The sequence below is a fragment of the Mya arenaria genome, chromosome 11 (assembly GCF_026914265.1).
Source record: "Mya arenaria isolate MELC-2E11 chromosome 11, ASM2691426v1".
Classification (NCBI taxonomy): domain Eukaryota; kingdom Metazoa; phylum Mollusca; class Bivalvia; order Myida; family Myidae; genus Mya; species Mya arenaria.
Genome location: NC_069132.1, coordinates 70,084,964 through 70,210,854, shown reverse-complemented (window position 1 = coordinate 70,210,854; position 125,891 = coordinate 70,084,964). Strand labels below are relative to the sequence as shown.

Below are 125,891 nucleotides of genomic sequence, written 5' to 3'. Positions count from 1 at the left end.
GGTGAGTGTATATGTTTTCACTTGAATAGGACTAAAATCAAACATTAGAAATCGTTCCATCAATGAAGTTGAAAACCTCCACTGCCATTTTGAATAAGGGTAACTGGTTAACTTTGAAGGAATCATGAATGCTTTAGATCTACACATGGATTGTTTAGATGGGCCCTCAGAGTATCCCTGTGGCACTAGGAAGACTCCAGTCTCCCTGGCCCTGGCTAGTGTGTCAGGTCTTGGCCAGTGCCCAGGGCGTGGTCTGTGGAACATGAACTGGCATTCTTCAGGTAGCTGGCTACATTGGTATGCCCCGACCTGGTCAAGCATTTCATTATGTGACATTGATGGACCATGTTGAATTAGTTCACCAGACTCACTAAACATCTGTATAATATCCTGATACTGAACCCTTGTATTAGCCAATATTATTTTCCCTTCTCCATCTAGCACATCATCAGGACCTTTTGGTTGTACTTCTGGCAGTGGGCAGTCACCTCTCAGTCTCTGTAAGTAGCAGTGTTGAGGAGGAGTGAGCGCATTCTTTAACACCAGCAGATTTGGCTTTCCATACTGCCAGGTTGCCAAGTTAAGAGCCACATGTTTTCTCTTATCACAATGCAATTTGTCAGTATCAGATTCCATCCCAGGCGTTGTTGTGCCCTCACTCTGACTGCCAAATATGTAATTAGTATAATTTATATCACTCAACAAGTCATCAACATTGTTCATAGTCTCCATCCTCAAATGTGTTCTCCTCCTCCTTCTTATCATCCATCTGTTGACCCCTATATCACCCATCACCCGGGACAGCCGCAGTGAAAACAGGCTCTCACTCTCCCTATCACTATCCATAGTTAAGTCATTTAAAATGAGCTTTATAAAAAAATAAGTTGTTTGTGGTTAAAAATACTTTCGTATTCCAAGCGTTGATTTAACTTCCTTTCTGATTCAAAGTTATGAGCTGCTTGTGTTGAAATTCAAGATTGTCGAAAGATAAATGTTAGATGAGATCATATTTCAAATCTGCTATTCAAATTATTTAACGTTTAGAGGTATTATAGTCCTCTGGTTTACAATGGGAATTCCCCCAATGAATTTTATGTATATATATATATACATATTTGAACATTGTTTGTTATAAACTTGGCTTAATTCCAGGCCCTAGTCTCATGAAAAATACTTTTGTAGTTTAAGAAACTTATCAACTCATTTTACCCATTTACACCTCTAGAATTCCTTGTTTACTCTGTTAGAATTATATTCTCATATAGATAATATTAAAATAGAATTTTGGTGTTAGAGCAGGAAATGTACTTTTAGATTACCAAAAAAGAAATAGTGCAACAACTTCACTTCTGACTGCATATTAAATGACCTGATAAAGATACTCAATACTATTAGGCACTATTTGCTTTGACTATAATAACCAGACTGTTGACACACCACCCCCCTGAACCCCCCCCCCCCCGCTCCCCCCACCCCCTGCCCCCCATAAAAAAAATCTATAAAAAGGTATACTGGTTGTCTGGTTAACACAGTGGTAGTGCACTTACCAAGGCGACACAGTTTCGATTCCCGGCTTCTAGGTTTCTCTGATTTCCCCCACAACACAAGACAACACTTTCGCACAATATTGTGACAACGATGTTGCAATAGCTTATTTCACAATGGTTGTAAAAATTTTAGACTAATACATAATGTTTTGGTCTCAAAACGTGGGTCTTACACTATAACTAGTGTAATTGACAAGAGTAAAGGTTCCTGCTTATGTCCACTATTTTATCCCCATGTTAAATGAATTTTTTTTTCGGGGGGGGGGTGTATTAATTTGGAATTAAATGGCTTTCGCTGATTTATAAACAGTGGCAACTTTTAGGTTAATGGTAATGGATCTTTGCATCAAATTGTGACTTTTAATTGTTTACATGAGCAACAGATGGTCGATTTTGACATCTCTTTGATGTTATGAAAGGGAATGGAAGTTACCATGCCTAATGGCCCTCAAGTACGTCTCCTTGTATTGAAGATGTGGTATGACAAACACTATGTGTTACATTTTTTTACTGACTTGGCGTTTTAGACCGAAACTAATAAACAATTTCGGAATGAAATACTATTAAGCCAAAAATAAAATTTTATTAGCCCATTTTCGTATGAGGGATGTGCTATATGTAGTTTTTACTGAGCGATAATTTATTTTTTTCATTTGGAAAGTTTGGAAGCATTAGATTTATGATATTCTACATAACTTTTATACGGGGGGTTAAATCACTGGGACAATGCAATATCTTGTCATATGTAACTTCTTTAGCATCATATTTTTTGTAAGTGTGTCAATCAAATCCAAATTCAATTCAAAAAGCATTTATTTTTCATATCACAGCAAGAGAAAAAGGTTAGAGGTTCTGATGGTTTTAGATGACATTGCGCTGTTGGGTGCATGCATGTATTAGTTTGTGTTTTGTCCTTGTATAGTGTCCACATAAAATGTCATAAAAGTCATTATGAATAATGAGGGTATAATTTATGAATGCAAAATCTTAATTTTGTCAGAACTCGTTTTTTATCAGATTTATTATGAAAGAAGAGATGAAAGACACTGTTGTGTATATGTTGATAAGGAGCTTCAATAAGATTAATCCAATTTTCAATAATCCCTGGCAATGCACTACCAGCATACTAACACTGATTTTGTTTAATAACTACAAAAGGACGGAATTTTTTTTACAACAGACATAGATATTACTTCAATCTACAGAACAAAGAATCTATTCTTTTTTGTCATAGGTTTAAGATATTACTTCCTACTCCATTCCAGTCGGAGCATGTCCTTGACCTTCACCATACAGAGGTTCAACTAGAGGTTTACATCCAGGAGAATGAGGAACTGATATCTGTACAGACTGACGTGCTCCATCCCCTCCGCTCCTCGACGAGCGAGATGACCCCCTCGACCCCAACATACATCACCCGGTCCTGAGGCTCGCTCCACAGAAGACTTCCTGATATTACTTGTTCAGGCAGGATTCTTGTTTTTTTGTCAAGTAATAAAACTGCACCCACTACCAGTATGCACAATATTCAGGTAAGGTACTCATTTGTTTTATCTTTTAATAATTACTACAACCACTACCAGTACACATAATCTATCGGTGGGGTACTGGTTTGATTTAACTTGTTATTATTACTACGCCCACTACCAGTATGCATGATATATAGGTTGGGTACATGTTTGTTCTACACCTAGGGATAAAGCTATGGCTTCAATGTCTCGAGACTCGTGGGTAAGAGCACTCCGACAAATACTCAGAAGCAGACGATTAAAATACAAATGTTATACTTGACAATCAAAATAAAATAAAAAATTAAAAAACAAAAAAACAAAAAAACATGGAACATGGTAAAACATAGCAATAAAGGCAACATTAACATTAGATTAGTTCATTTATTGAATGCAATGAATGATTTTAGGTAAAAAATATTTATGTCGAAACTTTAAAATAATTCATTACTTAATAACATCGTTATTTTGTTATATCAAAAGTCTATAACTCAAAATTATGGGAACAAAACGTGTATTTATTTCCGTAAAGAAAGTCAATAAAAGTCGATGTTTATATCAATTATTACAACTCGCTGGATTTTGCTCTTTTTCTTCCTTTCTCCATTAAGAATCAGATGTCCATACAAGTTAAATGATTTATAAGTATTGATATAACTACCTTAATGTTTGTCACAATGCATTAATATCAGTTTCGGTTTCAGAGTTTTATGCAATACCAGGAAATACATGCTTTTGGCCAAAATTAACATCAAATAAATGAAATGTAAAAAATGTTCTTACAAGCAACAATGAAATTCAATTAGAAATAAAAACAGTCATTATCACAAGTTTATACTTTTTATGTATACGTATAAACTTTTGTGACCTTAAGTTATATGATATCACAGACTTATAAACGTCTGGGTCGGGATGATATTAGATCTTTCATCTAAGTTTTTAAAGATGTAACCCAAAACAATTGAGTTGTGTTTTCCCCTCAAAGTATGTCCAACCAAACTTAAAAGCGAAAGGGAGATAAATTTCTAAATAAAAATTAATTGCGTGATATCGTAAATATTATAGACTAATACTGATTACTCATTGTTATTTTGCCTATTTAAAAGCTTACAAAAAATAAACTATTATTTTGTATTGTCAAAACATTTGGAAGGTTGAAAAAGTCTACTTGTTGATAAAGGGTACTTTGTTATCAAACAAGTACAATGAAATGCATAAATTGAGAGACATAATGGAAAAATGTCATTATTTCGGATTTCCTTAATTGTTTTAACTATTTCTCAATTATGGGAAACATATCAGTATAGAAAAAAGCATAGTATACTACTGCTGATACCTGTGGATTTTTGAAGGTCATGGCGGATAGCAACGGACAACTGATAAGCTCCTTCTAATGCAGAAGCTGATTGGTCAGTCGTGTATCGACTAGTTGGTTTGTCTGAAAAGCTGCGTCATGTTAATTAATCTATACCCACTACCAATATGCATGAATTTCAGGTGGGGTACTCGATTGTTTTGTCTTGTAATAATTACTAAACCCACTACCAGTATGCACAATATTCAGGTGAGGTACTTGTTTTTAGCTAACCTGAGCACGAAGTGCTCAAGGTGAGCTATTGTGATCGCCCTGTGTCCGTCACGTCGTCCGTCGTCAACAATTTGACTGTTAACACTATAGAGGTCACAATTTGGGCACTATCTTAATGAAACTTGGTCATGTTACCCTCAATAAAATCGTGGATGAGTTCGATATTGGGTTATCTAAAAACTAGATCACCCGGTCAAATTAAAGGAAAAGCTTGTTAACACTATAGAGGTCACATTTATGATTGTATCTTCAGGAATCTTGGTCAGAATGTTAATATTAATACTCTCTATGTCAAGTTCGATTCTGGGTCATGTGCGGTCAAAAACTTAGTCACCAGGTCAAATTGAAGGAAAAGCTTGTTAGCACTCTAGAGGTCACATTCATGACTGTATGTTCATGAAACTTAGTCAAAATGTTTATATATTTAGCTCTATGCCAAGTTCGAATCTGGGTCATGTACAGTCAAAAACCAGGTCACCAGGTCAAATTAAAGGAAAAGTTTGTTTACACTCTAGAGGTCACATTTATAATGGTTTCTTCATAAAAGTTGGTCAGAATGTTTACATTATTTATCTTTAAGTCAAGTTTAAAACTGGGTCATGTGTGGTCAAAAACTGGGTCATAAGGTCAAATCATAGGAAAAGCTTGTTAGCACTCTAGAGGTCACATTTATGACTGTATCATCAGAAATTTTGGTCAGAATGTTTATATTGATTACCTCTAGGCCAAGTTTGAATCTGGGTCATGTGCAGTCAAAAACTAGGTCACCAGGTCAAATTTAAGAAATAGCTTGTTAACACTCTAGAGGTCACATTTATAACTGTATCTTAATGACAGTTAGTCAGAATGTTTATATTAGTTATCTCTAAGTCAAGTTTAAATCTAGGTCAATTGTGGTCAAAAACTAGGTCATTAGGTCAAATCATAGGAAAAGCTTGTTAGCACTCTATAGGTGACATTTATGACTGTATGTTTATGAAACTTAGTCAGAATGTTTATATTGATTAGCTCTAGGCCAAGTTCGAATCTGGATCATATGCGGTCAAAAGCTAGGTCAACAGGTCAAAATTAAGGAAAAGCTTGTAAACACTAAAGGTCACATTTATAAATGTTTCTTTATGAAAGTTGGCCAGAATGTTTATATTAGTAATTTCTAAGTCAAGTTTAAATCTGGGTCATGTGCGGTCAAAATCTAGGTCATGAGTATTTAACACTCTAGAGGCCACATTTATGACCATATGTTCATGGAACTTGATCAGAATGTTATTGTTGATGATCTTTATTGGAGCAGGTGAGCGATTCAGGGCCTACACCCACTACCAGTATGTACATAATTCAGGTGGGGTACTCGAATGTTCTGTCTGGTAATAATTACTACAACCTCGACCAGAATGGTTGATATTAAGGTGAGTTTATTTGTTCTGTCTTGTAATACTTATCCCACCCACTACCAGTATGCACAATATTCAGGTTGGTACTCGTTTGTTTTGTAATGTTATAATCACTCCACCCACTACCAGTATACACGATATTAAGGTTGGATACTCTTTTGTTTTGTAATGTAATAATTACTCCACCCACAACCAGAATGCACGATATTCAGGTGGGATACTCGTTTGTTTTGCCTTGTTATAATTATCTACCCACTACCAGTATGTATGATATTTAAGTGGGGTAACCGTTTGTTTTGTATTGTAATAATTAATCCACACATCACCAGTATGCATCATATTCAGGTGTGGTACTTTGTTTTGTCTTGAAATAATTACTCCACCCACTACCAGTATGCTCGATATTCTGGTGGGGTACTTAGGTGTTCTGTCTTGTTATAATTACTACACACTCTACTATTTTGCATGATATTAAGTTGAGTTTGTTGTTTGAATTGTCTTGTAATAATAACTACACTCACTACCTGTTTGTACGATAATCAGGAGGGGTACTCGTTTGTTTAATGCTGTAATAATTACAACACCCACTACCAGTATGCATGATAATCAGGTGGGGTACTCGTTTGTTTTGTCTTGTATCAATAACTCCCCCACTACCAGTATGCACGATATTCAAGTGGGGAACTTATTCGTTCTGTCTAGTAATACTTACTTTTCACACTACCAGTATGCACAATATGCAGGTGGGTACTTGTTTGTTCTTTCTTGTAGTCATTACCTCATCCACTACCAGTATGCATGATATTCATGTGGGGTTCTTGTTTGTTCTTTCTTGTAGTCGTTACCTTACCCACTACCAGTATACATGACATTCAGGTGGGTTTCTTGATTATTCTGTCTTGTAGTCATTACCTCACCCACTACCAGTATACATGATATTCAGGTGGGGTTCTTGATTATTCTGTCTTGTAGTCATTACCTCATCCACTACCAGTATGCATGGTGTTAAGGTGGGGTACTTGTGGGTACTTGTGGTATTTGAGTTTGACTTGTCTGTATTCAAGAGAATAATCTAAATGCATGATCAGATATTCATTTTTCAATTTTACATATTTTTGTGATTTTTAAATTGTGAACGCTTCATTGTGTAACTCAACTCATTAAGCCTATATTTAGTGTTGAAACTCAAAAATTCCTTTAAATTTTACTGTGAGTCATGTTTTGTGCATGAACTATAAGTAAAATACATATAATAAAGGAAGTAATAACCATCAATCAATCATAGGCCGCTATAGCCTAAGATTAAGTTAAATGTACCTAAAGCTAAGGAAATTGGGGCTACATTGTTATTATATTCATTGGCCATTTTTAATGTCAAGGGAGTTAATGCATGTTGAAAGTTTGCTTGAATTGTATGAAGAGTACAGTCCCTTTAAACGAAAAACAATTATTGTTAAAATTCCTAATAAGAAAAAGGTGAAATTGTGACGAATGAATTTAAAGTATTTTAAGATTCTTAAATGTTTTTCTTAACTATAAGGGTTAAGATTAAGTCAGAGGAACACATGGTCAATTTAGTGAAATGGAGAAATTAGGCTTATCCCATTAAATAATTAGCTACAATAATGAGTGATCAGGCATACTTTTCATTATTTTTTACATTTCTTGTGTATTCCTTTAAATAATATGTTCAATGGTGTACTGTTTAGGTATTATTATGCCCCCTTCGAAGAAGAGGGGTATATTGCTTTGCACATGTCGGTCGGTCGGTCCGTCCGTCGGTAGACCAAAGCTTGTCCGAGTGATAACTCAACAATTCCTAGATGTATGGTCATCAAATTTAATATGGAAGTTGGGCCTCACCAGTAGATGACCCCAATTATTTTTGGGGGTCATCAGGCTAAAGGTCAAGGTCACCGTGACCTTGAATGGTTTAAGGTTGTCCATGTGATAACTCGACAATGCCTGCACCCATGGCCCTCGAACTTGACTTTGAGGTTAGGCCTGACCAGTAGATGGCCCCTATTGATTTAAGGGGTCATTGGCCCGAAGGTCAAGGTCACCGTGACCTTGAATGATAAAAGATTTTCCGAGTGATAACTCAACCATGCCTGCACCCATGGCCCTCAAACTTGACTTGGAGGTTGGGCCTGCCCAGTAGATGACCTCTATTGATTTTATGGGTCAAATGTCAAGCTTGCAGTGACCTTAAAAGCAAACTTGACAATTCCTGGACCTATGGTCATCAAAATTGACATGAAGGTTAGGCCTGACCAGTAGATGACCACTTTTCACTTTGGGGGTCATCAGGCCAAGGTCAAGGTCACAGATACCTTTAACACAAAAAGTTAACAAATTGTCTCCCAGTGATATCTCAACAATGCCTAAACCTATAATCATCAAACTTGACATGGAAGTTGGGCCTGACCAGTAGATGACCCTTATTGATTTAAGGAGTCATCGGGTCATAGGTCATGGTCACAGTGACCTTGAATGGTAAAAGGTTGTCCGTGTGATAACTCGACAATGCCTGCACCCATGGCTCTCAAACTTGACTTGGAGGTTGGGCCTGACCAGTAGATGACCCCTATTGTTTTTGGGGGTCATCAGGCCATGGCCCTCAAATTTGACATTTAGATTTTTGGTGACCAGCTGATGCATCCTATGGATTTTGAGGTCATAGCGTCAAAGGTCATGGTCATAACACACTCTATCCTCACACTTTGAATGGTCATAATCTTAAAACTGCCTCAACGGCATCCAATGTCAGTGACAAATCAGCTGTCATTTCGGTCCATGCATATTTCATTCAATTGTCCATATAATCCTGACAACATGGCGCCCAGGGTGGGCATACTGTTTGATAAACATCTCTTGTTATTATATTTGCTTGCCTTATGTAGAATCAATGTTTACTAAATTATTTCTTTAGTACTGATATAATGGAATGAAAGTTAAAGGGACGATTCATCTTGGGACCTTTCAGGTGAAACTGTATACACATGTACATTCAATTTCAATTATTTCGATATTAAGCAAAATGGTTGATTCCACATTCTACAAGGTTGAGAAAACGTTGATAACGTTTAATACAGTCTTTAATACATTTTATGCACTCAAAATGACCATGTGTTATCTCATTTTCTTCAATTATTTAATCTGTTTAAAAAAACTGATTGGTGAAGTGAATAATTTAATGCGTTTGCAACTATGCAATATGTTTGTGTTTTCAGTTGTCTGTGCACTTCGAAATAGTTGGAATAAACCTACACAGCCAATGTACACATAACTTCAGACAGTTGAAGATCCAGACGACGAACGTTAGAACGACTCCATGTATAATAAAACCCAACCTTGTCTAGTGGTGAACCCGACTACCATTACTTATATATAGTACCGTGAATGCTAATCATTTTCCCTTAAATTGAAAGTACGTGAAATGACAAACTCCATCGAGTGGTTTCTTCTTTATATTGTAGTTTTAATGTAATCACTGAAGTCACACATATCACCTGTTTGGTGAAGTATGCTTTCAATATAAATTATCTTTAATTCTGGACGTGAAACAATTAACATTTGGATTATAGCGGAAATCCAGCTTTTACATGATGGCAGAAATCGTAACTGCTTGTCATGTAAAATCACTGCATTGGAAATAATAAAATAACTATGCCTTTCATTATGGTACATACATTAATCATTTTCACTAAATATTCTGGTACTAAATAACACTTTTAAGGCACACTGCTCCATGCTGCTCTTTATACAGCCACTGTAGTTTCAAGAAAAACACTTCTTACAATGTAGAAAGAGTTCTGGGTTCAAATCCCAGCAGTGGCCATCGAGATATGCATTTTGGAGCTTATAAATTGTTGTCAGTTCTTTTCAAAACCAGAAAAGTATCCAAAAGTCATTGTAACAATTGAACATCTAATTTTGAAAATATAGAGGCCATATGCCATTATTCTTTCATTCACTGTTGTTAATCCATTTTTGTCGAGCCCGCGTGCCATGATAAGACATATCTGTCTCAATGGCGAGTCTATCTATGCGTCCGTGCGCTGGAACGTCAGTGCGTAAGCGTCCGTACAGATTGTACCTTTTCCGGGATGTATCTTGACCATCCATTATAGTATTAACAAAACAACTTACCATGAAGGTTCAGAATGATGAGGTAGCATGTCACACACAAGACCAAGGTCAGTACCTCAAATGTCAGGGTCAACCTAAGAGGTCAAAGGCTGAAAATCTCCTTATGTGGGCTTTATCTGGATGATGTATTAAACGTTTTTCAAATAACTTATCATGAAGGCTCACAGTAAGTACGCTGACGTACACAAGACCCAGCTAGTCTGTACATCAAGGTGAAGATCCTCTTGAGAGGTCACAAATTAAAATTGTCCTTCTCCAAATGAATTTTGATCACGTATGATACGATTTTCAAAACACTTACTGAAGGTTAACCCTGACAAGGTGGAATGTCGCTCGCAAGACCTTTGTAAGTGCACGAAAGGTCATGGTCGCGCTTAGATGTCAAATGTTAAAATGATCCTTGTCGGGGCTGTTTTTGACATGCATTGTAGGATTTAAAACAAAAAAGCCATGAAGGTTCCCAATGATGGGATGGCTTGTTGCGCAAAACCCCAGATCTCTACCTTACAGATCAAGGTCACGCTTAAAGGTTAAAGGTTGAAAAGATTCTTGTCCGGGCTGATTGTTGACTATGCATTATTAAATAAAGAAAAACATTTGCAATGAAGGTCCACCATGATTAGGTGGCGTGTCGCGCACAAGACCCATGTCTTTATAAAATGGGCACTCCAAGTGGTGGAAATATGTCTGTAACAAAGGCTCTTTCACTAGACTTGACAAGTCGCCTGTTGGCGTCTAGTTTAAATAAATATAATTGCTCATTTGAGTTAAACGCGTTTTAATATTATATTGGAATATATTATTGTACAAAACTTTTTCAGTTGAATTGAATCTTATGATATGGTTCATATATGTTAGTTAATATACAAGATTGAGTTTTAAGTTATGTTCAAATTAAGGCAGTTTTAAGAGTTTTTTTCTTGATTGTTTCTATGCTTATAATGGCCAGTGTGCATTTATTGTAGCCAAATGCACACAGATATCTACTTACACGCAATGCTTGGAGAGATTATCATTAGTTTTACATGTAACAAATACAATAGAAATAGTATCAAATAATATCAAATAATATCAAACCAAATGTATGTGAAATTACAAGCGGTTTGTTGTAGATTTGTTGAATTTTAATGTGTGTATATAAATAACATGAACTTCAGCACATATTTCAATACATTTTAAATATTCCGTCTTAAATATAAATGTATGCTTCTTTTATGGTCAAAACTTGAAAAATGTTTTATAGCAATAATTTCACTTGAATAAAAGCTCAAATGTTGTGGGTAGAACTTAAAACGCAAATTTAATGACACTGCAATGGTTTGTTAATATTTCGACAAACTCCTCTTCAAGAGGGGCAGAGGGAGCCATTTTCATTTTACCTAAACTATTACCTTCATGTCTGTTTTTGTATAAAAGAACGAACGTTTATGAATGAGCTTCGTGCGTACTCAGGGCTGATAGGCGACTTAATTGGCTAAAAATGCAGGTAATAATCTTAATGAGGATAATACACAGGAACGAAAACTATTCGTCAAAGATAAGGGCATTCAGAGTTTAAAATACAGGTTACCAAATTGCATTTAGGCCACACCAAATTGATATTTCGTTGGGCAATACTAAAAGGCTGACCAAATGGCTGCCCATATAGATATAGAGGGAAAAGGCTGACCAGGCCAGAAAAGGCTGACCAGGAAAATAAAATAGAATTGAAAAGATGTTTTTAATAAAAAATAAAAAAAAACTTTTATGTTTTAATAAGTATATATTCATTAAGAGTATTGTATTTTTATATGTTTTTTTAAATGAGTTCAGAAATCGTGATGTTATATTAATATCGAATAATTCAATAATTCAAGTCGATGCGATACATTCTATTTCATTATTTTATTAAATTATCAATTTATAGATAACAATTGATATAAATATATACAGCTTTGCATAACTTTGTATAGATCTGTAAATATGAGTAATTGAAATAAACGAAACAAACCCCTCAAGTAAAGTGACTTTCTTGGTAGCAGTTGCATGGGTTATAACTTATCGTAATTGGCGTAATTAAGTCAATTCAATATTTAAATAATTAATTTAATTAAAACATATATTGCTCTAGATATTTAATAAATTGTGTGATTTGGATCTATGTGATTTTGATTATAATATTACGTGGATTTGTGTTTAGTTTATTCAAGTACTTGTGTTCATTTATAGACAGCTTAGTTTTTGTGAATTTAACTTTATTTTTTAAACATTTTCATTATGGCTTTAATAGTTGAACATTCTCAGACAAAATACTTAGGCGGTTTCACTCAGTACCCAGTGTTCTCTTACTCGGGATTTACCGTGCGCAAATTCCAGGAGAAAAGTCATACATGAATGCAAATAAAAAAAACGAAACTGATCATGAACGAATTATAACTACTACAATCCTTTCCATTATGATCAATCAAGCGAGAAATTGTCACTAAGTCACAATAAAACTGCCACGAGGAGCAATTAGCGCCCCGGGTGTCGAATCAATGCACTGTATTTGTTATGAAATTGTATTGATTTGGGTACAAACAATGTTGAATTAGTGAACGATACATTTTTCATCAATGAATCTAAAAGACTATTTAAATCATGTTCAAATTACTTGATAATGTTTCAAAAGATCCACTCTTATGCAATCTATATCATTTTAATGGATGTTGTTTAATACATGTATGTTACAATAGAAGGATACAGTTGATCATTGTGAAATTTAATCTTATCTTATCGCTGACTAACACGGTCAGCCTGTATTTGTTATGTTATTCGCTGACTATCACGGTCCGCCTTTTTCGAAACTCTAACTCACGAGGATAGTAGATAGTAGATGTTGTTTAATTCGGAAATAAAATATTTAAATAGGTAATGTTAATACATGTATGATATAACAGAAGGATACAGTTGATCATTTGTGAAACTTAATGACATAATGTAATTGGAAACATGTATTTCTTATCGCTGACCAACATAGTCAGCCTTTTTCGAACACTTAGATAGCGTAATATCTTATCGCTGACTAACACGGTCAGCCTGTATTTGTTATGTTATTCGCTGACTATCACGGTCCGCCTTTTTCGAAACTCTTACTCACAAAGATAGTAGATAGTAGATGTTGTTTAATTCGGAAATAAAATATTTAAAAAGGTAATGTTAATACATGTATGATATGATAGAAGGATACAGTTGATCATTTGTGAAACTTAATGACATAATGTAATTGGAAACATGTATTTCTTATCGCTGACCAACATAGTCAGCCTTTTTCGAACACTTACATAGCGTAATATCTTATCGCTGACCAATACGGTCAGCCTGTATTTGTTATGTTATTCGCCGACTATCACGGTCCGCCTTTTTCGAAACTCTAACTAACAACGATAGTAGATGTTGTTTAATTCCGAAATAAAATATTTAAAAGGTAATGTTAATACATGTATGCTATAATAGAAGGATACAGTTGATCATTTGTGAAACTTAATGACATATGAGCATAAGAATAAAATTTATTTAATCGACAGCATGGGAAACGAACGACGTGATGATAAATGAATGACGTTTATTAAGTTGTCCAAAAACAAGGAGTCAGGGGTCAGTCTTGTTTTACCTTTGGCCGAACATACAATTAGTTTTACTATTATCACTTTTGGAAAAAAATATAATAAAAGCATGCGCGTGCGTTAATGTATATAATGACTGCTATTTAAAATCGGAACTGTCGGACTAAAAGGAATGTTGTGTAGAGCTTCAACCTCTTTTCTGAGTATATAATATTTATAAATACATGCAAATCAACGAACATGGTTCGTGCTATGCTAGTTTATTTTGCTGATTCCACGATTTCAAACCGGGAATCCGTCTGGTCAAAAGTGATAAGCCAAATGAGATGACTCGATGGTCATACTTTGACGTGTTGGAAACCGGTGACCAAATATCATCCCGAACACCCGACATACGCATCTTGTCTCTCTGACTGGTTAAACTTGGGACGTGCAGCCCCTTCCACATTAGACAAAAACATGGGCTCTAAATTGTGACAGATGTTCTATGGGACCACACCAAAACGCTTAATATCTTTATTAGTCTTACATGGCGCATTCTGGTGAAATGTTCGCATTTTACCATTTAGATATAAACAGTTCACAATAATATCGTTTTTGTGTGTGTTTTTTTTTTATCATTATCAATACGAAATGCCGTTAGGGCAATCATCCATGAATGTGTTAATCTGAAACACGATTCTCGATGATGAAAACGCTTAATCACGAAACAACGATGGTGAAAACGCATCAATACGGTGATGAAAACGCGACAGTACGATAACGAAAGCGCGATAAGCAGCAGCACCACCACCACCACAACGAAGGGTATCATATATAAGCGATCGTAATGCTTCGGTCGACTGATTATCTGCCGAAAAACTCCGCGGAACGCGGGCAGTCGATAATTTGTCTCGATTTGTTCTTCCATCATCCCGAGACGGAGTACCCCTTAAAAGGCCATTGAATACCGTATATCCGCGTACTTATATCGTCCCGGGACGGAGAACCCCTTAAAAGGTAATTGAATACCGTGTACCCGCGTACTTCCATCGTCCCGGGATGGAGTGCCCCTTAAAATGCCATTGAATACAGTGTACCCGCGTACTTCCACCATCCAGAGAGGGAGTGCCCCTTAAAAGGCCATTGAATACCGTGTATCCGCGTACTTCCATCGTCCCGAGACGGAGTACCCCTTAAAAGGCCATTGAATATCGTGTACCCGCGTACTTCCACCATCCCGAGACGGAGTACCCCTTAAAAGGCCATTGAATACCGTGTATCCGTGTACTTCCACCGTCCCGGGACGGAGTACCCCTTAAAAGGCCATTGAATACCGTGTACCCGCGTACTTCCACCGTCCCGGGACGGAGTACCCCTTAAAAGGCCATTGAATACAGTGTACCCGCGTACTTCCACCGTCCAGAGAGGGAGTGCCCCTTAAAAGGCCATTGAATACCGTGTACCCGCTTACTTCCATCATCCCGGGACGGAGTACCCCTTAAAAGGCCATCGAATACCGTGTTCCCGCGTACCAAGGCCATTTAATACCGTGTACCCGCGTACTTCCACAGTCCCGGGACGGAGTGCCCCTTAAAAGGCCATTGAATACCGTATTCCCGCGTACTTCCATCGTCCCGGGACGGAGTATGTCTTAAAGGGCCATTGAATACCGTGTACCCGCTTACTTCCATCATCCCGGGACGTAGTACCCCTTAAAAGGCCATTGCATACTGTGTTCCCGCGTATCAAGGCCATTGAATACCGTGTTCCCGCGTACTTCCACCGTCCCGGGACGGAGTGCCCCTTAAAAGGCCATTGAATACCGTGTTACCGCGTACTTCCATCATCCCGGGACGGAGTACCCCTTAAAAGGCCATCGAATACCGTGTTCCCGCGTACCAAGGCCATTTAATACCGTGTACCCGCGTACTTCACAGTCCCGGGACGGAGTGCCCCTTAAAAGGCCATTGAATACCGTGTACCCGCGTACTTCCATCGACCCGGGACGGAGTACCCCTAAAAGGCCATTGAATACCGTGTACCCGCTTACTTCCATCATCCCGGGACGTAGTACCCCTTAAAAGGCCATTGCATACCGTGTTCCCGCGTACCAAGGCCATTGAATACCGTGTAACCGCGTACTTCCATCGTCACAAAACGGGGTACTCAAAAAAAGGCCATTTAATACCGTGTACCCACATACTTCCATCGTCCCGGGACGGAGTACCCCTTAAAAGACCATTGAATACCGTGTACCCGCGTATTTCCATCGTCCCGGGATGGAGTACCCATTAAAAGGCCATTGAATACCGCGTTCCCTCGTACTTCCATCGTCCAGGGGCGGAATACCCCTTAAAAGGCCATTAAATACCGTGTACCCGCGTACTTCCATCGTCCCGGGAAGGGGTACTCCTAAAAAGGCCATTGAATACCGTGTACCCGCGTACTTCCATCGTCCCGGGACGGAGTACGTCTTAAAGGGCCATTGAATACCGTGTACCCGCTTACTTCCATCATCCCGGGACGTAGTACCCCTTAAAAGGCCATTGCATACCGTGTTCCCGCGTACCAAGGCCATTGAATAACGTGTAACCGCGTACTTCCATCGTCACAAAAACGGGGTACTCCAAAAAAGGCCATTTAATACCGTGTACCCACATACTTCCATCGTCCCGGGACGGAGTACCCCTTAAAAGACCATTGAATACCGTGTACCCGCGTATTTCCATCGTCCCGGGATGGAGTACCCCTTAAAAGGCCATTGAATACCGCGTTCCCTCGTACTTCCATCGTCCCGGGACGGAGTACCCCTTAAAAGGCCATTGAATACAGTGTAACCGCGTACTTCCATCGTCCCGGGACGGAGTACTCTTAAACAGGCCATTTAATACCGTGTACCCGCGTACTTCCATCGTCCCGGGACGGAGTACCCCTTAAAAGGCCATTGAATATAGTGTACCCGCGTACTTCCATCGTCCCGGGACGGAATACCCCTTAAAATGCCATTAAATACCGTATACTCGCGTACTTCCATCGTCCCGGGAAGGGGTACCCCTAAAAAGGCCATTGAATACCGTGTACCCGCGTACTTCCATCGTCCCGAGATGGAGTACCCCTTAAAGGCCATTGAATACAGTATACCCGCGTACTTCCATCGTCCCGGGATGGGGTACTCCTAAAAAGGCCATTGAATACCGTGTACCCGCGTACTTCCATCGTCCCGAGATTGAGTACCCCTTAAAAGGCCATTGAATACCGTATCCCCGCGTACTTCCATCGTCCCGGGACGGGGTACTCCTAAAAGGCCATTGAATACCGTGTTCCCGCGTACTTCAATCATCCCGGGACGGAGTACCCCTTAAAAGGCCATTGAATACCGTGTTTCCGCGTACTTCCATCATCCCGGGACGGAGTGCCCCTTAAAAGACCATTGAACATTGTGTTCCCGCGTTCTTACATCATCCCGAGACGGAGTACCCCTTAAAAGGCCATTGAATACCGTGTTCCTGCGTACTTCTATCGTCCCGGGACGGAGTACGTCTTAAAAGACCATTGAATACGTGTTCCAGCGTACTTCAATCATCCCGGGACGGAGTACCCCTTAAAATGCCATTGAAACCGTGTTTCCGCGTACTTGCATCATCCCGGGACGGAGTGCCCCTTAAAAGACCATTGAACATTGTGTTCCCGCGTTCTTACATCATCCCGAGACGGAGTACCCCTTAAAAGGCCATTGAATATCGTGTACCCGCGTACTTCCATCGACCCGGGACGGAGTACCCCTAAAAGGCCATTGAATACCGTGTACCCTCGTACTTCCATCGTCCCGGGACGGAGTACCCCTTAAAAGGCCATTGAATACAGTGTAACCGCGTACTTCCATCGTCCCGGGATGGAGTACTCATAAACAGGCCAATTAATACCGTGTACCCGTGTACTTCCATCGTACCGGGACGGAGTACCCCTTAAAAGGCCATTGAATATAGTGTACCCGCGTACTTCCATCGTCCCGGGACGGAGTACCCCTTAAAAGGCCATTGAATACCGTGTACCCGCGTACTTCCATCGTCCCGGGAAGGGGTACTCCTAAAAAGGCCATTGAATACCGTGTACCCGCGTACTTCCATCGTCCCGAGATGGAGTACCCCTTAAAGGCCATTGAATACAGTGTACCCGCGTACTTCCATCATCCCGGGACAGAGTACCCCTTAAAAGGCCATTGAATACCGTGTTTCCGCGTACTTCCATCGTCCCGGGACGGAGTGCCCCTTAAAAGATCATTGAACATTGTGTTCCCGCGTTCTTACATCATCCCGAGACGGAGTACCCCTTAAAAGGCCATTGAATACCGTGTACCTGTGTACTTCCATCGTCCCGGGACGGAGTACGTCTTAAAAGGCCATTGAATACCGTGTTCCCGCGTACTTCAATTATCCCGGGACGGAGTACCCCTTAAAATGCCATTGAATATCGTGTTTCCGCGTACTTCCATCATCCCGGGACGGAGTGCCCCTTAAAAGACCATTGAACATTGTGTTCCCGCGTTCTTACATGATCCCGAGACGGAGTACCCCTTAAAAGGCCATTGAATACCGTGTACCCGCGTACTTCCATCGACCCGGGACGGAGTACCCCTTAAAGGCCATTGAATACGTGTTCCCGCGTACTTCGATCGTCCCGGGACGGAGTGCCCCTAAAAGGCCATTGGATACCGTGTTCCCGCGTACTTCGATCGTCCCGGGACGGAGTGCCCCTAAAAGGCCATTGAATACCGTGTTCCCGCGTACTTCGATCGACCCGGGACGGAGTACCCCTTAAAAGGCCATTGAATACCGTGTTCCCGCCTACTTCCATCATCCCGGGACGGAGTACCCCTTAAAAGGCCATTGAATACCGTGTTCCCGCGTACTTCCATCGTCCCGGGACGGAGTACCCCTTAAAAGACCATTGAACATTGTGTTCCCGCGTTCTTACATCATCCCGAGACGGAGTACCCCTTAAAAGGCCATTGAATACCATGTACCCGCGTACTTCCATCGTCCCGGGACGGAGTACCCCTTAAAGGCCATTGAATACCGCGTACTTATGGCGAAGAGTAACAGCCTCATCCCGGACATATGGTTAATATGGCCGTGGCCTCATGCATAACATTCCGGACATTAAAGGGACTAGACACCTGATGGTCCAAAAGTCGTCTTATACATTCCCATCCGTGTTTCCCCGTTTAAAAAGCGCAAAATGGTTCCCCAGTTTAAATTATACATGTTCATGTGTTCAGATAAATATAATGTCGCTATTTTAAAACTTACTTTAAATTACGTGGTAGACAACCGTAGTAAATTTCGAAATGGAAAATGCGCAAAAACGTCGAAAGATGCATGTGTTGTAAACGATGTGATACATCAGTGAGTAAAATTTAATGCGTTGAACACAACAATGTCAATTTTATGTAAGTTGTTGACAATTTTCGTTTTCTCTTGCGAACGTTTCATCTGGTGTCTAGTCCCTTTAAACTTATAGTTTGGGTTTGAACAATGGCTTTATTCAAAGTTTCCTTATTAAATAATTATTTTTAACCAGCAATAATTATTGTCCTGCGGAATTATTCGTTGAAATATTATTTATTCTGAACATCATTTACATGAAATGCACGTGATAATTTGTTTTTCCCGCCATTTACAAAGCACAGTCCAAAATACATGTAGGAAGAATAATGGGTTATACCACATTAGGGTAAATTCATAAATTACAAATCGAATTTTTAACTTCGTTAAATTTTCGTTCATTAATCGCAAAAACGATATAATTTTATTGGAATTATAATTTCTTAACTGTTTATTGCTTTATGTTGACATTTGTTTATCACATTTCCGTATCGGATAACCCTACAGAATAAATGTGTATATCCCAACCGCGCGTGCAGCCTAAATACTACACCGTACTATAGCGTATATTGACAGTTGTGTGTTGTGAATCAGAGTGTAAACTTAGGCATACTTGAATGATGGATATTTTAGTGTATTCGCTAGGATTTTAACTACAAAATGTATGATACTGGATAGCAATGTCAAATATTCGTGTTGCAGTCAGAGTTCGACCACTAAGTAACAAGTAAGTTTAAAGTTAAATACTGGGTTTATTCAGCAAACCTCAAAAACAGCATGCTAAATCTGTATAAGATATTTACATCAAAGTATACATGTACATGATTGAATAAAGATACATGTACATGGCTGAATAAATATACATGTTTGTTGTGATTCTTTATGAGATAAATAAACACAAGTACTTAGCTCATTTGCAGAAAAAGTACAGTTCTGTAAGTACATGTATGTACGTACTTGGCTCCATTTATTACAAAATATTCTGTTTACATGCCTATGTATTTTACAGTGTGTGCAAATCATTTAAAGATGCTGGTTGCATGCTTTGAGTTTATACTAAATTTTAACTATTTTTTAACATTATTATTATTATTATCATTCTTATTATAGAACAATATTTAAAAAAAATGTGTTTTAAAAGGTATGATATTTTTAAAATTAAGTAATTTAGCCTTAAATTATTATTTTTGAAATATAGAAGAGATATATATTTGTATGAAATTATCAAATTCATTCGCTTAAGATGCTTTTTAATTATAAATTTGACTGTTTCAAGTTCATTGATTGTTTTATTAATAGATCCGTTAGAAAGTTAAAGGTTTGTACATGTGTGCTGTGTTTCAAAGTTTCAAACAATTCAAATATTTAAATGGACAGGATTGTCAATATCGCTTTTCAATTAGTCATTTTGCTATTCTTTGGACTCTGTAATTTAAACGCCGTAATTGTGAAAAGAACTGTCTGTGTTATTCTAGTACAGTTGTATTGGCTGGTCATAGTGAGAATTCAAATATTGAAAGTCAAGTTATACCACTGAAATATTTAATGTCAAGTATTAAGTATAGCTTAAAAATTGAGTCAAATAATAATAGTGAAATATTGAAATCTTGCCGTTAAAGCTGCACTCTGACTGATATACCGTTTTTACAACTTATTTTTTGTCTTGGAAAGTGCATTTATTGCGTTATTAAATATCTGCAAACCAATGACAAAAGATTGCTGACAAAAGATCAGATCGCAGATTGTCATATTTCCGTTCGAAAATTAATGTTTTATGGTTTAAAGTGTTACTAACGATTTAAGAAAACATCAATTTTTGAACTAAAATATAAAAATCTGCTATCTAATATTTTGTCAGCAGTCTTATATAACTGGTTTTCATAGATTTTCGCAAAAATTGGCTCGTTCCAAGACAAAAAAATAAAAAAGTTGTCAAAACGTGAATCTGTGAGAGTGCAGCTTTATTAGGGACCATTCTTAATTATAGTCGACTTTGTTTATGTTTTTATATTTTATTCATTTTTAGTACTGCATTCCGGTAAAGCAGATAAAGGGGTTGGGGTGACAGTCAGCACACTATAAGACTCATTTCTGGGGCATATCCAGGATTTGACATTAGTGGGGGCTGCATAACTTAGGGTCGTAACCATTTGACATCCTTTTGACAAGCTCGTCTCCTCCATGAGAACTAAAGTTTATTTGAATTTATTTGGTTTACAAAGCTGGCAGCAGGGGGGGGGGGGGTGATGGTTACTCCCTGAAGAAAATGAAGAAAATTTGATCAATTTTTAGTCCAAAGTGATGCATTTGGATCATATTTAATATATATTTCTTCTCCTAAGTATTGATTTCATGCATGTATTGAATTAAAAGGTTAACTTGGACGATTTTTGGGGGCGGGGATGCTCCCCCAGCCCTAACCTCAGCTAGCGCATCTTAAGTCTCAAAACTCATTATTGCTCACAATCTAGTTCGAAACAATTGTTTGTAATCAGATGTGCGCAACTTATAATATAATTATATTTCTTCATTTGTTTTGTTTCAGAGAACAAGAGGATGGCAGCCAAGAAATAGTTCAGGTCAAGGAAAATGTAGTCCGGATCGAAAATATTAAGGTATTTTAATAATTTCATGAGAAAAAAAAACTGGTGTCAACTTTGCATAACTTCTTTAACGCCATTTGAAAGTGTTTTTCTAATGATTTCATGCTTTACAAACTCTGGTAATAGACCTATATAGGATCGGGGTAAATATTGAATTAAAAACTTGAGATAGCTCAGAATGATAAAATTGAGCTATGCCTTAAGTGGGAGGTCAGTTTTATACAGATGAAGTACCATAAAATAGTTTATCATGTGAAAATGTTTGTTTTAAGGAGGATTTGTTATTTGATAAAATGGCCTTAAACCATCTTTTTAAGCATTAAAAGGTACCTGCGGATTTTCATGTTTGTTTTGTTTTCACATATTGGGCAATATGTCAAAAGTATATGACAAAATTAATATGGGGTGGGAAGAACATGGATGTGCTTTAAATCTCCCACGTAATAGAGTCAATAAATATTTGTGCATATACATTACATGCCTTGATTAAACTTGAAAATTACAGTTTGGTTTATAAAAACCTCTTTTGGTGTTTGGTGTACTTGTTTATTGACACTGACAGAAACCCCAGCTTTTGGTTATCAGTATTAAAGAGTCTTTTACAGAGTACTCGAAACTGATAAATCACCTGTGTGTATATATATATATATATATATATATATATATATATTAGGATTGAAACTTTTTTTGGGGGGTAAGCTGAGTATTCATGGGTCTTTTACGGAGTACTCAGAACTGATAAATCACTTGTTTATTGACATTGAAACGCCCTATTTGGTATACGCAGTAACTAAGGATCCTTTACAGAGTACTCAATAAGACCCGGCTGCTGGTCAAAATAGGCGGCTCAAATTGCGATTTGGCTGGTTAATATTTTGTGAATTATTTATAATTAGATTAAGTAGTAGCGTTACGGTTATTTTACCATTTGAGACAGTTCAACCTAAACTTATTGAGAACTCTAAGAAAAAGGAGTATTTAGTACTCAAGGCGGTTACACCCTCGATAGCTTGTCCATGAAGGAGTATTTAGTACTGAAGGCGGTAAACATCTCGATAGCTTGTCCATGACTTAATTAGCCCACAATAGCTTGTCAGTGAAGGAGTAGATGGTATTCAAGGCAGTTACAACCTTGATAGCTTAAATTGTCCATGACTTAGCCCCTGATAGATTGTCCATGACTAAAATAGCCCTCGATAGCTTGTCCATAAAATAGTAATTGGTACTCAATGCAGTTACAACCTCGATATTTTGTCCATGACTTAGCCCTCTATAGATTGTCCATGACTAAAATAGCCCACGATAGCTTGTCCATGAAGGAGTATTTGTTACGGAAGGCGGTTACACCCTCGATAACTTGTCCATGACTTAGCCCTCGATAGATTGTCCATGACTAAAATAGCCCACGATAGCTTGTTCATGAAGGAGTATTTGGTACTCAAGGCGGTTACACCCGCGATAGCTAATGTCCAAGACTTATCCCTAAATAGATTGTCCATGACTAAAATAGCCCTCGATAGCTAGTCCATGAAGGAGTATTTGGTACTCAAGGCGGTTACACCCTCGATAGCTTGTCCATGACTTAATCAGCCCTCGATAGATTGTCCATGAAGGAGTGTTTGGTACTCAATGGGGTTACACCCTCAATAGCTTGTCCTTGTCACTTAGCCCTCGATAGATTGTCCATGACTAAAATAGCCCTTGATAGCTAGTCTATGAAGGAGTATTTGAAACTCCAAGATATAGCTGTAAGTTCTAAATGTGAGTACATTTCAAGTGGTTAAAATACTTTTAAAAGGATTTACATGTGAGTGACAGTCTGAGAAGGTTTTTGAAATACTTCAAACCCAAGTGATTTGAATTAAAAACTCGAAAAATAATAGGTGGCATTTGCCCCACGCCTTTTTTTCAAAGGGTATTCTTTACATATTGTGACCTTATAATTAAGGAAACTTGACACCTTTAGAGAATATTGAATTAAATGTTTAAATGGCCTTACCTTTTAAAGTACAGATATGATAAATCAATTTGTTTACAAACTATTTAAGTCACTTGACAAATAAACCATGCCTCCGTAAATGGTCTGTGAAATTTGACCCATTATCATAATCCATGTAGTCACCAACTATTGGGCGAAATCCCAAATTTCAGGCATCATCTTTACCCTTTGAATTTACAAATAAAAAAAATGTGTCCCTTAAATGCTCCATCTGCGGAAAATTTTGCCATTCAGATTTTTCTGCAATTGATATATATATATATATATATATATATATATATATAGCAGAAAATGTGGAAAGTACACAACTTCTCAAAATAATTTTTCGAAAGTGTAACAATTGTTTTTAATTCGAAGTAAATATTTAATATGGTAGATCTTTCATCCCAATGATACTCTGTAAGTGAATGTTAAATTCTTAGTATTTTTTTTATATCCGTATTGGTAGGGGTTGGGTTGGGCAGGGTTTCATTCGCTTATGAAATATTTTTTTCCTCTTTTCAGGTCCGTGGAGTTCCAGAGTTTGGTGATACAGCTCGTGCACGTGCCCGCGACTTCACATTCGACCATGTGTACGACAGTGTACGAGGCAACGCTCCATGCGCATCGCAGGCTCAGGTGAGTGTTACAAGTAAGAGTAGCATAAAAACCTACGCAAGGAACTGTAGCAATAAGGGGTGCGAAATGGGCTATACACACTTCTATAAGCATAGATCTATTGAATGAATTTATTGTGGTAAATTTTAATGCAGTCTAGCCTTGTATATCGCAGTTAAAAACAACATTTGTCGTAAAAACCTAATTTTGGTGACACAATGAGTCATTTTCTTAAAACAAACGTTTTTATGGTTCCATTGAAGAAAATCTAAGATTTTCAAATGAGAATGATGTTTAAACATTGAATTTTGTGTGACTTTCTTTCGTGAAGCAAATTCAGAAAACCATTTCGCATGACCTCCATCCTGATCACGGTTCAACCCCGATCCCAGCCATTCCATATCCCACAAGAACAATTTAGTATAACCGTGAAACAGGGTTAAACATTGAAAACTTTCATCAAGACATTTTTTAATGTTTATGAAGCAAATATGTGACATTTCATACAGAAATTCCCCCCATCCCCACCCCTGCCACAGTTCACATACATTAAGAAACTATACATAAAATTTGAAATGTCAGGCCATTTAAATGTATTTTATTAGTTTTAATCTGATTAATTTATTTATTTAGATTATTATTTAGACATTTATCCAGATATCATTGATGCTATTAATATCTGGTGTGAGAAACCTGCTATGGGTTGCACTTCAAAGACTGTTGAGGTGTCTTATTCCATTGAATTCTTTATTCTTAGATTATCTTCTTACTAAAAATCTTTTTGGGAAAGTATAATAGTATTGTATTTCATAATGATCACACATTTTCAAGCAGTTTCCAATACATCTATTGCCTTGAAACTCTCAGTTTAATATTGATAGCAGGTTTTTGAAATCAAAACAATAAATCTAACTTGGAGGTTAAAATTGAACTTAAGGTTAAAATTTTATTAGAGCGACAGAAATATTGCTCTTTTTTTAGGTTAGTGGAACAGATCCATATGACATGTTCAATATATCTATTAGTTTTCAGTCAAAAAAATTCTAAACTTATAATACTGATACAATTTTTTTGTAACAAAATGACATTAAAAATTGAAAGATATCTTTGAACCATATTTGATTGCAGAGGTTATTTTTTCCACATAATTTTTATTCTCAAAGAGAGATTTTCACAAAAATTGGACCTGGCGCCCCCCCCCCCCCTCGCCCCCCCCCCCCCCCCAAGCTCGTTCATGATTACTATAAGTAATAACATATATAACATACACCTACAATGCACCATTTCGGACTAGATATTGTTCCTGAGCCCCCAACCCCCCTGAGAATTAACACTTTAAATGTTCATTCTCACTGATATAACATTTTACAACTTTTTTTACTATTTTGTCTTGGAAAGATCAAATTTTTGCGTAAATATCTGCAAACCAATGATTCAAGACTGCTGACAAAAAATCAGATTGTAGATTTTCATATTTCTGTTCGAAAATTAAGATTTTAGGCCTAAACCGTTAATTACCTGTCAATTAGACAACTTACGTAATATCTGAACAAGTTCTATGTGAAAATCCCCGTCAACCTTTGATAGAAGCATTAAATGGAACAGAAAAAAAAAATGTAAAACAGCTGCACTTAAAAACTATTTCTAGACTAGTAGACTATCCTAAGATTGGCTGTTGATGTTTTAAAGCTGGTTACTTATTGGTTCTTAATCAACGATAGTTTTGAACTCTTAAAAAAAGACAAATTTATTGATTTTTTTTTATATCATATACCCCATTTATATGGCCAACATTTGCCCCGGGGGCAACCATACCCACAAGGGCAAATCCTTCAGTGGTCATTTGTTTGTATATGCACATGTTGACCTTGGGGCACCCACACCCTCAAGGGCAAATCTGCCAGTGAATATTTGTGTATATGCACATGTTGCCCCTGGGGCAACCTTACCAACCAGGGCAAATCTGCCAGTTGATATTTGTCTGTATGTGTGCAAGGGCAACCATACCCAACAGGGCAAATCTGCTAGTTGGTATTTTCTGTGTATGTGCACATGTTGCCCCTGGGACAACCATACCCTCAAGAGTTAATCTGCCAATGGGTATATGTGTGTATGTGCACCTGTTTGCCCCTGGGGCAACCATACCTACAAGGGCAAATCAGCCAGTGGGTATTTGCCCCTGGGGTACATCTTCTCATATAAATGGGGTAATATGAATGTTTTATCTTACAAATAGACTTCTTCCACTTCAAATACTTAAGAAACATGGTTATTTTTTTCCGTCAAACATAAAGATTACTCATAAAACTTCCTGGGAGTTGATTTTATAACAAGGAGATTAACTTTGTTCTTTCCTTATAAACGAAAAACCTATTTTATCTTTTTTTTCCAAAGTGCTCAGACATTAAGTGGTGATACAAATGGACTGTTAGCACTAGGCTTCTAATGTTTATACACACAGGAACATTTTAGTTCCCTTTCAAAGGGCATGCATATATGTACTGAACAGGATTATTTTATTCTGATCTTGTATAAAGAAATTAATCAAGATGAAAACAATCATATCATTTTTTGGAAACAAGAACATAATTATACTCACAATTGAGGCTAGAGTTTACCCCCTCCACTCCCCCTCCCTCAAAAAATTAAATAGATAAATTAAATGAAATAAAAATATATATATAATTAAAATAGTCCCAAATCATTGTCTGCAGGGCTATAAGAAAAAAACACAGAAATAATGCCAGTTTTTTTCAGTTGTTATTTTAAAATGTCAATTGGATGACTTAGTGCTTATAATTAGTGTTAAAGCGTTCTTCAAATTATATATTAAAGTTGGATTACTTTGTTATAATGTTGTTTTTTTTATTAACCCCAATTTTATACTCAATTTTTTAAAGTTTTAATATATATAAACAACAAGAAAATGTGAAGAGTTGAATCATTGAAAACTGAGATTCTGGACCATGGCTTATCTGAGTGGTATTTAAGTTATGTTCCAACATAAGAAAATCAAATACTTAAAAAGGCGTCAAGCCTTTCTCTTTGACATTGCCTTTAAATTCCTGCAGTTTCAGTGTTCGCCGTCTGATAAGCTTTTATATTGAAATCTTATCCAAAGTCAAACAAATAAAACAAATATTAAAGATTTGATAATAAAACCACCATTTCATTTTTTATTCATTTTTACCGATGATATGGCATTTTGGTACGAACCTGTTCAAAATTATATCTTATATCGGAAACTGATGTGGGCTGTGCAAATAAAACCACCCTTACAAACAAGTGTACTACCTGTAAAACGCTTTTCAATTGATTAAACAACTTGTGATGGAATTTATGTTTGATTGACATTTGATGAATGCCCTTTCCAATATAATCGATGCTGCAGTGACCATAGAGTTTCAAGCAAAAACTCTCTTTTCTAATTTCACTACCCCCATAAACCATCCCGGCCAACCATTTATTGTTATTGTTCTTGAAGTGAAACTGGTCCTTTCCCTCATTCCCCCCTCCTCACCTCTGGCTCTGAATCACTTGGAGTTTTTAAAGGGCAGTTTAGTCAACTGCTGTTAATATGCTACTAGGTTGAGAAATACAATATAGTGTTTATTTAAATACCAGTTGAAAGTGATCATTAAGTTAATGAGGCATTTCCGGGCTGATAAGCACTAAATTGTTTTATGATTGACCTGTCAATACTTTTTTCATAATCGGAAAACCACAATGAGGCGGAAATGTCACTCATGTACAAATATAAGGGTCAATTAAGGTAAACTATAATGGTATTTTCAGCTAGTCAGATTTATTGGAGAACATGTTGAGATTATTGTCATAGCCTTCGTGTCGTTTTCGACATCATTGTGCTAAAGCCTTAAGGTCATAATTTGACAAACACTGTTCAAGATATTTAAACTAATGGCACACATATTGCCAGAGACAATACACACGTATAGTAAGGCCCATAACTCTTGTTTGTATAGTTGTTTAGTTACGGCCCTTATTTAACTTTAAGGAACAACACCGTTCGAGCATTGTCATACACTTAACGGGGCAGTATAAGACTGGTTTATTGTGTTTTCCTAAGCGCTTCATAAGGTCTACAGAAAATTGCAAGTTTAAAATGTCTTTTTCCACATGTTTTAAATATCGTTTTTAACTACAACAATTACATATTTGAAAGGGTTTTACATGTTTTTATTATCATATATATGGTGATTGTAATTTACCACACCCAAAACCAAAGATACTTACTCGTCAATAATTGAGGTCTTAATTTTAAACTTGACGTCCTTAAAATATCTGGTCTCATTCTCAATCAATAAATATTTTCATGTGATTGAAAATTGATTGTATTACATAATTGAACATGACAATCCTAGTATGATTCATAATTCTCAGTTGGAACAGAAATGTATTATTAAGGCCATCAATAAAAAAAATGTTGGTTTGCGGTGCTCCTACCCACAATTTTTGGGGTGGGTAGGAGGGAGGGATTTTTTCTTTTTTACAGACGACAAAGGCAAATCTATATGACCCTAAGTCTGATGTAAGGGGCATGCATATTTTAGATAACAGCACTGAGAATTCAACCAGAGAACCATTGCAGGGTTTGCAGATTGGCAGTACAACACGGTTGTGGTCTGTAGAGCATCAAAGGACCAAACGCGAAATTGGCCCAAAGAAACGAAATGAGACAACAACAAAAAAATAATAAAAAAATAAAAAATTAAAAACAAAACAAACAAAAAACGGCAGCGGTAGCGATAAAAAAGATTGGGTCGGGGTTAATTTCGATGAGTCGGTCGGAGCACAGCAAACCAACATTTTTTTAATGATGGCTCAAACAGTTTAATATTCTATTCAGTATTGTCATTACAAAGCCTTTAAAATGAGACTTCTGTAATTATTAGGTATTCTTTTTTGAAATTTTATTCTTTTCCATGTGAAGGTTTTCATCATACTGTGTTTAGAGATCACGCTTACCAGTTGTAATTTAATTGATCAGTGGTGATTATTGATGAATTATTAACCAATTTGTTGTCAGTTGAATGTAGCTTTTGTTCTGAAGGGATACCTATTTGTATATCATTGTTCTACACTTAAAGCCCCAGTCACATTGACCTCCCGTACTGTTAAGGATCATCCCCAACTTAAATTTGGCCAATCCTAAGGGTCAGTTTAGTGTGTAAGATCTGCATTGGATCTGGGCTTGTCTGACACTGGTCCTGGATGGTCTGGGACACCGCCCTGGTAATATTAAAATTACAAATAAATGCTATTCAGACGTCAGGGACTGTCCAGGAGGAGTTTTCAATTTGGGGTAGTCCAGGACAGTCCGTGTAGCAACCCTGTTGGAACAGGGTGGGTTCATAGTGTCAAAGTGTTGATCCATGGCGATCCAGCATGTCGTGTTGGACAAGGATCCTGGAGCACCCCGGACCATACACAGTTAATAATGGGCAAAAGACAGATGAACACTGATGGATGCCTTGGTGGTACCGCAGTGTTGGCTCCATGTTGCTCCATGTTGCTCCAACGATTATTCATCCGTTGACTGGTGCCTAAAAATGTTGGGTCTGTGACTATGTTTTGCTACTGTTCGACTTAAATTCACCTATGATCATCCCAGATTGAGATATCTTTTGATCCGGGATGTGAGTGTAAGCTTAAAATTAAGGCTTTACTTGAAATTCTTTTTGTAGAGATCGGAATTATTTTGTATGGAAATAAGCCTATTTTATGAAATAAAACAGTATCATGCACAATTACTTCAGCGATAATAATGTATATAATTGTTTGCCCTTACATTTTGCAAATTTTGTCATGTTAATCTGCATTGAATGGATACTGTCCTCAGTAAATATATTTTTAGTAAAAAAATATGAAAAAGAGACTTGTCCACATATTTTATACTGACGATAATTAATTTTATTTTCAAACATTGATAAAATTGATGAAGTTTACTTGCTATAATTGCTGAACAAAAACCCAAACTGTAACTGTCAGATACTTATTTAAACAGAATTTTGTAATTTTAAGCCTAAAATCATTCCATTTTCAAATTCATTACTATATAACGACACGGTACGCCTCTCGGCAGAATACCCCTGCGAATAAAGTTCTAGAACTAGTGAAAAGTTCTTGAACGTTCTAGAACTTCTGAAGAACATTTAGAACTGTTGCTAAAGTAATAGAATAGTTCTTGAACTCATATTCTAGAACTATAATAGTTCTAGAACACTGCGAAAGGTTCTTGAACTCACGTTCAAGTTCTAGAACAATGCAAAAACTCAGATTCTAGAACTATAATAGTTCTAGATCACTGAGAAATGTTCTTGAACTCAGGTTCAAGTTCTAGAACAATGCAAAAATGGTAAATTCAGTTCACATTTTTAGCTCCACTGGCCGAAGGCCATGGAGCTTATGTCGTCACAGATTGTCCGTCGTGAGTGCGTGCGTGCGTGCGTGCGTGCGTAAACTTTTACTTTAAACGACATCTCCTCTGAAACTGATAAGCGGATTTTGACAAAACTTCACAGGAATGTTCCTTTGGTGGTCCTTTACCAAAATTGCTCAAATTGTTCCGGTCCATTGCACAATATGGCCGCCAGAGCTAAAAATAGCAAAATCTTTAAACGACATCTCCTCTGAAACGGTTCGGCAGATTTTGATGAAACTTGACAGTAATGTTCCTTGGGTGGTCCTTTATTAAAATTGCTCAAATGGTTCTGGTCCATTGCACAATATGGCCGCCACAGCTAAAAATAGCAAAATCTTTAAACGACATCTCCTCTGAAACGGATAGGCAGATTTTGATGAAACTTGACAGAATTGTTCCTTGGGTGGTCCTTAACCAAAATTGCTCAAATGGTTCCGGTCCGCTGCACAACATGGCTGCCAGGGCAAAAAAATAGAAAAACCTTTAAAGAACATCTTCTCAGAAACCGATGATCAGATTTTGATGAAACTTAACAGAAATGTTCCTTGGATGGTCCTTTACCAAAATTGCTCAAATGGTTCCGGTCCATTGCACAATATGGCCGCCACAGCTAAAAATAGCAAAATCTTTAAACGACATCTCCTCTGAAACGGATAGGCAGATTTTGATGAAACGCAGAATTGTTCCTTGGGTGGTCCTTAACCAAAATTGCTCAAATGGTTCCGGTCCGCTGCACAACATGGCTGCCAGGGCAAAAAAATAGAAAAACCTTTAAAGAACATCTTCTCAGAAACCGATGATTAGATTTTGATGAAACTTAACAGAAATGTTCCTTGGATGGTCATTAACCAAAATTTGTTAAATGGTTCCAGTCCACTGCACACCATGGCTGCCAGAGCTAAAAAATAAAAAAAACTTTATACGACTTGTCGTCGAAACCGATGACCTTTTTTCGATAAAACTTGACAGAAATGTTTGTTTGGTGCTCCTTTACTCAAATTGCCCAAATCATTTCGGTCCACTGCACAACATGGCAGCCAGAGCTATTAAAGTAAAAAAATAAATAAATAACTTCTCAAAAATTGATGATTGTATTTCTATGAAACTTGACGAAAATGTTCGTTAGGTGTTCTTTGCTTGAACCTTTTGGCCAGTGGAGCACAGGCACTGATGTGCCTCTTGTTTATTATTAATCAAACAGTTATAGAACTAAGGTTCAAGAATTGGGGTAGTTCTAGAACTCTGATACAAAATCTTACTGTTACCATTTGTTCAGCCAATAAAGTTCTAGAACTGTCGCAAATCTTGAATAGACAAATCTTGAATAGACGAGTTGATCTAGAATCCAGATGGCCTGAATCACACTAAACATGTAGTTTCATTGAAATTTACAAAGTTCTCTTAAAATCTAGTTCTTGAATTGATTTATGGATTCTGTATAGTTTTAAATTAAGAAACAAAATGCATTTTTCCTGGCTTATTTTTATTTTTTTTAAACTTATTACAATATATTTAGGTTATCAAATCAAATATTTAGCTATATTTATGGAGCACATTTTGAATTGTTTGAATGCATTGTAGGAAATAAATCATGAGCTTTTAGTAGATTATGAATATTTCCCGCCAAAAAAATTAGCAGTGCAAGAAGGCATATCTGAGGTGTTACACCTATTGATTTGCTGGACACATCTGTTTCTATCAAAGCAAACTTATTCTCAAACTGTATTTCAATTCAATTTTCAAATCAGGACTCCATAAGTCATCAGGTTTACAGAAGTCATTGTTTATTCAATCACTTGAAAATGCCATGTCCTTGATTGCTTGGCATCAAGACGATACATTCACAAACTTCATCACACACTTTCATGTATACAACATATTGAATCAACCTGTCTACACCAATTACACATTCGTTACCAGTTCTCATTACAGGCAATATGTGCTTTCCAGCTGGAATATAAGAAAACTGGATGTCATTTGAAACTTCATACATATCAAGAACAGCATAAACAGTGTCTGAAGTGGTAACAATTGCAAAGTATTTGATGTATCCCACCTTGCTGTCATCATACAAAACATAACTGCAAATGCGCTTTTTCATCCGAGCATATTTAGAAGAACTGAACTGCTGTCCTTGTAAACTTACTCTTTCAATTATTTTTACACACTGCTCATCAACTCCAAGCTTTTCAAGTAAGTCTTGTTCTATTCCTGATGATTCAAATGGTATCATTTTCCCACAAACATCGCAATTGTTTGCTTTATAAGTTATTTTCCATGCCCTGGATTCAACCTCATCCAATGAATTACTACGAAGAGTAGCCTGTATTTGTTTATACCACATAATTTGTTTTGTCACCATACCAGTTCCATGAACTGCTTGCAAAAGCATTGCATTGTTATCTTCAAAACTGAAGCAGCTCCAGGCCCACAAGGGACCCCACAGTTTGACAAAGTGAACCAAATGTGCACACGTATTGTGCACATTAAGTCCACAACTACCTGGTTGATACAAATCTTTATATGAGGAATAGAACAAATCTAAAAGATGCTGTGCTCTTTGTAAACTTGTCTGTTTTATGTTGTCCCCAAGAAGAATGTAAATTGCTTCCGATAGATAGCTGAAATGTTTCAGATAGTCGTCTGGCAAAATGCCAATTAAACAAGGGATTCCGTAAAACAACAGCCAGCACTGTAACTCTGTTGCTTTCAGCGACTTGTAATTTTTTTCTAAATCTCTAGGCAATCGTTCAATACAAGCTGGAGGACATATTTTCTGAAGACGCTTTGAGATTTTTTTTAAATTCTTTCCAATAAAAAAGTCATTGCCTGCATTTGTAGGTGAAAACCATTTGGACAATAGCTGATTTGTTATGCCAAGTAGCACTCCATGCATATAGTCTGGCACTGTTCCTTCTACAAAATTGTATGTTTCAATAGAAGAAAGACCAGAGGCACCCTTAATACCCTTTACTGTTTTTTTTGACAGTTCCTTGCACCATGCAACCTTGCACCTCATCATGTGTACGTAGCTTATAGGGCCCTTTTCTGTCTGGATAGTATCTAGCATACCCTTTTCCTTGTTTCACTGTTTTCCCTTCCTCTTCACATGTTATACATGCAAATTGACCATTGAAGTACATCATATTAAGAACAGATGCTTTTGCGGGTAAATCGAACACGCCACAAGCAACTTTAACTTTAACTACAATATCTTGACCATCAAACTGCATATGAATTCCTTCATTATACAGATGGTTCAACTGAGAACTTACACCTTTCAAGTATGACTGAAATGGAGGTTTGCCTTTCCCCTGCCAAATTCCTATCAACAGAAGGTTTTGCCTTGAAAATCTAGCTCTCGGATTAAGCTCATTGATAGCCAAGAACAAAGGCCAAAGCTCTACTTTCGATGAAGAATAAAGGTTTACTCCATCAGTATTTAACACAGCAGTCAGTGTATATGTGTCATCCATCAGGGACTCGTGCAGAATTTTCCTGTATGCTGACCCATCAGTAATGTCTGTTATTGTTTCTTCTTGCCAATCCATTCTAGACTTTGCTGCCATGATCTGTTTATGTATATCCTTCATCACTCCTGAAAAAGAAAACAAACCTTTGTGCAAGAAATTCAGATACAAGCCTGGTACCGTCGCTTCAACAGTATTTCAGATATTTTGTAATGTCTGGCTAGTCAATGGTGGAGGAGGACCCAAAATACCCATCTCAACATGCACAGACCGACATCTTGGTAGAACCACCAACCTACCGCAAGCCAGCCTGACGAGACTCAAACCCACAGCCGTGACGGGAAAGTGACTGAGAGTCGGAGACATTAACTCATAATAATATTCTCACCAAGTGTACATTGACATTGCCTCATATTAAAACTTACCTAAATAATCATACAAATAGATTCCAACAATTCTGTAAAGCAATTAAACTAGGTGTTCAAAGAACATAATTATGTGTCGCCTGCTGGAATGCTACGTAGAGTAAGAAAATAAAAGTGTGACAAAAGTGTGACAAAGTGATAAAAAGTATGATGGACAGATGTTAAGCTTAAACAACCGGAATGATGGCCAATAATTCATCGCCCTGTGTCCACAAACAGTCTCAAGCTCAAACTCAGGCTTAAACTCAAATTTTCATATTTTTTTTAAAAGCTCATAAAAAGCATTTGTAATTAGGAAAACTGAATATAGGCTTTTCAAAAAATGAAAATTTGAGTTTGAGCTAGAGTTTAAGCTTAAAACTGTTCGCGAACACAGGGCCTTATGACAATACCAAGTCAAAGTTCTTCTATGACCAAATGACATACTTTTGAATCCCACCGTCATGTAAAAAATTGACTTAAATTTTGTCATGAATTTTTTTTGGAACAAGTTTTATATAGGCCTACGGACCTACTTTTTGTGCCTTCATATTTGAATTTGACAAGAGACAATCATTCGGAGCACATTTCATGAAGAGTTGGCCAAAACTGTGGCCTATACGGTGTTCACAAGCATGAGTTGACACACTACGGATGACGACATAAAAGCACTTGCTTTGTTTAGACTAGTACCATTTATTCTTGAAATATTATATTACCTGTCCCAGTGTTCATATACAGTCACAAGCTCAAACTCAAATTTTCAAAAAGCTCCAATCCTGTTACATAATTTACGAATGCTTTCAAGTTTGGTCTTAAACTTAAACTGCCTCAAGCATTTTGAGTTTGAGACCAAACTTGAAAACATTCGTAAATTGGAAAACTGCATTTGAGCTTTTCAGAAATGTGAAAATTTGAGTTTAAGCTAGAGACCTTTAATGAACATGGGGCCTGGTGTTCCGGTGCTATTATGACTCTATTTAGTGTCGCAGTGCCGGAAAACCAGACTCATTCATTCATTCATTACCTGGCGATTGCAGCAGATCCTTAAACTGGTTTTGAATATCAGCTATTATGAAACATTTCCTTGGCTGTCTGTCCTTGGACTGCTGCTTTGATAATGGTCCTTTGTAGCGGTAACCTTCGCAGTTTTCAGTTTGGCACCTATAATTATCTGAATCATCTGGAAACACTTCAGTACAGATTTCACAATAGTGAACTTCATGCAGTGGATGTTTTTCAACAAACGACATCAAATATTCATATTTCAAAATACCAGCGTGTTTAGAGTCTTGAAATATAGACTTCATTGTTTCAGTTATGTCTTTTGAGGCAGAAATAGTCAGATTATGTCGGCGAAAGCATGACACAATTTTCAAAGCCTTCATCTCGTCAGTCAATAAACTTGTGTCATCCTTAGTAAGATCAGAAGAATTTTTTTCCGACTCTGGCTCTGTTTCCGTCTCAGACTCTGTATCTAAGAAGTCTGTTTTGGTGGTCTCGGATTCATCTGATTCTGTCAACAAAGACTCTTCTGAATCAGAAAATGCAGTTGTTTCCGATTCTGTGTTGTCTTTCACACAGTAATTTTCTGAGTCATTACAGTCAAGTTTATCTCCTAAGACATCATCTTCACTCATTTCACTCTCACAAACATCTGGTTCTCCTGGATGAGGCACTGAGTGTGAGGAAGCATTTTCCAAAAATGGTACCTTCATGCTGTCATCATTTGTTTGTGGAACAAATGAGTTTGTGCTTGTCCCTTTTGAACTTGAGGCACAAGATGACTCTGGTACATATGTGCTCTCTATTGACTGATCTGAAATGTAAATAAAAACTGATCTAGTTTGTACATCACAAGAAATAAAGGGTTGTACATCACACAAAAAAAGGGTCATTACTGACACAAAAATCACGGCAGATAAGTCTGGCATGAATTTTGTGTCAGTGATGACCCTATATTTCTTGTTCTGACTTGAATTTTGTCTCAGTTATGGCACTGTATCAAAGGAAAGGTTCTGATAAAGTTATAATAAAAGACCACAAATATTGGTTACAGAAATATAACCTCATTTCTAAGTTGGACAAAAAATACTGTGTATTTCACCCAGCTCTGTCACTCAATTTTTGTCGATTAATTTTTGATTTCTTTTTTGATCAAGCTGAAATCTGGCATGGACATGTCAGCGTTTTTACCATTTTTTACCTCAAATTGTGACCTTGACCTTTAATCTACAAACCGGACTCAACAATCCCAAGATGTATACACACACCAAGTTTGGTTAAGATCATGGCAGTTGTTCAAGAGATATGCTCCGGGCAAATATATGATGGAAGGACGGACAGGGTAACGCTATATGCCCCTGTGGTGGGGCATTAAAATACAAGCAATGACCGGACAGTCATTTTTCAGTACTTACTGGATTGCTGCTTTACACTGTGTTTTGATAGTACTATTTGTAGGTCATTACCTGTTAGTGAATTGCCAGGACTTTTATTGTCAATCAACTTCTGCTTCTGTTTCCATCTGAACAAAGTTCGTTCTGGAACTGTTAGTTCTTCGTTGTCCATATACATTTTTTTCACCCGTTTCACAGGAGCTAAAACGGAGGAAAAAAAACAGCATAAATGTGTATTGATAACATTGTTACACTTATTTATAATACAGAAAAGCCAACAACACCTAAACATCTATACAATTTAAAGTTGATGCTTACTGATGAAATGGTGTGTATTGACTATTTAAATAAGATCTTTTCAACGATATAATTGCCTTTTATTGACACTCTATCATCATTTGTTTACCAAAAATGACAGGCATTTAACCCCACTGTCAACCATTTTGAAAACTGAGGTCACCCTATATTTCCGGTGTATTGAGATCAGGGGCTTCTTATAATTTAATCAACATCATATAAATTCCTGAATGAAATTTTATTTCAAGAACCAGTAAATAATCAATTGTCTGCTAAAAAATTAAGAAGTGACTGTACAGATATCTCGAGTTTTATTATTTTTTCTAAACATTAACAATAAACTGTCTTCTTCATAAAAGATAAGGAACATGCAGTGTGTCATTGGGTTCCAAAATATATGGGGTCGAAACGTCTAGGGACGAATAATCCGGGGAATAAAATTGGTTTCGTTTGGCCTAACATTAGACTTAACCACGAGCTATTTGTAAGTATGATCTTTATGACATAATGTTAATACGCCGGGAATAAACGACCATCGGATATATCTGGTCCGAGTATACCAACACATGTTTACGGTATCGATACTGGGTAGTCCAAATAAAAAACATTGCAGATTTTTTTAGATTTTTGATATGGCAAATCCTTCACGTACAAATTGTTTAGTATCAAAAGTGGGTAGTTGTTCCGATCAGGATTCCGGGTTAAAGCATATAGCGTCTATAAAATATCATAAAAACAAGAAATATTACCAGATAATGTTATTTTATATTAGTTCCGTACACAAAAAATAAATATCCCACTTCTAATTATGAGTTTGACGGCTTTTCTTCATTTCATTCTGTGAAAACATAACGATATATACATGAAGGGCACCTGCATTAGGCTTCAGGGCACAGTTTTAAATCGCTCGGAACATTTCGGCCATGGCCGAGTTGTTACGATTGTATAAAGAGGTCTATCTGGAAGCTTTGTCGGAGGAGGCCTAGTTATTACGATTTTATCGAGTCGTTCCCCTTCGCATAATTGTTGTTTGTGTCAGTCAACTTTCGTTTTATTGGAAAGGTAAACAACTTGTTTTTATGCATTAAATGCTTGTTAAGTGCAAAATAACATTTCACTTACATGGTAAAATATGAATATTACTCTTTATGATCAATTTCAACAATAAAATACTTCACTTAAAACAATTTCAATATTTTTAAAACACCCCCGTTTTTTGCACATTCCCGTTTAGACGTTAGGGATTGGAAGAATCCCGTTTAACACGTCTATTATTTTAGACTACGATACTGGGGAACACGCGAAAAGAGAGGCCGAATATTTCACTGGAAAAAAGTTTCCTTACACATGTCGTGAATAAGGTATAGATGCTTGAGAGCGCTCTGCTTGTAGTTGAGTTGACGTGAACACACAAGGCACTCATACTTTCTTTTCCCGTCGACAAAAACTTCTTACAATTTGTGAGCTTGCTTGTCGCGCTGGAAGACGCCATCTTAGTTCCTCGATTTCCGGAAGACTACCAGACTCAAAGCGAAAGTAGGTATGTCTAAGTAATCTCTACACCGTTTTTGTCTACCGAATAAAAGTATCGGCCAAAATAAAATTCGTATTTTTTACGATTTCTTTTAAAAATTTTGCGTGGGTAAATGTTGATTTATAAATTCCCCCTTGTTTGTACGTACAAGAACTCGGATTGGTTGTGAGAAACCGAACTAGCCAATGGAATTTGACGTTACTGTTACAGCAGCTGAAACCCTACGAACCGCAATCGTAATTACTCGGCCATCTCCGGTATGACGAAAACAGCATGAAATACAATCGTAACTACCCGGGCAAGCTGTACAATTGTAACTGCTCGGCAAAACTCGATTGTTACGAACTGCAACCGGTCTGTTCCGACGAAAAAATAATGTGTAGTGGGATAATTCCGATCGATGACAAAATTTCACGGCTTCACCCGAGACGAGCACATGGCATTGATAGTAACGTGTGCAAAATAAGTGTATCGTGTGCACTTTTTTCGAACAACGAATCGTCTGAACAACCACTGTCATGGCAGAAAGGCTCCTTTATTTTCTCGTCCAATGGGAGGACAGATTCATGAGCGTTATTCGAGGATGTTGTAGCTCCGAAGAAGTCAATGTTTTCGTACAAAGAAGGAGAGCTCATTACGGCTATATTTCAGAAAACAACGTACCGCGCTGTTATCAGTGACATCCACCGTAAGTGAAGTTCTTCCTCAATTTCATTTGAGGCGCAAACAATTGAAGAATTCTAACTTTTATCAACTTCATTAGCAAACAGAAAGATAATAGATTACACATGTCATAAAAATAATTAAGTAAATTGTAAAAAAAGTTATATTCAATTTCAGAGATCTGCCGTCTTTAATATTATGAAAAGTTTTGGGTTAAAGTAAAAAAAAAAGATCATGTAAATGATTCTTGGGTGAACCTCTACCAAAGTTGTTCAAAGAATTTCGATATGTCAAAAGCATGGCTGCCAAGGGCAGGGCCAGTTTTCCTTATATGTCTACCTAGAAAAATTTGAAAACCTTTTTCTCCAAAACTACTGGTCCAATTTCAAAATAATTTCATAGAAATGATCCTTGGGTGAACCACTACCAAATTTGTTCAAAGAATGATTATACATGGATGTCAAAAAACATGGCTGCCAGGGGTGGGGTCAGTTTTTCTTATACATCTTTATTACAAAGATTCATGATTCAGGTGAGCGATATTATAGGACCAGTATGGTCCTCTTGTTTGTAATGGGTTAGTTCGATAGTGTTTTGCAGTGTCTAACGATACCAGGGGTAAAATGAACGGTCTGTCAAGTTATTAGGTCTTAAAATTGAAGTTCATGTCTATAATTTGACATTGTGATATTTATTTAAAAAAATAGTTGAAATTATTCACAGTTTGGCATTTTGTAATGTAATTGTCATTTTTCGACTTGAATAAAAAAAACTGACTTAGTAGCGTTGTTGTTCACTATGCAGCGCTCTTGTACATTGAAAATCTGTCTTATGTTTTACAGCTAACCGGAAGTTCCTCCTTCAGGAAGCCAAGCTTCCTCCAAAACACTCCTATATAGATGCAACAGCTATGAAGGCCAGTAAGTATTAGAAAATAGTCAGAAAGGCTTGAGAAAGACACATTTTAGACTTGTCCCTGCCCGCTCCAGTCTAAAACACCCTGCCCAAATGCTTTTTATTTTATGAAAAATTTGCAACTACATCATTAATATTGCCCTTTAAAAATATGTGTATAGAACATGGAACAAAATGGGAATGATTTATAATGTAATATTCATCAAACATATCAATTAAAATGATTAACTGTGTATCTTATGATGTATTGATTCAAGATGTATGTATGTATTATGGACTGGAGGCCTACATTATTTGTTACAGTTTAGAGTTTAATAAAATTATAGTACAGTATACATACCTGTCTGAATTACCAGCTAGATCTTTTCTCCCATATAATGATTGTTATACTGTATTTCAGCTGCAGCCATAGATTCTCAGCAGAATAGTGATGACGCCCCACCACACACATGTGCAGAAACGGTTGAGCCCAACACTCATACTGAAACAATTGAGCCTTCTGTCGAGACGGTTGAACCTGACACTCCATCCAAGGTGCTTGAGCTCGTGATTGTTGAGCCTGACACTCCTGCCTACACTCCTGAGCTGTTTGCCGAAGGCGGGAGCTTAAAGTTCATGCCTGGACCCAAGAGGGCACTCAAGAGTAGCTCAACCAATGCAGGTGTGCCAATTGTTTTTATAAACAATATTTTAAACTCTATCAAATTTTTGGCCACCTGGCCTTTTTCAAGATTTCATCTTCCCTAAGGAGGACATACCAAGAAGTTAATTGTTTTAGCTCGACTTTTTTCAGTGAAAAAAGTCGAGTTCTTGTGATGTGATACCCTTGGCGTCACAAAACTTTAACCTTACCTCATAACTCAAAAACCATTCAACATTGTCAAATAAAACTTGCTACACATGTTCCTAGGAACAATACACGTGTCTATACCAAGTCACATAGCTCTGGCTTAATTAATTATTTACTTATGCCCCTTTTTTGACTTGGAACATCGTCACAAAACTTTTACCTTTCCTCACAACTAAATTAACTTTCAACATTTTCAAATGAAACTTGGTACACATGTTCCTAGGAATCATACGCATGTCTGTACCAAGTCACATACTTCTGACTTCAATGATTATTTAGTTATGCCCCTTTTTGGAAAATTGTCACAAAACTAACCTTACCTCCTTACTCATAAAGTCACAAACATTCAACATTTTCAAATGAAACTTGGTACACATGTTCTAAGGAACCATACGCATGTCTATACCAAGTCACATAAATATGGCTCTAATGGCCAAATGGTTAAAGTATCCAACTGATAATTACTTGACCCTTCTCCGCGTGGGTTCGATTCCCGCCTTGGGTGGATCGGATTTTCATGAGGGGAAATCTCCCAGCTGACTTGCGGAATGTCGGTGGTTCTACCCAGACGTATGTCTATGCTACTTAGCCAGAGTTCTTGGGTCTTCCTCCACAAGTAATAAGCCAGGCGTAGTGAATTGACTGAAATACTGTTGAAGTGACCTAAAACCCAAAACAATGCAGAAAGTTCATATTGGAGCTTTCTGCATTATGTTTGACATGCATTAGCGACCACCTGTGTGATAATGATAAACTGCTTTATTTAATTCTGTTTTGTGGTTGTATTAGAAGGTTTTATTATACACTGAAGAAACTTTTATAAGAATAGCTGGCAGATATGGAACAATTTGCAACTATAATCTGCCATCTTATAGAAAACACTGTATATTTCCTTTTTCATAGGTACTCCAACTAAGCGAATTGACATGTCTGATAGCGTGAGAAGGTCTCCAAGGATAACAACAACAGTTGATGGTGAGTGAAAGTACCAATACATGGATTAGTGCTTAAATAAGTGGTGCTCTATAGTAATCTGACCATGTCTGTCTGTCAGTCCGACCGTTTTTGTTTTTTTTTGTCCGCTCTCTTACGCAAACAGATTCCTCTCGGCTGCATTACCCCTTCTGATAGCATTATATGGGGCCCTTTCTAACTTGGTCAGTGTTCTAGTTTATTCATTAAAATTTAAGACAGGTGGAGGATTCAGTAATATTTACTAGATGTTGCAACTGTCGTTATGCCACTATCAAAGCTCATAATTCTTAACGAGCATATCTTGAACTACTGCCCTGTATGCATCTTGGGATTGCGGAGTGTCATGCACACGAATCGGGGTTTGTATGTCAAAGGTCAAGGTCACAATTTAAGGTCAAAGGTTGAAATTTTGCTCTAAGCTGGTGTATGGCAGGGGGCAATAAAGTGACATATTGTGTCCCATGGAAACATTCTAGTTCGAAGAAGGACAGTCAAAGTATCATAGCCTTCATTTCTTCATCTGCGACGGAGCGTTGATATTGTGCAAAAATGTTGACCTTTGTCGTTACTTTTACATCTTTGAAACTAGCCTCGTCAAACTTAACACACTCACTCAAAAGTTTCTAGCATGTGCCATTTGCTTACATCTTTTTTTTTAAACACCTTTATATAACCAGATGTGTTGTTTCATTCATCAGGAACTGACAGCTTCCAGTACATAAAAAGAAAGGAAACGGCAAAGACAGACTTGTACAAGTGAGTTTGCTCAATAGATACACTTCATGAAACAGTGACTTCATAATGAATTAATAAGGTCATTACAAATTGGGTAAACAAGTGTCAGAATCATTTAGGGAACAATGAGATAATAATAAGATGTGACATCTTCCATAGAGTATAAAATCTTTACATCAAATCGAGAATTTGGAATATCCTGTTTCAGCGTTTAAGATTAATAGCAGATTATATTTGTGTTGGTTACTGCACTAATGACAATGTTTCCAACAAAAACACTTACTAAAATATTTGGAAAAAAACATGGATATTTGCCTTGTCATGAGAAAACCAGACTTAAATGCACTGCAAACTAGGTAGACCCTGATCACCTGCCTTCAAAAGTTTGTGTGATTAAGTTATTCATTTTGCAGATATTCAAATTAAAAGTAATATTGATCCATTACTCCAGAAGACAGCAAACCTTAATCATATTCAAAAAGTATCACGTGAAATACATAGACACTTTTAAAAGCATATGATGCCGTCTCTAATGGGTTGGGATTTACACACTGCAATTTTACAATCGTAACTACTCGGCCCTTTCCGGCAAGCTCGTAGGTTTCCTACAGTAATCACCATGTCTGTCCGTCTGCCTGTCCACACATACAATACAATACAACAATACTGTATCAATTGTATTGTATTATTAAGGTCAAGGTCACAGAGGACAAGTCTGTCTACATTTTTCGTCTACTATTTCGTGTAAGATCCATAATTCTGTCATTAACTCTGCTGCCGCAAATAATTATCTGATCAATAAATCTAACATAAAGAAATTTGGCGGCGTTTTGATGCTTGCATCAAAGATTTGTCTTGTATATTATTAACTATACTGGATTATTGCATTTTCTACAGGGAGAAAATTGAACAGTTGGAGGAGGATGTGAGATCCATTCGTAGAAAGTACAGGAGATTGGAGGAGAGGTTCAATCAACTTGAAAAGAGTACCCGTCATCCTGCCAGTGAGACTCCTGCCAGTGACCAAAGGACTCCTGCCAAGACTCCTGCCAGTGAGAACAAGACTCCTGCCAGTGAGCACAACCCGAAGACTCCTGCTAGTGACGACAATACTGCTGAACCAGTTGACCCAAACCAGTTACCTGCAGACAACCAGCATATTTCTCCCCAAGCTTTGGAAACAACTTTAACCAGCAGCATCAAGGGGATAATAGGCGAACAAAACATTGTTAAACACCTGATTTTTCAGGTGCTTACAAAAGAAGAGATTGTGTCCTGTACACGCACTGGCAAAAAGACTATTAAAAACATGGACAATGTGAGGCCATCACTAGATCCCATAAAGTTCAACATTTTGGAGAGAGTTGTTCTCAAAGTGACTTCCATGCAGAAAGCAAGCTTCCTTAAGAAGTTTGAAAACCAGCAGAAAGTGCTTCGTAGGGGTCAAAAAGAGTGACTTAATCCCCTGCAAAGTTCTTTCTGCTTATTTTCAAACTAATTTTCAAACTTTCCTCGTTAGCAAGCCACTACAAATGTTCAGGGAGCTATTGCCATATCCCGTAGTCTGTGTTTTTACCTGCAAGTAACTAAGCAAGGATCTAATTATGCATTATCTAATTGTGTAAAACATCCAAATGCATAGAATCAGGTGCAGCAGTGACAGTAATGGCAGTTCAAGAACTTAATATTCAAGAACTTTCTCAAATCAGGTGCAGCAGTCATATAATGGTAGCTCAAGAACTTAATATTCAAGAACTTTCTCCAGAACTTCTAGAACAAGTTCTTGAACTCATCTATTAAGAGTTCAATTACTATTCTAGAACTGGGTTCTATATTCTAGAACTGGGTTCTAGAACAAATTTTCATAAGTTCTAGAATTTGGTTCAAGAAGTTCTAGAGAAAGTTCTTGAACATTTAGTTCTATAACTGCCATTTAGAGTTCAGGTACTATTCTAGAACTATCTTCTAGAATCTGTTCTAGAATAATTCTAGAATTCCTCGCAGGGGTAGAGCATTTTATCTTAAAGTTACATTTTACAATAAATGTAAACGGCGCAGCTTTTATTTGGACATGTGATGTCGTTTTATCATTGTTACAACTATTTTGTTCACATTTCACAAAATTAGTTTTTATTTACTGTCTTACCCTATGGTAGGCATGACTGAGTCCTGTAAAGGACGGGAAAACAAAAGTGCCAAAATGAATTGTATCACGCTAATGTGTAAAAAACAATAACATTTAATCAACTCTACTAGTTGATTTAGAGGGGGGCTCACCAGGCGCACAACCCCTCTAAAATAATAGTCCAAGTTTACTTTTTATGTCAATATCGGAGAAAAAAAAGTAATACGCTCATTTTCATTTCCGACTACAAATTGTTCAAATTTTCTTGATGGAGTAATCCCAAATCCCTATGCAAACAGTTTATACCATATACTTTCGGTTCTGAGAGAGGGGCGCATGTCAAAAGGATGCGCCCCTAAGTTACGCCCCCTCTAACGTCAATTCCTGAATCCGCCCATGTACTCATATAAAATTCCAAAAGTATTGTTTAATTTCTCTTTAAAATATTCAACCCTCGGCAATGTGTGATTACAAACTATTTCAGGTCTTCAATGATCTTGGTGCACAGGTTCTCCACAATGCGTTCGGCGGGTTTAACGCCTGCGTGTTCGCGTACGGGCAGACAGGTTCTGGCAAGACACACACAATGATGGGATATCCGGTAAGTCAGCTTACAGCATAAATAACAGAAAGTTTTGTCTTTAGAAAATTTCAGCTTACAATATAATTGAAAAACAATATCATAGAATCAAAAAAGAATGAATCCAGTATCCAAACCAGCTTGTGGCTCACTCTTAAGAGTCGGTATATATGTATCTGTACTAATAAAGTGACTTTCACTTGCAAATTAAATCTACACATTATTATATATCTGGGCAACCATTATGCTCTTAGTTTAAAACAAGCTACAAGACAGCAACAAAGTTAATTACTTAAATCTTGAAATATGATGTATCCTCAGCCTCATACTAGCTCCTATTGACAATTTCGGCTTCTTTTGTGGAAATATTAGTATTATGTATTTGCCGATCTGGTGTCTAGCCCCTTTAACTACGTTCTGTTGGAAAATAATCTGTTTTCAAGGTTTATATCAGAAGTTTACCAGCAACATGCCAAAATTTTCTTAAAATGTGCTTTTATGTGTCTGTCTACCCATGCAGAAATTATTTCAATGTTTTTTTCAAATCCTAACAATTCCTATGATTTCTTAGCAATTACCAATGTTTTCTCATTTGCAAAACATTGGAATTCTTTGGAATAGACAATCCTTACAAATCCAAAGAATTCTTAAGACTTCTTTGGATATTTATATTGGAAAAAAAGGAAAAGATTGGAATAATAATCCAAACTTATCCTAGCTTTTCTGAATTGGAAAAAGTTGTCATTGCTTAGAAATGCAACTATTTTTCTGTAAAATAAAAATCCAAACATTTGGATTAGTTAGGAATTTAGTATCATGACATTGAGCACATAGGACAACTTACTTTATAAGAATTCAACAGTTTCCTTTTTCAGATTTTTTTCAATATAATGTCTAATGTTTACCAATGGTATTGATTAATATTTGTGAGTAGTATTTTGTTATCACCTGTTGCACAGAATTCATCAAAACATCAGTTGATGAGGTATTTTCATGAACCTAACTTCTTGAACTTGAATCATCGAAATTAAATGAATGTGATGAACTGTTTAACCATTTAAAAGATGAGACTACCAGCAGAATATAATAAGATGCATCAGCAACAGGCTGATAGTTGAGGTAGCTGTGGTTACAACTGCCTGTTGCATTTAGAGTAACACTATTGGCCCAGTCATAACCCAAAGATTATAAATAAAAAAAATAACATGCTTAAAGAAAATTCCATATCAAAATAACATGAACATTAAGATTAAATTTATTTAAATTAAAGCACCACATATATCATAAGTATCATGTAAGGTGCCATGGATTGTTCCACTCAAAAGTAATTGTCACATTGCCTGGATACAGTAATATATTTTTATAATTTTTTATATATTTTTATATTTTTATTATTTATTATTTCGGTCAAGATAGTGAATATATGTCATTTAAAAAAATATTACTAACTTTTTCCATGAAAAATTGTGGAATATTTTTTTAAAATGATATATATTCACTATCTTGACGAAAAAATTAAATAAAAAATAAATAAATAAAATATTAAAAAAAAAAAAATATACCTGTATCCAGGCAATATGACGAGCACCTGTGGTAAACACTGGTCAATTAGTTGCCAAACAAGTTAAATGTACCTTCTTTCAAGGTTCACTAAACTAAAACGACCCTACAATCATTGACAATGACGCAAGGCGATGTCCAGAGTTTTTCTTCCAACTTCCGGTTTCGCTTACGTCTTTATCAATTAGAAATAAAATTAGATGGACCATGATCTCTGAGAATGGGGGAAAATGCATTTGATTTGCTTGTAATCGATTGTCTCTCAAATATTAACTAAAAAATAAATATTCTAACGTAGCTATATATTCTAACGGTTACGCATTTAAGACGAAACGCTCTTTACTGGCGGAGGTAATTTCGAACTCCCGCTATTTTTGTCGAAATAATGCGCCAAATAAACTGAAGTGTTGTTTCGTTAAAGGTAAGTTCAAGCGAAGTAAGGGGTGTAATTCAATTACTTTTATAACGATCTTTTACGCTAACATTATTGTTTAAAATAACATAGCAACATTTTGAAGTAATCAGGGTTCGAATTTAACTTTGAGGAGCACTCGCAAAATTTTGCGAGTGCATTTTGAGGCAACTCGCAAAATGAAAAATCAACTTGCCTTATAATATTGTCTAATTAAAGTAGAAATTTACACCTAAGACATATTATGAATATTAAAAGGTATCAATCTTGAGTGACTCAACTACTAGAACTTATTGATGGCTTATTCTATTGGGGGGTATGGAAAGACTCATCATATGCTTGCAGCTTTTTGATAACAAAGCTGTCCAATAATTTGACATTGTTCACTTTGTATATTTACCCTCGCCATCGGGTAATTTAATACCCATTCGACAAGCACGCTACAGATTTCATTAAGTCTGTAAGTATTAAAATCACTAACATTATAAATTTGAAATAAAAAAAGAACAGTAAATGTAGCGTGGATACTTTGGACCATGAAATATATCGATCGACGAAGTCTACTGTATTTATTTTGACAGTTGGGCGAAAATATATTCAAAGGATGATGGGGTTTACATATAGTGCGCGAAAGCGCTAAATTTAGCCAATGATTGAGCTAGGTGATTACGTCATTCGTATTCACTTTGTATAATGCACGCCTCGGAGCATCCCGGAAAGATTCGAGATAAAACTCGGCCTTACTGTATTTGTTCTATTTTTGAAAACTTACTAGAGAGGGACTCCGCACTGTCTTCTTTATACTGGTAGTGCAAACATGCCACTTATAGGCTGTTTACACTCGACTACCTAGCGGAGTTAAGTTCATGTTTATTCTACTTTCCTTTTTACATTTTGTGGTCTAGAAAAAGCCACTCGCAGAATTTTGCGAGTTTGAATAAAAGTCACTCGCAATTTGTAAATGTCGCTCCCATTTTGCGAGTATGCGAGTCTAAATTCGAACCCTGGTAATGAGCAAATATGTTTTGTTGTAATACATTTTCGCGACAAACGTACGAACTACGTTTGTGTAGAAACACAGTTAAATGAATGTTTGTGACTTACGCGTACAGCTAATACTTCATTGTTATATATTTTAACAGCTATTATATTTGTTTCTTAATGTATGTAAGCTAATTTTGTCTAGAAAAAGAATCAATTGACATAAAGGGTCGGCAGCGATGCAAAAGTGGGTGGGGAAGGTCAAAAACTAAAACGTTCAAAAAGTCCATGTTTTATATAGTTTTGAGGAACGATCTTTTAGGGGTGTGAAACATATATTATTGGCAACATGTTTTAGGGTAGTAAGGAGTTAACAAATTTTACAATAAAAGATTAATTAATATTTTGGATCAAAAAAACTTTCACATTTATTCAAAAAAGTCTGTTGACATTGCTTATCACTTTGTGTTTTTTTTTATATCAAAATGCCCCAGACTACCTATTCAACAATGTTGTAATAAGCAAATTATAGTTTAGTGTCTGAAATGATGTTTCATATATTTTAGCTGGCCTAAAGGAGCTAACAAAGATATCATCAGTCCACAAAGGAATCAACCAGTGAAGAAGAAAAACATTCAGAGCTGTAAATTGCCAAATCCATCAGTGAGTAGACTATTTTTAAAGCACATGTTAAGATTTCCATGTTGCAATGGATAAATGGGTATGAGTCATGCTTGTGAAATATTGAATCTCAAAACTAAGAAGAAATTGATATTTTTAACATTTTAAATTTTGGTCCTTCAATGGGCTTTTGCATCGCTGCTGACCCTTGACCTTTTAAATAACCACTATGCAAGCAAATTATAGTTTAGTGTCTGAAATGATGTTTCGTCTATTTTAGCCGGCCTTAATTAAGGAGCTAACAAAGAAATCATCAGTCCACAAAAGAATCAACCAGTGAAGGAGAAAAACATTTAAAGCTGTAAATTGCCAAATCCATCAGTGAGTAGACTATTTTTCAATGCACATTGATTTTGAAAACAATATTGTGGATGTGTGGAGTGGATTTTATTTGTAACGGACAAACACTATTAAGAATCTTGAAAAAAATCAGACTTAATATATTTGAGCACTTTGGTTTGAACAAATAAAATAATATATCATTAATTTATATACCGGTGACATTGAAATCTTAATTTGCACTGATTTGATAACCAACTCGCCGTTAGAAATTGGAAACTATTGGCAGTACAAATAAAAAAAGAAATATTTTTCAGGTAGGAAGATGGATGTCAAAGTCTCAGACAAAAGCTTCCAGAGTTAAGAAAAGATCACTTCAACAAAAACAAGCACGAGAAGAATGACTGCAAAAAATATTTTCGCTGATGCGTTTCCTCATCAAGTGTATAAGGAAAACGGACCTGTCTACAGAGACAAGATGTAAATGTCAAGGACTGAAATGAGCAATTCAATGGCTCATTTCTAATTGTGTTAAGTGTCATAAAAAATTAAAACTGTTATAAATGGACATATAGTAATGATGAAATTATCATCCTGTTGCGAATAACATTTACTTATTCATGAACTTAGTTCATGAATGACATTTTGAAAAAATCATGTTCATTAACTGTCAAGTTCATTAACTAAGTGGGAGTTCATGAACATGATTTGTCCAAATTGTCATTCATGAATAGTTCATGGTATTCTCAAAAAGCACACGCTTGACGTCACTGACATGGATATTAATTTGATGGACTAAAGAAGCTCCATAAATGGAAAATGACAAATGCGAATCAATTAATACGCTGTCTAGAATAAAAAAAATAACAACTGTATAACTAATTTTATCAGTAAATACAAAACTGTGAGTCTAGCCGGCTGATGCCAAAAATTAAGTCATTAATAACTATACATTTAAACTCCAGAATGACCTTTATGAACCATTAATGTACAGGTGATATTTATTGTTTCTTAAATACAATAACTTTATAAACTGTGTTAGTTTGAATTTTTTATCCATGTTTTCATGCACATTGGTTAAAAGTACATGTTTGAAAAATATAATGATATAATTAAGGCGAGATAACTGTTTTACTTGCGTTTATGTTGTAAGAGCGTAGAAGGGCATGTGAGTGAATTTCATAAAGCATGTTAGAGCATCTTGGGTCATTTGCTTGCTTACCCTACTGCGTTCATACAGCATAAAAGCAGTAAAATGTGAGAATTACTTATAATTTTAATACATAATGAAAAAAATGTTCATTTTGGTTAAACAGTAGGAGTACTTTTATCTCGTTCTGTGCGTAACACAGGCAGAAAAAGGACTTGCAGTTTACTCTAGATTGATCATGGTGTTAAAGACCTTCGCCAACAGTTATGTATTAAATAATGCAATTGAGTATTTGTTCTTTTAGAAATGTAACCAACAACATATGTTGGTATGAAAGAATAGCTGATTTTGTAATGTATTATAACATATTTGTTTTAAATGACTAATCCTTAATTAAGAAAAGTAATCTACATTTCATGATGAAATGGAATTGGTTGCGTAAAACTGGAGCTTACAAGAAAGTGTTTTCTATTTTCTTGTTGACTAATTTTTTTCATAATAGTGGTTTACATTTTTATTTTTAAACAAGAAAGTTATAATGTACCTTTTGATATCAAATGGTTTTCTACGACATGTGCAACTTAAAACATGACATGTTGTCTGTAAATTTGTCTCAGTGTGTTCACATGCATTCTGGTGAACAGGCTTTATCACTAATCACTCAGCAAAACATTGGATTACTTAAGAATTTGGTAGATATAAAATGATAAGAAAACCTAAGAATTCTTGGAAACTCCTAACAAATCCTATGTTTTTCAATTTGACTCCAATGGGTAAAAATCCAATGTTTTCCATCTAGGAATACATAGGAAAAGATAGGAATTTTGCATCCAGATTCAGTTCGGAATACTTAGGAAAACATTGGATTGTGGGGCCAATACCGCCCATGTTTTCCAAAGTATTCCAACTCAGAGAAACATTGGATTACTTAAGAATTTGGTAGATATAAAATGATAAGAAAACCTAAGAATTCTTGAGAACTCCTAACAAATCCTATGTTTTCCAATTTGACTCCAATGGGTAAAAATCCAAAGCTTTCCAATGTTTTCCATCTAGGAATAGATAGGAATTTTGCATCCAGGTTCGGTTCGGAATACTTAGGAAAACATTGGATTTTGGGGCCAATACCGCCCATGTTTTCCAAAGTATTCCAACTCTTTATTCCTAGGAATAGATAGGAAAAGATTGGAAATTCTAAGAATTAAATCCTAAGATTTCTTAGGATATTCTTAAGAATACTTAGGAAATCCAATTTAATTTCTGCAAGGGAGGTTTTCATATTTCTGTCCAAAAAAATATGTTTTAAGCATTTTTCTAAAGCGTTACTAACGCTTTTAGACATATATTATTTATTTTTAAACGTAACTATGAAAAACTGCAATCTGCATCTTTTGTCAGCAGTCTATAATATCACTGGTTTTAAGATAATAACGCAAATTGGCTCTTTCCAAGACAAAAAATTAAAAGTTGTCAACACGTTAAATCTGTGAGAGTGCCACTTTAATCATTTAAGAAATTGTCATTTTGTAGGTAAGATTAATTTTCACTGACCTTCATATGATTTTAGATCTGAGTCAGGGGTCAGGTATATCACTTTTTCAAGTCAAACTTGCTTGGTGAAGCACACACTTTTTACTTAAAAAGAGCAACAGTTACTATATTCTTGACAGTTAGCGAAGATTGCAAATATTAATGCTTTATATTTATAACATTCGATTTTCATTTTTGCAGCTGAATTGCAAACGCTATTTTACATCTATATATAAAAAATTTAACAACACAGGAATGTTTTTGTTTTGAAAATAATTTTTAATTAACAGGACGCATATAATTGATTATCATCAATAAATAAATGTACAAAGGTGCATAATCCAACGGATTAATTGACATCTTTGACTAACAACCTTTAACTATTCAACTGACGAGGCCCAGTGAGGCTCAAGTTTTCGTCATGTTGATTATGGAATTACATATTTTTTTAACAGAACAGAACAGAACACTTTTAAGGTGATTGTGCATGCTATTTTCAACTAATCACAAGGTTATATTTTGTCTACATCTAGCACAAGCAAGCTTATTTGGGGCACTTTATTCTATTATGATATGGCATATTTTTTTGATACACCTTATGTTAGGTTGAAAAGTTTTTTCTTATCTTCCTTTAAAATTGATTCTTACTAAAAGTAAAACTTAAAGTTTTTCTCATAGTGGCAAACATTAAAATTGTAAATTTTCTTAATGATAAGCTTCACAGTTCTTTACAACAACAACAACAGAAGTTATAGCATTTGTTTCGTTTACTTGTCCTTGTCCTGGTGGCTTTTTTTATTTTGGTTCTTTTAGAAAAACTGTTCATGATGTTCATTTGAAACTTTGTACACAGGTTCATATTTAAAAATATGCATACTAGTACCCACTTTGTATTGAAGAAGTGTTCATGTGGAGTTATGGCCCTTGGTAACCAGAGAGGAATGGACAAGTGTTACACAGGTTCATATTTAAAAATATGCATACTAGTACCCACTTTGTATTGAAGAAGTGTTCATGTGGAGTTATGGCCCTTGGTAACCAGAGAGGAATGGACAAGTGTTAGCGTATTCATTTGAAACTTGGTACACATGTTCAAAGGTGATAATATATGCAACCTAGTAATTGAAGTGAGCCAAACCACATTGAAGGCAATTCTGGTCAAGTTATGGTCTCTGGATAAACTTAGGGTAACAGACAAGTGTTTGCATATTCATTTGAAACTTGGTACACATGTTCAAATGTGATAATATATGCAACCTAGTAATTGAAGTGAGCCAAACCACATTGAGGGCAGTTCTGTTAGAGTTATGTCCCTTGATAAACTTTGTGTGTTGATAATGACTGCTGTTTTGCTTTTACCATTTTTAAAGATGTTTGCATTTTTATCATGATACAGAATTTAAGAGTTGTTGAAATGAGACATGCTTTTGAATGATACAGACAATAATGACCTTGTGATCTGGATAGTTTGAGTGGCAGTTAGCCTAGAATACTTGTGGGAAATGTATTTTGGACTTTCAGAGCAAGCAGCTTGAAGATGGGAGGAGATTCATTGCTAGCACTTGATATTATAAAGCTAACATGCTCATGTCTGCCATTGTATGAGTCCAGTGCAATTTTGATTTAACAAAAGTTTCATGTCTAGTTAGGTTCTGATATACTCTGGAGACAGAAAACTTCTGTTGATTTAAGCTGGTCAGTTTAGTGTTGTGTTTTACCCATTTAAAATTTCTGTTCAAGTCAACATTTCGGCATAGCCTTTAAGCACAAATGAGGTCAAGGAAATCAAGAAATTCACATGAAACTTGGTCCACTCTTTAACAATTACAGTGCATATTTATTATAGCAAATCACTTACTTTGGGTCACACAATTCTGAAGTTATGACCTAAATTGATCTTTTGAGAAAACCAGTCAAACCTGAGAACTATATATATGTGATTCTCTTGTTCATTTTTTTGTTTCATGTCTTTGGTTCCTTTGTAAATTCTTTTTCCTTTGTCGCGTCTTGAGATTGGCAGACATGAGTTTGATAGATATCAGCATGATTTTAAGTGCACAATCATGTAAATTATCCCACTGTGTATCAAATATTATGTTGCTTTGAACTTAGTTTGTTTACTTTCAGAGTATTTTCCTAATATCAGTGTTATGTGCATTTAGCAAGGTAGTATATTTATCATGAACAAGAAACTTCGATTTTTTCATATTTTAAAACGCAGTGTTTAATGTTTTCTTTTTATTGTGTTTCAGGCGTCTTCCCAGAGTAGCTTAAACGAAGCAGGAACGGGAACATCAGTGTGATATGGTTACCATGACAAACATTAGCTAGTGACCACCTGTTAAAACGAGGATGAATTTTTTTCTGAATCTAAAGATGTTTGTTAACTCTGGAATGTTATGATCCCAATTTGTGAATGAGCTAGAAAATTCTGCTGTTTAAATGCACCTGAATGAGTTGTGTGTAGGTAACTGGTTTATGGAAATTGCACAGGCCCTTTACATTGTTACAGATTTTGTTAATTGTGTTACAGATTCTGTGTGACACTGTTACAAATTTTATTAGTGTTCTATTCTAATTGTGAAACAGATTCTGTGTGACATTGTTACAGATTTTATAAGTGGTCCATGTCATGTTAACCAATAAATGCATGTAGAAATGCCATATTTATGTCCACTATGCAAAGGAAAAAAATTCTTTTATCATAGAAAATAGCGTCAAATAAATCATTTTGATGTTTAAAATACATATATTCAACCACATTAAATAGAAAACACTGGACTTCTGATTTTTGAATACTAATTAATCAGTGATATAATTATGGTTTGAAATTGTCTAGAAATTAATCGATGAAACAACTGTAAGGGCTATGAAACATTTAGTTTTATTTACTTAATTGGTAATTTTCAACCTGTATTGGGACCAAAAAATTCGGGTATGGAAATTTTAGTTCAGATTTGTTTCTATTGCAAGGAACATAACAATTTTATGTATATTTTGTTACATTTATTCTTTTGTTAGAGGATACAATAATGCCTGTTACTTAGTTGGCTAATTTTTACGCATCATTTTGTTTTGTTCTGTCTTGTGTACAAAATCGTGCAGTTACGCCATTAACCTGGAAACATGAATTTTGATATATATATGTTATTGATTATTGTCACAAACTGTTGCGATATAAGTTTCTGTTTATGATTTATGACTTATTACATGTACTGATTTAGTTATATGTTGCTCAGGCATGTTGTTGTTTGGCATTAAATTTAAGGACTTCAACATGTGTTGCAAATGAATTTAGAAAATCTTTATTTTAATTTGGTATTTAAGGGACTAGACAGCTGATGGTCCCAATATAATACATAATTTCACGCGATTCAAAGGCTATTTTGTCACTGTCTAACCTGTTTAAAATTAGCATATAATGGTTTCCCAGTTTAAAGTGTGTATATTTTGCATGCGATAAAAACAGTTGCATATATTGACGCTATTTTAAAATTTGCTCGGATTTACGTGGTAGACGAAGCCAGTAAATTTCAAATCGGAAAAAAATATGCAAAAATGTGTTACATCAGTAAGTTTTAATACATTGAATCAATTTATTTAAGTTTTCATCAATTTTCTATTTCTTGCAATGGTATCATCTGGTGTCTAGTCCCTTTAAGTGGTAAGTTTCATAAGCAATATCCATTGAGTACGGAATTGTACTGCAGATAGTATGGGGTTAATCGTCATAGAATATTCTAATCACTTCCTGTGTGCTATAGATCATGTTACTGTGAAATCATTAATGTTCGTGGGGCATTAATGTTCGTGGTTTTCGTGGGTTGGGTGATCCACGAATTCAAGATCGCACGAAATATAAACCCTTATTCACTTTTTCAATTGCCTTGTTATGTACATACTCTAGTATATTATTTACAGAGGTCGCAGTATACAGTGTTAAAACCTGTCTCACTGTATAACTTACGATCATTATTCTGTTAATATATTATAACTGCCTTTAATAATAATAATGAACCAAATCAATTAAATGTGTTTTATGCAGCAAATGACAGTTATAAGCACGTGTTTAAACGTGTGCTGTTAATGAAAATCTCCAAGTTTACAAGATGTGCGTGATGAGTGTCTGTACTCGATTTTTTTATTTAATGAAATAATTAATCGATTACTAGTACATTGAAGGTTACTAAGCACCGAACGTGACAATATACGCACCTTTTCGGTGTTTTCACAGTTTGCAAAATTCTGTATTGGCATTCAATGGCTTCCCCTATCTGTATTTATGATCAGGGTACATCTTCTTTTATTACCTTTATTCCCAATTAAATCAATAAGTGACATGGGTATATGCACTAATTGGCATGTCGTACCACATTAGCGAGTGTCATAAACCGAGTGACGTAGAAGACGGAAATCACGGGCCAGCGCGTGGATATTATGCAGACGATCTAGCACGATCGCATCTTCGATTTTTTTTTCAAATATGAAAATCCACGAATTCAAGTACCCACGAAATTGTTTTTTTTTCGGCAAACCACGAAATTTCATGCCCACGAACATTAATGATTTCACCGTATGTTTCTCGACAATTGCTCCCCAGTCCATTTCAGAAAGATCATGAAATTCATTTTTTTTTTAAATGAAATCATACTTGACCTGAATAATTTTCTGTGCATTATCTGTCCTAACATATCATCATCCATTGAAAATTTGATATGAAAGTGCATGATGAAAGCCATATTCACTGTACCGATTTTCTGTTGATAAAAATTGACGCTTTTGAACATCAATGTAAAAATAATCGTGTAGGTATTTGAATTTTTTTGCTTATAAGATGATGAATACGCTTCAAACAATATGGTAATTAAAAATATTTTGGATTGGTGTTATGTAGTTTAACTTTTTATTTATTATAGATTAAAAATATTTATGTAGAAATGTTATAGACAAATAAAAATATAAGTTAATAGTGACACATGCTAATTTTAATTTATACAGGGTGTTTTTCATACACATCATCAAATAACGCAAGGTTAAAGGCCTGAAATAAAATATTGAATTTTCTTCTCCCATGACCAAACTGCAAAAATCAGCTTGACCGAAATGATTTTAATCCTTATATTTAAAGATAAGATTATTTATTTTGATTTTGTATTCTTGACCAAGCTTGTTTAAATTCAAATATTTGTCGACTCTGACCAACACAGTATATCTATCTGGGTCGTGGAAGTAAATCAAAGAACATATTGCATCTTGCCTTACAGATTCTTTTCAAATTTGTACATATCTCAGATTTGTCATAATCTTTATGTGCCACTGAAAATCTGTGATAAATTTAAATCTCGTCGAATTTCTGTGGTATATCTGTCATATAATGTGAATTGTACACTTAAACCTCATATTTTCAAATTATAAAGACCACAATTGTAGTCTTCAGTGTCAAATTCAATGTGTTTGCCTTCAAACTAATGATTTATTATTGGCTAAGAACTACCATCCTCTTTATTGTGATGACTTTTGCAAGTATTCTTTCCTCTTTTGTTATGAAGTTGTACACAGGGATGATGATCGGAAACATGAAAATAATCTGGAATTCTGTCCCAAAGCAGGGTGAAATTCTATCCCGAAGCAGGGTGAAATTCTATCCCGAAGCAGGGTGAAATTCTATCCCGAAGCAGGGTGAAGGGGCTAAGATCCTTGATGAAATATTGTTTCCAAGACCCTTAACATTCATTTCTACGAACTCCTTACAATTTTGATGCAAACGTCCAGCATATTAACCAACTTTACGACTCTATGCTAGCATTTAAACAGATTTAGGTGGTAGAAATAAACACATGCCTGCAAGCCCTGGACTGTTAAATAGTAGGGCTAGTTCAAAAATTTGATGCCAAGCATAAGTATAAGATTTCGGTCTTGTTCATCCAAAAGTCTAATTTCGATGACTGAGATTTCAGGATTAATTCTGGATTTTATCATTCCTGTGTACATGTTGCATAAACAATTTTTTGTCTACTGTCTTACTATTGTACATTAAGTCGTTGAAATTGCCTTGCTTTCTAATGGTTACCTAAAAATGTTGTATCCTGCTTAATTTTACAACCAAATGGTTCTCAAGATAAATCCATCAACCGGAATCATGACTTCCTAATTATGTGGCTGCAGTCAACATTTATGCTTTTGTGGCAGTCAACAAGTTCAGACGCACAATATTTTTTTTTTTTTTTCTATTTTCTCCATGTAAGCTGCACAGAAAGTGCCTAAACTATTTTATTTCATACAACCAAAGAAATAACCTAATTTGTATCCTATTGTTATCACAAAAAGGTTGTTTTCTGGCTCAAAATTGATTAAATAATTAATATATTCATATATATATATATATATGTTGTGTACTTGCTATAGAAAAATGTATACAAGATTAAGTTGTTAAGTTGCGAAACACAATGTGAACATTAACTTGTAGCTCTTTGTACATAAAAAAATGCAGTCACGTTTTAAGTCACTTTGCAAATTAGTATTTAAACTTCGCTTAAAGTCATTTGCAGAAAAAAGAATTGAATCAACTTGAAGGCTTACTGATTATTGCATAACCCATTCTGTTGACCAAACAAATAATTTTCCATGAAATAGTTCTTTTTGCAAGTACATAATATTTGTAAATGACATGTACTGATCACAGGGTCTCCCAAAAATTAGAGCAATTTATGCAAAAGTATAAATAAAATAATTCTGGTAAAAATCAAGTCTCTCAGTAGCACTGTGTTGATTGATCAAAATTAACTGGTCTAATGTCAGAATCCCCTGGAATTCTGGTGAAAAAAAGGTTAAAATGCCCTGGAATTCTGGGAAGAAAATGTCAAAATCCCCTGAAATTCTGGGAAAGAAAATGTCAATATGCCCTGGAATTCTGGTAAAAAAATGTCAAAATCCCCTGAAATTCTGGGTGAAAAAAGGTCAAAATCCCCCTTTTCTCTGGGAAAAAAATGGCAAAATCCTCTGGAATTCTGGGGGAAAAGTCAAAATCCCCCTTTTTTTCTGGGAAAGAAATATGTCAAAATCCCCTGGGATAGTCTTCAGGAATTGGCATGTAAACATTGTGCACTAAAAGTAGTCTACAAGTACTCGTACAAGAAGTGTTTCGCAACCTCGATTATAAATAACTAAATCTCAATAACATTTAATTGCTTCTTCGATTTAAATTAAGTACATTTCGGCTAAAGTGTTTTAAGGTTAACCAAGTTAGACAACTGTGCAATATTAACACTACAAAAGTAGGGTATAAATGTGTTACACTATTTTTATTTACACTTGTTGTTTTTCTTTATATTACAAGGTATTGAAAATACTTAATTAATTTATATCTTTACAACTATAAATGATTAACAATGCTGTGAAATTCTTTTGAATTATATTATTTTAAGTTGTTTCTGGTATTTCTCACTTAGTCATACATAAATTACATGTATTTATATTAGATGCTGTTGTAAGTGGACTATATTATGTCTAGCGGACTCAAAATGAAGTTTATTTTATCTTCAGTTTACGCAGACAGCAACTGTAGAATGTAGTATTTAGGTTATATCATTAGTGCTTGTTTAAAATTTATTTAATCGTCAACTAGTGTATCTTGTAGCCCCCACTAAGGGGGGAAAAAGCTTAGAATAAAGACTTATTATATGAAGGATTCGGGTGAAATTACAAATAGTTCTTTATGATTACACGTCTGTAACGCATGCATTATTGTGTTTAATTTTCCCTTAAGTGTCTATATAATATTGTTTCTGATCAAATAAGACTGGAAAACAAAACCACATCTGTCCTAATCTCCATCATCTTTAGAGCCTTAAGTACTTTATTAAAATCCCATTTTAATGCAGTGTAAACGTGTGCAACTGAATACACTGTACATAAATGCAACTGTTACTATGTCATTAATATCTACTATTATATGATACAAAAAAAATCATGTTTAATTATAAAACTTTTTTTTGTGCTATTGGGGTAGTCCACGTGTAGATAATGGATCAGGGTCAGGCATAATAAGTATGTTGTTTAAACGAACACGTATTTATACTGAGTTTCAGAAGACATGTTCTCGGTTAGAAGTGAAGCCAGTCATATTCACTACAGGTTTCTTAAACAACAGGCCCCAATTTCTCGAAACTTCTTAAGCTTAACAGCTAGGCTTAAGTAGCTTATTTGAATTAGATAAAATACATACTGAAATTGAATTTTGATACATGAAAAATGGTAATTTGCGATCATCATAATCATAATTCCTATTCAAGGTATAAAAACTCTTAAAGAAGTAAATATTATGCAAATTATTGAAAAACAAAAATAGTGAGCTTAGCTTAACCCTGTTATAAGGGACTTAATGAGTTTCGAGAAATTGGAGCCAGGACTGTCCATCTATATTTATATGGGTTTCTTAAATCCAGGATTAATTCTGAAAATTGAGAGCTTTTGACTTCGTACAATTCAGTTGTAAATACTATTTTTAGCTCAGAAATGTACATCAAAAGCAGTAGGAAATATCTTTAAATAAATATAAACAATTTCAAAGGGGTCTAAGCCTCTTGACCCTGCTATAGGCATTAATCCCTCATACCAAAACAGACTCCCTTTTTTCAAGATTGACATTTAACAGCTGTTAGAAACCACTGACATAAGCTTGCTGCATGTACATAAGGCATATTATCAATAAATGAAAATGAATTGTATTCATAACATATAAATAAACTTTGAAGCTTTGAACAGACTCCCTTTTTTCAAGATTGACATTTAACAGCTGTTAGAAACCACTGACATAAGCTTGCTGCATGTACATAAGGCATATTATCAATAAATGAAAATGAATTGTATTCATAACATATAAATAAACTTTGAAGCTGCTCATGACTGTACAGGTTAGCTTTATTTCGAGTGATAAAGTGAAAAGTGAATATTTCAGTATGTCAAACAATTATGAATGGACTTGTATGTAAAGAATTTAGGAACAGTGAATTGATATCATTATCACAGAGTTGTGTTTGTTACATTGAATTTCCTTATATAGATTATGATTTATGAATATATACTAAACATAGATATTACTTATGTTGCTGCTTCATGTTCAATGCCATACTGGTGTTAAACTTATTGTTTGCTAAGGATAAGATTGTCGTTCATTTGAACAGTGTTTTTTGTCATCTGTAACTATATGCATCATGCCGCTTTCTTCATGGATAAATAAATCTTCAATCGCTTGAACGAGTTGTAATAGTTTAAACTTTATCTAATAATGTATTTTACAATGATCGTGAAGAAAGGTACAGTCGAAGCTCAAAAGCTCAAAATCGCTTGGTCCGAAATCCTCATTGGCTCGAATTTGATGTAAACTGTAACCGATTGCTTTTTACTGTAGGTAAGCAATCATGCTTGGCTCGAATTTTCATAGGCTTAAGGTGTTTTTGCCGGTCACAGTGTTCAAGCCAACAGGATTCGACTGTATAAAAACATATGTTAAGTGATGCTGGTTGGCACGATGTTTTGTGAGCGTGGGATCTCATGTTATGGGGGTAACTGGTGTGGCCGTTGAAAACTCTCTCTTCCCACTTGGTTAGTTTTCAACCAATCTAAAATACATGGAGGGAATCAAACCAAGGATACTTTAGTGTTCAGCTGGGGCTGTGTTCACTTACATCAGAGATTAAGATGGAAGGCAAAAAAAAACTGCATGCTTAAATTTTCCAAAATATCTATGCCATGACTAATTTTGACAAAAGATGCGTGACCGATTGTAGGACATATTATTTATAACAGTTACAGCACTTTTGACCATATTTACTCCTGTAAAAGCATTTTAATATTACAACAAAATTAATGAGTCAAACTCAGACTCGCTATATTTGTGAAAATGGGCCAATGAGCGCTAACTGGACAATCGTATGTTGTTTGTTCGTGCTTCAGTTGTGTCTGTCAATTTTGAAAATCCATTTATGATGCTATACAAAGACAAAATGTCCAACACCAGAGGCGAGTTGCAAGACCTGTTTCCTATCCACCAACCAACTCCTACCCAGACTTGAAATCGACTGATGAATGAACAACTGAATACTTACTTTTTTGCTCAACATAAAATTCCCCCAAACAAACGAGACTTACCTGTAAGTAGAAGTTGGGTTGGGATTCTATTAGTCATATTTCTATTGAGGGGATCAAATGAGATGTGCAGTGACCGTATAGTAATCAATCAGTATTAACCGCCAAAGCGCAAGGAATATTTGTCCCAAACCATTGAGGGATCAAAAATAAATTAACTCCCTTTCCCAACAGTAAGAGGTAAAAAGGGGTGGGTTCAGATCAAAAACCTTCCAAGAACCTAATGCGGTGGGCATTTGATCCCCTCAATAGAAATATGACTAATAGAATCCCAACCCAACTTCTACTTACAGGTAAGTCTCGTTTGTTTGGGGGAATTCTATTACGTCATACTATTTCCGGAATCAAATGAGATTTCAACGCAAACAAAAAATGACTTGCGCAATCTCGTACAGGCACTTATTCAAAAACATCGAACATTCGTAGAAAAATGGGTACCTGTTTACTGTAAAACAACATCCTGGAAGGAGCAACAACTTTCTCTCTCCAGGGGCTTGTCATAGAATCTTATAGTTGTTGAAACCACAGGTTTGGGTGGTTTAATATAACTTATTATCAACTGTCTAACACCATTACGTAACCCACTAGTTTGTTCAATATATTCTGCAATAGTACTATATACACAAATTTCGCTATCTAGCGTATATCTGTTCAATTTTAGGATCGGATTAACTTTTCCTTTCCTTGACTGTTTCAACAGCCCAAAGTAGTGTAACACATAAGACTCACTGTCTTTCATCATATTATCAAGTGTCAACAAAGAAATAGAATGGCTTCGACTTGCCTGAGTCAAAGCTATAAGCATAACTAGCTTGTAAGATAGCATCTTTAATGACAACTGTCTTGCTGGTGTCAGAGTTTTCAAATAACACAGAACTTTTGACACATCCCATGTCTCTTTGTATTTTGGTTTAGTTGGACGCAAGTTATAAACACCACTGAGAAAACGTATAACTAATGGATGGCTTCCCACATTATAACCATTTTGTTTTTTACATAAACTTGATAAAGCACTTCTTGCAGTATTTAATGTTTCATAGCTCAATCCTGAATCATATAGTTCAGTTAGAAATTCTATGCAGTACTCTATAGGGGTTTGAAGTGGATCAATTTCCCTTTCACGACAGAAGTGAATCCATCGGTTAATGTACGTGGAATATTGCTTCTGTGTAGTCTTTCTCCATGAGGCCATGATGATATTAATATACTTTTCAGATAAGTTTCGCTTTTCATAGGATCTCCGGATATACGACATAGCATTAGATGTAGTTTGTTGACTAAAGGATGCACTTTCAATGTTTGTGGTAATTTCAATGTTTCCTGGTCCACTTTCAGAATGAATGGATCGTGAGTCAACATTTCCAGAATACTGGTGAAAGAATTCTGTGTTATCCAAAAAGGTGCCACCAGCAAGGCCTCTGCTCTGTCCTGCCTCACTTTCTGAATTACTTGTGCCACACACCTGAAAGGAGGAAAGGCATATATGTATCTACCATTCCAATCCACAGAAAAAGCATCAACTGCTTCTGCATCTGGATCTGGTTTCCATGAAACAAATCGATCCAATTGCCTATTCAAACGAGAAGCAAACATGTCAATTTCCGGCAAACCAAAACAATTTACGGCTTCTGAAAAAACAGATTCTGCTAGTTTCCATTCAACATTTTCATTAAAATGTCTTGAACTAAAATCTGCCTCGTTTGCAATTCCAGGAACATGTGTTGCTGAAAGCCAAATTGCTCTATCCTTACTCCAGAGCCACATATGCTTTGCAATGTTGTTAAGTTGTTCTATTTTACCACCCATATGACAAATATATGCAACAGTACACGAGTTGTCAGAACGTATTTGTACATGGATGTTTGATTTTGTCTTACAAAATGACTTGAGAGCATGGCTTGCAGCAAACAATTCCAAGACATTGATAAGATTCTGAATCTCAGTATCATCCCATCGGCCACCAATACTTTCATTCTCTGAAACAGCACCCCATCCAAAAGAACTAGCGTCTGTGGTGATTATGAGATCTGGATTTCCATGTATAATCTGTCTATTTTGGTGAGAAAGATTTTGAATCCACCATGAGAGTTCATTTTTTATACTTTCTGTGATAGACATCATAGACTCATAATCACCAGCATGGTGTTGAAGTGCTTGAATTTTTGCACATTCAATAGTTCTGTAAAACAATGGACCAAACTCAACAGCCGAAAAGGATGACACCAAAAGACCCAAAATCCTAGCAACATCTCTAATTTTTGCTCTATCCTGTTTTTGCAAATCTGTGCATGATTGGACTATTTTTTTCCACTTTTTCTGATGGTAACGTTACCACCATTTTTTCTGAATCAATATCATTACCAAGAAATGTTATTTTTCTAGTTGGAACAATTACCGATTTTGTTTCATGAATCATGAATCCTAACTCCGTCATGAGATTGACAGTATCATGAACATTTTGCTCACATTCAGAATATGTATCACCCATTAACAGTGATTCATCAATATAACCTGAATTTTTGTGTCCCATCATGCGCAGAGATGCATAAACTGGCTTCATCATTTTTGTGAATTGTTTTGGCGCACAGGAAATACCATTTGGCAGGGCTCGATACTGGTATATCTTACCAAGATGAATAAATCTCAACTTGAATTGATCTTCAACTGCAATTGGTACACTGTAATACCCATGTCTGATTTCAGTGCTAGCAAAAAACATATTTGGTTTTACCAATTTTAATGCAGATTCAAAGGTGTCCATTTTAAAATGATGGTATTCAACATATTTGTTGAGATTTTTAAGATTGAGAATCATCCGGTATTCACCAGAACGTTTTGGTATGACAAAAATTGGAGAAATATATTCATTTGGATGGTGACAAACCTCTACAGTGACTTGCATTTCCAATAAATTTTCAATTTCTTGGCTAATCACATGCTCTTCTGTTTTCGAAAAATTACTTCTGTAACAGATTGAGTTTTTTGGGTTTTCCCCTTTTATAAATTCAATATGGCAATGTTCAATAATATCTAAAACATTCTCATCACTTGTAATTTTTCTCCAATTTTTGACATAATCTTGTAATCTACCTGCACGAAAGGTACTGACCTGATCTACTTCTTCTGTGGAAATTTGCCTTTTTTTGTCATGGATTGGGATTCTGTGCGGGCTTGAAAACCACCACGACCACGGAAGCCTCGGCCTCTCGAATTGTATGGGTTAAACCCTCTTCGGCCCCGTCCTCTCATCGGACCTCCACCACGGCCTGTGGCTTTACCAATTCGGTTCATGTTATTGATTTCTCTGACGTTATTATTCACGTCATTGTCATTGCCGTACAGTAAATCAGTGTAGGGCAAAGATGCCGAAGTCAAATAGTGGTACTTATAGTCCAAGTCTGCTTTGTGAAGTTCTTTTCTCTTTGAATTTATCATTTTGTTAGCGTGGCCAAGGAGAGCAATGGCTGTGGTGCCTAATTCAACATGCTCAGAGTCTGTTTCACTTTCAGCTGTTCCCAGCTTTTCCACAAGCTTTACAACATTCACCGATGCCTTCAAAAGTACACCTTGAAGTGAACATAACCTACTATCTTCTGCCTGTGTGAAACTTTTAAGCAAGCGCCAGATACCTTGGTTTACCCGCGTCTTTACAAGAGAGTCACAATTTTGCGGTCTGTGTATTTGTTTGAGAATTTCTTCTAGATTTTCCTCCGACAAACCATTTCTGAATGAACTGTTTACCAGATTTGCTAAATCTGAATGTACCTCCGGATCTACTACTTCACTTTGCTGAAACTTGTCAAACAGTTTCTTGAAAATAGATTTCGACTGATTCTCTGTCGTTTCACTGAAACTTTCCCCGAAGGATTCAGACTGAAATTGTCCCTCAAACTCATCTTGTTCATACGGAACATCAATGTCATGTTGACCCTCATCGGGCCACTCAGAGTTCATAATGTCATTTATACACTTCTCTTGCTTATCAAGACGGGCATTTTGTGCATTCACATTCGAGTTGAGTACTCGCAGTATCTCAAGCACCTCATTCATTTTTCCGCCATTACTGTCTTTCTGAGAGGGTTTTGAGCTACTTTGAGTAGTTGAAGAGCCCGCTTTTTCAAGTGGAATCTTCGTCGACATTGTCGACGTTTTCTTTCCACTAGAAACGGCCGAAGCCGCAGCATTCTTCGAAATTTGGACTTCTTTGTCCGCCATTACACACGAGGGGATATTTTCGGCAATGCCGGAAATAGCAAAGAAACGATGTCGTAAAATTTTACGATACGTGTTAAAATACTTCTGCGAACAGAACAAAATTAAACTAATACGAATATTAGTTATATATCTTGAAAAACTTCTATTCTTTAATAAAAAAGAAACTACCAAATAGTTTCAAATATTAGAAGTATAACTGTATTCCTAAGAATACATCGACGAAGCAAACTTCGTCACGGTCGAGTGTAACTCAGTGAATAGGTCTTCACTGTACGAGTTACAACAGCGCACTGATTGATTACTATACGGTCACTGCACATCTCATTTGATTCCGGAAATAGTATGACGTAATAGAATTAAAAAAAAGGCCCTGCTTCATAAATTTCGGCTTTGTTAAAGCCCAAAAGCATTCTACAAGTGCAGGTCATGCAGGCTTGTTCTGAATTAGACTACTGTGTACCAAGACAAGCATGATTTATAAAATCATGTGACCATTTTCTCTCAATTTGACTGTTTCCTTGACCTTGGATCTACTGATAAAATGGGGGATCTGTTGATCACACGGAGTAATAAATACAAACAATATCATTCAGTTTCATTATTCTATATCAGAATATGTTTATTTCCATGAAATTGCCCTTACAGTTTAAAAAAATAACTTATAATAAAAAGGTGACCCCTGAAGCCACTGGTCGACCTTTCATGCATTATGATATTTTGTGATACCACAAGTACTCTCCTTCACTGCCCAGATCAAATCATCACAAAAATACAATTCAATAGGAGAATAACATTTTAATACACCAACAAAAAAGGACTACAACACGTTTTACATGTAACTTTTATTGGCTAAAAATGAAAATGGATTTTTTTTATTCTTTTCAACCTAAAAAATGTTTCATTCCAGTTTTACAACTATCGGTGATGCAAAACAATAGTTTTGTAAATAATATTACACATTTTACAATGAAATGACAATGATATAAATATGTTCAATAGTATTGAACACATTTATATATTGAATACCAAAAATCACGAAAGTAATTATTATCATTACAACTAAGAAAACAACATGACATTTATATGCTAGTCTAAAATGAAATTTTAAACTGTCTGTGAGGAAAAATGAACAATAAAAATATCCACAAAGCGATTATTCGGTCCAGCGATGAATACATTGGCTGTTTGTACACACATAGTAGAGCCGCATCCCCTCCTGTAAGAACACAAAGCCCATATTAATGCTTCAATTTATAAAAATGTATTATAATCATAAGCCACAAGAATGTAAATTAAAGTGACACTCATATTCAAAATCAATAAATACACATGTATAACAAACATAAATGTTGAGTGATAAACCTTTACTACTAACTAAATAATGCATTTAGGGAAAATATTTATTACTGACAACAATATTGTAACAGTGTATTTAATAGCTGAAAACACAAAAATATTAAATGATTGGTGAGTGCTAAAATATTAACTGTGATCTACTATCGTCTCATAAGGTAGAAATACTGTGTTTTCTGCACATTTCTTTCAATTACCAGTACAATCAGTATCCTTTATAATAAAGAACAATTGTTTTTGAAATTTATTCAACCTGTTTTGGTATATTAAAACAATTGCGGTAAGAGTGCATCATTAAACTTTGAAATCCAAACTGCAAAGTCAAAGAAGGTTTACTGTTAAAAAATAAAGATTTTCTTAAAATTGAATTGACAGTATGTTGATTTCAGGTTCCAGACTAAAATAACCAGACCAGCACATTCATTTAACTTCTGGACTAGAAATCGGAGGGCTTTGCAGGTTGTCACTGAGGCATTCTTTCAGACAGTTTTTCAAGCTAGAATAACATGATTTACTAAGGCAATTTATTATTTCTTACAAGACGAACAACGTGCATGGTTTGGTTTCGAAAAAGGGCACAACTGTAATATGTCACTTTCAACACTTTCATCGAAGGGCACCTTGGTTATATCTGACATATCATCTTTGTCATGAGTTAATAGTGCATAGGAAACTCGGGCTGCACTCACCCCAACACCCCCCCCCCCCCCACACACACACCTCTTTTATTTCCATATAAACTAACATTGGTTTAAAATGTGTCCTTAATCAAGGCTGTTTTTCCCATTTTTTTAGCAAAAAAAACCCGACTTATACCCTTATATTTGCATCAACAATAAACTACAGTCTTTAAAACATTTTTTTTTAATTTGATTGGGGAGCCTTGGTAGCTCAGCCTATCAAAAGGATAGTTCAAAAAGCCTTGTAAAAACACTAAGGCACAATTTTGTTTAAATTGTTTCATAATCCATGAATGTAAATTAATATCAAGTTTGGATTAACAAACAAACCTCAGCACGGGTACTGTGAGACTGGAAGAAGACTGATTCCTTGTGACCGCATCTTGGACATGGATGGTCATCTGTCCGAGGCAGTGTAGGGTCAGCGATAACATCACCGATAATCTGTGTCAGCTCACTATAATACATAGTTTTACATTTACAAATAACCTGTCACAGTTTATAAAATATCAACGCCTATATGCTTTCAAAATATCTCAATTATAAAAATGAAGCCTTCAGTTTATCCAAAAATAAAATATGATTTGTATTAGACAAAAAAAACATTAAATTTATTGATTAAAATTTTAAATATTAACAATCAATATGTTGTTACATTTTCCCCAAGAGAAGAACTGCCAGCAATGAGCAGAAAATTTGAGTCATTCTTTAATTTCCTGTAGTTAAAACATTACTGCCAACATCCCCTAGATTTGTAACTGAGTCTATTTAAGCAGGCCTTAAGGCAGACATTAAGGGAAGTTTATAAGTATATTACTCCCTAAAATGGACTTAAACTTCCAAAATTGAGTCCTTGGAAGGACAAAAACTTCCATTATTTTGGGTAAAACTTCAAAATGTGAAGATATATCAAAACCTTAGTAGCGTCAATGCTACTTTATGGCCGTAGAATTCCGTATTAAAAAGAAGTGTTTGAAATAAATTTTGATTGCACATTATTTGAATTCTTATCATAATAAACGGAAACATTCTTAGTGTTTATGAGATTTAAACCACATTAAAAAAAAAAACTTCCAACATCCATGGCAATGAAGTTCAAAATTCCATTTTCAAATTATAAATGGAAGCCCTTGGTTGATAGGCAAAATATGTGACAGGTTAACAATACTTACTCCACTTCATGAGTGATTTTGTTCACATATATGCAAGGGTTTTCTGCAATCTGTTGGTAGTCACAGTTTCTGCACTGAAAAAGAAAATGTATTTCAAATATATATGCTTAACATTTTCAAATGGTCTAACTCTTTAATTCAGTACATGTATCTCTTTAGTCTTAATTATAAACATTTAACCTAGTTAGGGTTTTTGATGTACCATTAAGGCAATTTGGGGCTCATATGATTGTTGATAATGAATTAAGCAAAGATCAAACTGCTATTTAACAACTGTAAATAAACTGGTCTAGAGGCATAACCCATGAAGTTTTCTTCTTTCTTGTAACAACCCAATAAATATTATTGATATGTTTTAAGAGTAAAAAGAAAATATGTAAAACTAAAATTAACTTAAAACATTTTTGGTCTTTAAACTTTGCAAAATAGATAATTTCTAGACCTTTTCAGAAAGATCTAAATAATTATAACTATATGAACTATAGATATATTTATAAATATATATATATTTATTGAATTTTAAGTAATATCAGTCACATATCAGTAGCGTAGCCAGCATTCTATTTATGTTGATTCATAATTGTGCTAGGGGGATCCAGGGGCATTTTTCAAAGCCATGGTGCAATTTGATACATTCTGGGTGTTCTGATGTGCTTTATTTAGTACTTACTGTGTTTTTATATACAGTACACTCAACGAGTTAGACCCACTTTCCTCGCTCACTCCGAGGGATAAAGTCGATGATCGCGGGTTTCCTCCGAGGGTAAAACTGTTGCCCTCGCTAAAATCCCCCCGAGTTCCTCTGAGTGGCTGGCTTACCGCCGAGTTTAATATAAACGATAGCGTTGAGAATCGTCCGATTTTATGATCCCGCAGCGAAACTCCGTGTCTAATCAGATAAGCAAGAAATCATTCTTGTTTAGAAGTTATTTATTTTTATGCTTATGCACATTGTTAAGCGTAAAAGATTCTTACATAGACCAACGTTTAATTTGTATTTATGTCCGTAAACGCCAATTGAATATTGTCTTGAATTATAAACATTGAATCATTAAAGTATATCCACTAAGTTATTGCATCATAAAGCAGCCGACTATTTACATGATTCTGAACCATGACCTCTGACGTCAAGCGCGTGATCAATACAATGTAGAATATACTATTTATTATTGGTGGTTAAAAATAGCTATGACGTTTCATGGAATTTTCCACAGAAAACGAGGCAAGAAGGCATTCAAAACCATGCGCTGTGAAAACCATGCGCTGTGAACTTTGAAAGCGTGTTTGACCTCCTGATTTTCCGAAAACGTGTAACCTAGATTTTCTCGGAAGAAATGTGTTTATCAGTCATTAGCAAAAACACGTTTATAAGATGCATGTGCAACTAGTGAAATACGACTGCATTCTTGTGGTAAGCTAACTTCATGCAAAACGGGCAGAGGAAAAAGAATAATAGCAAGTTACTGGAGCCGTTGTAATCTGTTGAAAATTTTTATAAAATAAATATAACTTTAGCGTAGATTCTTTTCTAGTGTCTGCAGAGTTTCGCGGAGTTAACCCCTCCGAGTTCGTTATTCTTCGGTCGACTTATCACCCTCCGAGGGCCTTAAATTCAAACTCCGAGGAACGCGGACAGTCGATAAAATCATTGTGTTGGCCGCGATAGCAAAAATCCGCGGAGGGAAACGGAAAGTGGGTCTAACTCGTTGAGTGTACTGTACATACAATGTATCTAGGGATAACTTGATAATTCTTAATTAAAATACTTACAGCATACAGAAGATTCCTGCTCTCTTTATCTTCCTTTGGATACAGCATGTTATTGCTAAAATAAAAAGTACAAACCTAAGTATGTATAGATTAAAATATACTGACTAAAATATACTGACTAATTTAACTAGAGACTGTTGTGCAATATTTTATTAAAAACAATACCTTTTCATTTAGTATATAAATGTACACATAAAACAACCAAAGCAGAAGTCAAAACAATATGTTAATCAAAGAATTGTTTTTCTTATATATGCAAAAATTATTATTCTGCGCATAAATATTACTTTACAATTGATTAATAGACAACACATATTATATGACGTATCGCGAAATTGTGTGACATGGCAATCGGTGGCTAATAATCTTCACAAATATGTGACACAAACTCAATGAATACCATTCTTTACAAAACTTGATTCCAACGAATCCAGGACCATCATCGTGTTGATCATATAGATCCATTTTAACTTCAATTAGGTGTTCTCCTTTCCCCAAAACAAAACAGAAATGTCCACTTCCGGGTAAATACTGTCGCTTACGAGAATTATAAAAAGTAAATTAATTTATAATTCATCTTTGTGGAACAGGTACCCACAGATGAAGAAAGTATCACAATATATAATTATAATTTCATTGATCATTAGAAGAATTTGTGTTTTGTTGTGGTTCACCGATTTATCTTGACATCTTTTTTACGTCAACTTGTGAACGTAAGCGATCTCTCCAGGTTCCAGCCGGCGAGCTACAAGTCTGTATCCGTGGGCCGTATACGTGAGTCATTCAATAAAATAGCAAGCAAACATTTAAACGCGCAATTGTGTAGCCTTGACCAGGTAGCGGATAAACGAAAAACATGTGGCTCAAGACCACAGTTATCTGCCCCCCAAAATGCATCTGGGTACTCAATAAGATGAGATTTACCTTTGAGTTGTTAAAAACTGATTGCAAAATGTCCAAAAGACTATATATTCTATTAAATTTGTCCTGAAAATCTTTGAATTCATGAACTTTTCTGCATATTTATCACATTTATGACTATATTAAAGGTTGTGTATGCCTCAAATGAGTGTTTACAGGCCTTTTTCAAACTTTAACAGTAGTGGCAGATAGTTTTATTTGTGTAAAACATTGCTTTTGTGTCTTGCTTGCAGATCATGATGTGCCAATAAGCTCCAGTTAGCTGCGGCCTTTTCCCCAGGCGGTAGTCCTGCAATCTGAATCCAGGAGATGCAGCTCTGAATCCAATATTTCAGAAGAATGAAGATGTAATTCAACTCTGTAGTGCTTGTTTGTGTGTAAATGATTCCAATGAGTGAGATTTATAGCAAATCAGGTGTAAATAAGCATCTTATTGACAATAGTGAAGTGCTGTACTCTGAATTTAATGCCAAATCTAGCCTTCAAAACAGATTCTTAAAGTATTTTTTTTTTAAAAATGGGCATAATAATGCTATCTCTGCATTTTCTACATCATGTAGCCACCTCATACATGAAAACACTAGCAGTTGTCATGAATCTTTAAGTTTTGGTGTGTTTTTTGCCATTTCCTTTGTTGCGCCATTTGTCCCGGAAGCCAACAATTTGGCATATAGTGTTGTTTAGACTGTCTATTAACACAATATCACTAAATTTCTTGTGTTAAACTGAACAGTTCTGTTACCTTTGTATATAAGTGGACCAGAAAAGCAAAATTTTGACAAGTTGAGGCATTACAGTTGGGCTCTATGTCATTTTTTATATAAAACACTAAGCCGATGAAGTGGAAAAACCTTATTTTGCTTAGAAAAAAAATCTTAAAAGAGTAGGCAGGCCAGTTTTGTGGTGCTGTTCTATAGACACCATTAAAAGCTACAAGGAAAACTTTACTTGGTCAAATTATTCCAATGCATAAGGAAATAATGGCTCTTCAAAGGTTTGCGGCTTAACATTTGAGGGAAATGGCTGTTTCTGCTTTTTATGAAAATACCACAGGTGCTAATACTTGTCTCATTCATTTAGTATTTGATATATCATTGCCAAACTTTCAGTATGTGTTGCATATAGCCTGAAGCTGAACTATAGGAGTTTGGAAGTCTGTTTCTGAAAAAATGTTGCTATATAGAGGAAGCTTTTGGAGGGGTGGCCTATTTTAAATTGTTATAAATTCTTAATTTATACAGCTATCTGGTTGAAATTTGGCCAGTTGACAGTGCTTAGCCATAGAATATTGGTGTTTGAGTATGAAATGTGAAAATCTTATATTACATAATATAAATTAATAATATATAATTTTCTTATATATTTTTGACATTTTTAAAAAAAACTACTTTCACTTTCAATTTAATGTTTGGAAATAGTTCCAAATGATGGTAACTAATGAATGAAAGCCTCACTTTCAATTCCAAAGTATAAATGGAGGGATTTTTTTAACATAGGAAGCAGACCCAGGAGGAACTGTCTGTTGAAGACCCCCCCCCCCCCCCCCCACCAAGCTGCCCACCAGAGGCCAAGCTGTACTTGGTGTTTGCCAACATGCTGTAATTTGTAAGTACTTCAAGATAATATATTAGAAAATGGTATCCAAACTGAAGTACAAAGTGAGACAGTTTGGTCATAAAAGCCCATTGAGACTGTTTGTTCCATTCCTAAATGAATTTCTTTCATGTTGTCAATCATTTCTGATGTGGCTTTGATAATAATATTATTTTCTAATGAAACTGCTGACTTGTATCAGTCTTTGGTCTGTATTGTGCATCTATTCACACATTTTGTTTGCTCTTTTAAGCAAACATTACAATAATTGCAAATTCTATAAGCAATTAAACAAAACTTACTGCACATAGGATGCAGAATGATGTTTTATTTAGTGTGCATATGATTTTCAGCTTATGGACAAGAAAACATATACTTTAACAATCACAGCAACACAATGAGATCCCAATTTTAAAGAAATAATGCCACCTTTCATTAATTCATTAATTCATTCTATCAATCATTCATACAGTACACTCCACGCGGAACTACCACTTTCCTCGGTGACTCGGCGGCGTTTTTAATTTTTCGCGGATTTCCGCCGAGTACGCAACCTTTTTCCTCGCTAAATTTTACCGAGTTGCACCGAGTTAGTCGTTTTCTATGGAGGGTTTTATTGCCGGTAGCGCCGGTGATCGTATCGATTTATTGACCTAATCGCGGAACTCCGCGTTTTGTGCATAGCTACTACAGTACATTGCTTCTGTTAAAACAGTATTAAATAATTAGATAATTAATTTTTCAAAGTACAGAAAGTTTCTTTAAAAAACAATTATTGTAAATTTTCATCAGCATCGTCAAACAACTGTTGTTTTTCACATTATGTAATTAAAAGATATACCATAGCGTGCGTTTGTGTTTGTTATTGTCTTCTTTCTCTTACTATATTAAGGTGTTGAGAACTTAAATAAGATTGGAGTAATGAAGGTGTTGAGAACTTTGTAAGTGTGAATATTTTTCGGTCTTTTTTCCCTAATTTGCATTTTACCTGACTTATTAATTTATCCGTACTTATCAATGGTTCTAAACTTATTTATAACGCATATAAATGTAAATCCTTCATCAAGGTAATTAAAATCCCATTAAAGACCATTTTATACATGCATTGAACTGAATAACACATTCTATCGGCTTTAGATCAAACAGTCACTCTGTGTGACGTCACATAACTCACAGTTTTACCCACGAGGATCTCATGGAGAGCATGTATATTGTTATGCAGGATTAATGTGTCTGAGTGGTGTTTTCGAATGTAACTGGAGTATTGCATTTCCAACTTCAAATTCATCACATTAATTAGTTACCTATATCATTGAATGTGTTGACTTTTATTGATGATTCAATAAGTATAACTGTACATAATTGCTTCATACAGTCTATAAGTGTGGTATAAGTTTTAAAGTTTATTGGCAGATGTCATGTCTTTGTTTTCTTAATCCCTTGATTGCCATTGTTGTTTATTTAATCCTCCAATAAATATTTCACACTTTCTCTTTCTACATGCAATACATCGTTTAGGATGGGTATTTACTAATTAACTTGTCACAGTGGTGTACTATACGGTTAGGTAATCTAGCCAGGATAAAAGATGAAAATCAATAATCTTCGTCTGTGAAACTTGGTAAGTGTAAAATTACGATTGATGTCCTTTGGGTGTCCGAAAATTAGGTACGCGAAATAAATTATTTTTATAAACAATTACGGGTGTAGCAAAAATTATCAAATAAATTAAACAAAATTAGATAGAGTGGGAGATTCTTATCGGTTTTCCTCCGAGTTGCGCGGTGTTTTTACCTCCGAGTAACGCGGCGATTGTAAATGTACGGTCCACTGATCATCCTCGGTGGGTGAACGAGTAAAAACGCCGAGGAAAGAGGATTATGATCAATTGACCTTACGACAGGATTTGATTGACAGGTCCTATCAACCAATCAGAATACAGCGCTGATAAGCCGTGTTGTTATCCGCCATTTTGTCCGTCAAACTGACCAGAGTCCGTCATATACATGCATTGACATTTCCTCGCCTTTAAGTATTATGGTAAAAAGGTGTTGTAATGACACTTGTACTTCGGATACAAGGTAGCCAGAACGGCGTGGAATTCGTTCCATTTCCGAAACAAGCAAGAAAAATGCAATCGCTGGATCAGACTCTGTGGAAGACATCAACAACAGTTGAACTTCGAAATTTTGAAAGATCGTTCAAAGGCGAAACATCTATACGTCTGTAAAAAAGTATGTTTCTGAAATAACTAGTTAGTTGCTTATAAGGGGGGCAAATCAATCCGCTTTAAATTTGTTTAATACTGAAGTTGTCCGTGACCTAAATTAGTGTTACTATTTTTAAACTTTAAACATCGTACATTTATAAATGCTTTCGCTTGTGTTGTCAAATCGGCAGAAATGGCCATTTAAGATCAGGTTCAACATGGACACGATTGATTTCATTCAAGATAGAGCTTTTTTAGTTGATACCGTAATATAAGCTTATAAACTGCTTCGCTTTCAAAGTAAATTAGGAAATATTGTACAACTAATTTTTTGTCCGAACCAGCGCATGCTTCCGAATCTCATCTACTTGTATGGTTACTATGTAAACAAGTTGGAATTCTCACTCCTGTATTCAAAAACAAAGGAAAGTGTCAAGACGTTACAAACTACCGTGGAATAACAGTCTTGCCAGTCATTGAGAAAATTATTGAATCTGTGATAAAACATAGAATCAATGATACCATAATAGACAAGCAAAACCCGGTCCCTAGACTTACCGAAATACGATTATTTACCGAAAGACGGATGAAATTACCGAAAGACGTATGAAAGTTACCGAAAGACGCCTTCTAATGCATTTATTGTATTGTTTTTATATTAATATTATACAAATACATTACCAAACCAAATTTTAGAGAAAAATATTAAAATATAATGATGTAATAGGCAGTTGAAATTTCAGTGTTCGAGATCGAATTTCGCGTGCCGACTCGCCAACCGAAAGACGGATAAAAGCTTCCAAAATAATCAATTATTCCAATTAATGATAATCTCATAATATCCATATAACTAAAACACACTCATAAAAATGAAAAAGTTCATGAAAATATTTACTTATTGTTCAATTGAATAAAGACAATGTGTCAGTGAAATGGTTGTCTCCCTTCGCCAATCGAAAGACGATTTAACGCAGGTAAAACTAATTTATTAGTTGTTGTATTATGAAAATGATTATGAATTTGGATTCAAATAATAGCATTTATATTCTTATGGAAATGTTAGATCAATTGTATATACAGCATTTGAAAGTATTTTGGAATATACTTGAAACATTGCCTTTGAAATAGGTCGAAAATGTCGCTAAAATCATTTTCTTTAACTAACTTAGATCTACAGTATAGTTCAGAGCTTTCAAATTTTAATTTTTGTTTATATGAAAATTGAAAAAAAAAGAAGTTTTTAAACAGCGAAGTTCTCATCTTCAGATAAATTAGCTTACTTATGGACAATAATAACCAGACCACACCAAATACACACAATCAGGCGATGTTTAAAACAACATAATAATCACCCATTGTATGACACCCCACAAAGTAGCGGCACGTTTTTTGGGGGACAGTTTGGTATTATTGAAAGTGTGTTAATTTGGGTAAACCCTTTTCGGCTCTGTGACACGTGTTGAGCAAATACCATAATAATTACGCATTAAAGGACCGCATTACGTGTACATTTATAATTGCGGGTGATTTTCACACAAATTGACTGCTTCATTTGAAGATTCATAAATAACAATTGCGAGTAAAAAGGTAAGTTATTGCTGTAAGTATTAAAGAAGTCCAAATTAATAGAACTTTACACTCTGAAATCATTAATGATGGATGAGTTTCCTTGTGCTATATGTGCTGGAAATGCAGGCTATTATTTCTAATGCGCACCATGATAAACCATAAAAAATAAAGTATTTTAACTTTAACTGTTTGATTTCAACGATGAAGATATCTACATAGTTAATAATAAATATTGCACATAATAATGATACATAATTCAATTCGGGCAACATTATTGCCATGCACATATGAACTTAGGTAACAACAACTTTCTTTTCTTCATGGACATATATACGCATGGTGCATTCAAAGGTAATTATTAATATATTCTTATAACTCAATCTCAATTTTATTGTTTGTATGTCTGACACATTTGTTTGTAACACAAGGTGAATTTTCAATGTACATTTACCATAGCTTTTGTCATTAACATGTATATGTCTTTGTCAATGATTTAAATACATATTGTAAGTTAATCATTTTATTTTGTATTTGCAGCATTCAATATTTCATGTAATTTTATTATGTGTATGACTTATGTTTTATGCAGCCTTCCATGTTCGATGTTAATCAAATGTATATGTCATGTATGTAGAGAAATGATGAAAAATAAAATAAAAATTTAGTATTAAGTTAACTGTATATATTTGTTCTTACTTCACCTTAAACATATCAATAAATCGTATTTTGGTTGAGAACAGAAGAATACTCTTATTGGCTAAATAAAGGAAATTCTTTTGTCAAAAAACTTATTTCTAGATATTATTTTAATTTTTTTGGCTACAATGTGTAAGATCATCAAATATATATGAATATTAAAAATAAATACAATAGCAAGCGTCTTTCGGTAAATTTCTATCATATTTACTCCAGTTTAACCATATCCATAAATCGTATTTCGGTTGACGACGGGAGATAACTCTATTTGACTAAAAAAGGGAAATTCTTTTGTCAATAAAGTCATTATTTCTAAATATTTTTTTTTAAGTTTTGGCTACAATGCGTATAATCATTATATATACAAGATTATTTAAAAATAAATGCATTAGAAGGCGTCTTTCGGTAACTTTCATGCGTATTTCGGTAATTTTATCCGTCTTTCGGTAAATAATCGTATTTCGGTAAGTCTAGGGACCCAGCAAAACCCATACCAAAGAGGATTTACAAAGAACACATCTCCACTTCATGCTTCATTAGTATTAGAAGAAATAATTAGAGAATGTAAGGACAACAAAGAAAACGTAGACATAATATTGTTGGATGCCAAATCAGCATTTGATGTAGTTGACCATAAACACTTACTCAGAAGAATCTATCATATGGGAATTCAAGATATGCATTGGACTTTACTTAAGAATATTCATGAAAATACAGCAAGTATAGTGCAGTGGCAAGGCAATAGATCTGAACAATTTCCTGTACTACAAGGGGTGAGACAAGGTGGAGTACTCAGTGCTGATTTATATAAAATTTATGTGAACCCTTTACTGAACAGACTACAAGACAAGGAGATTGGTTGTAAAATAGGAACAACAAGATGCAATGCCACAGCCTGTGCGGACGATATTACATTGAACTCTACAGTGAAGAAAGAAACTCAAATCCTGATTGACATAGCTGAAAACTTTGCAAAGCAAGAAAGATACCATCTTCAACCCAAAAAAACAGAACATTTACATATTACACCAACTACAAAGAGTGCTAGTAATGTTGAAAATGGAACCTATACAATTAATGAAAATGTGATAAAAACTGTTGACTCTACAACCCATCTTGGAATTAAACGTACATCTACAAAAGCCCAGTCTACGGAATGTAATACTGACAATAACATAACAAAGGCCAGAAAAACACTGTATAAACTATTCTCAGATGAGTTGCATGGTTATCAAAGAACTGACCCTCAAACCCGTTTACATCTATTCAACCTTTATGTACTACCAATACTGACTTATGGATTAGAAGTTATTCTACCAGGGAAATGTGCTATGGAAAAATTAGAAGTGTTTCAGAAAAAAAGTATAAAACAACTACTATCCTTGCCAAACAACACAGCGGATGCAGCGATATATATTATATCTGGAGTCCTACCTGTAGAAGCTCAAATACATAAAAAAGCATTAACATTACTAAACAACATCTGCCTACAAGATGACAACTCTATAGAAAAAACTCTCGCTCAAAGACAGACAATTGTGAAAGACGGAAAAAGCAATAGTTGGTTCATTGAAATCAGGAGACTACTGTGGTTTTATGATCTTGATGACATTACTTCAGTAATATCCAACCCTTTTAAACGTGTCGTATGGAAAAACAAAGTAAAAAATGTAGTTAACTACAAGTGGAAAGAACAAATCTTAACAACTGCAGTACATTACAAAAGTCTACAACACATGAACTTTCAATTCTATCAACCTGGACATACACATCCTATACTAAGAATAAAAACCAAATCAACAAGAGACATTACCCGCATACCAGTGAAACTAAAACTACTTGTGGGAACATATATCCTTCAAAGTACGAAAGCAAACTTCAACCAGAATCCTGTGAATCCCACATGTCAACTATGTAATGAATCTAGTGAGACGCTGGAACACTTTATATTAGAATGTATCAACCTACAAACAGTTAGAAAGCCCATAATCAATGACATTATAATAGAATTTAATAAGTGTGCAAAGAAAGATGGTCAGTGGCAGACCTTGAACCAAATCGAGAGAGTAAGATACTTAATTGACTGCTCCCACCTACTAACTAGACCTACTGAAGATGACATACAGAGATTAGCAGACCTAGAGTACCAAATCAGAAGACTCCTATACTGTCTTCATACTGAGAGATACAGACAATACGCGGCCTAAGGCAGTGTTAATGGCTCTGCTAACCGACTGTACACTATTACATAGGTAGTGTTGTGACGTGTACAGTGCGGGTGTACATATACCAGTGATACGTAAATAATTGGTTTAAACATTGGTGACGGTGCTAAACCATACGTGGTAAAACACGGTTCTCCAACGTTGGAGGAAAGATACAGAATACAGAATGGCTATTGTAGCTGTCGTTTCAACACAATTTCATAGATTTCTTATTTTCATATCAGCACTTTGTCGACGGGAAACCCAGTCAAGTAAACCCTGACCCTCAAGCAGCTACTGTACTGTTTGGTGTATTTGACAAGCTTACACCGGGACCGGCTCACATCAGCTAGACCTCCTCCAAAAATCAGATTAATATCTGAACCACCCTAAAAAAACTAGAACAGAACGGTCTGAATCGTCAAGGTTTTATTTGCTGTATAAATCAATTTATTTCATGTAAACAATGGCTATTGTAGCAGTCATTTGGACACAATTTCATAGATTTCTTATTTTCATATAAATCATTTAAATCAATTATTGAGTTCACTTGATTCTGCCAAGTATGTGCTGTAAAGACTCACTGTAGTCTCTTATTATGAATAATGAACAAGTCAAACATGTACATGATTTCAATGTTATTCTTATATTTGGTGCCAATTACGTAAATCTATTATCTTTAATGAAAGTTTATCCCATTCTTAAAGTTGCACTCTCACAGATTTCTGTTTTGACACTATTTTGTTTGAGAATGGGGCTAATTTTGTCATTCTTTCAATTAAGTCCTTATATATAACCACAAAGCAAACCTCTTTGAGCCAAAATATGATAAATGCAATCATATCTTTTGTAAGTTGTCAAAGCGATCAATCTGTGAAAGTGCAGCTTTAATAGAGAAAAATTACTTCTGCTTATGCGATATATTTTAAAATATATTTGCCATTGCAATAAAGAGATGTACACCTACAATATCATGTATAAGCACCAAAGAAATGTCAAAGTTTAAGTAATGTTTTCAACACAACAATGTATTAATATGATATTAAATATGAAACAACTGGTGTTATATTCCAGGACTGAAGCTAACACCATAGGTACATCCTTCCAAGAATCCAACAACACAACATGCTGAACAACTTCAAGAACTCTCTTCAAAAGACCACACTTTCCTGAAAGAAATAAAAGATGCCACTATTAAAATAAATCAGTTACATGTCTTGTTAAATATTTTAATTCTGGCTGTAAATGCTACTGCATTTGATGTTTGCTTTCTACATGTATATAATAATGAAATATTGACAAGAAAATAGCTAACTGTATGTTTTGTGGTTGTTGTCTTCTTTCTGGACAAATAGTCCATAACTTTTTTACAGCAAAGTAAAACTAAATGTTATAAAAAGCTTTAAAACAGGTCCTACCGATTATTTGTAAAACTTACCATCACTGGTTTTCTCTTGCGGTTGACATTGCCCAGACTGGCAAATATCATGGGGTGGGGGGGGGGCGGTTTCTGGTCTTATACTAGGTCCCCTGTGCCAGGCTGTGGCGGTAGGCTTGTTGAAGACAATAACAACGGGACTTCCTTATATCCATCAATCAGAATACTTTAATGGTGGCAGCGTTGGTTACAACCAGCTGCCCGGTCAGCGTAGTTGGTTAGAGCGCCGTGCTAGTGCTAGTATTATGGTGGTCGTGAGTTTAAGCTTTACACTGGGGGCACTTTTCCTCCCAGGTTTACCTTAACAGGCAGAGTGTGTGAAATTTCTGTAAGAACAAGAATTAAAGCATATGAATGTTTAAGCAATGCAAAAGTTACAGATTGGTATCACCCACAACTGTCACTTGTCAACTATTACACTATTGTTTATAGTCGCTGAGAACTGAAACTTTTTATGCATTAACTTAAAAAAACATATCTGCTCATACTATAAAATATAAGGTTATATATAGCTGGCATGTAACTGTTATTTTATGTCACTTCCGGGTTCCCCATTCGGGCCATTCATGATATACTCATATTGTGTGATGATTTAGTCTTTGTTTCAACAATCCTGTAAGAATGACCGGCGTTATTAAAAGTTAAACTTACCCTTTGCATTTACAGTATGCGTCACACACACGCTTTTCCTTTGTATCGATGTCAATGTTGACAACATGGCGGTTATCCGATTTCTCTGACTTCGATAGATTTCAGCCCGTAAATGTTAGATATCGTCGTCTTCTAAAGATATATCGAGCTTTCCGATGTAGCAGCCAGTAACAAATTCCTTTGCCTACTGTTGTTTTCGCAGTGAAATGTCACATTTATGATAATTTGGCCCCAAACCGTCAGGAATATCGGTGAAACAACGCCATTGCTTCCTTGTTTGTTTGACGGACATAGACAGAGTTCGCTCCCTTGATATCAGGGGGCGTGGCTTAGTAGCCGCTGTCGTAAGGTCAATTGGATGTCGTGTCCGCGATGACCAAAATCCGCCGAGGAAAACGGAAAGTGGTAGTTCCGCGTGGAGTGTACTGTATATATTCATTAATTCATTCATTTATTCAATTTATTCATTGAAAAACTTGACATTTCTCAAGGCAAAATAAATAAAAAGTGAGCAGCTTTCATAAAGAATAGAGCCTTTTCCCTTAATGCATTAAAAAACACAACCTTAATACAGTATAAATGTTTTAAAAACCCTAATTTATTGCTTATTTTAATAGCCAGCCTGGTTGCTGTAGCCACAGAGGAATTTTCAAGGACAAGAACCAGTGCTGGTAAAACTGTGGTCTCTGTGGTTTTCCATACCGGCTCTCGGCAAGGATTTTCAAGAAAGGAATACCATCTCCAAGTAAGAAGAAATTCTAAGCATGTCTGGTTTGAATGCTTGCAAAATGCATCTGGGTACTCAATAAGATGAGGTTTACCTTTGAGTTGTTAAAAACTGATTGCAAAATGTCCAAAAGACTATATATTCTATTAAATTTGTCCTGAAAATCTTTGAATTCATGAACTTTTCTGCATATTTATCACATTTATGACTATATTAAAGGTTGTGTATGCCTCAAATGAGTGTTTACAGGCCTTTTTCAAACTTTAACAGTAGTGGCAGATAGTTTTATTTGTGTAAAACATTGCTTTTGTGTCTTGCTTGCAGATCATGATGTGCCAATAAGCTCCAGTTAGCTGCGGCCTTTTCCCCATGGCGGTAGTCCTGCAATCTGAATCCAGGAGATGCAGCTCTGAATCCAATATTTCAGAAGAATGAAGATGTTAGTCAACTCTGTAGTGCTTGTTTGTGTGTAAATGATTCCAATGAGTGAGATTTATAGCAAATCAGGTGTAAATAAGCATCTTATAGACAATAGTGAAGTGCTGTACTCTGAATTTAATGCCAAATCTAGCCTTCAAAACAGATTCTTAAAGTATTTTTTTTTAAAAATGGGCATAATAATGCTATCTCTGCATTTTCTACATCATGTAGCCACCTCATACATGAAAACACTAGCAGTTGTCATGAATCTTTAAGTTTTGGTGTGTTTTTTGCCATTTCCTTTGTTGCGCCATTTGTCCCGGAAGCCAACAATTTGGCATATAGTGTTGTTTAGACTGTCTATTAACACATTATCACTAAATTTCTTGTGTTAAACTGAACAGTTCTGTTATCCTTTGTATATAAGTGGACCAGAAAAGCAAAATTTTGACAAGTTGAGGCATTTCAGTTGGGCTCTATGTCATTTTTTATATAAAACACTAAGCCGATGAAGTGGAAAAACCTTATTTTGCTTAGAAAAAATCTTAAAAGAGTAGGCAGGCCAGTTTTGTGGTGCTGTTCTATAGACACCATTAAAAGCTACAAAGAAAACTTTACTTGGTCAAATTATTCCAATGCATAAGGAAATAATGGCTCTTCAAAGGTTTGCGGCTTAACATTTGAGGGAAATGGCTGTTTCTGCTTTTTATGAAAATACCACAGGTGCTAATACTTGTCTCATTCATTTAGTGTTTGATATATCATTGCCAAACTTTCAGTATGTGTTGCATATAGCCTGAAGCTGAACTATAGGAGTTTTGAAGTCTGTTTCTGAAAAAATGTTGCTTAAATAGGCTCAAGACCACAGTTATCTGCCCCCCGTTGACCAAGATCCGGATGTGAATACAGAAACAAAGAGTGCTTGTGTTCAAGTATCAATATTTTATTAAAATTGAATGAAAAAGAAGCAAAAAATGTTCTTTTTGCAGAGAACTTGACTGAATTTGACACTCTATTGCAGAAATTGATAGTTTTCAATGTAAATATTGGAAAAATCATAGCTTGTGGCAAGTCTGAAAATTAGTTGTTTGTAGCCGATTGACTCCCTGGCGGAAGGGTTATGTATTTGAACTCAATTTTGACAGTCGGGTCAATGGTCAACATGGTGTTTTCTTGTGATTATATTTTGTGTCTTGAATTGTTCTAGAGATGCCATGTCCTTGTTTTTCAATTGGGGTGTGTATAAAGTCAAAAGCCAGGTTAGTGTCTATATGAAACATATAGTAAAAATAACTGTGGTCTCACGCCATGTCTGACGAGAGATATGACTTTGTGGTTTTGGGTGCCACCGGGTTTACGGGGCAGTTTGTTGTCGACGAAGTAGCAAGAGTTGCAGACCAAGAAAAACTCAAGTTTGCAGTTGCAGGAAGGTCCATGGAAAAGCTGCAGAAAGTCTTGACGGAATCGTCACAAAGGACAGGTAAAGCAGATCACAAGTGTTTTGTCTAGTGTCCCTGTTAAACTGCATGAATTATGCATGTTTCTAAATAAATATCCTTACAAGAATAAGAGAGTACAGATCAGTCATTAAATGTTATGCTAAGGCATGTCACATCATTGGACAATCATAAATTACTACTCTAATTATTTTTAAATACTTTAATCCAATTTTCGATTCTTATTTAATTTCAAGATCAGTCTTAATTGTCAAACTTTTCTTTAGAAGTGTGCGCCAAAGTGACATGGGTATATTACAATGGCCTTTTGGCATACCTTTATTAACCATTTGTTACTTTCCTTATTCTTCATGTTTTAGGCAAAGAATTAGAGGAAACCCCCATCATAATTGCTGATGTGAAGAATGCTTCTTCCTTGGAAGATATGTGCAAAAAAGCAAAAGTGGTTCTCAACTGTGTAGGCCCTGTAAGTCTCTGTATTATGCACCAGTCAATTGTAACCACTGCCCCCGAAGGTCAGTGGGTATATCGGGGATAGCGACGGGAAAATGGGCCTTGTTTTTACCTTCAGATGGCCCCGAAGTGCCATGGTTTTGTTTTACAAATGAAAATAGCATCGAATGGCCCTTACCTAGGATGTTTCCGGGGTCCGAGGGCATTTGGCTGTGATTTTTACCAGCAGTTTTTTCCTACTGGGTGGTGGTTTTACCAGGGAGAGAGTGGACAGAAAGTCAAAGTCCCTGCTTTTCCCCGAACCTGGGGGGGGGGGGGCAGTGGTTACAATTGACTGGTGCATAATTATAATATGGCTCTGACTAGTCCATTAATTAACATACATGTAGGTTGAAATTACAGAATCTAAGTTGTCAAAGTTTAAACAACATTTTATCAACCCAATAATGCTTTTGTATGTCTAATGTTTGGCTAGTGTTAAGTTGTTATTTCATGAAACAGGAGTCAAGTGAGATTGCATTAGGCTACCTACAAGAAGCTATTGATTTATCATAAATGCAAACCATTTGGAGACTCAAATGATCAAACATTTTATTTGTATTGTCCTTTAACCACATGTGCTGGTAGCGTTACATGTATGTTTATTTATAATAATTCTTTCAGTATTGTTTCTGTGGTGAAGACGTAGTTAAAGCCTGCATAGAAAATGGTGCCCATCATGTTGATATCAGTGGGGAACCACAGGTAAACTGCTCTAGAGGTCTATTTCAAATGTGTTTTATTTACAACTTTCTTAACTGCAGCTGAAGTCCATTGTTTATTGCAAGGTACATGTACATGTACAAAAATTACTCTTGGGGATTGATAATTCGTATGATGGTTGTCAATAAAGGATGTATCACATTTTTCTTGAGTAGCTGATATTAGTCATGTCATATTTTAGGGGATAAATGATGTCATGCTAATCCAATCAGAACACAAAATTGAAATTGAAAAAAGAGGTCATAACTCCTTGCCTGTTATACAATATGAATGTAAACTTTTGTCTACACAAAGGACTAGATGAATGTGAAAATTGAAATGTATCTGATTTTTTTTTGCCTATTTAAAGGGACTTGTTCAGTAATTTTAGTGTCAGACATTGGAAAAAATAATGCTTGAATCTTGAAGAAAACATATGTTTCAATGATAAAACACCATCAAAAGTTCATATCAGACCTTCTTTTATTTATTTTGAAAATATGATGGAAATGCTTTATTTCTGCACAAACTGTTAACCTAAACTCAATGAGGGAGTCCTTTTAAAAGCAACTGTTTCATAGATGTGAAATAATTGAATAATGCTTCAGTACCTTGAGAAGATGCAGCTACTGTACAGTGGAAAAGCCCGGGAGGCAGGTGTTTACATCGTAGGGGCATGTGGGTTTGACAGCGTGCCCGCAGATATGGGTGTAGCCTTTGCAACTGAACAGTTTAAAGGTAATAGTTGCTTAAATTTAGTAATTGATCACTCTGATTACAATTGTGTTGTTTGGTTCTGCTTGTTTTCTATATTATGGGTTTTCCAATCAGTTTGACAATTACCCCGGAACCTGAAACCTTTGATTTTGCTTTGCCAGTAATTTTAAAAATATAAATTTTGCTTTATATTGCATTATGTACATTTTTGCATGCTTTTTTTGCAGGAGATCTGAATTCTGTTGAACTGTTCATTTCTTTGGAAGCTGGGCCAGATGTAAGGCTTAAGGCATTTTGAATTTTGGTTTGAATAAAAATTGCTGATAATTTTCTTAAAAATCAAAAGGTTGCATGCATAATGTCTCCAATGATAATGTATGGTAAAGAATTAAGATATAATATTGCTTAAACAAATAGTAAAAGAAGAATATGATTTTATATCTCTCTATACATATATATGTATCATGTTTCCAACATAAATGACGCAATGCCATTGGTCACACAGCGAACCCATATTTTTCCATATTGGCTCACCAAAATTATATGGAACCAAAATGGCGTCTATTTTCTGAGTCCGATGAATATATGAAACATTTAAACATGTAAACAGGTTGTCAACGTAATATATATGTTATCTAGGGGATATACGGGGCACAGAAAACCATATTTGTGTTCAAGCTTCACTACCACCCGATATGGGTTCCTTTGCCCCGATTATCCCATATCGGGTCACCTACTAACCCCGTAATTTATAATATTTGTTCTACATCAAGACAGACTAGCCCCAGTCAGGTTTTTTTCGTCATAGCTCTTGTTTCCACCTTAAAACTTGTTAAGAGATTCATACTCACTATACAAGTATATTATCCATTCAGGGTCTGGCCGGCAATGTGACAACCCTGGAAAGTGCCCTGCATGGTTTTGCCCACGCGGCCGAGCTGAAACCACTGCGCAAATCTCTCTACCCAAACCGTCTGCCAAGGAGCAAATACCCGCTAAAAACTAGGTGAGGTCTCAACTTATAATGTTACATGTTGGCATGTAAACAGGGAAACAAAACATGTATCAATTTCCTATCTGAAAATCAACAAAAAAAGATGTTTGTATAGTTCCATTGTCAAAACTCAATGGATTTCGCTGTTTTTCTTCCTTTCTCGATTCAGAATCACCTGTTTTATACAAGTGTAATGCATTATTATCATTGTTGATATAACTACCTTATTGTTTCTCTCAGTGAATAAATTTCCGTATTAAATGAAATGCAAAACTGTTCTAACAATCAGCATAGAAATTTTGAAATGACCATAGTCATTATAAATGCAAAGGTTTTTACTTTGATTTGCGTCATTTAAAAATATTATTTTGTTTTATCTATACGTATATACTTTTTGTGACCTCAAGCTATATATCAGATATTTAATTAAATTTAATAAAAAATGTAACTCACATAAACTGAGGTGTTTTTTTTTTCACTAATATGTCAAACAAACTTACAAGCAAATGTATATGCTTCGTATTTAAAACCTTTCACACAATAAGGAGACAAATTTCAAAATCAAACTACTAGTAAATCGCAAGATATCATCAATATTGTACACTAATTCTCATAATGATATTTCTTATTTTAAGGCTATTAAAACGGAAATATACGTATATTATGTACGTTTACATTAAGACATTTTGAGAATTGAATTAGTCTACTAAACAGTCCCTTGTTATCAATTATAATTTTAGCAGCATGAAGTGAAAATGTTAGTATTTCGGATTTCTTAAACTGTCTTTACTATCACTCAATTATGAGACATAATTTGTGTTAAATATATATAACAGCGTAAACTGTTGATATGTGAGGATTATCGGAGGTCATGGTGGATAGCAACGGCAACTGATAAGCCCTGCCTAATCTGGACGCTGATTGGTCAGTCGGGTATTGATCAACTAGTTTGACTGACAGGCAGCGTCATGTTAATTGTTATCTTACTCCCATATAAAAAATAATTAATAACACTTTTGGAATTTATTTCATCATGTTTTTTAAGCATTATATGATATGTCGTTAACACAAAGAATACTGAATAGTATGATGCCAATAATCAAATATTGCTTATTAGTAGGATGTCTGTCATTTGTGCCATAACTTAGTAACGATCTCAGTCGATGTGTTTTAGTGTCAAGTGATTTATTGCAATATTTTCCTGAAAGTGACAGATTATGGTGTATTTAAGCATGATTTTTAGATTTTTAATCTGAGGTATTTTAGCATGGTTTTTAGCATTTTTTTAGGTTTTAGAATTAAATTTAATAACCAAATATTGTTTTGAAGAATGTGGAAATTTTAAGATTGAGACAGATAAAAATCATGACCAATCAAAGGGTTATACTGACAATGTTCTAAAAAGGCTTAGTCTCACAAAACAATGAAGGAATCCGTTGCAGGCTTGCATTTTTTTGGACTACCAGATTATTTGCTGGACTACCCAGATTTCGGATCCAGTAGTCCGAGAGACTACCTTGGAAAAATGTTAGTGTCTAACCCTGGAGTACTCGGACAATCTTCCGAATGAGTACTCGGGTACTCGATTACTCCGATAATTTGAATTGGTTTTTGGGAAACAAGTTCGTGTATACATGTATCGGTCATGTACATTGTGCGTTGGCCGTAATATTGGCCATTTCATGCTTTTAATTTGTCGTTTTCATTTCATTTTATACGTATATATGTACTACATTATAAATGGAAAGTAAACCTCTAATCATATTCGAGCGTTAAGATGATCGAGACTACACTTAATAATGAACAACATTCAGAATTACAATGAACGAAAATTTAGTTGTTTACTCTACGAAATACTTTTTTAAAATGACAGTTTTTCATTCTAAAATATTGTTATTTTCCTCAATAATATTCATTTTTCCATGATTAAGATATTCACCAATCAATTGTGATAATCATTGCAAAAAATACGCCCATTCTGGAATCATTGCACATAACGGTCGTTACTAATTTGCTCGTCAACGTCTATTGTTTAGTAAAAACACACTATTGGTAAACAATACAATTCTCTAGGAGATGTACCGCTATCAAAACTTCGCTAATTGACATCAGTGCAATTTGCAAATGAGGGCCCTTTGTTGACAGTTTGCAACCATCACAACAACTGTCAAATAATTTATTATGGTCAATTGTGGGGATTAGAGGAGCAGTAAATTGTCGGCTTGTAAACATGAAAGATCTGATACTTACATCTGAATTGTGGATTTGGTGAATTTTATAAAATAAAATTATATTTTTTTCGAGTACTCGAGTAATGATTTGATACTCGGGTACTCGGATGAGTGATCGAGTACTCGAGTACTGAGGTACTCGTTGCCATCCCTAGTTTTACTGTTCAAGATGTAATCTAAGTTACTTTGTACTTCATACTTCACACAGTTGTTCAGGACCATTAAACAATAAGGTTACATAAATCCATATCCTCCTACAAACAAGTAGGTCCCTGATTGACTTAAGAACTTCGGTTAAGGTTTTAGGGAACATCCAGTCTGGTTAAAATTTTATGGTAGTTTTTTTTTTTAAATTATAACTTATATACACTTATTCAATTGACTTTATACTTTACACAATTGTTGAATGCCATCAAAGAATTAGGTGACATTACTCCATGTAAACCTAAATAAAAATTATTTCCCTTGATGGACTAAGAAAATTTGGTTAAAGTTTAAGGGCAAGTAGGGATTTTCAGTGAGATCTCAAATACAGATAATTCAATGAACTTCATACTTCACACAGTTATTCCCAACCATCTACACAACTAGGTTACATAACTCCATATCATCCGTTATACAAATTAAGGCCATTGACTTGTGTCTAAGATAGGTTGGTTAAAATTTGGGGCAAGTAGGGATTTATAACTCAGATCACACATACTTCATTCAATGGACTTCATACATCACGCAGTTGTTCAAGACTATAACTCAATTAGGTTACATAACTCCATATTATCGTAAATAAATTTTGGCATTTGATTTGGTTTTACAATATTTTTGGGTTTTAACTCAGATGTCAAAAATTATTCACTCCATGGACTTCATACTAAACACAGTTGTTCAAGGCTTTCACACAATTAGGTTACATAACTCTTTATGAACATAAATGCACAGTTTTTAACTGTCCCGTAAAAGCTGATCAAGCATTGCAAAAACTTGGCTGTAAGTTAATGACGATTCAAGATATTCACATTGAATGTTGTATACATTTTGGTGAGAATCTGCACATGCGCAGCAGGCCCACAATTCTTGCTTCTTTATGTGCCAAATTATGCCCCCTTCATGAGGGAGAAAAGGCACGCTTTATTGTTTGATGCGGTGACATCAAGGTATATCCATTCAAATTATTAAAAAATGGTATGGGATAACTGATAAGATGTAAGGCTTGTTTTTACATGCGATTCATAAATAATTAAAAGCTTTTGAACTTTTATTTTGTATATGAAAAGAGCAATATATAATTCTGGAATAGAATTATAACACAAAGTACAACAACAATTTGTTCATTTGAATATGTATAATTTGTTTTAGCATTTTTATAGGTCTGTTCATGGAACTTTTCTTTGTCTGTGGGACATATTATAGTTTCACCTGCATTCAAAGAACGGGACTTATTATAGTTTCACCTGCATTCATAGGATGGGACATATAGTTTCACCTGCTTTCATAGAACAGGACATATAGTTTCACCTGCATTCATAGAACAGGACATATAGTTTCAACTGCATTCATAGAACAGGACATATAGTTTCACCTGCATTCATAGAACAGGACATATAGTTTCACCTGCATTCATAGAATGGGACATAAAGTTTCACCTGCATTCATAGAATAGGACATAAAGTTTCACCTGCTTTCATAGAATGGGACATAAAGTTTCACCTGCTTTCATAGCTTGGGACATATAGTTTCACCTGCATTCATAGAACAGGACATATAGTTTTACCTGCATTCATAGAACAGGATATATAGTTTCACTTGCATTCATAGAACATGACATATAGTTTCACCTGCATTCATAAAATGGGACATATAGTTTCACCTGCATTCAAAGAACAGGACATATAGTTTCACCTGCATTCATAGCTTGGCACATATAGTTTCACCTGCTCTCATAGAACAGGACGCATAGTTTCATCTGCAATCATAGAATGGTACATATAGTTTCACCTGCATTTATAGAACAGGACAATCATATAGTTTCACCTGCATTCATAGAACAGGACATATAGTTTCACCTGCATTCATATAATGGGACATAAAGTTTCACCTGCATTCATAGAATGGGACAAATAGTTTCACCTGCATTCATAGAATGGGACATATAGTTTCACCTGCATTCATAGAAAATGACATATAGTTTCACCTGCATTCATAGAACAGGACATATAGTTTCACCTGCATTCATAGAATGGGACATATAGTTTAACCTGCATTCATAGATTGGGAAATATATTATCATCTGAATTCAAAGAATGGGACATATAGATTCACCTGCATTCATAGAACAGGACATTTAATTTCACCTGCATTCATAGAACAGGACATAGAATTGGACATGATAGTTTCACATGCATTCATATAATGGGACATATTGTGTCACCTGTATTGATTGAACGGGACATATAGTTTCACCTGCAGCGTAAGGGTGTTGAATCATTAGAGTCCAGTATGTTCTGTGTCTTGAGGAGCATTTGTCCACTTATCACCAAATTTGGTCAGAATGTGGATGGGCATAATATATGGCATAAGTTAAATCAAGCCATATTGCCTAGGTCAGTTGCAGACATTTGAACCTCTGGCAATGACAGAGAGGTACATTTGGGTCTACAAGTCGGTAGATTGGGTTAAAAAGCGATAGAATTTCTTAATCCCTTTTATTTTTAAGTCAAAAACAATGATGGACATAATGTTAACAAAATCTTGATGGTTGTTTATATTTTTAGATATTCTGAAAATACGTATGAAATACGTCATGATTAAATTGGTTCAGGGTCTTGTCAAATGTCGGTGTTTTATGTCTGGCTAGTGAAATATCAAGTTTCATATTAAGAAGAGCTCTTGATAATTCAATCAGACTGCCAAACAGGTCTAGAGTAGACGACTGCAAAATTGTGTATGTTAATGTTCTATTAGTAGGATGCCAATTAACAAAGAATGCTGAATAGTAGGATGCCGGTGGTTCTGAGTGCCGTAACTCAGCAACGATCTCGGCCTAGGTGTCAAGTTATTTGACAGGTTGTTTATTGCACCATTTTCTTAAAATGACAGATTATGCTGGTATTTAGGCATGGTTGATATATATATTGAGGGTTTTCAAATGAAATTTTAATGCCAAAAATTGATTATTTTTGTCAAGAGCGGAAGTTTCCATCGGATGAGCAGTAGAGCGATAGGGGGTCTCACATACTGTTGATTTTACATACTGCCGGTAGAGTTCACATGTCAGCAATTGAAGATGATGGCCATTTGATTATAGAAATAACCTAATTTCAGTCTTGTACGATCAATAACTTTAGAAGTCTTTGCTTAAATCATCACCAAATTTGATCAGAATGTGTATGGACATCATAACTTGGAAAATTTGGCACACAGCCATATTGCTCAAGTTACTCGAGAGTTATCACCCTTTGACTATAGAAACTCTCTAAAAAGGCATAATATCCGTAAGTATGATAAACCTCCTCTTTGGCACTGCATAATTATAACCCTTTAATTGGGAAAATGTATTTAAAAAAATCATCATTGTATTATTTGCATGAGGTCTTAATTTCTATCTGATCCCAGTCACGTTTAAAAATGTTGAAAACCACTCGGTGAATCATTAAGGCTGGAATCTTTGTTTTTCCAAAGATTGAAAGAGCACAAACGAAAAGCAATTTTGTATGTACAAAGTTCAGAAATAACCCAGCATTCTAAAATTTTGCATTCATTTCAACTTATTAATAGGCAACAAGTATGGGGAATTCCCTTTGAAACCAGATCATTATATACATTATGGGCATGCCTATTATACTTAAAATAATTTGAATACAAGATTTGAAATATGATCTCATTTAACAATTACCTTTTGAAACTCATGATCTTACACACAAGTAGTTTATGTGTCACAAATGAAGTCAAATAAATGCTTGATTTAAACATGTGTATATTTTGAATAAGAAAGTAAACAATAATCCACTACAAGATATATAAATGCAATATACATCTTAAAGGAACTATTAATTCCATAAATTTAACCCATTTTTAAAAAAATCATGGATAGGGATGACTGTTTGTGCTGTCGCTGGCTGGTATGATGGGGGTATGGGGGTAGGGATGACTGTTTTCGCTGTTGCTGCCCAGTATGATGGGGGTAGGGATGACTGTTTTCCCTGTTTCTGCCTGTTATAATGGTGGTTTCTGGGTATGGGTGACTGTTTTCCCTGTTTCTGCCTGTTAAAATGGTGGTATTGGGGTATGGGTGCCTGTTTTCCCTGTTTCTGCCTGTTATTATGGTGGTATTGGGGTATAGGTGAATATTTTCACTGATGCTGCCTGGTATGATTGGTGTATGGGGGTAGGGAATGACTGATTTCGATGATTGTTTCTGTCTGTTATAATGGTGATATGGGGGTAGGGATGACTGTTTTTGTTGTAGCTGACCGGTATGATGGGGGTATTGGGGTAGGGATGACTGTTTTTGTTGTAGCTGTCGGTATGATGGGAGTATTGGGGTAGGAATGACTGTTTTGGCTGTAGCTGCCCAGTATGATGGGGGTATGGGGGTAGGGATGACAGTTTTTGCTGTTGCTGCCCGGTATGATGGGGGTATTGCGGTAGGGATGACAGTTTTCGCTGTTGCTGCCTGGTATGATGGGGGTATTGGGGTAGGAATGACTGTTTTGGCTGTTGCTGCCTGATATGATGGAGGTATTTGGGTAGGGATGACAGTTTTCACTGTTGCTGCCTGGTATGATGGGGGTATTGGGGTATGGGTGACTGTTTTACCTGTAGCTGCCTGGTATGATGGGGTTATTGGTGTAGGGATGACTGTCTTACCTGTAGCTGCCCGGTATGATGGGGGTATTGGTGTAGGGATGACTGTTTTACCTGTAGCTGCCTGGTATGATGGGGGTATTGGTGTAGGGATGACTGTTTTACCTGTAGCTGCCTGGTATGATGGGGATATTGGTGTAGGGATGACTGTTTTACCTGTAGCTGCCTGGTATGATGGGAGTATTGGTGTAGGGATGACTGTTTTACCTGTAGCTGCCTGGTATGATGGGGGTATTGGTGTAGGGATGACTGTTTTACCTGTAGCTGCCTGGTATGATGGGGGTATTGATATAGGGGTGACTGTTTTACCTGTAGCTGCCCGGTATGATGGGGGTATTGGTGTAGGGATGACTGTTTACCTGTAGCTGCCTGGTTTGATGGAAGTATTGGTGTAGGGATGATTGTTTTACCTGTAGCTGCCTGGTATGATAGGGTATTGGTGTAGGGATGACTGTTAGCTGTCGCTGCCTGGTATGATGGGGGTTTTGGTGTAGGGATGACTGTTTTAGCTGTTGCTGCCTGGTATGATGGGGGTATTGGGGTAGGAATGACTGTTTTCGCTTTCGCTGCCCGGTATGATGGGGGTATTGCGATAGGGATTACTGTTTTCGCTGGTGCTGCCCGGTATGATGGGGGTATTGCGATAGAGATTACTGTTTTTCGCTGTCGCTGCCCGGTATAATGGGGGTATTGCGATAGGGATTACTGTTTTTGCTGTTGCTGCCCGGTACGATGGGGGTATTGGGGTATGGATGACTGTTTTCACTGTCGCTACCCGGTATGATGGGGGTATTTGGATAGAAATGATTGTATTCGCTGTCGCTGCCCAGTATGATGGGGGTATATGGGTAAACACCAATACAAATTAGTGATTTTTGGATTTTAAATATTTGGAAAGTTGATAAATGTACATGATTCTTTAAAATTAGTAAATTAATAATTTTACATTTAATACTTGCGATGAAATTATGTTCTTAATATTCTTACCAACATATAAGCTAGTTTTTTTATAAACAATTTTGCCATTTTAATTTTTAATTAATTAAAAAGCTATTATTGCTTGCTGGTATATTTTATATTAGATACATGACTAAAAGTCATTTTAATATAATTAATATTTACATACTGTTATTGGTATTTTTGCCAAGGATTTCAACTAAAATTGGACATGAAATGACATATGTGTTTAAAAATAATATGGGGTGTCATATAAGTAATTGTAGGTCATATATTTTAAAGAAGAAAAGCTGAATTTGAGATAAAGATTACCAATAAGTAATTATTTTACAATATACTGAAAAATATATGGTACCAGGTCTAATAAATTTGAATGGCAAATAAGAAATATGATTTGTATGTAAAGAAAGACCTACACACATGCACTATAAATGATAACATACATAACAGTTACTATGCTTAAATGCTTCCTTTTTGACAGATGTATATATAGACATGTACAAGATTGTTTAAATTCTGAACCGTAAAGTAAATTTCAATGGCAGATAAGAAACTATGATTTCAATGTAAATACTTGATCCTCTCCAGTATATGGTTAACAGCCAATGAAGTGGGATGGGTTAAATATTGTGTTTAAAAAAGAAAGTAGACCTTTCTGAATTAATAGTTTACATTTTGTCAGCAACATGATGAACATGAAATAAAAAATATTTTGATTTTATGTGCCTTGCTGCTGGACTCTTATAAACTAAGTTTAAAACATCAAGCTATGGATAGTGATAGGGAGAGTGAGAGCCTGTTTTCACTGCGGCTGTCCCGGGTGATGGGTGATATAGGGGTCAACAGATGGATGATTAGAAGGAGGAGGAGAACACAATTGAGGATTGAGACTATGCGCAATGTTGATTTCTTGTTGAGTGATATAAATATAACTTCATACGTATTTGGCAGTCAGAGTGAAGGCACCACAACACCTGGGATGGAATCTGATACTGACCACTTGCTTTGTAATAACAGTGAACATGTGGCTCTTAACTTGGCAACCTGGCAGTATGGAAAGCCAAATCTGCTGGTGTTAAAGAATGAGCTCACTCCTCCTCAACACTGCTACTTACAGAGACTGAGAGGTGACTGCCCACTGCCAGCAGTTCACGCAAAAGGTCCTGATGATGTGCTAGATGGGGAAGGGAGAATAATATTGACTAATATAAGAGTGAAATACCAGGACTTGATGCAGCAACGAAGTGAATCTGGTGAAATAATAAGACATGGCCCGTCAATGTCATATGATGAAAGGATTGACATAGTCGATGGATACCATTGTAGCAAGCTGCCAGAACAATGCAAGTTCATGTTCCACAGACCACGCCCTGGACACTGGCCAAGACCTGAAACATTGGCCAGTGCCAGGGAGACTGGAGTATTCTTAGTGCCACAGGGCTACACAGAGAGCCCATCTAAACACTTGTGTAGATCTAAAGCATTAATGATCCCTTCAAAGTTAACAAGTTACCCTTATTCAAAATGGCAGTGGAGGTTTTCAACTTCATTAATGGAACGGTTATTAATGTTTGATTTTAACACTGTTCAAGTGAAGGTATATACACTGACAAAAATATTGAGAAAAACGTGTTTCAAACCTTTGTTTGATGACAGATTCAGCACATTTCATATTAAAACAGCAATGCTATTTACAATAGAAAACTATCCTACAGAAATATGGAGGGAAAACAAGATTGTGAAATGTGTGTGTCTACTTCTGACAACACTGAAAAGATGGTTTAAACAAAAATACTGTCCCCATTTCACAATATCTGGAGTTAATCTGTTTGTTGGAAAGTTGCATAATTGGGAACTTCCAAACATATGCAGCATTATTTCACATCTCATCAACACAAAACTGCAGTGTTTATTTTGCACTCATGTGGACAATATTGATGTGAGATTGCTTCAATGCTCAAATGTTGAAAATGTATCATATGAGCATGTGGGCACAAGAGCCCAAAACTGTAGTGATGTTCTACAGAAACTACTGTGGGATGTATTAGCTGATTTGACTAATTTTTTAGATGGATTGATACCTGATTGTTCAGCTGATGATATTGAAAGGTACTTTTTTATTCTAGAGAGTATGTCTGCTTCCTCAAGTGATCTTGAACAGGAAGTAGTATCTCTGATGAACCCATTCCTATGTAGCACCCTTGCTTCCATGCTGGCTTCAAGGTGCATCTATCTGGGACAACCAATCACACAGGATATCTTCAACTGGTACCAGCGGTCTCTTGACTCGGACCTTATGTCCAGTAGGTTGAAATTTGCCTCCATGTTGTACTGCAGAGGGCAGTATGAGGAAGCTGCAGAAGTACTGACTTACTGTGAAGGGCTCCTGAGACCAGAAGTGTGCCAGTGTTGTCAACATTATGGGATGAAATGCCTTCAACCTATCACTGAGTATAAGAAAAAGTTGATAGTCAACTCAAACACAGAGATGCGGAAGAAATACACAATGATGTGTATATCCTTCACAAAGGAAGAAATAAACTGCATTCCACAACATCTTGCATTTGAAATGCTGAGAAGTACAGAAGGTGAAGACAGACTAGAAAATGAAGAGTGGAAGAACAATGTAGTCACTGACTGTGTCCCATTCCTTTATTACTTACAACATCTCACATATTGGGAGCTACAGCAATCTAGGAGAGCACAAACAGCCTTACATAACCTACATGAGTATACAATGGGGACGAAACACGGCCATATTGACACAGCCCACAATATGCTGGGCCACTGCTTTGAACTTCAGAACAGGCAGGACCTGGCTTGGATGTGCTACAACAAAGCAATGGAAATCTATGACAAAGACAATGTCTCCATCTGGCATGCAGCCAGAATCCTTAATCAGTTTTTACAAAGCTGATATCCACATTGACACAGCCTTAACCATTCTTAGACTTGAGTTTCATAACATGCAATGCTTGGATGTGCTACAGCAGATCATTGAAGATACATAACGGAGACAATGTCTCAATTTGGCATGTAGCCAGAACACTCAAAAAGTTTTTACATTCAAACATAACTGCTACTTTTAAACGTGTTATTGCATTGCCTTAATGTGTTATTTCACCACTAACCGGTAATACATGTTTACAGATGTAAACCTTTATTTTGTTTGTGTGTTCTAATTATCAGAAACCAGATTAAATAGTGAAAGATGAAAAACAACAATTGCATATTGTTCACTTATTTCTAGAAAAAATTGTTGCCACAAAAAGAAGTCTTTAAACAGACAATATAATATTGTGGGTAGATGACGTTAATGTTCTAAAGTGGTGAACACTCTCTTGTGCATAGACTAAATATTGACAATCAAAAATAATAAGACAGTACAAGATCTCATTGAAAATACACCAAGCGGTAGTAGAGTGTACTAGTACACTCTGTCATGTGACAAGATGTATCAAGTTTTAGAGCAATCTCTCTTAAATTGTAGAAGTCGCTTGCTCCAGAAACTTCAATAATAATCTGTGAATAAATCTAAGTTAAGGGGCACATTTCTCTTACATGGCTTTGCTGAAACTGATTGAACATTTATTGAGCACTCGAACCCAAGGTGAGCAAGTGTACAAAACATAGAAAAAACTCTCCTAAACTGTGGAAGTAGTTTGCGCCACTTTGTCACATTATAGCCGTAAATGTGTAGATCAACTACAAGGGCAAGTTAATTTAAACCACATTGCCGCAATTTATGAGACCAATGTCAGACACTAATATACTTCATGGTGAGCCTGTGTACTAAGTTTCAGACAATCTCTTATAATCTGTGGAATTAAACCTAAAAAACCTATATTGTATTAAAGTGACTCAGTTATAGGGCCATGCCTCTAAAACGAATTGGTCATGTCACTAACACAAATGTTCAAGGCACTTGTTTCTTTGTAATTTGTTGCAACAAGTTTCAAAACAATCCATTTAATCTGTTCGCAGAAGTAGTTTGCTCAACAAATGTTTGCAACAAACGTAAGGCCGACAAACTGAAATGCTAACTGCCAAATAGATAAACACGCCCACCCACACGTGCGGTAATGCGCACCCACACGTGCGAACGCCCCCCCCCCCCCCCCCAAACACACACAGACACGCACACACGCACACACACATACACACACTTTTGCCTTTCACTGACCTTCACATATGAGGCACTTATAACGCAATTGTTTTGTCTAGATGTTTTAAAATGTCAATGGCCAAATGTTATCACAGGTTTGATTTGAAAATGAAATACCACATGTACATTGATTTCTTTTGATACTGTATGATTGGTCAATAAGTACAAAATGTCTCTTGAATATAATTTTTGTGAAGTATCTGAACTCATGATCAATCCTGTAGTAATATTAGTAAAACATTAAAAAGACAAAACTTTTCATAAGTTAATGACACAGCAATGATGACTAATTTACAACTAATTCATAATAAGCATTAAAAGCTATCTGATAACCAATTTTAAAGCACTCAGTATATAACCCCAAGTTTAGATAGCTACTTGTATAATAGCCAACTGAGCCGTAAAGTGACATAATTTTCCTGCTTAATGTAATCTAGCCTGTATTTGTCTTAATCTTGGTGTAAGATTATGCTTGATTTTCCATAGATCTACATTGTATCACATTGCTTTCAAACAAAGGGTGTTGCTGTTTTCAAAAATGACTGCCATACATTTAAACATAATATTTGATTCACACGGCGATATACTAAATTCTAATACTAATACATTCATTTGTTCTAAATCACATTAAAGAGTTCATGATTGATAATTTGCATTGTTTGCTAAAACTGGTCATACTCCGCCTTGAATAAAGCGTTTAAATGTACAACGAAAAGGTAATTCTTACATATTCTTACTTAAAACAGGTTGACTTATGATAATTGGAATGACGCTAAGTCACCCGATGAAATGTACTGCAAACATATATATATAGTTTTCAATGTTAGTTGCACATGGTCCATGTTAGTAATTGCAGCATACTAAGTGAAGCAATGATCAAGTACATTAATTTTTTAGTCGCCTGACTAGGCGACATATAGGGGTTAAGGGGTTACTTTTGTCCGCGGCAGTGGTGGTCGAGTCCCGTTTTCACTCGTCCCGGGCATATCTCGTAAACTATGAGTGTTATTATCTTCAAATTACATATGTAGATAGATCTCATGGGCGGCAAGTGCATTGCTTAAGAACTGTTATTGCCCTTGGTTAATTTTCATGTTTTAAGTTTTGTCCAGGCCATATCTTGTAGAATATAAGAGTTATCAACTTGAAACTTCATTTCGCGGGCTTGGCGCAAAACGGTTGTAACTGACTTTTTTTCCAAAAGTGATATTTTCATATTTTTTAACCTTTTTTACAAGCCTCCATAATATCCCAAAAAAATAGCTCTGTAATAAGGATAAATGTATATAAAGCCATATTTGTCAAAAGTTTGTATCTGAAAATGGCAATTTATTTTAGCGCAAAACGGTTGTAACTGCACTTACAACTGTTTTGCACAGAAAACTTTGAATCAATAAACGATTGGGATGGGATGTAACTCCAATTTCATGATGACATCATTGATTACATCATGATTATTTAACATTGTTTTTGAGGAGAGACAGTCATATTGATGAAAAATGATTTGTTTTTAAAATAAACTCCCAATAAAATGAAAAAAATGCATGTTTAAACATCACAATTACGAACAATATCTCATGTTTTATTCCTTTAGTCCTATTTATTCATTTATATTAATAATGTGTATGATATATTGTCCGATAAGATTAAAAAGTCATATATTTAGGAAAAAGAATTGAAGAATTTGATAGTATCTTTAGGCTCTTGCTTAAGAAAAAAATATGATTAGGAAAGTAAATTTAAGTTAAAAAGTTTAAATTAAATATCCCTTTTTAGAATTTTATTTAGTTTTCTGTGTAAAGTTCGGACATGATTTTAAAACAGGAAAAGAATGTGTGTGTTTTACAAGAATATTGTTTCTCTTAGTAGTTTTTATTTGTAAATATTAATTATTTATTTATATTTCGTGGGCTTTTTATGGTAAAATAAATTTGCATGTTAAAATTTATATTTTGGCAATATTGACATGTTTTGTACACAGAATCATAACTTTTATAAACTAATGAAAACCAAAGGCAATTGATCTAATTATTAAGGTACATCATTATTGGTGAAAACACAAATTAATTCCCCTACCAATTCTAGAAGAATGTTATATACTTTAACTGAATATTTCGTATCCTATAACACGCTTATTTCCAGCGAAAAACTTTATCCAATGGAAGCTATTTTGCAACCGATTTTTTGCATTTCTTGACACTCTCTGAGTCAAAAATAAGTTCCTTCTTTCTTTTTGTTCATGTGATATTCATGAGCTTTCGCTTGATTGAATGATCTTCAATAGCAAAAAAGTAGATCTATTGAAGTCATTTCGACATTCGTGAGTTCTGAAGATTGAATCAAATCTTATGGATGAAATTCTGATGTTCATGAGCTATTATAGTTTCATGCCATTCTGATGTTCATGAGCTATATAGTTTCAAGCCATTCTGATGTTCATGAGCTATATAGTTTCAAGCCATTCTGATGTTCATGAGCTATATAGTTTCAAGCCATTCTGATGTTCAAGAGCTATATTGTTTCAAGCCATTCTGATGTTCATGAGCTATATAGTTTCATGCCATTCTGATGTTCATGAGCTATATAGTTTCAAGCCATTCTGATGTTCATGAGCTATATAGTTTTAAGCCATTCTGATGTTCATGAGCTATATAGTTTCAAGCCATTCTGATGTTCATGAGCTATATAGTTTCAAGCCATTCTGATGTTCATGAGCTATATAGTTTCATGCCATTCTGATGTTCATGAGCTATATAGTTTCAAGCCATTGTGGTGTTTATGACTAGCGAAGATCTAGTGAAGTCATTTTGATATTCAAGAACTCTGGTGTTTGAAGTCATGCTGATGATTTTGACTAGGAAGAAGTAGATCTATTCATCATTTGAATATTCATGAACTCTCTAGTCAAGTTCATGCTGGTGTTTATAAATTTCGAGAAGTACCTATGTAAAGTAATTCTGATATTCATGAGCTATACAGTTTGAAGTCATGCTGGTGTGTTTATGACTAGCGAAGAAGTAACTCAATTTAAGTCATTTTGGTATTCATAAGCTATGTCAGTTAAGCCATGCTGGTGTTTCTAACTGACTGGGTAGGCAGTATGAATAGTTGTAAAATAGTAGGTATTTGGTGTAACTATTATGATCATTCTTTTTGCATTATATTTTGTTGCAAAATATTAAATAATAATGTTTTAAGTACAATAAAAAATAAACATTTAAACTTAAAATTGGCCTATCATATTTAGTATAGAAATGATTGTCTATTGATATAGAATTGACTCAGATAACTTACAATATCATAACTTGATATTATACACATTATATATTATATTTTGTATTTTTGTCATCATATTTGCAACTTGCATAACTTCAGTAATTTCTTAAGCAAACACTTAATTTTTATTTTTGACTGTTGTCACTACATTTTAGCACCTTTTTTGTTCTATGGTTTTGCTAATCATAAGAATAAGGCTTTAACACCTATGCAAGTTGTGATAAGCATATATTAGATCAAAGAAACAAAGATTATCTAAAGGAAACTCTTAATCCTTAGCCGAGTAAAACTCTTAAGATGACAGTGCCAGTTGTTGGCAACTTAGCCTCAAATTTAGTATTTAAACCCATGACTTTCCAGTCCAGGTTGTCATTTAACCTTGGACAATAAACATCGGAAGTCTGATTTGGGTACTTGTCATCTTATAATATCACAGGGACGACCCCCTCTAGCAATCTTCGCTGAGCCGTCGTCGGGTTGTAGTCCGACACCGAAATAGCGTCATAAAATAATCATTGTCATGGTTGTCATGATGGTTACTACTGGTCACTACTACAAGTAACTACTGGATAAAAAATAGATAGAAATCAGATCTGATGGAAATCATTCTAATTTTCATAAACTAAGTTAATGGAAATCATGCTGGGGTTAATGATTTTTTTCGAATGGATGGAAGTTATTCTGAAATTCATGAGCCAATTAGATGGAAAACATGCTGGGGTTAATGATTTGTTTAAGAGTAGATGGAAAGTATTCTGATATTCATAAGCCAAGTAGATGGAAATCATGCTGGGGTTAATTATTTGAGAAGATTGAAGACATTCTGATATTCATGAGCCAAGTAGATGGAAATTATGCTGGGGTTAAAGATTTGTTTCGAGAAGATAGAAGACATTTTGATATTCATGAGCCAGTTAGAATGAAATTGTGCTGGGGTTAATTTGTTTAGAGTACCAGATGGAAGTAATTATGATATTCATGAGCTAACATGGAAATTGTGCTGGGGTTGATGATTGGTTTAAGAGTAGATGACAAGTATTCTGATATTCATAAGCCAATTAGATGGAAATCATGCTGGGGTTAATAATTTCTTTCGAGAAGATGGAAGTAATTCTGATATTCATTAGCCATTTAGATGGAAATCATGCTGGGGTTAATAGATTTGTTGAAAGTAGATTGAAGTCATTCTGATTATCATGAGCCAAATAGATAGAAATCATGCTAGTGTTAATGATGTTTAGTGTGGATGGAAAGTATTCTGATATTCATGAGCCAAGAAGATGGAAATCATGCTAGGGTTAAGGATTTGTTAAGAGTAGATGGAAAGTTCTGATATTCATGGGGCAAGTAGATGGAATTTGTGCTGAGTAAAGCAGTACTGGAAGATGGAAGTCTGATATTTATGAGCTTTGGAAATATCTTAGCCCTTAAATGATTTCATCGGGATATGATGTTTTGGTACCGGATTTGGTCATTGTCAATTTTAAAATAGCTTTCATTTATTACCTATGATTTTACTAAATGATTATTTTAAATTTCAAGTTCTTGTATATTTTGTACAGATTGATGGTCATTATAAGAGCTGATATGTCATGAGAATGCTATGATGACTTATAAAAATGTTTCTGGATATCATTTTAACTTAAAAACTAGAAATAAGAAATATACATGCATATCTTAATTAGTGAATGAAATTGCTATTTTTATCACAATTGTACTTACAAAATGCTGATATTCATCATTAACAGTTTGAATTAAGCTGATTATTAACTTAAAATATGATGTTGAAGATAACTGCAGTATATATTGTTGTTGTTTAAATAAATTTATTATTTAATTGTCTTTCATATATATAATAATTTAATTGTTTTTTATGTATTATAAATGTGATATTAAACTAAAATTTTACCCAAACCCCTGTTTGTGCTAAGTATATTAACAAAAATATTCATAGAATATAAGATGTTCTATACACAACTAAATTTTCAAAAAAAGTGGATAATATCATAGCTATTATCCTCAGTTGATGTATTTAAGTATAATTTACATTGCAAGTAATGGTGCTTTAAAGTCAAATATCTTAAAGCTGTCAAAGAAATTTTAATAAAAAAGATTCAGTTACAACCCTTTTGCGCAAAATGTATTTAGAAATATCTTCAAATTTTCAGGCAAAACAGTTGTAACTGACTGTTACAACCCTTTTGTGCAAAAATAAATTTAGAAAATTCCTCATTTTTTTGTGCAAAATGGTTGTAACTGACTGTTTTACAAATATCTCTTTTAGAAATTGAATGCAAAATGTTATTGTGATTTATTCATGAAAAGTACACAAATATAAAGCTTTAATAAAAAAAACAAAGTGAAAATGATAGGAACTAGGAAAATAAATCAGTTTTTATGCTCTCCTGAACAATTTTAAAAATGTCAGTTACAACCGTTTTGCGCTAAGCCCGCGATATGTAGATAGATTTCATGGAGTGCAAGTGCAGTGCATATTAACAGTAACTCTTGCTTTCTTAGTTTTAGAGTTATTGCCCTTTGTTAGTTTTCATGCTAAAGGCTCACTTAATAAATATTTCTTGAACTTGTTACATAAATATGTGTATTGTATGACAACTTAAAACAAATTATATGTATACATTAAAGTATACTGTTCGTTACTGTTCGTTTTTTTCCAGTTTGAAGTGGCAGCTTATGCCTGTGTTCCGAATTTCTTCTATCTGGCGGTCACCCTGCTGTTTGGACTCATCGTTGGCATCTTGGCAAAGTTCAGCTTTGGACGAGCTCTCATTCTGAAAGTAAGTAGTCTTAAGCTGTAAGTACACTGTGCAGCATGGCGTAAAGCTGCAACTTTGTGTTGGATTAGCTCAAATTAAGCATGAACGATTAGAGGAGTTCTATTTGACACATTTTTTGAAATACAGCACTGTCAACATTCCCTGTCTAAGGTAGATATTAAGCAATTCATTTCTTACCTTGTGTGTGTTTTAAAGGAAAGGGTTAAGATGTTGTCTTAGAATACAACCTAAATTTACAGCGAATGAAATTGCAGATAGGCAATCATTAAGTTCAGGCTCAACCTTTAACTATCACAGGTGTTTAAAATCCGATTTTGTGTGGACAATGTGTCGGCAAATGAGGTTGTATTCTAAGTTCTTTAGATGACCTGAATTTGCAACGTTCACTCTGACCAATTTTTTCATTAAGATTTATATGCATGTCATCAAACTATTATGCAATATTGGTTTTATCATCGTTGGAATTGTTGTTGAAGATTTTAAATTAGGTTTTAAAATTTGTATACCCATGTTGCCAGAGAGATATGCACTTGTATAAAAAAGCCCATATCTCCAGCTTTTATAACTATTGAGTCAGATCCCTGTTTTTACTGAAAGAAAAATACTTGGTTAGTCAGCTGTATTTATGTCCTATCCTATGTATGTATAGATAGTACTCATGTAAAAATATATTATGATTAAGGCTGGTCATTAATTATTTCATTTTCTTTCCACAGTATCCACACATATTTACCTTTGGTGTGTTTAAACAAGGAGGACCTTCAAAGAAACAGGTAAAATGGGATATTGGTAGCCAATGAGGGATATGATCATTTCAGTGATATAGTTATAGAAACAAAGGGTCATAGTGAATATGACTATATATCCAATAAATTAAATGTTTCCTTATCTTGTGCATTAAGAAGGTAGAAAATTAATAGTTGAGTTCAAATTCATTATAAAATACATCCAGTTACAAGGCCTCACGTGTATAATATGCAAGTTATAGAGTGAAGGTTTGGGTCTAGATTCCTACTAACGAAATCAGAGCCTGCCTAACTATAACGTTTATTATGCAACAATTAATAAATAGTTCAAATGAACTATCTTATAAAAATGGCGACATGAACCTGTTTTTAAGCTTCTCCTGTGGTCATATGTTTTACATTTTTTATGTTGGTCGGATAACAGGACATTATTCATTGATGAATATGATAATGATTATGATGATGATGATGATGATAATGATGATGATGATCTGTTTCTTGTCTGTTGGTGAGAAATGTACATGTAGTAAATCGATCAGGTAAGTTGGTAAGCATGGGTAACCAGAGATGTTTCCCTTCTTTGGACAGTCTGTCTCTGGCATTTATCACAAAAAAATACCACACCATGATTGATCAACATTTAACACCGATCCTTGAACAGTTTCCAAAGATTGACTAATGTTGTATTGTTGTCAGGGTCAATTTTGAATGTAGAACATGACCTCACATTAATGTAGCTTTCTTGTCTGTCATGATTATCAATATAAAATGCTCATAGAGTTTGCCTTATATCAGAAGGACCACGGCTGTAACTTCATTAGAATGTGCAGCAATGCCCCTTATTCTGGCTGATCTGGTTGTCGAAATTTATTACATTGTCTATTAAAATAAGATTGATGGACAAAAAGTTTTATCTCCCTGGTGTTCTCTTGTAATAAAAAAATGATTGGTGATTCCCCGACAGATGGAGACAGGAACATTTAGCATCACAGTGGTCGGCAAGGGTTGGAAGGAGAAGCTTCCTGATGCAGACACAGAGCATGACACAGCCCCCGACACCCAGATGATTGTGCGGGTGTCGGGCCCGGAAGCGGGATATGTTGCCACGCCAATTGTCATGGTTCAGTGCGCCTGTACTCTGCTGAAGGAAATCTCCCAAGACAAATTTAGGTATGATTAAAGCTGCGTTCTTACTATAAAATAAGCAGTACCATAATGTATGCAACTGTTTAAATATATTACAAATGATGAATATTTGTGCATTCTAGCTATTAAATACACGGTTACAATCTTGTTTTTAATTAAGGGGAACTCAAAATTTTGTTATATTTTTTTCTATAGTTTATTTTCTAAGGCAAAGCGAACAAATAAAAGCCTTTTGTAAAGCAATGAACGTTCAACACTATTGTAAAATTTATTGAAACTTTGTAACTTTTATACATAATATTCACTCTAATATAGATTCTAATAGAAGCCATTTAAAGACCTTATTACAGATTAGTATGTTATGTATTTTAAATATATTTCAGGGGTGGTGTGTACACAACAGCCATGCTTTTCCGAGAAACAAACCTGATTGAACGACTCATCAAAAACAACATCAAGTTTGAAGTCGTGATAGAACAATTCCCTCTGTGAACAATAGATGGGCTCAAATTCCTGTCCATATGTGAACAATAGCTGGGACCTCACTATCAAAACTAACTTTATCTTTGCACTCTAATGTCATTTGCCATAACATTATGTCATGTGAGACTTTTGTTTGTAATCGTCTATTTATACAAATTATGACATGCCTTTGTAAACAAAACAATAAAGAGTATGTTTATATTACTTAAGTAAAATAATTAAGGCTCTTCAGATTCATAAGTCATAATTTTATAGCTTTTTCAACCTATGCTTTGATGTACAACATAAGGTACCTGTACGCTAAATTATACACATTATACAATTACTAATATATGTAATATTAACTACATGTATATTCTAGTAATTATTGCAATCAAAAGTCACACCGTAATTCAAAAGCTTTCTGATCATTTACCTTGAGTTATAATATTAGCTACCTGTGTATTCAAACAATATGGGCAATCAAAAGTTGTAATTTAAAAGCTTTCTTAATCTATATAGTTTGAGATACACTATTTGCTTCATGTATATTTTTGATAAACCCAAAGATAATTGCTAGTATCTACATAAATCAAGTCACATGATAATTATGATGTAAGTGGTAAACACCGAGTCCCAGTTGTCTGTGGCTAAATATAGAATGCAGGCACAGATACATGTGTGACAAGTACTTAAGTGCTAGATATTAGATGTACATTTTAGTAGGGGTTTCAATAATTTGTATCTTATTAGGTCTATTGAAGATTGGATGCACACTTGTGAATAAACATGTTAATATTATTCGTTTGTTTTTATGAATAACTTGAACAACTTAAATTAAATAACCTGCCCAAAACTGATTATAGTAGTTCAGAATAGCAGAAGACCTGATAAATATCAACCACTTGACCTACTGAATTTTTTTTTCGGTATTATAATTGCGAAATGTACACAAAAACATGCATAGTATCAAAATATTACATTATTTTCCTTGTATAATGTTCGAACATTATTTGTTGCAATTCTTTGCATTGCACATTGCTTCCTTATTTGTTCATGTATTTGTTTTGTTTTTACTGTATATGACTTTCTATATAACGATTGCTCTTACTTTTACATTTATTAGCTAAACGTACTATCTTTGACTTGCAGCTGTTAATAAAGTATCGCTATAAAGAATGCAATTGGAATAGTTTTTATTGTTTTGAGTTTGTGAAAACAATTTATTCTAATAGTCTTGGGATAGAGTCTGAGTTGATCATGACTTGAAAAATGTTGAAGCTAGTTGAACATTGTGTTATTAACTTTAACTTGGAATCCACATGCAATTTAAATTATGCACATACTCGCCAGACACAACGTATTGGATTATACAGGCTCTGAAGTCAAACAAATGATTTCCGACAATACTCGATCATCGTACAATCCCTACCAGCCACTCATGAAACGCATAACTCTGACTGAAATACATGTTGAGTTATGACCCTTGATCAGCTGTTGAACAGAAAAAATGTTTTGCACCCACTTGAAGTGCACTTGTGTGCAGTTTATAAATTACTACATCGCTATGACTTTATTATACATTTGTCCTGCTCGCGAATCATGCAATGAAGACCATGTAGCAACTTACAAGTCAACTTACTCTGACTGAAAAACCTGTTGAGTTTTCCCCTTGATCAACTGTACAAACAGAAAGCATTGGCAACTGCTTGCAATACTCTAGTCAATAACCTGGAGAATTACATTGTCATATTGCTTAATTATACATTATTGCATGAAGTTATACATTCTTACTTGTTGCATTAAAGAAGTAAGATTTAAGACGTTTTTCCTTTATCAAAGGGAATGAGATCCGCCATCTGGCTCAAGACCACAGTTATCTGCCCCCCGTTGACCAAGATCCGGATGTGAATACAGAAAAAAGAGTGCTTGTGTTCAAGTATCAATATTTTATTTAATAATTGAATGAAAAAGAAGCAAAAAATGTCCTTTTTGCAGAGAACTTGACTGAATTTGACACTCTTCTGCAGAAATTGATAGTTTTCAGTGTAAATATTGGAAAAATCATAGCTTGTGGAAGTCTGAAAATTAGTTGTTTGTAGCCGATTGACTCCTTGCCGGAAGGGTTATGTATTTGAACTAAATTTTGACAGTCAGCTAGGTCAATGGTCAACATGGTGTTTTCTTGTGATTATATTTTGTGTCTTAAATTGTTCTAGAGATGTCATGTCCTTGTTTTTCAATTGAGGTGTGAGAAGTCGAAAGCCAGGTTAGTGTCTATGAAACATAAAGTTAAAATAACTGTGGACTCACGCCATCTTGAAACGACGGCATGTCGGAAACATACTCTGGGATTTCTTACATCATATTGTGTTCCCACCATCTTTAAAACATGCGCGCGTATTATTCAAATTTTAAATGAAAACTTGACATTTTTTAATTTATACCTTAATGGTACAGCGTTATACCAGCGCGAAAGAGATTTTTGAGCTGTATATTTTAAAGATTTACTTGTAATCATTTGATTCCAGTAGAATCAATCAAATATCTAGCCAATAGTTTGATATTTCATTTATGGCTTTAATAGAGTATATTACCAAAGTCACCGTGAAATGTGAACAAAAAACCTGTTGATAAGATAAATGAAGTCAATTTGATATAATACAGCAAGGGAAATAACGCTGTAACGTGATGCGGAATACGGAGATAAGTTATTTGTCCAAACGAATATATATGATTCGTTTTTGGAAAATACAACTCAAGATAAAGATGAGCGTACTGCCACCATACTAGAGGAAGTTGATACCATATCATATTGTCTATGATTAAAATAGAAGGCGAAACTGATTAGTTTTCTGATATTCATAATTGTTGCTTATTTGTTTGCTCTAAACTGTGTATTACCTTCATTCATTTAAAATAAGTTCAGTTCAGTACATATCTGTTTATTTTAAAAAAATACGCAAGATAAACACCGGTTGATAAAAAGATTTGTACGCTGATTTATGAGGCCCAATAAAGCTTATTTCGTGCGCTCTCAAGTTCGTTTTCAACCCAACGATCGATCGTTTTCTCCCGCTTAACACAATTAGGTTACATTACTCCATATTATCCTATAAATGTTGGGCCTTCATTGACCAAGGGTTAAAACACACCAAAAATGGTTAAGTTTAAGGGCAACTTTTGGTTCAACTGAGATCTTAAATACAGTTCATCCAATGGACTTTATACATCACACAATTGTTTAAGGCCATCACACAATTATATTACATCAATCCATGTTATAATAAAAACAAGTTATGGCGTTTGATGGACTTACAAAGTTGGTGAAATTTTAGGACAATTTGAGATTTATAATCAGTTCTCAAATACTATTCCATCACAGTTGTTTATGACAATTATACAAATAAGTTACATCACTTATATCAATTTTGGCTCTTCATTCAGTAAAAGTTTTACGACATTTTTGTATGTTAAAAATCATTCACTCCATGGACTTCATACTTCACACAGCTGTTCAAGGCTTTCACATAATTAGGTTACATACCTCTTTATGAACATAAAGGCCAAATAGTATTTTTTTTGATAATTGTGTTGTAAAAGCTGAGATAGCACTGCAAAAACTTTGCTGTAAGTAAATGACCATTCAAGATATTCACAAGGAACTTTGTATACACTTACCAGTCAGATTGTGCATATGTGTAGGAGGCCCACAATTCTTGCTTCTATATGTGTCAATTTATGCCCCTTTGATGAGGGAGAAAAACACGCTATATGGTTCGCTTCAGTGACATCAAGCTATATCCATTCAAATAGGATAACTGGCTGGATAAAATGAGAGGCTTGTTTATACATGAGATTCATAAATAATTAAGCATTTTTGGACTTTTATTGCGTATATGAAAAGAGCAATTTTAAATTCTGGTATAAATTTATAATAAAAACTACAATAATATTTGTTTTCTTTGAATATGAATAATATGTTTTAGCATTTGTATATGGCTGTTTATGAAACGTTTTTTATGCGCCTGTTCTTAGAACAGGACATATTTTAGTTTCACCTGCATTCAAAGAGCGGGACATATCATAGTTTCATCTGCATTCATAGAACGTGACATATAGTTTCACCTGCTTTCAAAGAACGGGACATATAGTTTCACTTGCATTCATAGAACGGGACATATAGTTTTACATGCATTCAAAGAACAGGACATATAGTTTCACATGCATTCATAGAACGGGATATATAGTTTCACATGCATTCATAGAACTGGACATATAGTTTCACCTGCATTCATAGAACGGGATATATAGTTTCACATGCATTCATAGAATGGGACATATAGTTTCACCTGCATTCATAGAACAGGCCATATAGTTTCACCTGCATTCATAGAATGGGATATATAGTTTCACATGCATTCATAGAATTGGACATATAGTTTCACTTGCATTCATAGAATGGGACATATTGTTTCACTTGCATTCATAGAACAGGACATATAGTTTCACCTGCATTCATAGAACGGGACATATAGTTTCACTTGCATTCATAGAATGGGACATATAGTTTCACCTGCATTCATAGAACAGGACATATAGTTTCACCTGCATTCATAGAACAGGACATATAGTTTCACTTGCATTCATAGAATGGGACATATAGTTTCACTTGCATTCATAGAACAGGACATATAGTTTCACCTGCATTCATAGAACAGGACATATAGTTTCACTTGCATTCATAGAATGGGACATATAGTTTCACTTGCATTCATAAAATGGGACATATAGTTTCACTTGCATTCAAAGAACAGGACATATAGTTTCACCTGCATTCATAGAACGGGGTATATAGTTTCACATGCATTCATAGAACAGGACATATAGTTTCACCTGCATTCATAGAACGGGATATATAGTTTCAATTGCATTCATAGAACAGGACATATAGATTCACTTGCATTCATAGAATGGGACATATAGTTTCACTTGCATTCATAGAATGGGACAGATAGTTTCACTTGCATTCATAGAACATGTCATATAGTTTCACATGCATTCATAGAATAGGACATATAGTTTCACATGCATTCATAGAACAAGACATATAGTTTCACCTGCATTCATAGAATTGGACATATAGTTTCACCTGCATTCATAGTACGGGACATATAGTTTCACCTGCATTCATAGAATGGGATATATAGTTTCACCTACATTCATAGAATGGGACATTTAATTTCACCTGCATTCATAGAACAGGACATATAGTTTCACCTGCATTCATAGAATAGGACATATAGTTTCACCTGCATTCATAGAACGGGACATATAGTTTCACCTGCATTCATAGAATGGGACATTTAATTTCACCTGCATTCATAGAACAGGACATATAGTTTCACCTGCATTCATCGAATAGGATATATCTTTTCACCTGCATTCATAGAACGGGACATACTATAGTTTCAGCTGCATTCATAGAATGGAACATATAGTTTCACCCCTCGCCTTAGGGCGTTGGGCAATTGGTGTCAAGTATGTTGTCTCTCCTTAGAAGCAATTGTCCACTTATCGCCAAATTTGGCCAGAATCTGTATGGGCATAATATATGGGACACCTTCAATCCAGCCATATTAATTAAGTCAGTCAAGATTGATAGCTGTTTAAATCAAATAGATAACCTAATATCCGTCCTGAACGATCAATAACTTTTGAAGCCTTTGAACAATCATCACCAAATGTGATAAGAATGTGTGTTGGCATAATATCTTGGACAATTTGGCACACAGCCATTTGGCTGAAGTCACTCTAAAGTTATCGCCTTTGCTGTAGAAACTCCCTGAAAAGGCATAATATCTCTTTGATGAACATTTTCTTTGGCACTGCAGTTTAATAACCCTCTAATTGGTAAAATTTGTATTTGAAAAAAGCATTGTAATTAAAAAACAGTATACTTCTTGTAATAGGTCTTAATTCAAATCTTATTCCAGTCAATTGAAACCATGTGATTTAAACACCTAGTGAATCATAAAAGATCTAAAGAGCACAAACTAAAAGCAAGTTTGTGGGTAAAATGTTTAGAAATAAGTCAGCATTCTCAAAACTTGCTATCATTTCAACTTACTAGAATTACATAGACAACAAATGTTGGGAAATACCTTTTAAACCAGATATTAATAATCTTTATGGGCATGCCTACTAAACTTAAAATAATTTGAATACAAGATTTGAAATATGATCTCATTTAACAGTTAACTTTTGAAACTCATGATCTTCCACACAAGTAGGTAATGTATCAGAAATGAAATCAAATCAATGCTTGATTTAAACCTGTTTTATTTTGAATAAGAAAGTAAACAGTAATTTACTACAAGATATATCAATGCAATATACATCTTAAAGGAACTAAATTCCAAAAATTTAACCCATTTTAAAAAAAAATCATGTATAGGAATGACTGCTTTTGCTTTTACTGCCCGGTATGATTGGGGTATTGGGGTAGGGGTGACCGTTTTTCACTGTCGCTGCCAGGTATGATAGAGGTAGGGGGGTAGGGGTGACTGTTTTTGCTCTCGCTGCCCTGTATGATGGGGGTATTGGGGTAGGGATGACTGTTTTCGCTGTGTTTGCCTGGTACGATGGGGTATTTGTGTAGGGCAACTGTCTTCGCTGTCCGGTATGATTGGTGTATTGGGGTAGGGGTGACTGTTTTTGCTGTCGCTGTCTGATATAATTGGGGAATTGGGGTAGGGATGACTGTTTTTGCTGTCGCTGTCTGATATAATTGGGGTAGGGTTGACTGTTTTTGCTGTCGCTGTCTGATATAATTGGGGTAGGGGTGACTGTTTTTGCTGGCGCTGCCTGGTATGATGGGGTATTGGTGTAGGGATGACTGTTTTAGCTGTCGCTGCCCGGTATGACGGGGGTATTGGTGTAGGGATGACTGTTTTAGCTGTAGCTGCCCGGTATGATTGGGGCATTGGTGTAGGGATGACTGTTTTAGCTGTCGCTGCCCGGTATGACGGGGGTATTGGGGTAGGGATGAAAGTTTTAGCTGTCGCTGCCTGGTAAGATGAGGGGATTGGGAAAGGGATGACTGTTTTTGCTGTCGCTGCCCAATATGATGGGGGATTCGGGGTAGGGATGACTATTTTTGCTGCTGCTGCTGGGTATGATGCTGGTATTGGGGTAGGGATGACTGTTTTCGCTGCAGCTGTCCGGTATGATGGGGGATTTGGGGTATGGGTGACTGTTTTTGCTGATGCTGCCTGCTCTAATGGGGTATTGGGGTAGGGGTGACTAGTTTGGCTGTTGCTGCCCAGTATGATGGGGTATTGGGATAGAGGTGATAGTTTTCTCTGTTGCTGCCCGGTATGATGGGGGTAATAGGGTAGGGCTGACTATGTTACCGACACTTCCCGCTATAAAGGGGGTTTTGTGGTAGGGATGACTGTTTTCGCTATGTTTGACTGGTACGATGGGGTATACCGTATTGGGGATGGCATGGCTGTTTTTGCTGTCGCTGCCCAGTATGATGGAGGTATTGGGGTAGGGATGACTATTTTCGGTGCCCGCTATAATGGGGGTATTCGGGGTAGGGATGGCTGTTTTCGTTATTGCTGCCTGCTATGATGGGGGGTATTTGTGTATGTGTGACTGTTTTTTGCTGTCACTGCCTGCTATCATTGGGGTATTGGGATAGGGATAAACAAAATGCTGTTGCTGCTCGGATGACTGTTATCGCTGTCGCTGCCTGGTATGATGGGGGAAATTGGTGTAGGGATGACTGTTTTAGCTGTTGCTGCCTGGTATGACGGGGGTATTTGGATAGGGGTGACTGTTTTCACTGTCGCCGCCTGCTATGATTGGGGTTGGGATATTTCTTTTGGCTGTCGCTGCCCGGATGACTGTTATCGCTGTCGCTGCCTCGTATGATTGGGGTATTGTTGTAAGGGATGACTGTTTTAGCTGTCGCTGTCCGCTATAATTGGGGTTGCGATGACTGTATTGTCTGCCCGCTGTAATGGGGGTATTTGGCGTAGGGATGACTGTTTTCGCATCCGCTGCCCGGTTAGATGAGGGTATTGGAGTAGGGGTGACTGTTTTCGCATCCGCTGCCTGGTATGATGGGGGTATAGGGCATTGGGTGACTGTTTTGCTGTCGCTGCCTAGTATGATGGGGGTTTATGAGTAAATACAGATACAAATTAGTGACTTTTGGAATTTTAAATATAATGAAAGTTGGTAAATGAACATGTTTCTTTCATTCAGTCAATAAATAATTTTGAATTTAATACTTGTGATGAAATTATGTTCTTAATAATCCGACCATCAAATAAGCTAGTTTTTTTATTAACATTGTTAATCTTTTATGCCATTTTAATTTTTAATTATTTGAAAAGCTATTATTGCTTGCTGGTGTATTTTATGTTAGATACATGACTAATTTTGTCATTTAACATAATTAATTCATACATATTGTATTTGGTATTTTTGCCAATGATATTAACTAAAATTGGATATGAAATGACCTATTATATGTTTATGCAATGTTTCAAAGTCAAGAAAGCTTGTTTGTTTAAAATTTCTATCTATTTCTACATTTTTGTTTTCTGCAAAAGAAACCCTTTCAAATGGAACAAAAACGATATGGGGTGATCAGGCGTCCTTAATTAAAGTAATTGTAGGTGATATACCTTAAGGAAGGAAAGTTGAAATTAAGGAAAAGAAGACCAATAAGTCATTTACAATAAACTGAAAATATATGGTACCAGGTCCAATTAATTTGAATGGGAGATAAGAAATATGATTTCTATGTAAAGAACGACCCACGTACACACATTATTAATGATAACATAAATAGCAATGCTTATAAATGCTTCCTTTTTGACAGAAAACTATATATATATATAGCATAAACCAGATTGTTTAGATTCTGAACCGTGAAGTTAATTTGAGTGGTAGATAAGAAAATATTATCTCAATGTAAATTATTGATTCTCTCCACTTAAACAGTCCAGGACATTGGATGGGTTTTATATTGTGTTTAGAAAAGAAAGTAGACCTTCCTGAAGTAATAGTTAACATTTTATCAGAAACTTGATGAACATGGAATCCTAGTTAAATAATAAAGATTTTGATTTCAAAATCTTATGTGCCTGGCTGCTGAACACTTACATAAGGAGTGTAAAACACCAAGCTATGGAGAGTGATAGGGAGAGTGAGAGCCTGTTTTCACTGCGGCTGTCCCGGGTGATGGGAGATATCGGGGTCAACAGCTGGCTGATTGCTAGGAGGAGGAGAACACACCTGATGAGGGAGACTATATACAAGGTTAATGACGTGTTGAGTAATGTAAATAGAACTCTTTACATATTTGGCAGTCAGAGTGAGGGCACAACAACGCCTGGGATGGAATCTGATACCGACTACATGCTATCTAATAACAGTGGTCATGTGGCTCTTGACTGGAGAAACTGGAAGTATTCAGCAGTAAATCTGCTGGTGTTAAAGAATGAGCTCACTCCTCCTCAACACTGCTATTTACAGAGACTGAGAGATGACTGCCCACTGCCAGCTGTACAACCAGAAGGACCTGATGATGTTCTAGATGGGGAAGGGAGAATAATATTGACTAATACAAGAGTCAAACACCAGGACTTGATACAGAAACAATGTGAATATGGTGAAATAATAAGACATGGCCCATCAATGTCACATGATGAAAGGATTGACAAAATCCATGGATACCATTGTAGCAAGCTGCCAGAAGAATGCAAGTTCATGTTCCACAGACCACGCCCTGGACACTGGCCAAGACCTGAAACATTGGCCAGTGCCAGGGAGACTGGAGTATTCCTAGTGCCACAGGGCTACACAGAGAGCCCATCTAAACAATCATTATGTAGATCTAAAGCATTAATGATCCCTTCGAAGTTAACAAGTTACCCTTATTCAAAATGGCAGTGGAGGTTTTCAACTTCGTTAATGGAACGGTTTTTAATGTTTGATTTTAACACTGTTCAAGTGAAGGTATATACACTGACAAAAATATTGAGAAAAACGTGTTTCAAACCTGTGTTTGGTGACAGATTCAGCACATTTCATATTAAAACTGCAATGCTATTTACAATAGAAAACTATCCTACAGAAATATGGAGGGAAAACAAGATTGTGAAATGTGTGTGTCTACTTCTGACAACACTGAAAAGATGGTTTAAACAAAAATACTGTCCCCATTTCACAATATCTGGAGTTAATCTGTTTGTTGGAAAGTTGCATAATTGGGAACTTCCAAACGTATGCAGCATTATTTCACATCTCATCAACACAAAACTGCAGTGTCTATTTTGCACTCATATGGACAATATTGATATGAGATTGCTTCACTGCTCAGATCTTGAAAATGTATCATATGAGCATGTGGGCACAAGAACCCAAAACTATAGTGTTGTTCTACAGAAAATACTGTTTTATGTATTAGCTGAATTGACTACTACTTTAGATGGATTGATAACTGATTATTCAGCTGATGACATTGAAAGGCCCTTTTTTATTCTACAGAGTATGTCTGCTTCCTTAAGTGATCTTGAACAGGAAGTAGTATTTCTGATCATCCCATTCGTATGCAGCACCCTTGCTTCCATGCTGGCTTCAAAGTGCATCTACCTGGGACAACCATACACACAGGATATCTTCAACTGGTACCAGATGTCTCTTGACTCTGACCTTATGTCCAGTAGGTTGAAGTTTGCCTCCATGTTGTACTGCAGCAGGCAGTATGAGGAAGCTGCAGAAGTACTGACTTACTGTGAAGGACTGCTGGGACCAGAAGTGTGTCAGTTCTGTGGACATGATGGAAGGGGATACCTGTTTCCAAGCATTGAGTTTGGAAAAAAGATGATATTCAACTCAAGCACAGAGATACTGAGAAAATGCATAATGATGTGTGTAACTTTCACAAAGAAAGAAATAAACTGTATTCCAGAACATCTTGCATTTGAAATGCTCAGAAGTATAGAAGGTGAAGACAGATTACAAGATGAGAAGTGGAAGAACAATGTAGTCGCTGACTGTGTCCCATTCCTTTATTACTTACAGCATCTCACCTACAGGGAACTACAACAGACATTGAGAGCCCAAACAGCCCTACATAACCTACATGAGTACACAGTGGGGACACGATACGGCCACATTGACACAGCCCACAACATGCTGGGTCACTGCTATGAACTTGAAAACAGGCTGGACCTGGCTTGGATGTGCTACAACAGATCAATGGAAATCTATGACAGAGAAAATGTCTCCATCTGGCATGCAGCCAGGATCCTATATCAGTTTTTACAAAGCTGATATCCACATTGATACAGCCTTAACCATTCTGGGACATGCGTTTCATAACATGCAATGCTTAGATGTGCTACAGCAGATCATTAAAGATACATAACAGAGACAATGTCTCAATCTGCCATGTAGAACACTCGAAACGGTTTTACATTTTAACAAAACTGTTACCTTTAAATTTGTTATTGGATTGCCTTTACATGTTATTTCACCACTTACCGGTAATACATGTTTACAGATGTAAAACTTTATTTTGTTTGTGTGTTCTAATTATCAGAAACCAGATTAAATAGTGAAAGACGAAGAACAACATTTTAGAAAATTGTTCACTTATTTCTAAGAAAAAAATGTTGCCACAAAAATAATTCTTTAAACAGACAATATAATCTTGTGGGTAGATGACGTTAATATTCTAAAGTGGTAAACACTCTCTTGTGTATAGACTAAATATTGATAACTAAAATAATAAGTACAAGATCTCATTGAAAATGCACCAAACCGTAGTAGAGTGTACTTGTGCATTCTGTCATGTTACAAGATTTATCAAGTTTCAGAGCAATTTATCTTAAAATTTAGAAGTTGCTTGCTCCAGGAACTTCAATAAAAATCTTTGAAGTTAAGGGGCACATTTCTCTTACATGGCTTTGCTGAAACTAATTGAAAATTCATTGAGCACTAGCACCCAAGGTGAGCAAGTGTACAAAGCATAGAAAAGATCTCTCTTAAACTATGGAAGTAGTTTTCGCCACTTACTCATATAATAGCCGAAAATGTAAAGATCAACTTCAAGGGTAAGTTAATCTTACAACTTTGCCGCAATAGATAAAAACATTGCGAGACAGTAATGCTATTCATGGTGAGCGTGTGTACTAAGTTTCAGACCAATCCCTTATAAATTTTTGAAGTAATCCCATATTATTTTAAACTGACATTCAGTTAAAAACGCCATAATTCTTAAACAAACTTGATGCCCAACTGACACAAATGTACTAGGCACTTGTTCATTTTTTTGGTAATATTGTTTAACTAGTTTCAGAACAATCCGTTCAAACTGTACGCAGAAGTTGTTTGCTCAAAGGAATGTTTGCAACGAACGCAATGACGACAAATTGAAATGCTGACCGCCAAACGGACCGACACACAGTGTGGCTCCAATATACGCCATTACAAACTTTGTTTGAAAAGATATAAATCAGTAGATAGATCTCTATTCAACAAAAGGAATTAGACCGTTTGGACAAACACATGCTTAGCTGCATATCATTACCCATCACTGACCTTCACATATGCGGCACTTAAAATGATATTGTTTTGTCTTGATTGTTCAAATTGTCAATGGACTATTTAATCATTAGTATAATTACGAAATAGAATTATCAAAACAATGGAATACATGCGTTTCAAATGAAGTGTGCCGCAATTTAAGTGGTGCGTATAACAGATTAAACTAGATATACACTGATAGTTTTGTTATAAAAGGAAAACAAATTTCGGTAACATATGTTTTTAAATACAAAATTTGTCACAATGTTTTTGTAAAAAGTCTAGTATTCCCAATAAAAAAGTTGAAGTATACCATTAAGAGACAAAACTTTTTTCAGTTGATAGCACAGCAATGGTGACAAATATTCGAATATTTAAGATAAACATTAAACCCTCTTAAAGTACTCATTATATAAACCCTGAAGAAGCGTAACAAATAACTACTCGTATTACAGCAAACAACAGTGTAAGGTGACATAATTTTGAGCTCTTGAGTATTAGGTTAATCTAGCCTGTATTTGTCTTTTATCTTGGTGTAAGATTATATATTGATTTTCTATAGATCTACATTGAATTACTTTGTTTTCAAACAAATAGTTTTTTTTTCAGAAATGACTGCAATACATATGAACATGGTTTTAACACAATAACTATAGAAAGAATTCATGCATAGAGATGAACGTGGAAGTGTAGGTAGCGTTTATAGGTAGTAAGCTTTGGACTGATTTTGAGGTGGTTGGGGTCATGTCAAGGTCCCTGTTACTTAAATAGTAAATAGTTTCGTTTCATCCAAATAGTGTATAAGTAGCTTGTGTGAAAACTTAGCTTGGGATTGCTTTTGAGAGGAGTGAAATGAAGGAAACTGTGTTTAAATATAGAAAAATGGTTCGCTCAAAACAACTTTAGGCTTTACTAACTCACGCACAAAAAAAAAGACTCAAGCTTTTCATATTTCACTGGTCATATTAAAACTTTGGTTTCTTCGCGGCGTTTATAGTCATAATATTGTTTTTTTTATAAAAAGTACAGGTTCTTTTTCGTTTCCATTCATAGCATTTATGAACACTCAAACATAATACATCCTTTTAATTGTCTGAGATACATTGTTTATGTCATTTACTTCTCTTTGTATTTGATACACGAAATGGCATCATGAACATATTAAAACATTATGATGTCATCAGACCAAATGAGATGTCAAAATTGAAACTAAATTGTATTATCATTATAATGTTAACGTTGGGATTATGAACATAAGCACTTATTTGTTACTGTTACCTTAAGGGCTTTCGACAGAATGAATTGCACTCAACATAAAATACACATTCTTTCAACTAATTCAAAAACATGCAAATAAAATCGCCAAAGGCTCTTTAACTAAAAGTTGCTTGAGCTGGTTTAATAAATGAGTGTATTTTGTGATATCTCAGATCCCACGTTTACATTAAGGGGAAACTGTTAATATATTACAGTTTGAAATGGCAGCTTATGCCTGTGTTCCAAATCTCTTCTATCTGGCGGTAACCCTGTTGTTTGGACTCATCGTTGGCATCTTGGCAAAGTTCAGCTTTTGACGAGCTCTCATTTTGAAAGTAAGTAGTATTTAAGCTGTGTGGGGCATCGTGTAGCATGGCGTAAAGCTGCAACTTTGTGTCGGAACAGCTAAAGTTAGACATGACTGAATAGAGGAGTTGGCTATTTCTATTTGACATTTCTTGAAATACTGCTTTGTCATCAGTCACTTGTCTTGGGTAGATATTTAGCAATTCAGTTCATAACAGCTTGTGGGTTTTTAAAGGGAAAGGGTTGATATATGGTCTTAGAATAAAACCTAAATTTAAAACAAATAATATGGCAGATAGGCAATCACTAGTTCTAGCCTCAACTAGAAATCTTTCGCGCGTGTTTAAAGTCTGATTTTGCGAGGACAATGTGTCAGCAAATGAGTTTTTTTTAAATTCTTCTGATGCCCTTAGTTCACAACGCTCACTCCGCCATTCGTAAGCATCAAGATTTAAATGCATGTCATAAAACTATTACATAATCTTGGTGTTATTGTCGTTGGAATTGTTGTGGAAGATCTAAAATTAGATTTTTATTTATAATACAACTGTATACCCATGTTGCCAGAGACATATGCACAAGTATAGCAAAGCCCATATCTCCAGCTTTAATAACTATTGAGTCACATCTTTTCTGCAAGAAAAATAGATGGTTAGTCAGCTGTATCCTATGTATGTATGTATAGATAGTAGTCATGTAAAAATATATTATGATCAAGGCTGCTCATTAATTAATTCATTTTCTTTCCACAGTATCCACACATATTTACCTTTGATGTGTTCAAACAAGGAGGACCTTCAAAGAAACAGGTAACACGAAATTGGTAGCCATTGAGGGATATGATCATTTCAGTGATATAGTTATAGAAACAAAGGGTCATAATGAATATGACTTTATATCCAATAAATTAAATGTTTCCTTATCTTGTGTATAACGAAGGTAGAAAATCAATAGTTGAGTTCAAATTCATAATAAAATCCATCCATCTTCAAGGCCTCACATGTAAAATATGCAAGTTATAGAGGTTGAAGCTTTAGGCATAGAGTCCATCGAAAGAAAACAGAGCCTGCCTAACTATAACATTTATTATGCCAGAATTAATATATACTTGAAATGGACTAACTTATAAAAGGCGACATTTACCCGGTACCTATTTTTATGCTTCTCCTGTGGTCATATTTTTTTACAGTTTTCATGTTGATTGGGTAAAGGACATCATATATTTTATGATGATGATGATGATGATGATGATGATATTGATGCTGATGATGATGATGATGATGATGATGATGATGATGATGATGATGATGATGATGATGATGATGATGATGATGATGATGATATTGATGCTGATGATGATGATGATGATGATGATGATGATGATGATGATGATGATGATGATGATGATGATGATATTGATGCTGATGATGATATTGATGCTGATGATGATGATGATGATGATGATGATGATGATGATGATGATGATGATGATGATGATGATGATGATGATGATATTGATGCTGATGATGAAATTGATGCTGCTGCTGCTGATGATGATGATGATGATGATGATGATGATGATGATGATATTGATGCTGATGATGAAATTGATGATGATGATGATGATGATGATGATGATGATGATGATGATGATGATGATGATGATGATGATGATGATGATGATGATGATATTGATGCTGATGATGATATTGATGCTGATGATGAAATTGATGATGATTATGATGATGATGATGATGATGATGATGATGATGATGATGATGATGATGATGATGATGCTGGTGATGATGATGATCATTTCATGTCTGTTGGTTGGTACATGTACAGGTAGTAAAACTGTTTGGTTAGTTAGCATGGGGCACCAGAGATGTTTCCCTTCTTTGGACAGTCTGTCTCTGGCGTTTATCTTCAATTTAATTTAGTGAAACAATATCACACCATGACTATTCAACATTTAACGATGATCACTGATCAGTTTCCAAAGATTGTCTAATGTTAAATTGTTGTCAGGGTCAATGTTGATTGTAAAAGCATGACCTCACATTAATCGTAGCCTCCCAGTCTGTCATGATCATCAGTATATTCTGCTCATAACCTCTGCTCAGTATCAGGAGGACCATGACTGTAACTGCATGCATAAGAAATGGTTGCTAAATTTATCACCTTGACTAAATAAGGATAATGGGACAAGAATTGGCATCTTTCTTTGGTGTTCTCTTGTTATTGAAACTGATTGATTTTTTCCGGACAGATGGAGACAGGGACTTTTAGCATCACAGTGGTTGGCAAGGGTTGGAAGGAGAAGCTTCCTGATGCCGATCAGAGCATGACACAGCCCCCGACACCCAGATGATTGTGCGGGTGTGTCGGGCCTGGAAGCGGGATATGTTGCCACGCCCATTGTTATGGTTCAGTGCGCCTGCACTCTGCTATAGAAATCTCCTAAGACAAATTTAGGTATGATTAAAGCTGCGTTCTTACTACCAAAGAAACAGTACCGTAATTAATGTAACTGTTTAAATATATTAAAAATGATGAATGAGTATCGATAACAATAATTCTTATAAAGAATACAGAGATTCAGTTAAAAGAAAGGTGCATAGGACACGATATT

General features: G+C 35.4%; 3 protein-coding genes and 1 long non-coding RNA gene across 8 annotated transcripts; 2 read left to right on the top strand and 2 right to left on the bottom strand.

Moving 5' to 3' along the window:
- The first annotated feature begins 19,729 nt into the window (after positions 1–19,729).
- Positions 19,730–64,073, top strand: LOC128209592 (kinesin-like protein K39). Of its 2 annotated transcripts, none has more exons than XM_052913689.1 (5): positions 19,730–19,863; positions 21,682–21,751; positions 24,243–24,356; positions 45,629–45,745; positions 63,799–64,073. In XM_052913689.1, the coding sequence occupies exons 1-5, from the start codon at positions 19,817–19,819 to the stop codon at positions 64,012–64,014; spliced, it is 564 nt and encodes a 187-aa protein (XP_052769649.1). In that variant the 5' UTR covers positions 19,730–19,816; the 3' UTR covers positions 64,015–64,073. The 2 variants fall into 2 exon arrangements, with proteins under 2 accessions (XP_052769649.1, XP_052769650.1); XM_052913690.1 differs by lacking the exon at positions 63,799–64,073 and adding an exon at positions 54,570–61,568.
- Positions 64,074–67,266: 3,193 nt separating this feature from the next.
- LOC128209593 (DNA-directed RNA polymerase II subunit RPB9-like) lies at positions 67,267–72,212 on the bottom strand. Its single transcript, XM_052913692.1, has 5 exons — positions 72,054–72,212; positions 71,654–71,708; positions 69,884–69,957; positions 69,042–69,168; positions 67,267–67,894 (listed from the first exon to the last, which is right to left on the bottom strand). The coding sequence occupies exons 1-5, from the start codon at positions 72,116–72,118 to the stop codon at positions 67,832–67,834; spliced, it is 384 nt and encodes a 127-aa protein (XP_052769652.1). The 5' UTR covers positions 72,119–72,212; the 3' UTR covers positions 67,267–67,831.
- Positions 72,213–72,372: 160 nt separating this feature from the next.
- On the top strand, positions 72,373–110,414 carry LOC128209590 (lipid droplet localized protein-like). Of its 4 annotated transcripts, XR_008257032.1 has the most exons (12): positions 72,373–72,427; positions 72,808–72,921; positions 85,502–85,561; positions 85,898–86,004; positions 86,655–86,735; positions 87,341–87,470; positions 87,677–87,726; positions 88,325–88,455; positions 106,611–106,730; positions 107,447–107,503; positions 108,441–108,646; positions 109,006–110,413. XR_008257032.1 is itself a non-coding variant. In XM_052913687.1 (8 exons), exons 1-7 carry the CDS (start codon positions 85,390–85,392, stop codon positions 106,726–106,728), a joined length of 789 nt encoding a protein of 262 aa, XP_052769647.1. In that variant the 5' UTR covers positions 84,861–85,389; the 3' UTR covers positions 106,729–106,730; positions 107,447–107,651. The 4 variants fall into 4 exon arrangements, 1 of the variants encoding a protein (XP_052769647.1); XR_008257033.1 differs by lacking the exons at positions 72,373–72,427; positions 72,808–72,921 and adding an exon at positions 84,055–84,100; XR_008257031.1 differs by lacking the exons at positions 72,373–72,427; positions 72,808–72,921 and having other exon boundaries at positions 84,861–85,561; positions 109,006–110,414.
- On the bottom strand, positions 81,260–83,241 carry LOC128209594 (uncharacterized). Its single transcript, XR_008257034.1, has 3 exons — positions 82,935–83,241; positions 82,284–82,609; positions 81,260–82,014 (listed from the first exon to the last, which is right to left on the bottom strand). It is a non-coding gene; the product is annotated as an uncharacterized LOC128209594 (long non-coding RNA).
- Positions 110,415–125,891: the final 15,477 nt, after the last annotated feature.

Coding starts and splice junctions, on each gene's coding strand:
- LOC128209592 (XM_052913689.1), top strand. CDS start 19,817: ATGTCAAATATTCGTGTTGCAGTCAGAGTTCGACCACTAAGTAACAA. Junction 19,864..21,681: donor GTTCGACCACTAAGTAACAA/GTAAGTTTAAAG, acceptor GTTTTGTTTCAG/AGAACAAGAGGATGGCAGCC. Junction 45,746..63,798: donor ACACAATGATGGGATATCCG/GTAAGTCAGCTT, acceptor GTCCACTTTCAG/AATGAATGGATCGTGAGTCA.
- LOC128209593 (XM_052913692.1), bottom strand. CDS start 72,118: ATGGATCTATATGATCAACACGATGATGGTCCTGGATTCGTTGGAATC. Junction 71,709..72,053: donor ATCAAGTTTTGTAAAGAATG/GTATTCATTGAG, acceptor TTTTTATTTTAG/CAATAACATGCTGTATCCAA. Junction 67,895..69,041: donor CTCACAGTACCCGTGCTGAG/GTTTGTTTGTTA, acceptor GTGTTCTTACAG/GAGGGGATGCGGCTCTACTA.
- LOC128209590 (XM_052913687.1), top strand. CDS start 85,390: ATGTCTGACGAGAGATATGACTTTGTGGTTTTGGGTGCCACCGGGTTT. Junction 86,005..86,654: donor TTCTCAACTGTGTAGGCCCT/GTAAGTCTCTGT, acceptor TAATTCTTTCAG/TATTGTTTCTGTGGTGAAGA. Junction 86,736..87,340: donor ATATCAGTGGGGAACCACAG/GTAAACTGCTCT, acceptor ATAATGCTTCAG/TACCTTGAGAAGATGCAGCT.